The 141,713-nt window shown below is 57.4% G+C and overlaps 1 protein-coding gene across 2 annotated transcripts; it reads right to left on the bottom strand.

Moving 5' to 3' along the window:
* Window positions 1-65,890: 65,890 nt before the first annotated feature.
* ADGRB1 (adhesion G protein-coupled receptor B1) lies at window positions 65,891-140,956 on the bottom strand. Of its 2 annotated transcripts, XM_064268142.1 has the most exons (30): window positions 140,191-140,956; window positions 128,560-128,721; window positions 127,427-127,537; window positions 126,928-127,092; window positions 126,639-126,801; window positions 126,125-126,300; window positions 125,593-125,757; window positions 125,275-125,376; window positions 123,376-123,482; window positions 122,923-123,117; window positions 122,494-122,562; window positions 121,739-121,847; window positions 119,947-120,090; window positions 119,230-119,305; window positions 118,960-119,062; window positions 117,241-117,284; window positions 97,576-97,717; window positions 91,162-91,265; window positions 89,266-89,368; window positions 88,080-88,230; window positions 87,131-87,200; window positions 85,803-85,869; window positions 84,396-84,481; window positions 76,424-76,595; window positions 71,943-72,038; window positions 69,907-69,946; window positions 68,370-69,070; window positions 67,298-67,333; window positions 66,983-67,087; window positions 65,891-66,214 (listed from the first exon to the last, which is right to left on the bottom strand). In XM_064268142.1, the coding sequence occupies exons 1-30, from the start codon at window positions 140,954-140,956 to the stop codon at window positions 66,017-66,019; spliced, it is 4,728 nt and encodes a 1,575-aa protein (XP_064124212.1). In that variant the 3' UTR covers window positions 65,891-66,016. The 2 variants fall into 2 exon arrangements, with proteins under 2 accessions (XP_064124212.1, XP_064124211.1); XM_064268141.1 differs by lacking the exons at window positions 117,241-117,284; window positions 118,960-119,062; window positions 119,230-119,305; ... (11 more) ...; window positions 128,560-128,721; window positions 140,191-140,956 and having other exon boundaries at window positions 69,892-69,946; window positions 97,576-97,672.
* Window positions 140,957-141,713: the final 757 nt, after the last annotated feature.

Below are 141,713 nucleotides of genomic sequence, written 5' to 3'. Positions count from 1 at the left end.
TTGCTATAGCATGACTTTGGGGTTCCTCCCCCAGCTCAGCCATTCCCCCCACCGTTAACTCCCCCTCCAGGATCCGCACTACCCTCTCTGGCTCTGGCAGCTCCTTTCCCCAGGCTCATTCTAGTGACAAACCCTTTGCCTCAGCTTCCCACCATGGCCAAACTTCTAGAAATTTCCATCTATGCACCATGTTTCAGTGGCTTCACCTGGCCCTCACCCAACACTGCAGGACACTTGCCACTCCTGCCCCCTCCTGTCAAGTTACTGCACTACAAGCACCAGAGTCTCGGGGAGCCCACGGTCTGTGTGTCCTGGACCCCTGCCTTCCTCGGGGAGACTTCTTAAGCCACAGGCCACACTGGGCTGGGCTGTCTCCATGGTGATGGGCATCCCTGCCCCTTTCCACTCATTTTGGACCTTCTAATCATCCCGTACTGTGGGTCCCTAAACCCAGAGCCTGTCTGAGCTGAGCTGGCCTCTCTGAAGGACTATCCTTTGACCCCTGGTCCCAGACTAGTGTCTGACCCTTTGAGCCTCTTGCCCTGAGCACTGACTGACATGAATCCAAAGCAGCTGTAGCCAGCTGTCCTTCCCACGGCCTCTCTGGTCCTGGGTTTGTGGGGTAAACTCCAGGGTTCTCCAACACCGGCCTTTAGGCCTCAGTCACTGCTCTTCCTCCTTCCTAGACCCTTCCCTGGAGGCTGGGTTTTCAGGAGCCCAGAGTGCAGGGAAGCAGGACACGGTCTTCCCCCTGGACCCCCACACCCCAGCCTTGGGTGGAGGGATGAGTCTCCCACAGTGGGAGAAACCGCCTGAAGGGACAGGGACCGCTTAGCAGGGATAGGGGCATGTCTGCAGAGCCCATGTGGGCTGGTGTGGGCTAGGCAGGGTCTAGTCCCTGGACCGGGGACTTGGGAGTGGGATGGCTTTGTAACTGTGCTGCAGGTGGGACATGAGGCTGGGCGGGAGGACAGCTTCTGGTGTGAGGTTCCGGATCCTCCAGGAAGGGGAGCTGTACTGGTGGTTTCAGAGCTGGTGTTGTCCCTACACTCACGGGCACCCAGGTGTCGTCCCTAGGCTCACGGGCACCCTGGTGTCATCCCTACACTCACGGGCACCCTGGTGTCGTCCCTAGGCTCACGGGCACCCTGGTGTCGTCCCTACACTCACAGGCACCCTGGCCTCCTCCTCTGAGCCTGAAGCTCCCAGGGCCCAGCCTCTCTCCCCTCCCCCAGGTGGCCCTCCATTGCCGTGGAAACGGGGCCTAACTGCAACTAGAGCCCCAGAGGAGGGCCTGGTGGGGCTGGTTCTCCCCACTGAGGCCCAGACTCCAGTGTCTTCAAGGGTCAAATCACCCCAGTGTGGCCCTGGATAGGGAACCAGCTTTACCCCACTGGGGCTTGGGGTGTCTTGGGTGTTTTTATCATGTCTCCCGCATGACACAACTCTGGGGTCAATTCTAGCCTCTCTTCCAGGGGCCAAATGGTCACACTGCCATGTCTGAAGGATTTGTAGGAATCTGGAAAACCCCATATGTTTCTCTACAGGGTCTGAGGGCATGAACTGGGCTAGATCAGGGTCAGCTCCCCTCCCCTCCACCCACCCCCATTCCTTGCCTCTCTCCAGTCCTACCCTCACCACCCCCCCCCAAAAAAAAACCCAGAGGTCTGGGGAAGAGTGGAGACCAACAGTCTCTGAGGGATCAGAGCAACAACAAGCTCACTGCCCCCAAGGCAGGAATGGAGAGAGGTCTTCTCACAGACTGGGGCTTGTGGAAACACTGTGCAAACTCAGAAGTCCCCATGACCCCAAAGTGTGGCTGCTGTTGAAGGCCCACTCAGGCCCTCAAAAGGGCTGCCTGAGGCAGTTATTGCCAGTAGTCCAGGGGGAACCTTATTCTGGGAGCTTTCTTTCTAGACCGGGATACAGTGAGCCCTTAGGTTTCCCTCCAGGTCCCCTTTCTGATGGCTTGGAGACTGGCCCACAGACCAAGCCGTCAGCCCAGCTGCCCACAGGCCTGAGATACCCAGCTTTCTCAGAATCCTGGGGTCCGTCTCTCTGGGGCAGCTGTTGGCATGGTGGTAAGGACTTATGTGGAGAAATCCTCTCCGAATGACCCTCCTGTGGGGGTTATCCTTTAGGGCTTCCTCAAGGGTCAAATCCTTTCATACACCCCCTTGGATAGTGGTTCTCAGTGGCCTTCAGGACCCTTTTTTTTTTTTTTTTTTCTGGTGTTCTTCTTTGTCTACCTTGGCTCTTGAGTTCAAACAACCTGTGAGGTTTCTCATCCTCTGTCTCTCCCTTGGGGCGGCTTCACTCCCACTCTAATCTCTACTGCCCACAGGAGGAGGGAGGCCCCCTTTTATCTAACAGTTTGGGAATTGCGCATTTGCCTCTGCCTCAAGAAACAAAAGCCACACCGTTAGTCAGAAATCCCCCCAGAAGCTTCCCTGACACGTTATTAATCCGCAATGTTCTCTTGAGGAAAAAGCCTTCCAATTGCCTCCTGAGGGAGGCTGGTTGGCGGGTCAGTATCTCTCAGAGGAGAAATTCTTAAAAAATAAAAGACTATTAGTGGACAGAGGTCCCTCAGGGAAGTTATTTCTTCACACTCTTTCAAAGAAGACTCTCTCAGGGGAAAATAAACCCTGCTGACGGAGCTGGGATATATTGCAGGTTACAAGGGTCATTCCTGAGGCCCCATGGTGGACTGAGGGGTCTGAGAGATGTTTTATACTGGGGCCAGCCTCAAGAGTCTGCCTCCTCCAGGCCGCCAGCGGTTTGTCTGTCACCAAAGCTTCCCCCAGCTGGGGACAGTGGAGTGGGAGAAGATGTCTAGGTAATTCTTCAGATCTGGGTTTCATCTATGCCTGAGGGGGCTCACACGCCACAGAGGCTCCTCGGACAATGGCAGTTGGTTTAGCCACCCCCCTTTTTCAACTGTCTGTTGGGAAGCCATTGTAAATCTACTACAAATGCCCTTCTACAGTGTGTGGGCAGTCTTGAGGGAAGTCACATCCTGACAGCTTTGCAGGTGCCTTGACCCATTTTGTATTCTTCAGGACATCAAACAATCTAGAAAAAAATGGTCTCTGGCAGTGGGGGCTGGGGGCAGATCAGCTGTAGGTTTTTAACTGACTCGGAGAGCCCAAATCCAGGGCATAAACTTAGGCAGAAACCCCCTGAATCCCCACCGTACCCCCATCTGTGGTGTTAGGGGATGGCCCTCTCAGGGGCCCTAGGGAGTGGGCGGGATATCTCAGAAGAGAAGCCCCTTCAACCAAGCCCTGGTGGTGGCTAGTCCCCAAGGCCTGATAGCGTTTTGGAGGGGCGGGTCCTGTCCTAGCGTCCTCTCAGGAATCCTTCAGAGCCAGCAGGTCTCCTTGGATTTTCAGTCAAACCAGAGTGCCATAAATGTCTCAGGGAGCTTCTCTGGGTCAGGGATCGGGCGACGACCCTCTGTGAGAGGGCACTGTGGCTCCTCGAAGTTTCCAGAGCAGGGTCCTTCTCTGCCCCAGACAGCCAGACTTCAGCACGTGCCTGGGAATTCCTTCCCTCAAACTGCCCTGGCAGCGTCCGTTAGAGGACAGAATTCTTAGGTGGGAGAGACCCCCCCAGACCCTCCTGGCTGTGGCTGTTGGAAACAGGGCACCTTCAGGAGCTGATTCCTCAAATCTCCCCATGGTTTCTGGAAGTGCTTCCTCAGGAGTTAACTCCCCAGAGATCCCCTGGGGACAGTGACTGGCTGACTGGGGGAGTCTCTCGGGAAGGTATCTACCTGCCCACCTCCAGGACCCCATTCCATGACACTTGCAGAACCATCCTGGGGGAAGCCCGTCCAGTTTCAAATCCCCTCAGGGCACCTCAAAATGTGTTTTCTGCTACCGAGAACCAAACCCCACAGAAATCTCTTGGTCATGCTTCCCCTCTGCAGCTGTCGTTGAAGAGGTTTCTCAGGCAACACATTTCCTCAAACTGTGCCCTCCGCTAAAGGCTGTCCTTCCGGCACTGGCTTGCTGAGAGCAACTCCATTTCTGTTCTTTCCTCCCTCACACCCTCCAGCCCTCTGGAAAACAACATGGGCCACGGTTGCCAGCCTGCCCCTGTTTACACCTTCCTCAGTCTCCCCACAACCCATGGGCCTCTCCTGACATCCCAATGACATTCAAAAAACCTGACAAACAACTGCCCCTCACAGGGTGGCTGGGCCTGGTCAGTGACTGGGGCGAAGCGGGGAAGGAGAGAAGGGGGTTTTCTTTGTGATTTTAGCCTGGGTTTGTTCCCTACCTGTGAATTCATAAGTTCCTCCAAGCCTCCCCTGACTGGCCATTTGTGGCAGGGTTTTCTCAGAGGATAAATTCCTTGACACCCCCACCCTCCCACCATTTTCAGGTAAGGGGTCCATGTACTTGGTCATTAAGTTGGTCACAGGTTTGCTATACGAGGCTGCCTGGTTGCTGCCAGCGTAAAGCAGAGCGCCTGGGGCAGCTTGGGGGCCTGGCCACCCCGTGGGGACACTCTGAGTGTGTGGCCTGGCCGCGCTATGTCTCCAAGTACAAGATGCCTGTGTCTCTTGGTGGTTGAGGTGACCCGGGAGATGATACCTCAGTCTTTGCTGGGCGCAGCCTTGAATATTCGGATCCTTGAACAGCAACGGCCTCTGGCAATTTCCTGACAGAAGCCGGTGCTAGAGACCAGCAACATAATCAACCAAACAAAAAACCTTTGCCCTAGGTCAGTTCTGTCTCATGGTGACCCTATGTCCTCAGTGAAGTTGCCTTTGGGTGAGGAGAGGGAGCTGGATGGGTTTCCTGCCTAATCTTATGAAGAACCCTCTGCCCCACACGAGCCCTCCCCGCCTGACCCCTGTCTCCTTCTCAGGCCCCTAGGCCAGCAGCCTCTCTGGACCGCAGGGCTGATCCTGTCCCCTCCAAAGGCCAAGGTAGTATTTGCTGACATGCCTTTTTCTCCTGACATAATTTTTAATTTTAAATAAGCATTTTTTTTCCCTGATAAGTGTAGCCCATGTTCATCACAGTAGAGTTGGAAATTTTTAAAAAGGATTAAAAAAAAAAAAACAAACTCTCCGAATCCCAGCACCTAATTTTAGGATCGTGCCACGTTTTTTCATTCCACAGCGGCTCCTGAGTAATTCCTTCCCCACATCATTAAATACATGGATTTTCACAAACCTGATTTTTAACCACTGCCTCTCCTCGCTCTATTTTTGAATGTGCACTGCTATTTTAAACACTGTTGTGAAGAATTCCTGCCAAGTGCATTTTTCATTTTCCCCGTAAATTAAATTTCCGGGAGTGGAAGTCATGGCCACACAGGTGCACCAGGGGTCTTCCATAGCCAGCCCCCCTCGCCCTCACAAGGTGGTGCTTCGGGGTCCTGAGGGCACCCGTGTGTCTGCTCCCTTGGACTGGCTGTGACCGGTTACCGTCTTTTTAACAATCTTTCACAGGAATGTTGTTGTTGGCAGCCGTGGAGTGGATCCTGACTCACAGCGACCCCGTGTGGTAGTAGACTGCTCCATAGGGTTTTCTAGGCTGTAACCTTCACAGAAGCAGATGGCTAGGTCTTTCTCCTTTGTAGTCTCCGGGTGGGTTCGAACCGCAAACCTTTTGGTAAGCAGATTAGTGCTTAACCATTGCACCATCAGGGCTCCATTGATAGCAGATTTTTTTTTTATTATTTACTTTGTTTTTCGAGTTACAGGTCTTTCTCATATATAGCTTTCTCTGATCAGCAGGGAGGCCGTTTCCTTCTGAGTTGCCCTTGGGCACATCTTGAGTCCTTCTTGGTCCCCGTAAAGCACATGTGACGTCAGTCAGGGGTGCGTCTCCAGCAGGCACTGCGGGAGGGCACAGGCAAACTTGTCAGCCCCTGGGCCTCTCCCCCTCTCAGGGAGCTTCCAGTCCCATGAGCTAGCCCATTGTCGGGGTACAAAAGGAACTTGAGAGCCCTGTCCAGGCAGGTGGGACATTTGGGGTGAGGATGTAGGCCCTGGCTTGGCTGTCTGGGTGAGGGGATTAGGAACTGGGGTGAGGTATGAGTGAGTGTGAGTCTGTGGCCAGCTACCTGGATGGGAGCGGGGGCTGCCGGGAGACATGTGGGGCTTCCCAGTGGCCACCGAGTTCTCCTGGAGCTTGTTAGAAATACAAATTCTGGCCTGTTCCAGGCCGGCTGGGTGAGAACTTGCATTTGAACTAGACCCCCAGGTGACCCCACTCCATGCTGAGAGCTGGATCTAATGTTTCTAGGGAGGAGCACAGGCGGGAGCAGGGAGGGTGTAGGGGTGACCTCTGTGGAGGCACAGCAGCCTGGGCAGCTTGGGGCTACTGTCCCCTGTGTGAGGTCGGCCAGCAGGTGGTGATGTGGTTAGCCTGGGGGTCAGGCAGGGCCCCTCAGAGTATGTGACCCAACGCCTGGGTCCCAGAGAGCCAGCAGGACCCCCCGGGACGGGAGGCAGGTGGGTGTGTCAGAGTCACTTTGGTTCTGCCTAACTTGCTGAGTAGTCCTGGGCAACCCCGCCATCGTGGCTGTCCTGGAGGCACCCACCACCTTCTTAGGAGTTATGAGGAGACAGGGACAACATGGATGCTGCCATTGTCACCGAGCAGGGGAGGGAAGGGCAGTGTTGGCAGAGCTGGGTGGGACCTGGGAGGGTTAGCAACCATGGGGAGGCCTTGAATACCGCCCAGGGGCATGGACCTTCCCTTCCCTCTTCCCCTAGGTCCCATAGGACACACCGCCAGTGCTGCCGTGACTAAGCGGGGTGTGGGGGCCCAGGTAAGGACGGGGTGTCTGTGGTGTGTGGGGAGACCCTGGTAAGGATGGGGTGTTGACTGTGGTGTGAGGAGACTCTTGTAAGGACGGGGTGATGACTGTGGTATGGGGAGACCCTGGTAAGGACGGGGTAATGCCTGTGGTGTGTGGGAAGACCCTGGTAAGGACGGGGTGATGACTGTGGTGCTTGGGGAGACACTGGTAAGGACAGGGTGACGCCTGTGGTATGGGGAGACCCTGGTAAGGACGGGGTGATGACTGTGGTATGGGGAGACCCTGGTAAGGCTGGGGTGATGACTCTGGTGTGGGGGCCCCTGGTAAGGTCTGACACTTGCTTCTGGCAGGTTCTAGCTTGAGACACTGCCTTCCCTGCCCCAGGATCTGGCCTTCCCGCACACACCGCCCTCCATGGTGGCTGCGCCCCCTGACAGCTCCCAGCTGCCCCACTGGAGGGTCACCATCCTGTCCCCCGCTGGGGAGGAGCAGGAGCTTGAAGAGCAAGACCTAGAGATAGGTGAGGAGGAGGAGGGAGCTGGTGGGCTCAGGCAGGGCCTCCACTCTCCACCACAGGGAGGGCCGAGGGAGAGGTCTTTGTCTCCCCATCAAAAGAGGGGCCCATCGTCCACTCACAGTGCTTGTAAGCTTCTGGTGCCCAGAAGGTGCTAGGAGTCCGCGGTTGCTTCTTCACACCTGCCAGGTCCCGAACGCAGGCTCCAGAAGGCCATTTCAAGGCCCCTGGGGTGGGTAGGGTGCCTGTCTAGAATGTCTGGCATCCATTCGGACCCTCCTCTGGGGTCCTCTCCTGACAATCTTAAGGGGGTGAGGTGGGCAACAGAACTTTCTGGAAGGGCTTCAGTGACAGAGCACAGACCAGAACCCCCTCTGGACCCTGACGAAAGAGGCCAGGTCTGCTCTGCCCGCCCCCCGCAGTGTCCTTCTCCCTGCCGCATGTCCCCCTACCCTCACTCACCACCCTCCCTTTTCACACCTCGGGCTCTGGCTTTTGTTCACACAAGAGACCGAGTCCAGAGAGGGTAAGCACCCTCCCTGGGGGTACATATGGGGGGTGTCCAGGCACCCCACATCCATTCTATCTGCCGCCCACCCTGTGGCCTTAGCCTTATGCCCTGTGGGGCTGCCCTATGGTTCAGAGTCGGTGTGAGGGCTGAGTGGGTGCAGAGCCCTGTTGTAGGCTTTTGGGGAGTACTGACGGGAAGACAGCATGGATCCTCCCTTTACAGCACTAGAAACAAACACTGGGTAATAAATTCTCAACAAGCTCTTATTGAATGAATAAATGACTGAGCAGATGAATGAATAAGTGTGAATCAATGAGTGAGTAAATGAATGTCTGCCCAAGCTGGCCAGCGAGGCGACACGTCGAGGCCGTGAGGCAGGCCTGGCGTCTGTCTGCCGCCTGGCCCAGCTGAGTGTCAGGAGAAGCCTTGGCTCGGCCACCTGCACAGCCTTTGAGTGTGGGATGGGGCCAGGTGCAAGGCTCTGGGGGCTGGACCGGAGGAGGGAGGCATGGAGAGGTGCAGGCAGGACCCTGACGTCCGTCCTGCAGGCAGTGTGTGACAGAGCCGAGCCCAGGTGAGGGCTCCCCAGCCTCCACTCAGCACCATCCACATCACTGAGTCTGCAAACGGGTTAGGAGGGCCGGCTACTCCTGACCCAAGAAGTCTCTATTTCTATTTACTGTCTTTTTTTCTTCTACTTCTGATTATAAAAGTATCAACCATTGTTGTAAAGGCATTAGCCAAACCAAAAACCCATTGCTGCTGAGTCCATCCCAACTCATAACAACCCTACAGGACAGAGTAGGACTGCCCCAGAGGGTGTCCACGGCGCAGGACTGGGCAGTGTTCCGTTCTGGTGTACATAGGGCCGCTGTGAGTCAGACGACACTTCATAACAATAACAAGGCTTTACGGAAGCACACTGCTGTATCCTTCTCTCGAGGAGCAGCTGAACACGTCTCTTAATTCAAATTTCAAGACCTGTTTCTAAATTGTGTTTTCAAAGTGTCTTCGTTTCTTAGTGCTGCTATAACAGAAATACCACAAGTGGGTGGCTTTAAGAAACAGAAATCTTATTTTCTCAGGGTTTGAGAGGCTAGAAGTTTGAATTCACGGGGCCAGCTCTAGGGGAAAGCCTTCTTTCTGTGGGCTCTGAAGGAAGGTCCTTGTTCCTTGGCCCCTGAGTGATCTCCATGAGCCATGGCATCTATCTTTCTCCATCTCTGCTTATATCTCAAAGGTGATTGGCTTAAAACACACCTTACACTGATATAGTGTTATTTACATAACAAAGAAAACCCATTCCCAAATGGGATTATAACCACAGGTACAGCGGTTAGGATTTACAACATATTTTGGGGGGACGCAACTCAATCCATAGCACAAAGGGCAAAGACAACCATCTCCACCAGCGTCTCAGAAAGCCAAGTCTTTATGCTCCGGTCAATCTCAATCTTTGTCTAAGTGACAGGTGAAAACCAGTCCCACTGTCACTTTAATTTGCCTTCCTTTTGTTCCTGGTGAGGTAGGCCTTCTTCTCACTCCATTATTCGCCCCTCATATCTGTGTTTCAAATTGCCGGGTGAATCTTTTCTTGGACGATTTCTGAGATTCTTTTATATATTACCGTTTGCCCTTTGTTACAGATTTCTCAAAGACGTTTTTTAGCTTTTTTTAATGCTTTAGGTGGTGAGGTCCACTTACTGCCTGGCATCAAGAAGTTTACATCTATAAATCAAAAAGTGTTTTCCCTTTGATTTCCAATTTGTTTCATATTTGGAAAGCCCTCCAATACCCCAAGATTTAGACCTACCATCTCTCACAGCGTTCCTTTTAAAATGTAAATATTGCAACTATCTGCTCTTTACCTCCTGCTGGAGCTGGGCAGGGGCCCAGCGTCCCTTTAGGGTCCAGGTGATGGTAATTATCTCCTTGCTCTCGGCGGTGTGAAGTTTCTTGTTTTGGGGGTGGGACTCACTCACTCATTCACTCACTGATTTGCTCACTCATTTATTCATCCACTCACTCACTGATTCATTCATTCACTCACTCACTTATTCACCCATTTACTCACTCACTCATTCACTCACCCAATCACTGATTCACTCATTCATTCATTCACTCACTCACCGACTTTGACCCATTCATTCATTAAAACATTCATTCATTCACCCAATCAGTGATTCACTCACTCATTCATTCACTCACTCACTGATTTACTCACTCATTCAGCCACTCACTCACTCATTGATTCACTCACCCAATCACTGATTGACTCACTCATTCCCTCACTCACTCACTCATTCACTCCCTGGGCAGGGACCCCTACTCTGGGATAGTTATGATGCCTCCCCATATGTCTTCGCATCCAGGAAGACAAGCCTGCTCTCTGCATTTGACTTTTTTTCTGTTTTAATATTTTCTTTTGTCGTTGTTGTTGTTGAGACTATACATGGCAGAACATACACCGTTCCGATAATTTCTACATGTATGAGTCAACGACATTGATTACATTATCTGAGCTATGCAATAACTCTCAATATGTTCGGTTGCTCTGGGGGTTTTCCGGGCACCTCTCCCTTCCTTCCTCCAGAGTCATTCAAAGGAAGCGGCTTCGGCTGGGGGCTTGAGAGCCGAGACCTGGGTGCCAGGGTGCTGGGGCCCCACCACTGCCTGTCTCTGGCCCTAGGGCCGCTGGATGGTGCCTCTCTGCTCCTCTGTCCCCTACAGACCATGCCAGCAGGGTGGGCCTGGGTAAGCCGCTGAGTGATCACCTGCCCTGGGAGGATGAGCTGGTCAGCAAGATCCAGGCCATGCCGGTAGCTGAAAGGAGCCTGGTGCTGGAGACCATCTCCCTCTCCCTCCAGAAGGACAGCACGGTAAGATGGGTGCTCCCGGCCTGGGCCCAGCTCTCTGTGGGGGGGACAGGCTCGACAGGCCTGCCACGCTGTCCCCCACCCACCTTCTGAAGGATCTGTTGCCGTCCCTGCCATCCCCGCTCCTCGGCCCATGGTGCAGCCCTCCATGGCCCTGAGCCCCCAGGGTCCCTGAGCCCCTGTCTGTGCACCTCCCTGGATCCTGGCAGGGCCTGTGTCCCTGAGAGTCACGCTCTGCTGCAGCTGGGACCAGACATGGTGGACACCTACATCCAGGAGCTTCTGACCTCTGTAGACCTGGGCCTCAGGCAGCCACTGAGGAAGGTCAGTGCCTGGCGGGCTGTCCAAGAGTTCTCCGCCATGGTGGCCTGGCTCTGAGACCCCAGGAGGGGTGGAGCATGTCACCTCTCAGGCTCCCCCTCCCCACGTGACTGCAGTGACCCAAAGCCCAAGTACATGGAAAGCTCTGAAAGGGCAAGAGGGCTCTCCTCAGCCCCACTCTGCTCCTCCCTTGGCTGCTGGGCGCCTCAAGGTCTGTGTGCTGGAAGACGTGGCCTTGGCGACTCCGGTTCCTGTGCTCTGTCATCCAACTCTTACTCACAGAGCCAGCCGCCACCTGCCCTGGGTCTTGGGGGTGCACCTGTGAGGAGGCAGCTGCCCTAGGGAAGAAACACAGATAATACAAGGGAGAGAGTCCAAGTGTGCAGGCGGCCCACAATGGGCAAGGGCCTGTCCTGGGGGCTGCTGCTCAGGTGGTGCCCCAGGCCCTGGACTCAGCCCCGACTCAGGGTCTGGGCACTGCCCCACAGGCCAAGATGCCTGGCTGGGGCCCACTGTCCCTCAAAGCCCCAGGACCAGCTGGAACAGCAGCAGTGTTGAGATGGGCTGGGGGTCCCACAGGGCCACACCTGCCCCTCCTCAGCCTTACTCTCTGTAGGGGGGCTGTGGTGGGCCCCAGTTTATAAACTCAGAGAGGAGGGCACCCACCCAGTGCCCTCGGGGGGGCAGAACCTAGGGAGGGGCTAGTGGGCGGCTGGGGCTGGGGCTTCCTCTACCCTAGGGTCCCCTCGAAGCTGACCTCCTGACCAGAGCTCCTCTCTCCCCTCGGCCAGAATTTCTTCCGTGTCTATGGGCTGGTCCTACGGGAGTCCCCTGGGGATATGCTCAGGAAGCACCTGCCCAGCCTCCTGGAGCTATCCCACCAGGACACCGTGCAGCGGGAGGTGGGTGTGTGGCCCCCCCGTCCCCACTGCCCTGTCCCCACCGCCCCCTCTCCACCTCTTACTCCCCATCTCCCTCTCCCCACAGCCCCCTTCCTGTCGCCCTGTCCCGACCGCCCAGTCTCCTCCCCTCCCCCCACCTCCCGGTTCCCTAGAGGAGTCAATGACCCTCAGGCATTGGTTCAGTTAGTGCTGGCCCTGTCTGCACAGCAGAGACCACCGAGGCCTGTGAGGCCTGGCCTGGGGCTGGACACTCAGATGCTCGACGCACCTCACCGGGCCTCCCCCACAGGGCATCGCACTGGCCGTGGGCATAGCGTCCACCTCACACCTGGAGGAGGTGTGGGCCGTTCTGGAGCAGATGGGCCACACGAAATTCCAGAGGTCCAGCTCCATAGTCCCAGACAGCCAGGCGGCGACCTGTGCCACTGCAGCCCTGTGCAAGGTGTGGGAAGGGCAGCCCCTGGTGCAGGGTGGGAGGGGCCACTTGTCAAATGGGAATGTCTCCCACCCCACACCCTGCAGGGGCTGCCACATGGGATGGGAAGGAGGCGGGGGATCCTCCTGTGGGGCCTGAGAGGTCAGGGATGAGGGTGGTCTTGGGTCTCAGGAGCCCCATCTGTGCTCCAACCGTGGAGCGGGTCTTGGCCACAGGGAGCCTCCCGAGAAGAGCAGCCAAGGCAGACACCCTCGGGAGGAGGCCCTGCCTGGAAGGGCAGACAGGGGTCTGGGGTGGAGAGCTAGCTCTGAGGGGCAGAGAGTGAGGAGGGCTTCTTGGAGGAGGGCCCGCGCAAGGACAAAGGGCCGCTGTCCCGTGCCTGTGCAGAGGGCTCCGAGCAGTCAGCTGGTCCACTTTCCAGGGGCGGAAGGAGGAGTAGAGTTCTCTGGGTTGGTGCCAGAGGTGGGCAGACTGCCTCGAGGTCCCAGTTCCCGCCCCCACAACAGCTGGACCCCGACCTGCACTGGAAGCTAGTCATGAGCACCACCTTGCTCTGCTACGGGCAGATGGCCGTGCAGGCCAAGGAGCAGATCCTGCCCTGGGTGGACAACATCGCCTCCCGCATGGTCTACTACTTCTCCTACAGTAGCTATGTAAGCTGCCTGCCGAGGGGGGCCGTGATGTGTGTCGTGTGTGCACACATGTCTGTGTGTGATGCAGTGTAGGTGGCATAATGTCTGTGTATGACATGTGTATGTGTGGTGTGTGGTTTAATGTGTGATGTGTGTGTGGGGGGTGTGGTGGGCTGCATAGGCCCCCCCCCCAGATGTTCACATCGCAATCCCTGGAACCTATGAATATGTTTTACATTACATGGCAAGGGGGATTAAGGCCGCAGATGGAGTTAAGGTTCTAATCATCTGGCTTTTAGATGTGAGAGAGCCCAGATCATCACAAGGGTCCTCATAAGAGAGAGGCAGGAGGATCAGAGAAGGAGGCGAGACGCAGAAGCAGAGGTGGAGCGATGCCCTTTGAAGCCGGAGGAGAGGCCACGAGCCAAGAAATGCAGCCTCCAGAAGCTGGAGAAGACAAGGAAGCAGAATCTCTCCTGGAGCCTGCAGAAGGAACAGATCTGCCAACACCTCGATTCAGCTCAGGAAGACCCATTCTGGACTTCCGACCTCCAGAACTGCAAGATAATACATGTGCATGGTTTTAAGCCACTAAACCTGCGGTACCTTGTTAGAGCAGGCATAGAATGCTCACACAGTGTGTGGGGATGTTGGGCTGGTGCGTGGGGTGCAAGTGCGCTCTGTTCTCTTGGTAGACGCAGGGAGACCTGCTATAATCCCGACCCTGCACTGGGCTTTTCGAGATTTCCATCTATCTTCCTCAAGCCAGGCCTGGGGGATACTTCCCTTCAAATCAGCTTGGCAGGCACTCATCAAGTGCAGATTCCTTTCCTAGAAAGACGAAACTACAGAATCGGATAAAAGGAGAAATAGACAATCTGAACAGACCCAGAACAAGAGGTCAAATAAACTGCCTACAAAGAAAAGCTCAGGTGCAGAAGGCTTCACCGTTGAATTCTACCAAACATTTCCAGAAGAGTTTAGTATCAGTTTTTCATAAACTGTTTTGAAAAATTGAAGCTACCGTTTTCCAACTCATTCCATGAGGCCAGTATTATCCTGAAGCCAAAACCAGATAAAGACCTCACACGGAAAGAAAAGTACAGACCAATATCTCTCATCAGTATAGATGCAGGATCCTCAATGAAACACTAGTAAACTAAAAGCAGCAACATATTAAAAGATTTATACACCATGAACAAGTGAAATTTATCCCAGGAATGCAAGGTTAGCTTAACATTCAGGAAACAATGAATGCAACGCACTGTCAGTAGAATAAGAAACAAAAAACACGTGATCACCTCAATAGATGCAGAAAACACATTTGAAAAAAGTCCAATTTTTCATGATAAACATACTCAAACTCCAGGTCCCTGAGTGGCGCAAACATTTGCACTGGGGTGGTAACCAAAACGTTGGCAGTTCAAACCCACCCAATGGCACCATGGAAGAAACAGTCTTGTTGATCTGCTTCTGCAAAGATTGTTGTTAGGTGCTGTTGACTCAGTGAACATGTGTACAACAGAACAGAACACTGCCTGGTCCTGTGCCATCCTCACTATTGTTGCTACGTTTGAGCCCACTCTTGCAGCCATTGTGTCAATCCATCTGGTAAAAGGTCTTCCTCTTTTGCAAAAACCCTCTACTTTACCAAGCACGATGTCCTTCTCCAGGGACTGGTCCCTCCTCATAACATGTCCAAAGTATGCAAAATAAAACCTCACACCATCCTTGCTTTCAAGGAGCATTCTGGCTGTATTTCTTCCAAGAAAGATTTGTTCGTTCTTCTGGAAGTCCACAGTATCTTCAATATACTTCACCAACACCATAATTCAAAAGCATCAATTCTTTGATCTTCCTTATTCATTGTCCAGCTTTTGCATGCATACGAGGCCATTGAAAGATTACAGCCCAGACAGCTCTACGGAGCAGTTCTACTCTGTAACCGATGGAGCCTCCAAAATCACAAACCAACAATAAAAACGAAATCAGCAACAAAAACACTCAACAATCATTCTTAACCTAATAAAGGGCATCTACAAAAAACCCACAGCTAACGTCTTACTTAATGGTGAAAGACTGCACTTCTTTTGCCTACAATCAAGAACAAGACAAGCATGTCTGCTCTCACCCCTTCTATTCAACGTTGTACTGGAAATTCTAGTCGGTGCAATTAAACAAGAAAAAAAAAGGTATCTAGATTAGAAAGGAAGAAGTAAAACTATGTTCACGGATGACATGATTTTGTATATAGAAAATCCTAAGGCGTAGTGGTTAACTGCTACGGCTGCTAACCAAGGGGTCAGCAGTTTGAATCCGCTGGGTGCTCCTTGGAAACTCCATGGGGGAGTTCTACTCTGTCCTGTAGGGTCGTTATGAGTCGGAATCGACTCAAAGGCACTGGGTTCTGGGTGGGTAAGGAACCCACTAAAAAAAAAAAATTAAAACAAATAAGTGAGCTTAGTAATGCTGCAAGATCAAGATGCAAAACCCATTGTGTTTCTATATACTTACAATGAACAATCCAAAACTAAAGTTAAGAAAACAACCCCATTAACGATAGCATAAAAAAGAAGTACTTAGGAATGAATTTAACAAAATAAGTGCAAAACTTACACTCTGAAAACTACAAAACATTGTTGAAAGAAATTAAAGAAGACCTAAATAAATGCATGTGAGTTTGTCGTACCGTGGTCGCTTGCCTGTTCCTGTGATGCTGGAAGCTATGCCACCAGTATTTCAAATGCCAGTAGGATCACCCATGGTGGACAAGATTCAGCAGAGCGTCCAGACTAAGACTAGGAACAAGGACCTGGTGGTCTATTTCTGAAAAAATTGGCCAGTGATAACCTTATAAATAGCAGCAGAACTTTGTTGGACATAGTGCCAGAAGATGAACCCCTCAGGTTGGAAGGCACTCAAAATATGACTGTGGAAGAGCTGCCTCCTCAAAGTAGAGTCAACTTATTGACGTGGATGGAGTAAAGCTTTTGGGACCTTCATTTGCTGATGTGGCATGACTCAAAGTGAGAGGAAACAGCTGCAAACATCCATTAATAATCGGAATGTGGAATGTACGAAGTATGAATCTAGGAAAATTGGAAGTCGTCAAAAATGAAATGGAACGAATAAACATCGATATCCTAGGCATTAGTGAACTGAAATGGACTGGAAATGGCCATTTTGAATCAAACAATCATATGGTTTGCTATTCTGGAAATGACAAATTGAAAAGGAACGGCGTCCCATTCATGGTCAAAAAGAACATTTCAAGATCTATCCTGAAATATAACGCTGTCAGTTACAGGATAATATCCATACACCTACAAGAAAGACTAGCTAATACGACTATTATTCAAATCTACATTTGTTGTTGTTGTTGTTAGGTGCTGTCGAGTCGGTTCCGACTCATAGCGACCCTATGCACAACAGAACGAAACGCTCCCCCGTCCTGCGCCATCCTTACAATCGTTGTTTTGCTTGAGCTCATTGTTGCAGCCACTGTGTCAATCCACCTTGTTGAGGGTCTTCCTCTTTACCTCTGACCCTGTACTCTGCCAAGCATGATGTCCTTCTCCAGGGACTGATCTCTCCTGACAACATGTCCAAAGTGTGTAAGATGCAGTCTCGCTATCCTTGCCTCTAAGGAGCATTCTGGCAGCACTTCTTCCAAGATAGATTTGTTTATTCTTTTCGCAGTCCATGGTACATTCAATATTCTTTGCCAACACCACAATTCAAAGGCATCAACTCTTCTTCGGTCTTCTTTATTCATTGTCCAGCTTTCACATGCATATGATGTGATTGAAAATACCATGGCTTGGGTCAGGCGCACCTTAGACTTCAGGGTGACATCTTTGCTCTCCAACACTTTGAAGAGGTCCTTTGCAGCAGATTTTCCCAATGCAATGAGTCGTTTGATTTCTTGACTGCTGCTTCCATGGCTGTTGATTGTGGCTCCAAGTAAAATGAAATCCTTGACAACTTCAATCTTTTCTCCGTTTATCATGATGTTGCTCATTGGTCCAGTTGTGAGGACTTTTGTTTTCTTTATGTTGAGGCGCAATCCATAGTGAAGACTGTGGTCTTTGATCTTCATTAGTAAGTGTTTCAAGTCCTCTTCACTTTCAGCAAGCAAGGTTGTGTCATCTGCATAACGCAGGTTGTTAATGAGTCTTCCTCCAATCCTGATGGCCCGTTCTTCTTCATATAGTCCAGCTTCTTGGATTATTTGCTCAGCATACAGATTAAATAGGTATGGTGAAAGAATACAACCCTGGAGCACACCTTTCCTGACTTTAAACCAATCAGTACCCCCTTGTTCTGTCCGAAAAACTGCCTCTTGATCTATGTAAAGGCTCCCCATGAGCACAATTAAGTGTTCTGGAATTCCCATTCTTTGCAGCGTTATCCATAGTTCGTTATGATCCACACAGTCAAATGCCTTTGCGTAGTCAATAAAACACAGGTAAACATCCTTCTGGTATTCTTTGCTTTCAGCCAGGATCCATCTGACATCAGCAATGATATCCCTGGTTCCATGTCCTCTTCTGAAACCAGCCTGAATTTCTGGCAGTTCCCTGTCGATATACTGCTGCGGCCGTTTTTGAATGATCTTCAGCAGAAGTTTGCTTGCGTGTGATATTAATGATATTGTTCTATAATTTCCATATTTGGTTGGATCACCTTTCTTGGGAATAGGCATAAATATGGACCTCTTCCAATCAGTTGGCCAGGAAGCTGTCTTCCGTATTTCTTGGCATAGACGAGTGAGCACCTCCAGCGCTGCATCTGTTTGTTGAAACATCTCAATTGATATTCCATCAGTTCCTGGAGCCTTGTTTTTTGTCAATGCCTTCAGAGCAGCTTGGACTTCCTCTTTCAGTACCACTGGTATCTGATCATATGCCACCTCTTGAAATGGTTGAATATCGACTAATTCTTTTTGGTAGAATGACTCTGTGTATTCCTTCCATCTTCTTTTGATGATTCCTGCATCGTTTAATATTTTCCCCATGGAATCCTTCACTATTGCAACTCGAGGCTTGAATTTTTTCTTCAGCTCTTTCAGCTTGAGAAATGCCGAGCGTGTTCTTCCCTTTTGGTTTTCCATCTCCGGCTCTTTGCACATGTCATTATAATACTTTACTTTGTCTTCTCAAGAGGCCCTTTGGAATCTTCTATTCAGTTCTTTTACTTCATCAATTTTTCCTTTTGCTTTAGCTGCTCAAAGCTCAAGAGCAAGTTTCAGAGTCTCCTCTGACAGACGTCTTGGTCTTTTCTTTCTTTCCTATCTTTTCAGTGACCTCTTGCTTTCTTCGTGGATGATGTCCTTGATGTCATTCCACAACTCATCTGGTCTTCAGTCACTAGTGTTCAGTGTGTCAAAATCTATTCTTGAGATGGTCTCTAAATTCAGGAGGGATATACTCAAGGTCATATTTTGGCTCTGGTGGACTTGCTCTGATTTTCTTCAGTTTCAGCTTGAACTTGCATATGAGCAGTTGATGGTCTGTTCCTCAGTCGGCCCCTGGCCTTGTTCTGACTGATGATATTGAGTGTTTCCACCGTCTCTTTCCACAGATGTAGTCAATTTGATTTCTGTGTGTTCCATCTGGCGAGGCCTATGTGTATAGTCTCCGTTTATGTTGGTGAAAGAAGGTATTTGCAATGAAGTCGTTGGTCTTGCAAAATTCTATCATTCGATCTCCAGCATTGCTTCTATCACCAAGGCCATATTTTCCAACTACTGATCCTCCTTCTTTGTTTCCAGCTTTTGCATTCCAATCACCAGTAATTATCAATGCATCTTGATTACATGTTCGATCAATTTCAGACTGCAGCAGCTGATAAAAATCTTCTCTTTCTTCATCTTTGGTCCTAGTGGTTAGTGCATAAATTTGAATAATAGTCGTATTAACTGGTCTTCCTTGTAGGTGTATGGATATTATCCTATCACTGACAGCGTTGTTCTTCAGGATAGATCTTGAAATGTTCTTTTTGACGATGAATGCAACACCATTCCTCTTCAAGCTGTCTTTCCCAGCATAGTAGACTATGTGATTGTCCGATTCAAAATGGCCAATCCCAGTCCATTTCAGCTCACTAATGCCTAGGATATCGATGTTTATGCTTTCCATTTCATTTTTGACAATTTCCAATTTTCCCAGATTCATACTTCACACATTCCAGGTTCTGATTATTAATGGAGGTCTGCAGCTGTTTCTTCTCATTTTGAGTCATGCCACATCAGCAAATGGAGGTCCTGAAAGCTTTACTCCATTCACGTCATTAAGGTCGACTCTACTTTGAGGAGGCAGCTCTTCCACAGTCATCTTTTGAGTACCTTCCAACCTCGGGGGCTCATCTTCCAGCACTATATCAGACAATGTTCCGCTGCTATTCATAAGGTTTTCACTGGCTAATGCTTTTCAGAAGTAGACTGCCAGGTCCTTCTTCCTAGTCTGTCTTAGTCTGGAAGCTCGGCTGAACCCTGTCCTCCTTGGGTGACCCTGCTGGTATCTGAATACCAGTGGCATAGCTTCCAGCATCACAGCAACACACAAGCCCCCACAGTACGACAAACTGACAGACAAGTGGGGGTCAAATCTACATACTAACCATTAATGCCAAAGACTAAGAAATTAAAGATTTTTTACCAACTTCTGCAAAAAAAAAAAAAATTTTTTTTTCCTGCAGTCTGAAATTGATGAGACAAGCTTTCAAGATGCATTGACAATTACTGGTGATTAGAATGAGAAACCTGGAAACAAAGAAGAAGTATCTGTAGTTGGAAAATATGGCTTTGGTGATAGAAACACCGTCAGAGAGTGCATGACAAAATTTTGCAAGACCAACAACTTATTCATTACAATACCTTTTTTCAACAATGTAAATGGTGACTATACACATGGACCTCACCAGATGGAAAACACAGGAATCAAACCGACTACATCTGTGGAGACAATGGAGAAGCTGAATATCATCAGTCAGAACAAGACCAGGGGTCGACTGCAAAACAGACCATCAATTGCTCCTATGCAAGTTTAAGTTGAAGCTGAAAAAAACTGAAACAAATTTGACGAGAACCGAAGTATGACCTTGAATAAATCCCACCTCACTTTGGAGACCATAAAAGAATAGATTCGATGCACTGAACGCTAATGACTGAATACTGAGTTGTGGGATGACATCAAGGATATTATATATGAAGAAAGCAAAAGGTCATTAAAAGGATGGGAAAGAAAGAAAAGACCAAAATGTATGTCACAAGAGACTCTGAATGTAGAGCAGCTAAAGCAAATGGAAGGAATGATGAAGTAAAAGAGCTGTACGGAAGATTTCAAAGGGTGGCTTAAGAAGACAAAGTAAAATATTATAAAGAAAGGTGCAAGACCTGGAGTTAGAAAACCAAATGGGAAGAATACTCTCAGCATTTTTCAAGATGAAAGAACTGAAGAAAAATTCAAGCCTTGCAATTTTGAAGGATTCTCTGAGCAAAATATTGAATGACACAGGAAGCATTAAAAGAAAATGGAAGGAATACACAGAGTCATTGTACCAAAAAGAATTGGTGAGTCAATATTCAACCATTTCAAGAGGTGGCATATGATCAGGAACCGATGGTACTGAAGGAAGAAGTCCAAGCTGCCCTGAAGGCATTGGCAAAAAACAAGGCTCCAGGAATTGACGGAATACCAATTGAAATGTTTCAACAAATGGATGCAGCACTGGAAGCACTCACTCTTCTGTGTGAAGAAATTTGGAAGAGAGCTACCTGGCCAAGTGACTGGAAGAGATCCATACTAGTGCCCATACCAAAGAAAGGTGATCCAATAGAATGTGAAAATTATAGAACAATATCATTAATATCACACGCAAGTAAAATTTTGCTGAAGATAATTCAAAAGTGGTTGCAGCAGTATATCAACAAGGAATTGCCAGAAATTCAAGCTGGATTCAGTAGAGGATGTGGAACAAGGGATATCATTGTTGATGTCAGATGGATCTTAGCTGAAAGCAGAGAATACCAGAACGATGTTTACATGTGTTTTATTGACTGTGCAAAGGCATTCAATTGTGTGGATCATAACAAATTATGGATAACATTGCTGTCTTAGTTACATACTGCTGCTACACAGAAATACCACAAGTGAATGGCTTTAACAAACAGAAATTTATTCTGTCACAGTTTAGGAGGCTAGAATTCCAAATTCAGGACACCAGCTCCAGGGGAAGGCTTTCCGTCTTTGTCAGCTGTGGGGGAAGGTCCTTGTCGTAAACCTTCCCCTGGTCTAGGAGCTTCTCAGTGCAGGGACCTTGAGTCCAAAGGATGTTCTTCTCACCTAGTTCTTCCTTGGTGGTATGAGGTCCCTGTCCTCTCTGCCTGATTCTCTCTTTTATATCTCAAAAGATATTGACTCAAGATACAACCTAATCCTATAGACTGAGTCCTGCCTCTAATCCTGCCTTATTAACAGCACAGAGGTTAGGATTTACAAAACATAGGATAATCACAACAGATCACAAAATAGAGGACAACCACACAATACTGGGAGTCATGGCCTAGCCAAGCTGACACACATTTTGAGGAACACAATTCAATCCATACCAATTGCAAAGAACGAGATTTCCAGAACACCTAATTGGGTTCGTGTGGAACCTATACACAGACCAAGGGGCAGTCGTTCAAGCAGAATAAGGGTCATGGGCTTAAAATCAGGAAAGGTATGCATCAGGGTTGTATCCACTCACCATATTTATTCAATCTGTATACTGGGCAAATAATTCAAGAAGCTGGGCTATATGAAGAAAAACGTAGCATCAGGATTGGTGGAAGACTCATTATCAACCTACGATATGCAGATGACACAACTTTGCTTGCAGAAATCAAAGAAGACTTTAAGCACTTACTGATGAAGATCAAAGAGTACTGCCTTCTGTATATATTACGCCTCAACATAAAGAAAACAAAAATCCTCACAACTGGACCAATAAGCAACATCATGATAAACAGAGAAAAGATTGAAGTTGTCAAGGATTTCACTTTATTGGGATCCACAATCAATGCTCACAGAAGCAGCAGTCAAGAAATCAAATGATATATTGCACTGGGCAAATCTGCACAAAAGTCCTGTTTAAAATGTTAAAAAGCAAAGCTGTCACCTTGAGGACTAAGGTGTGCCTGGCCTAAGCCATGATGCTTTCGATCATCTGATACCCATGCGAAAGCTGGACAATGAATAAGGAAGATTGAAGAAGAATTGATGCCTTTGAATTGTGGCATTGGCAGAGTATTGAATATGTCATGGACTGCCAGAAGAACGAACAAGCCTGTCTTGGAAGAAGTACAGCCAGAGTGCTCCTTGGAAGCAAGGATGCCAAGACTTTGCCTTGCGTACTTTGGACATGTTATCAGGAGGGACCAGTCCTTGGAGAAAGGCATCATGCTTGGTAAGGTAGAGGGTCAGTGAAAAATAGCAAGACCCTCGATGAGATGGATTGACACAGTGGCTGCAACAATGGGCTCAAACATACCAACTATTGTGAGGATGGCACAGGACTGACCAGTATTTCATTCCGTTGTACATAGGGTTGCTATGAGTCGGAAGCTACTCAACAGCACCCGACAGCAACAAATAAATGGAAAGACATCCCTTGTTCATGGATCAGATGACTTAATATCGGTAAGATTGCAGTACTTCTCAAATTGGTCTACGTATTCAATGCAATCCCTATCAGAATTCCAGCTGACTTCTTTGTACAGGTTGAGAAGCTGATTCTGATATTCATAAGGAAAAGAAAGGAATCCTGAATAGCCAAAACAATGCTGAAAAAGAGCAAAATAGGAGGACCGACAGTTCCTAATTTCAAAACTTACTACAAAGCTACAGTAAGCAAGACAGGGTGGCACTGGCATAAGGATGGACATACAGATCAATAGAATAGAATTCAGAGTCCAGAAATAAAGCCTCACATCTATGGTCAATTAATTTTAACAATGATGTGCCAAGATCATTCAATTGAGAAACAATAGTCTTTTCAACAAATGGTGCTGGGTCAACTGGATATCCACGCTCAAAAGAATGGATTTGAACCCTTACGTCACACCATATACAAAAATTAACTGAAAATGGATCAAAGGCCTAAATATAAGAGCTAAAACTATAAAACTCTTAATAGAAAACATAGGGATAAATCTCCATGATCTTGGGGGTGGCAATTGATGCTTAGATGCAATCAAAAGCACACACAACAAAAGAAAAAATAGATAAATTGGACTTTATCAAAATTAAAAACTTTTGTGCTTCAAAGGGCACTATCAAGAAAATGAAAATAAAACCCACAGAATGGGAGAAAATATGTGCAAGCCAGATGATAAGGGATTAATATCTAGACTATATAAAGAACTCTTACAACTCAATAATAAAAAGACAAATGACCCAATTTAAAAGTGGACAAATAATCAGAATAGACATTGCTTTGTTCCCAGGGAGTTGATCTCTAATCCTAATTAGAGACTGATCCTGAACAATGGTTACACTCAGGCCCTGATTCTGGTCACACACTGAACTCTGACCCTGGTCACTAAGCCATGACCTTAGTCACACTCTGAGCCCTGACCCCGGTCACATGCTGAGCCCATGGCTTCTCTTACATGTGGATGTCATTAGACTCCAGAAGCCTACAGAAATGTGCAATGAAGGACCAACGTGGACTCCCACTGAAGACCTCTGGCTAAAAAGCCAGCCAGTGGCAGGGCCGGGGGAGGTCGGGAGGAGGGGAGGTGGGGATGTGTAAGGTGCACATTGTCTAGATGTGTTGTGTGTGCATGCTGTGTGTGTACGCATGTGTATGTGCTCTGTGTAAGTTGTGTGTGTGTCTGGGGGTGCTGCTTGTACCCTGGTCGGCGGGCACTTGGGGCCATGTGGCACGTGACCACGGGACTGTCCGTCGGCTGTCCCTCACTTGGCCTTTTATCCCCACTTGTCCACGGGCAGGACAACGTCCTTAAAATGAGTTTCCTTTCGGCTGTCATCATGCTCACAAAGGTCCTCAGGTGGGAGTACGGCGCCCAGAGCTACAAGTTCACTCAGATACCTGAGTTGATCCAGTGCCTCTTGGTGAGTGACATCCCAGGGACCACCAGGGTGGGGGACCAGGCCAGACAGATCCCACCATGCTGGCTCCTCCCCTGGCCCCCAGTGCATCTTGCAGAAGGAGCCCAACTTCCTGGCCACCCTTTTGAGACAGAAGATCATACTCGTCATCTTGGCACTGAGGTAACTCCTCCTCCGGGCCCAGGTCCTCTGAGTATTGGTTGGGGGTTGGGAGTGAGAGGATGAGGGGTAAATAAGGGAATAAGAAAAGTGGCTGGCCCCACTTGCTAGTGGGGGTGCTTAGATTTGCTTTCTTTATAGCCTAAGACAGATTAACGTTGGCACAGACTGGGCCCTGATCCCAGTCACACACAGAGTCCTGATTCAGGTCATAGGTTGAGATCTGAAATTGGTCACAGGCTGAGCCCTGATCCCAGTCATAGACTGAACACTTACCCCACTCGTACACTGAGCCCTGACCCCGGTCACACACACTGAGCCCTGACCCGGGTTCCAGACTGAGCCTTGAGCCTGGTAATAGCTGATCATACATCAAGTCTTCACTTTGTCATCCCCTGAGGTCTGACCCTGGTATAGACTGAGCCCTGACCTTGGCCACAGGACAAGCCCTGATCCCATTCACAGCCAATATTCCAGAATAATCCCTAAATTATCTCACAAACAAATGTCAACAGACCCAAGAGAAGAGAGTAATGAGTCGGGAAGGCTCTGTGTGCAGACCCTCTACCCTGTACGCCCCTCCCAGGCCAAATCAGTTCCATTTCCCCCACATCCCCCACCAGCCCAAGTTGATGGCCTATTTGTAATGCAGACTTACATCCACATTTAAATGGTGTAAACCTGCTCCTCCCAGGAGCCCATTTAAGCCAGATTTTTCATCCCCAGGACTACAGGTTCTGTGGAGAAGTCCAGAATCTTCTCTGTGCTTCTTCCAGCACCCTGAGACCACATCTCAAGCCCATGGTAAAGTCCAAGATCCTGAAGACCTGCCTGCAGAGCTTATACCCCCTTCCACCCACAGAGATGTTGGAGATTAGCTTACCTCTGCTGAAGCCAGTTCCAGATGTCATGGTGACTCCCCTGTTCCGGGGGGCATCCTTCCTGTCTTCCTGAGGGGTGGGTCCTCGGTGCTGAGCCAGTTCTTCAATCCCATGCTAAGCATGGCGAGTGAGGGCAGCAGAAGGGTGGCTCTGAGGGAAGAGCTCAGGTCCAGGTGACGTCTTGGGCTACTGACTTGCTTGGATCTTAGAAAAACTCCTGGGTTCAGGATACTCGCTCAGTATTTTGTGAGACCCAGATGAGATAATGGGCCAGAAGCACTTGTAAAGATGTGCAGTGTTCACAACTGTGTATCAGTCAGCATTTGCTGAAGTTACAAACAACCCCAAAGTCCCAGTAGCTTACAGCAAGTGCATTTCCTATTCTCAGCTGTGCAGGCAGTGTGGTGCCAATCTGGGCTGAGGGTGGGCCCAGCTCTTTTCTTTATCCCAGGCTGTGGGGCCGTTCTTCCGATAGGCAGGAACAAGAGCTGGTGGAAACTTGTTGTGCCTCCAAGTCCTTCCACTTGGATTCGGCATGCATCAAGTCCACTCATACTCCATTGGCCAAAGCAAGTCACAAGGCCAAGCCCAGAGCCTGTGGGTCAGGGAAGTTCTCTATGTCTATAGGGATGCGGGGAGTGAGTTGTGAACAGCAATGTCTTCTACCACTAGCTGATGGACAGGACTGGGAGAAGGAGCCTTCCAACGATGAAGGCACTGATTCTACATCACTTTTTTTTTTTGTTATTGTGCTTTAAGTGAAAGTTCACAAATCAAGTCAGTCTTTCATACAAAAATTTATATACACCTTGCTATATACTCCTAATTGCTGTCCCCCTAATGAGACAGCACACTCCTTCCCTCCACTCTGTCTTTTTCTGTCCATTCGGCCAGCTTCTGACCCCCTCTGTCCTCTCATCTCCTCTCCAGACAGGAGATACCAACACAGTCTCGTGTCTACTTGATCCAAGAAGCTCATTCTTCACCAGTATCATTTTCTGTCCCATAGTCCAGTCCAATCCCTGTCTGAAAGTTGGCTTTGGGAATGGTTCCTGCCCTGGGCTAACAGAAGATCTGGGGGCCATGACCACCGGGGTCTTCTAGTCTCAGTCAGACCATTAAGTCTGGTCTTTTTATGAGAATTTGGGGTCTGCATCCCACTGCTCTCCTGCTCCCTCAGGGGTTCTCTGTAGTGTTCCCTGTCAGGGCAGCCATCAGTTGTAGCTGGGCACCATCTAGTTCTTCTGGTCTCAGGCTGATGTAGTCTCTGGTTTATGTGGCCCTTTCTGTCTCTCGGGCTCATAATTACCTTGTATCTTTGGTGTCCTTCATTCTCCTTTGCTCCAGGTGGGTTGAGGCCAATCAATGCATATTAGATGGCCACGTGCTACCGTTTAAGACCCCAGATGCCACTTACCAAAGTGGAATGCAGAATGTTCTCGTAATAGATTTTATTACACCAATTGACTTAGATGTCCCCCGAAACCATGGTCCCTAAGCCCCTGCCCCTGCTGCCCTGGCCTTCAAAGAGTTCGGTTTATTCAGGAAACTTCTTTGTTTCTGGTTTAGTCCAGTTGTGCTGATCTCTCCTGTACTGTGTGTTCTTTCTCTTCACCTAAAATAGTTCTTATCTACTATCTAATTAGAGAATACCCCTCTCCCTCCCTCCCCTGCTCATAACCATCAAAGAATGTTTTCTTCTCTGTTTAAACTATTTCTCAAGTTCTTATAATAGTGGTCTTATACAATATTTGTCCTTTTGTAACTAATTTCACTCAGCATAATGTCTTCCAGGTTCCTCCATGTTATGGAATGGTTCACAGATTCCTCACTGTTCTTTATTAATGTGTAGTATTCCATTGTGCTGCATCACTTTTCTTAGGGGCCTTTTGTTTTAGCTCAATGCAAAGCATTGCACAAAGTGTTGAGCAAGTGATGCCTGTTCCCACCTGCACTTCACAGGAGGATATTAGTAACCCGCTCCATAGTTTCAGGTGCCAGGGTTGCCAAGAAGGACATGACTCACACACAGGCATTGGGTGGAACAATGCTTTACTCTCATACAGAAGAGAAAGAAACAGAGTAAGGTCAGCTTTAGTAGTGGGTGTCAGTCCTCATAGCCAGGGGTCCTGCTTCACAGCTGATGCAGGGAGACAGTGTGCATTCACCCCTCTTGTGCTGCAAAAGGACCACATTCTGGCACAAATAGGAAAAGATAATAGAAGTGGGGTTGGCCAGGTGCTGTATAATGCATATGCTTAGCTAAGCCGTTCCTGGCAATGCTGACACGCGCTCAGGGCAAAAGGAGAGGGATGTGCTAATAGCCCATCATCTGCTGTCGAATGTATTTTGGGTCAAAATGCCCCAGAAAAGGGAGTCAGCCCACATTCACATCCAATTCATGAAACCGGGTAAACACATCTGGTCCTGAGCACAAGGCTCATTTGTAGGTCATAGGGAAAGGCATCAGGCTGCCCTTGGACTGCCCCTTCTGCACAAAACAAAACTTCCTATGTGCCAAGCACTGTGCTAAGCATTGAAGTGGCATGGATAAAGGAGTCTTTCTCCACTCTGGATGAGCCCCAGGCTAGTAAGGGTACGCACAGTCATGGCAACAAGCTAGGGCAGGGATTTGTGCTATGTGTCCTAGGCTGAGGTCCCCGGGAATGGACTCTGAGCCAGGAGCTGCGGATGGAAGGTTAACTGGGGCAAGTTCTTGGGAGGTGCCTCTGTATAGAAGTGAGAAAGATAGGATTGAGTCACAGCATGACCACCATGCTGTTGTTGAGATCTCAGCAGATCCAATGGGAGGTATAATGCTGGGAGGGCTTGTTTGAGTTGCCCCAAATTGAGACAGGAACCAAGTCTTTATATCCCCACATCATCCAGACACTGGCCAGGGACTACTCTCTGCAAGGGGGCGTAACTTGGTGGGCAATTCCCCTGAGTAGTCAGCAGCTGGGAGATAGGTGCCTGGATCCCAGAGAGGGTGTCCACTGCACCATGTATATCTAATTAGAGCCATGCAATCCCAGGAGGGAGAGGCTGGCTTTCTGAGGGTATCAGAGAAATAGGGCCATACAGGACGTGACACCAGGCAGGAGTTTTTAATTTAATTTTTAACAGATTTGTTGAGGTATAATTGCCATAAAAAATCTGCACACATTTAAAGGGTATAATTTGATATGTTTTGGTGCATAGCCATACAACCATCATCAAAATCAAGAAAATGAGCAGATTTATCACCCCCAAAGTTTCCTTGTGTCCATTGGAGTCTCATCTTCTCACCTGCCCTCCTCCACTAAAACCACTGATCTGCTTTCTGTCACTAGAGACTAGTTTGAATTTTCTAGAATTTTATATCAACAGAATCATACAGTATATGCTTATCGTTGTCTGGCTTCTTTTTACTCAGCATAATGATTTTGAGATTCATCCATGTTGTTGCTTGTATCAATAGTTCATTCCTCTGTATTGCTGAGCAGTGTTTCATTTTATGAATAAACCACAATTTGCTTATCATTCACTGGATGACAGGCATTTGGATGTTTCCAGTTTGAGGCTATTACAAATAAAGCTGCTATGAACATTTGTGTACAAGTCTTTGTAAAGACATGTGCTTTAATTTTTGTTGGGTAAATACCTAGGAGTGGAATAGCTAGGTCATATTGTAGGTATATGTTTAACTTTTTAACAAAGTGCCACTTTTCCAAAGAGTTTGTGCCATTTTACACTCCATCCAGAAGTGTATGAGAGTTCTATTTGCTCCACATCTTCGTCACCACTTGGTATGGTCTGTCTTTTAAACTTTAGCCATTCTAATAAGCATATAGTGGTATCTCCTTACGGTTTTAATTTTAATTTCCGTACCAACTAGTGATGTTGAGCATCTCTTTATATGCTTATTTGCCATCCCTATACCTTCACTGCAGTGTCTGTTCTAATCCTTAGCCCAGGCAAAACATCTCTTCTCTTTGGCTGATTTTTACATTTCTCTTTAATACTCGCTGTAAGCAATTCAATTATGATATGCCTTGGTGTCGTTTTCTTTGTGTTTTGTCCTTGAGTCTTGTTCAACTTCTTGGATTTGTGGGCTTATGATTTTCATCAAATTTTGAAAATTTCTGGCCATTTCTTCAATTTTTTTTTTCTGTCTTTCCTTCTCCACCTCTTTTTCAGGAACTCCAATTACACATATATTGAGCCACTTGACTGACCCACAGATCACTAATGCTCTGTTTATATATTTTTCTTTCTGTTTCATTTTTAATAGTTTCTTTTGCTGTATCTTCAAGTTTGCTAAACTCTTCTCCTGCCAATCCAATTTGCCATTAATCCCTTCCAGTGTATTTTTCTAAAACATTGTAGTTTTTATCTCTAGATTTTCTATTTGGGTTCTTTTTGGGTATCTTCCATTTATCTACTTAGAATATTCAGCCTTTCCTCCAGCTTTTTAAACATTTGGAATGCAGTTACAATTGTTGTAAAGTTTTTTTGTCTCCTTATTCTATTATCTGTGTCATTTTTCAGTTGATTTAAATTGGTCAATATTACTCTTCACTCTGGACCATATTTTCCTGCTTCTTTGCATGCCTGGTAGTTTTTTACCAGGTGCCAGACATTGTAAATTATACTTCGTTGGGTTCTGGATATTTTTGCATTTCTATAATTATTCCTGAACTGTCTCTTGATACACAGCTAAGTTACTTTTAAACCTTTCGATATTATCGGATCCTGCTTTTAAGCTTTTTTAGGTAGAATCAGAGTGGCACTTATTCTGGAGTTAAATGGAGTCCCTGGGTAGTGCAAACAGTTAAGTTCTTGACTACTAACCGAAAGGTCGGTGGTTCAAACCCACCCGGAGGCGCCATGGAAGACAGGCCTGGCAATCTGCTTCCAAAGGGCTACGGGCTTGAAATCCCTATGGAGCATTTTTACTCTGTGCACATGGAGTTGCCATGAGTTGGAGTTGACTTGATGGCAACTAACGACAACAAAAAATTTGTTCCTTCACTGAGGCAAAGCCCTCTGCATACTCTCCTTCATGCCCCATGAGTGAGGAGGTCTTCTTCTCAGGACGATATGAAAAGGAACTCACCCCAGCACCGTGGGGAGGAATTCCTGGAGAGGGAGGAGGAGAAGCCAGGGGCGACACTGCCGGAGGAGCTGAGGGGAGGGATGGTACGCCCCACTGTAATGTCTGTAGCTTACAACGTTTAGTCAAATCCACGGCTCCCCTCCGTGGTCTTGGAGGCGGATCCTTTCATCATGTCCGTAGGTTAGTACCTGGAGTCTGGCAGCTGCAGCCCTGCTTGTCCTCACCCACCAGGGCCGGCCCAAGGTACACATCAGCTCCACTCTTATATAGAAGACGAAGAAGTTGAGGCCCCAAGAGGGTGGGTGGCCCATCCACAGCCACACAGTGAGGAGGTGGTCAAGCCCTATTAGGCCAGCTTCCTGGGTGCTTGGAGAGGCAGAGGATGAGTATGCAGGCTGGCGTGTGATGCCAGGTGCCATCCTCCTCTGGTAGATGCTGTACAACAAGACCATGACGGCCCTCAACCTGTTGTTCCAGCACTTCATCTCTGAGAATGAGAGCATGGATGAGATCTACTTCCTCCTGCAGGTAAGGACCAGGGAAGGGAGGGAGGGGAACAGAATCCAAGATCCCCACCCCCTCTCCCCCACCACTGCAGGTCCCAGGCAGGTCTTGGGTTCTCCAGGCCCATTCAGATTTTCTCTACTCCACTGACCCCAGTACTCCTCAGGCTCCAGAATCCTGACCTTTTCACTTCTCCTGAGGGCTTAGGTGGGTAATTCAGAAAGTCAAGGACCCTGCGGAAGATGGGATGACTCACTGGCCTCATCTTCCAGGGCCATTACGAGCAGGTGGGAACAGCCTCTAGAATGGCCTTAGGGCTCTTGGGTAGCCCGGGCACCTACTTCTTCAAACGTTTATGAGCCCCACTCAGTTCTAGGTACCACGCCATGTGGGCACTGGGGGACTGAGGCTCATGAGGCATAGTGCAGAGGAAGGGACAGAGAGATAGAGGACATTTCCTAACCCTGCTGTACACGTGGTCACACTAGTCGGGGGCTGACTCGACAGCAGCTAACAAAAGCAACAACCATGGTGTTGAGGAGCCCCTGAGGGGCGCAAATGGTTAACATGCTCGGCTGCTAACCACAGGGTTAGAGGGTCAAGTCTACCAAGAGGCACCTTGGAAGAAAGGCCTCGTGATCTACTTCTGAAAGGTCAGCCTTTGAAAACCCCGGGGGGCACAGTTCTGCTCTAACACATGGGGTTGCCATGAGTTGGAGTGGACTCAATGGAACCGGTCAGTGCTTTAAGGTGGGGGGTTCGAAGTCCTTGTGTCTGGACTTCCCTTTGCTTTCTACCTCCACCTGCTGGGGCAGCCCCAGGGCTCCTTGGGGCACCACTGGTCTCCAGGGTTCCTTTACACCCCTAGTTTTCTTGAGCCACTCTCCTGTGGTCCAGGTCCTGCCTGTCAGGTGGACCTCTTACCTGAAGGAGCTGGGCTGATGGATACAGAGAGGGGTGAAAGGTCTGGGTGGGGGAAAATGCAAAAATTGAAGATCAGCAGTGCTGGGTCCTGCCCTGGCTACAACCTGACTTTCCCACCTCCCATTCCCTCAACTGTGGAGCCAAACCAGAGGCATGGGCCTGGCGGGAGGTGCAGGCGCAGCCCGAGGGGGGTCATAACCTGAGGGTGGGAGTCACAACCTGGGGGGTTCAGCCTGGCGGGGATGTAACCTGTGGGGGTGGGTGGTACAGCTTGCAGGGGGTCACATCCTGGGGTCTACATTTGGAAAGGCCCCTCTCCAGGAGCCTGGGGGTGGGGATTGCAACCTAGGTGGTTTGCATCCTGGAGAGGTTGTAACCTGTAGGGGTGGGTGGTACAGGGGGTCCACAGCCTGGGGGCTATACCCACAAGGGCTCCTCCCCTCCAGCCAGCAGGTGGGGGCTGCAGCCTGGGGGACCTCAGCCTGGATACTTGCCCACCACACGGCATGCATTCCACCCAAACCCCCGCTCAGGGCTTGGTCTGAGCCTCGTGGCGAGGCGAGTGGCATGGTGACATTGCTCAGGCTTTCCCTGTCCGCCCAGCACACAGAAACCTGGCTGCAGTCAAACAAGAGCCACGAGCGGAAGCGGGTGGTCCAGTCTATTTTCTTGCTGCTGCAGCATGCGGTGGAGAAGCTGAACCTCACTGTGAGCGCCCCCCCCGCCCCGCCCTGCCCTGCCCCCATCCCCGCACACCCCACGTGTGGTGACCTGTCTAATGCTGCCTGACTCTGAGCCCCAGAGTGAAGGGAGGCAGGGCCGGATGGCTTCCCACTGGGATGATGGTCACAGCTCTGAGCTGGGGCTCTCTCCAGCCTTGCTTACTGGTTTTCGAAGTGAATACTCTGATGTGCCTATACTGTGCTGGCTGACCCCAGGGAGGCCAGTCCTGGGCGGTCAAATAGGGTGTTCGCAGAGATCTTGATGAGAAAGTTACATGTGAGCAAAGACTTGAAGTAGGGAGGGAAGGAGCCTTCCCTGAGGAGGGAACAGCAGGGGTAAGACCCAGAGGTGAGAGCCTGCCAGAGGTCTACAGGACAAAGCGGTGTTGGGGGAAAAGGTCCCAGAACAGCCAAAACAATCTGGAAAGAGAACAAGACCATCAGAGGGCTGGTACTTCCTGACCTCAAAACTTACTCTGAAGTGACAGTGATCAAGAGAGTGTGGTATGCTGTAAAGACAATAGAACAACGGAAAAGAATGGGCCTGGAAACAGGCCCTCACTTCTAACGTCATCAATTTTCAACAAAGGCACCAAAGCTCTGGAATGGGGAAGCTTTGTGTTTTCAGCGCAGTGGGAAAGGTGGAGAATCTGTATGGAAATAAAGGGTCCCCAACCCCCACCTCACAACCAGAAACAAAACCAACCCAAGATGGACCATAGAGCCAAACGTAGGAGTTAAAACCATAGAATTTCCAGAAGAGAACAAAATATCTTTACAAACAAGGGATAGATAAGCAAAGATTTTCTAGTGGTAACTATACATAAAGTATTGGTAAAATTACTTGAAATTTAATTTAATTTGGCTTTTAATCAAAGTTTAAAACAGTACATCAAAAGACATTATAATAGCAAAAAGATGGAAGCAACCAAGGTGCCCATCAATGGATGAATGGATAAATACATTATGGTATATTCACACAATGGAATACTATGCACTGATAAAGAACAGTGAGGAATCTGTGAAACATTCCATAACATGGAGGAACCTGGAAGGCATTATGCTGAGTGAAATTAGTCAGTTGCAAAAGGACAAATATTGTATAAGACCACTATTATAAGAACTTGAGAAATAGTTTAAACTGAGAAGAAAACATTCTTTTGTGGTTACGAGAGGGAGGAGGGAGGTAGGGTGGGAGAGGGGCATTCAATAATTAGATAGTAGATAAGAACTACTTTAGGTGAAGAGAAAGACAACACACAATACAGGGGAGGTCAGCACAATTGGACTAAACCAAAAGCAAAGAAGTTTCCTGAATGAACTGAATGCTTCGAAGGCCAGTGTAGCAGGGGCAGGGGTCTTGGGACCATGGTTTCAGGGGACATCTAAGTCAATTGCCATAATAAAATCTACTAAGAAAACATTCTGCATCCCACTTTGAAGAGTGGCGTCTGGGGTCTTAAACACTAGCAAGCAGCCATCTAAGATGCATCACTTGGTCTCAACCCACCTGGATCAAAGGAGAATGAAGAACACCAAGGACACAAGATGATTATGAGCCCAAGAGACAGAAACTGCCACATGAGCCAGTGACTACATCATCCTGAGACCAGAAGAACTAGATGGTGCCCGGCTACAACCAATGACTGCCCTGACGGGGACCACAACAGAGAACCCCTGAGGGAGCAGGACAGCAGTGGGATGCAGACCCCAAATTCTCATAAGACCAGACTTAATGGTCTGACTGAGACTAGAAGGACCCCGGTGGTCATGGCCCCCAGACCTTCTCTTGGCCCAGGACAGGAACCATTCCCGAAGCCAACTCTTCAGACAAGGATTGGACTGGACAATGGGTTGGAGAGGGATGCTGGTGAGGTGGACACTTGAGATTATGTTGGCATCTCCTGCCTGGAGGGGAGATGAGAGGGTGGAGGGGGCTAGAAGCTGGCCAAATGGACAGGAAAAGAGAGAGTGGAGGGAGAGAGCGGGCTGTCTCATTAGGGGGAGTGTAGCTGGGAGAGTATAGCAAGGTGGATATGGGTTTTTGTGTGAGGGACTGACTTGGTTTGTAAACTTTCACTTAAAGCACAATAAAAATTATTAAAAAAAAAGACATTATAAGGGAGTCAAAAGCAGAGACACAGACTGGGAGAAAATGTCGTAATACGTGTATCTAACGAAGGACTTGTATCCATCATACAACGAGCTTCTACAGCTCAGTAAGAAGATAACCAACTCGGTTCTTTTTAATGGGCAGAAGACTTAAACAGGGACTTTACAACCAAATGAAAATTTGTCATCAGGGACATACAAATTAAAACCACAAGGAGATGCCACCATCCACACACTAAACCTATAGTGATCCTATAGGACAGGGTAGAACAGCCCCATAGGGTTTCCAAGGAGCTGCTGGTGGATTAGAACTGCTGGTCTTTTGGTTAACAACCATAGCTTTTAACCACTGTGCCACCAGGGCTCCTCCCACTCACTAAGGGGACTAAAATTAAAAAGACAGGCAATATCAAGTGTCGGCAGGGACGCAGAGCAACTGGAAATGCCACACGTTGCCTGTGGGAGTGTAAAATGGTAAAAGCACTTGGGAAACCTTTCGGCAGTTTCTTACCCAGTTAAACACATACCTATCCTATGACCAAGCAATTCCACTTTTAGGTTGTTCACTCAAGAGAAATGAAAACATAAATCCACAAAAAGACTTATACAAGAATATTTTATAGTGTTATTCACAACAGCCCCAAACTGGAAGAAACCCAAATGTCCCAGGAGAGTGTACAAATGCATTATGTTTTTATAAAAGGAGTGAACTGCTGGCTGCACGGATGAGCCTCATGGGCGTCTGGAGAGAAGACGCAGCCTCAGGAGCACACAGTATGATGCCATTTACATGTTTATATGAAGTATGATCACAGGCAGAGCTAACCAGAACATTGACTGCCCCTGGGTGGGCAGGGTCCCTGTGAGGGGGCATAGGGACTACATTAGGTAAGGGGAGTATTCTGTATCTTGATGGGGCTGTGGGGTTACACAGGTATATGCAGTTACCCAAACTCACTGATTAGTTGATTATTTCCCTGTATATAAGTTTTACCTTCAATAACAAGGACTGTAAACAAATATTTTAAGCAAAGATAGTGGTTTGTTTTTTGCAGTTACATCGGTTTGCAATTCTGAAGCTTTTATTCTAGGTTTAAGCAAATGGGAAAATGTATTGAGGTCATGGGAGCCAGGTGTCTCCCTGCTGGAAAAGAGAGACGCAAATACGGAAGAGGGCGAGATTGGAACTCCCCGTGGTGTTGTGATGGAACTGGAGGTATCGGTCAGCACTTGTGACTTCGTATATAGATGTACATAGATACCTACGTAGAGAATTAAATAAACGTAGGTGTGTGTGTTTCCTTGCTATGTCTCCTGAGAATGCCTAGGTGCTCTGAAACAACCATATTAATAAGCATTCCAACTGCTCAAACGCTGGTTTCTAAGTGCGAGTCGCTACTAAAAACGAAGTAGGGCTATCTGGAGAAAAGGCTGATTCCAGGGCTGGGCCGAGGAAAGGGCAAGATGGGCCTGGAGCGCCTCGTGGGGCCAGAGAGTAAGCAAGCACTCAAAGAAGATGAGGACAAGTCGAAAGGACATAGGATTAAAACCTTCTGAACAAAATAAAAATCCATGTGTCCACACTCATTTAAATAAACAAACAGCTCAACAAATAAAGGGCAGGGAAAGCTCTTCCTTACAGTAGATGCTGATAGGAAACGGACAACAGGGTTAGAGAAGGTCACCAGTGGATGCTGAAACTGAGGTGAAAGCTGGAAGAAAACCAAAACCAAACCAAAATCGTTGCCATCGAGTAGATTCTGACTCGTAGCAACCCTATAGGACAGAGTAGAACTGCCCCATAGGGTTTCTAAGGAGGGCCTGGTGGATTCGAACTGCCAACCAAAGATGTAATTCAATAGATCTACCATCTCCCCACAAACTTCTAATTAATTACGAAAGGCAAAATAGTATCTGTATGTGGGAAGACTTGAAAGACACCACCTTGAGCAAGCGACCAGGGAACGTCATCAATACTGGACACCACATGCCTCCTGATAGTCAGAAGGACACAGCGTCGCATCCTGCCTGGCCTGAGTACAGTCATGGGAAACAGCAGACAGGCCCTAATAACTTGATAATTTGTCTGAATTTTTTTTAAATGTCATGGTAGACAAAGACAAAAGCTAAAGAACAATTTCAAATTAAAGAAGATTAAATGTGACCCATGATCTTGAACCAGGAAAAAAAAAATCTATCTGTCTACCTGTTGGAAGCCTTGGTGGCATAGTGGTTAAGTGCTATGGCTGCTAACCAAAGGGTTGGCAGTTCAAATCCGCCAGGTGCTCCTTGGAAGCTCTATGGGACAGTTCTACTCTGTCCTATAGGGTTGCTATGAGTCGGAATCGACTCAACGGCGCTGGGTTTGGTTTTTTTGGTTTATCTACCTGCCTGTCTATCTATCTATCTGTCTGTCTGTCTATGTATACATCTATCGAATGATTGGGATAAGTGATGAAATTTAAATATGGACTGTGAATTAGGTCTTGGAAGAATACAACCAGAATGCTCCTTAGTAGCAAGACGGTGAGACTCTGTCTTGCTTACTTTGGACACATCGTCAGGAAAGAACATCATGTTTGGTAAAGTAGGAAAAAACAAAAAAAACAAATCCATTGCCGTCGAGTCGATTCCAACTCATAGCAACCCTATGAAGTAAAGTAGAGGGTCAGCCAAAATGAGCAAAACTCTCAATGAGATACACCGACACACTAGACTCAACAGTGGGCTCAAGTCATACCAACAACGGTGAGGATGGCACAGTTCTGGGCAGCATTTTGTTCTGTTATACCTAAGGTCGCCATGAACCAGAGGCAACTTAATGGCACCTAACAATGATGACAAAGTATCTATGAGCGTGGAGGAGTGTTCGGAAGTGTACAGCCCAGACTCCACAATCCAGAGCCTGAGACGAGATTAGACAGGGGAGGAAGACACCGTTACTTATAGTTTTAAACTTCTGCGGTTTCTAAACAATCACGTGTTGAATTCTGTATCCATTGGAATGCCACTAGGGCCAGAGAATAGAAAAGCCAGCGCAGGTGGCTGTGGCCCAGTCCAGGCAGCTGGGTGGCTCTCCCTGCCGCTGCAGGCTTCGAAGGCTGGGGCCTGCTGCGTGACACTGGAGGGGCGGCTGCTCTGGTGAAAAGCCAAGGGTGCTGGAAGAACACACAACAGGAGCAAGCATCACTGACTGCGCACCTACTCAGTGCCTGACCCTGTCATGTGCGCTTCACGTATGGAGCGGGCCCTGCTTCTGCCTCGTTTCACAGGTGCAGAAGGCCAGCTCAGAGAGGGAATGGCTTTCCTTTTCAGATGCTGAGCCTGTGCCATGTGCCTCCTAGGAAGAGTCTGAGAGAGCCAGAAAGTGGTGGTAGTGGGGCAGGGGTCTGCTGGGAAAGCAGAAGGAATGCCAGAAGCCAGGCCTGGGGTGCTCACAGCCGGCCTGCCCTACCCTGCCCTTCAGGTGCCTACCACGCCCTCCATGCTGGGCCACCAAATAGGTCTGCTGACCCTGCTGTGGAGGGACAAGGACGAGGACACCCAGTACCACTCCCAACACTCTGTCTACTTCCTGCTGCAGCTGCTGGTCCAGCAGAGGGGTGAGCTGTCGGGGGAAGGGCCAGCACCCCCACCCCAGCAGAGGGGTAAGCTGTGGGGGGCAGGGCCGGGGCTCCCATTCACAGCAGGGTGGTGAGCTGTAGGGGTCAGGGATAGCCGAGAGTAGGGGTGGTGATGTGGGCAGGGAGGCCCCTTCCTAGCCGAGGCAGCCCTCCCGGCATCTCTGGCAGGGCCAGCAGCGGAATCCATTTACTTGAATAAACTGAAAAGCTTTGAAGCAAAGGACCACAGAGAGTGGGAGATCAAGCTCTACAACCTGGTGAAGGTGAGGCCCCCCAGCACACCGGCATCACCAGGCTACTCACCTCCCCAGCCCACTTTACAGATGGGGCAGCGGAGGCCCATGTGGCTAGTCCAAGGGACAGGGTGGCCAGAGCCAGGGGAGGCACCTGCCCCGCCCCTTAGCCCCCAACAGACCTGGCCTGCTCAGAACTGTGGACTCAGGGCCTGTCCTCAGAGCCTCCCGCTGGGCCCTGTGCCTCTATAGCTCCCCTCAATGTGGCCAGTGGGGACAGTCCCCTTGGTGCCAGGTGGGCTGGGTGGTGGCTACCCTACTTGGGTCCCCCCTACTGCTCTCTCCCCCATGTAGTTCCTGCTCAGGCTCTACCCTCCCCCCACCCCAGACTGGGAGCCCAGGAACTGGGTTCGATTCCAAGCTCTGCCCCTAAGTGGTTGGGGGCCTTGGGTAGGTCCCGTGCCTCAGTTTCCCCATTTTTCAGGCAACGGTCACTTAAGCTGGAGACCTAGCCTGCTCTGGGGACAGGCTGTGACAGGGGCCAGCAACACCTGTGTGCAGTGGGGGCCCTGGCCTGCGCCCCTGTTGTCTCAAGTGGTCCCCCCACCAAGCAGAGCCTGAGACAGGGAAGGGGAGGGGCGAGGAGCCGGCAAGGCAGGGACTGGGCTGGGCTCTGGGAGTCAGTGGGGTGGGGTCCAGAAAAGGGAACCTGGAGCAGCCCCATTCTGGTTGCTGGGCACCACCACACCACCTGGCAAGGGGTCTAGGGGGCACCCACAGCCTGTTGGAGCCAAGCTGGGACTGCACAGTTCCTGCGAGTCGGTGCACAAGGGTTCCCGACCCTTGTTCTGCCGCCCCTTCCCCCACTCTGCCGACCATGGGGTCCCCCTTAGCCCCTCCGTTCCCCAGCTCTGCCGACCACAGGATTTCCCTCGCCCCGCTGTTGCCGGCTCTGTCGACCATGGGGTCCCCTCGGCCCCGCACAGGCCTTAGAGGAGAACCTGACGGTGGCCCAGCACACCCAGCTGGTGCTCACGCTCCTCCACGGACTGTGCAGCTCCGACCACCTGTGCTCCGACCTGGCCTCTGAGCTGCTCTTCATCATCTTCGAGGACCCCGGCATCAAGCCTGAGCAGGTGGGTGGCTGCTCCAGCCCTCTGCTCCACTGCAGTGGGGGTCCTGTGGGGGGAAGCACGGGGGGCACATGAGCACCGGGCCTCTTTGTAGAGAACCTAAAAACCTCACCAGCCCTGCCAGAGACGGGGAGCATGAAGACATCTCTGGCCATGAGCAGAAGGTGCTCCTGCCTTCAGCCGCAGGATGGGGCTGAGCCTCCGTGGGAACCTGAGGGTCCCAGGTCCACCCCCTCCTGTTCTGCCATCACCCTGGCCTGGCTCCCCTCCAGGGTCCAAGGCAGGGCCAGAGGTGACTGGAGCTAAACACTGCCCAGTCACACCCAGCACAAGAAAGACAGACAGAGACAGAGAGAGATCACCTCCACTGTGGGGTTTAACAGCCCCCAGTCAGACCCTGCCAACTTAATTTGAAGCCCCGGACCCCAGACCACTACCAGTCCCCCAGCGCCAGGCTGGACTGACCCAGGCTCTCTTGTGGGAAGAATGGGCCCTTTCTCCTCTGGCAAACAGGGGAGGAGAGTGAGGAACCTGCTCGATGGGTCAGACTGTCCCCCGCCCTGTACCTCACTCACTGCAGCCTGTCCCCCACCCCGCCCCACGCTCACTGGCCTGTCCCCCGTCCTGCACGTCACTCACTGCGGCCTGTCCCCTGCCTGGCACTGTGCTCACTGTGGCCTGTCCCCTACTCTGCACCTCGCTCACTGTGGCCTAACCCCCACTCACCCCACACTCACTGGCCTGTCCCCCGCCCCGCACTGTGCTCACTGTAGCCCTTCCCAAGTGAAGGCTCTGGTTGTAGGAGTTCACACAGCCTGGTCTGGGCCCAGTATCCCAGATGACCTCCTGGAAGTGGGCCCAGCCAGACTAGACCGGTCTGAGACCGCCTGCCCTGTAGGTGGCTGAGATCCTGCAGGGCCTGTTCCAGGAGCTCCCAGCCATCATCTTCAGGGACGTGCAGCTGGCCATGACCAAGGCTGTGACAGCCCTGGGGACCCAGCACACTCAGGAGACAGTCGAGGTGATCCTGTCCCTGAGCCCGCCCACCGACAGGTGGGTCCCAGAGCCTGGCCGTCCTGAGGCCCCACACCCAGTGTGCAGCTTCTGCCCCTTGTTGGCCCCCTAGTCCGCACAACACCTCTGGGAACCGGGAACAAACAAGCCTCCCTCCTGGACTCGGAAACCAGGGCAGGCAGTGCCCCATAGAGGTCCAGGGAGCGGGGAAGACTTACTCAAGAAGCTGACCTCTGGACGGGCTCCCCAAACCACTGCCGACCGGCTGCTCAGAACCCAGGCTCCTGTGAGGCTTCCTGTCTGTGTTCTGTGGGTGCAGAACTTCAGACTCCACTTGAGGGGCTTGCTAGCAATGCAGAGTCCCAGGACCCCCTAGGTTCCAGGCTGAGGGACCATGAGAATCTCAGGGGACACTGCAGGTTGGAGGTGCTCAAGCCCCTCCCTCACAAAAGAGGCCGGTTGGCACCACACAACCACACATCCCTCAGGGACACTGCCCACCAGCTCCCCCCCGCCAATAGTGAGGAGACGGGCTAGGGAGAGCAGAGCACAGCCCCTGGGCCCCAGCACAGCCCAAAAGCTCACCAGCCTGAGGGACTTGGGCATCTCTGCAAGTAACAAGCCCAGCAGGTGGGCGTCTGCCACCCAGCAGGTTCTTCAGCTAGGTGGCCAGCAGCTGGCAGCACCGGACCCCCTGTTTCCCCCAGGCAGGTCCTGACCATGTGGAAGGCCCTGGGCATCAACAACATGCTGGCCCGCAAGGTGGTGACCGTGCTGTATGTGAAGATGAGGCTGCGGCCTGCCTGTGAGCTGGTCAGGCCCAACCACCACACCCAGCTAGTCTCCTTGCTGGTGAGAGGCCGGCTCAGCCACCCCAGCCCTGTCCCTGCTCGGGCCCAGTGACCCCCAACGCTGCCACCCCATACCTGGTCTTCGCAGCCCTTGTCACAGTGTGACAACTACTTGTGGGGTGATGACCATAACCCTAAAAGGCAGGGCTTCGTACTTCTTCACATGAAGTCCAGCTCAGTGCCTGCTCCCCGCCAGGGCCACGTCAGACCCCCATCAAATTACCTAAGTCATCAGCCACCTGTCACAGGCCCCAGCCACTGACCCTTCACCAAGGGTGGGGGTCTGGGGAGGACCTTACCATATGGGTGGAAAGGGCCCAGAGAGGGATCGCTGAGGGCCAGATGGACAACAGGCCCCAGAGAGGCCAGGAGTGGGGCTGAGCAAGGGAGGCAGGGGCAGGGGGCAGGGAGGCAAGGGTGGGGGCAGGGACACAGGGGTGGGGGGCAGGGACACAGGTAGGGGGCAAGGAGGCAGGGGTAGGAGCAGAGAGATGGGGTGGGGAGCAGGGAGGCAGGGGTGGGGGGCAGGAGGAGAGCTGGGAGAAGTCAAAGGCCAGAGAAGGGGTTCCCCCAGGCGGGTCCCCTGCAGCCGGTGCTCACTGCAGGGCTGAGCAGAGCTCCCCGCCTGCCATGCGCAGGGACTGAGGGAAGCTGTGTGGCATCCTCCCTGTCTGCCCTGTCCTCCAGGCCCTGAGCACTATCTACGAGCTGCTGTACATGCCTGAGTACAAGCCCACAGTGCGCTGGGCCTTCGCCGGCATCCTCCTGGGCCTGCTCACTCAGCTCCACTACCTTTTTGAGCTGGGCTGTGTGGAGGGCATCTCGGACTACGTGGAGGACACCCTGGACCTGCAGCCCCTCAGCCCCTCGAGGTGGGCCGCCATCCCAGGACCCCCACCTGCCCCTGTGGGCCTCAGCCTAAGCACTGAGATCCAGAAATGAAGAGATGGGGGCGGGGGGCTTGTGGCGCAGGGCAGAGGTTGTGGGGCAGAGCAGCCAGCAGCGTCGGGAGTGAGAGTCCTGGGCAGTGGAGCCCAGAAGGCACTGGAGAGAGCAGCTGGGGATGGACAGGCTGCGGTGCCACCCCGGGGGGACCACAACCCCTCTCCTGCCCACCCCCCTGCGTCTAGGACGTGCCTGGAGGCGCTGAAGGGGCTCTTCTGGACCACCAACTACTGGGAGGTATTCGCCTACGTCAAGCTGCTGGGGGGCTGGGAGCGCTTCGAGCACCAGGACTCCTACACCGAGGGTGTGACCCTCCTGGCCAGGTGAGCATGAAAGCCAGCCTCCGGTGCCCCTGGTGGGGTCAGCCCCCCAAGCAAGCAAGGCCTTCAGCATGGAGCCTTGGCACCCCTGGCCCTGCCTGGCCTAAAGATGGAGCTTCAGAGCCCCCCGCCTGCCCCTTCTGCCCACAGGGCCATGGCCCACTATGACTGTGAGGTCAGGGCTGTCCTGGGGCAGGCCATCATCTCCCTGAAGAGTCCTGAGGAGCGGGACAACGTGGTGGCCATCCTCATCATCACAGAGGTAGGTCCACACCCCACCCCCACCCCTTACCAGTGCCCTCAGATCCCCAAGGAGGAAAGATCAGAGAACTGGACTCGCGTTCTCCATAAAACCTGGACAGAGCAGAGCTGCCCCATAGGCTTTCCAAGGCTACAATCTTGACAACAGCAGACTGCCACACCTTCCTCTCCAGGAGCAGCTTATGGGTTCCAACCACCCACTCTCGGTTACCAGCGGAGCTGAGCTAGTAGTTAGACCACTGTGCTACCAGGGCCCCTTTCCTCATCTGTCACAGCACCCTAACTTCCGCCTTCCGTGTCAGATCTGCCTGCCATCTGGAAGCCCGTCCTTATGTCTAGCCCCACTACCTCACGCTGGGGGTACAGACTGATTTCCCCTGGTAGCTGTAATTCAGTTACAGGACTGCCGGCCGGGGCCGGGAGGGCTGACTGTGTCAACCCACACAGCTCCTCAACAACCGCGAGCTCGCCCTGTACGCATCTCGGAAGACCATGGACAGCTTCCTGAGCCTGGGCCTGAACAACCCCAGCCAGCTGGTGCGGGCCATGAGCCTGAAGGGCCTCAGCAGTATCCTGATGCACCCTGAGAAGGTGAGAGGAGGGAAAACTGGCCTCTGCCATGGGGCGCCATGGGGATGGGCAGCAAGCCGGACCTGGGGGCAGTGGGGGCGTTGGGGGCCCTGCCGCAGGGCACAGGGCTGGGGATTCTAGAATTCCTGAGCTGAAGGGAGCACTGAGGCCCCTGGCTTTGACCTCCTCTCCTGGTAGGCATCCCTTAGGTGACAGTAAGCTGTGGGTCCCAGGTTCGTGCTCCACCCAGCGTGGGGATTCACCTCACTGTGGAGTTCAGAGAGCAGGGAAGTTCTTTCTCTGACTCCCTTTGGGTCAGAACCTGTCTGTTACCTTCCCAAGGCCTCAGTGAACTGGGGACTGGGGCCCCAGGGTCTTCACTTCTCCCAGATAAACCACCCTAGTCTTATTATCTGCCCTGTCCAGCCTGAAAGGCAGGCAGGAAGTGGGCATGGAGACCAGCCTCACCCAGGGACTCCATCTCCCACCCCTCGTCCCACTGGCACCCTCACCCAGTGCCCACTCTGGACTGGAGATGGGCAGATAGAGCGCCCTCCCCAAGAGGTGCTCACCTGGCAGGGGGGATAGGGGGGCGCTGGGATCAGAGGAGGCCTCACCCCCTCCGGAAAGCTTCTGGGAAAGGTGATGCCTGGCTCCACCAGAAACCTGGGGAAGGGCATTCAGGTGATGGGGTGACGCCTGCTGACGGGAGCGCAAGACTGCGTGGGGCGCGGTGGGGCGCCAGGCCAGGAGGCTCCGCGTGTCCCCAGGTGAGCCTGCTGCAGAGCCAGCTGTCAGCGCTGCTGGACAGCCTGCTGAAGCCCGAGCCCCGAGACCCCTGGGGCCTGATGCAGACCCTGGGCGAAGTCCTGCACTGCCTGGGCCCCCAAGGCGGTGGTGCCCTCAGCCTCAGGATCGCCCAGCACCTGCTGCTCCTGTTTGAGGATGTGAGTGAGGCCCGGTCGCCGGCAGAGGGGTGACGAGGGGGCCGGTGGCCACGTGGGGAGGGTGACGTGAGGGGCCTGTGACCACTTGGGGATGGTGACGTGGGGGCCGGTGACCACGTGGGGAGGGTGAGGTGGGGGCCGGTGACTGCGTGGGGAGGGTGAAGTGGGGGCCAGTGACCGCATGGGGAGGGTGAAGTGGGGGCCAGTGACCGCACGGGGAGGGTGACGTGGGGGGCTGGTGACCATGTGGGGAGGGGAGGTGGGGGCCGGTGACCTCGTGGGGAGGGTGACGTGGGGGCCGGTGACCGCACGGGGAGGGTGACGTGGGGGCCGGTGACCGCGCGGGGAGGGTGACGTGGGGGCCAGTGACTGCACGGGGAGGGTGACGTGGGGGCCAGTGACCGCGTGGGCAGGGTGAAGTGGGGGACAGTGACCGCGCACGGAGGGTGACGTGGGGGGCCGGTGACCACGCCGGGAGGGTGACGTGAGGGGTCGGTGACTGCGTGGGGACGGTGACGTGGGGGCTGGTGACCGCGTGGGGAGGGTGACGTGAGGGGCCTGTGAACACTTGGGGATGGTGACGTGGGGGCCGGTGACCACGTGGGGAGGGCGAGGTGGGGGCCGGTGACTGCGTGGGGAGGGTGACCTCATGGGGAGGGTGACGTGGGGGCCGGTGACGGCGTGGGGTGGGGAGGGTGACGTGGGGGGCCGGTGACCGCGCGGGGAGGGTGACGTGGGGGCCGATGACCGCGTGAGCAGGGTGAAGTGGGGGACAGTGACGGCGCGCGGAGGGTGACGTGGGGGGTCGGTGACCACGCCGGGAGGGTGACGTGGGGGGCCGGTGACCACGCCGGGAGGGTGACGTGGGGGGCCGGTGACCACGCCGGGAGGGTGACGTGGGGGCCGGTGACCGCGTGAGCAGGGTGAAGTGGGGGACAGTGACGGCGCGCGGAGGGTGACGTGGGGGGCCGGTGACCATGCCGGGAGGGTGACGTGGGGGGCCGGTGACAACGCCGGGAGGGTGACGTGGGGGGTCGGTGACCGCGCGGGGAGGGTGACGTGGGGGGCCGGTGACCACGTGGGGATGGTGACCTGGGGGCCGGTGACCGCGCGGGGAGGGCGACATGGGGGACCAGGGACAGCGTGGGGAGGGGGTCGCCTCCGCCCGCCCCGCCCTGCCCCGCCCCGCCCCGCCCCGCCCCTGCTCCAGGCCCTGCGGCCACGGGGCCCACGGCGCCCCCTGAAGGCCGGCGAGCCTGCGAGGGTCCGCACCAGCCCACCAATCAGAGAAGCTTCTGCTGCCCCGCGGGGTTTGTGGGTAAAGTCCTCTAGTGGGTGCCCCTCGGCTAGGAACACGTGCGCCCTGGGAAGAGAGGTTCCACCCAGGAACGGAGGGGGTCCCCCAATAGAGGAAGTCCTCTCGCAACCCCTCTGCCCAACTCCCACGCCCCTCCGGGAAGGAAGGCTCCCCCACGCCCCCCCCGGAAGGTAGACTCCCCCACGCCCCCCGGGAAGGAAGGCTCCCCCACCCCCCCCGGGAAGGTAGACTCCCCCACGCCCCCCATAAGGAAGGCTCCCCCACACCCCCAGGGAAGGAAGGCTCCCCCACGACCCCCCCGGAAGGTAGACTCCCCCACGCCCCCTCGGGAAGGTGGACTCCCCCACCCCCCCAGGGAAGGGAGGCTCCCCCACGCCCCCCCCGGGAAGGAAGGCTCCCCCACGACCCCCCCGGAAGGTAGACTCCCGCACGCCCCCCGGGAAGGAAGGCTCCCCCACCCCCCCCAGGGAAGGGAGGCTCCCCCACGCCCCCCCGGAAAGGAAGGCTCCCCCACGCCCCTGCTTGTCACCCCCACACCCCTGCTTGTCAACGTGTCTGATCTTGGATGCGTTGGGCAAACCCGGGCCCTGCCCTTCCAAAACCGAGTGTCCCATGCACTCCCCGCCCCAGGGACAGTCCCCACTCTGGGGACAGCGGGCCTGGGGAAGCCTCGAAGCTGGGAAGACCAGCTGGGGTGGGGAGACAGGGGCCCAGCGCGGTTTGTTTTGGGCAGCCATCTGGACGATGGACTGAGGGTAGCAGGCACGGGGGCAAGGAGAATGGTTTCCAGGGGGTTTGAATAAATCAGGTTAAGGGGTAAGGAGCCTTGAGGGCTTAGATGGAGGCAGCGGCTGGGATATGCAGGTGGAGAGCGGGGAGCATGCCATCAAGGCAGGTGGGCCTCTGGGACTGATTGGGCGACGGGGGAGTCAAAGGTGATCCGCTGCCTGGGGTGTCCTTCCTGGTGGGGAGGAGACGGCAGGTGGAGCCTGACCATTGCCAGGGACTGTGCTAGGTGCTGCCCTGATGCTCTCCATGACCCGGGGACAAAGACAGTATTATTAACCTTCTCACGAAAGGTGAAACTGAGTCACACACAGAGGGAGGTACTGGCGATCTGGCCCCAAGGTCAGCCTCTGAGCGGGGATGTCACAGGGGAAATAATGGGAAGGGGCCTCTGGGAGAACACAGAGGAGAGGCCCCAGGCAGAGAGGCAGACCCAGGTGCAGGGCAGGACAGTGACGGGGAGGCAGGGGGCAGTGGAGAAGAGAAGCCCAGGCCAGGAAGATGCAGAGTGTGGGCTGGGGTGTCAGCTGAGTCGGGCCCAGAGCAGAAGAGGGCTGCCCCTCCGAGTCACTTGGCAGGAGGCAGGTGGCAGCTGGAAGGGTGCCAGGCCCTGTGGTGACGGGGTTATGGTGTATCTGGGCTGAAGGGGCTCCCTGGTGCTGGCTGGCTCTCGCAGCAGGACAGGGAAGAGGTGCGAGGGGGAGCCATCTTCCTGTTCGGAGACATCGTCTGCAGCGGCTGCAGGAAGTACGAGCAGTCGCTCAAGGACCTCGCCTTCCAGGCCATGGTGCCTCTGCTCTTCCACCTGGCTGACCCCTGCCCCCAGGTGGTGGCGGTGAGTGGTCCAGGGCAGCAAGAGGATCAGGGAAGACCCGTCTGCTTGTGGGGCCGGGCTCCCAGGAGGACTCATTGGGGGTGGCCACTTTGGTCACATGGAGAGGACCCCACCCCATCCAGGGTGGTGGCTCCCTAGCCTCTGCCTATGTCCAGGCTCTCCCCTGACCCCATAAAGTTGGCCTCAAGCCTGATACTTGGTGTCTCCTGCCTCCGCTGTGCCCAGTACAAGGAGGCCCCCACTACAGCCTTGGCCTAGAATCTGCCTGCCTGCCAGGGGCCCGGCCCCAGTGAGGGCACAGTGTTGAGTTCCTGCAAAGGCTCCACATGGGAGCCCCAGAGCTACGAGCCACTGCATACAGGCCTCTTCTGGCACGGCCCGGCTCACTTCTGTGAAGGGAACACCAGCTGCTCCCTTGAGACCCTGTCCCAATGCCCCCTCCCCAGGGAAGCCCTCCTGGCTCCACCGTCCACAGGCTGGAGCAGTCTGTTTCCACTGGCCCAGGCGCCCACTCTTTGGACAGACCCCTCCTCCATCCTCACCCCCTGCACCTTTGGCCCCAGTGGCCTGTCCAGATGGCCCAAGTCCTTGGCCCCCAAAGGCAGGGCCTCGGTCTCTTCCTGGCATAGAGCACAGAGGTACCGCAGCCCCTCCCTCCAGGGTGTCCCTGTGACTGCTGAGCTGGTTGCTCAGGACTCCTTATCTCTCTTCCTAGACCCCGGCCCCTCCCTCCTTGAGTGCTCAGGGAACTTCCCTAGAATTCTGTTTCTTCTTAAAAGTTGGCTTCTCTCAGCCCCACTTCTCCTTTCTGCCGGGTCCTGGATCCATCGAAGCCAGGATCCTGCTGGGCCCGATGCTGGTGGCCCCATGGACTATGGGGAGCTCCACAGACATGGAGCTGGCACAGGGCAGCTGCCTCGTGAGCACGTGGCTGCATCACGTGAATGAATGAGTGAATGAGCCAACTAGAGGGAGATTAATAAGGCAGGGATGGAGCCAAGTGGGAGGCTGAGTGGCACAGCGGATACCCTCGGCAGAGAGGGCTGGGGTAGCCAGGAGGCTGCCTGGAGGAGGCAGGCCCCCGATAGGGACTCCAAAGCCACAGTGTCCTCGGATAAGCAGCCTGAGCAGGTGGGCAAAGGCAGGAAGGTGAGGATCGGGTCTGCCCATTCACGACCAGGGCGGTGGCACACCCTCCACCCCAGTGAGCCTCATGGAGGTACCGGGGAGGAGTCTCGAGGGTCAGCACCAGGCAGGGCCAGACTCAGGATGCAGCTGAGGATACGGATGCGGGAGGGACAGCTCCCCACGCCCAAGTCAGCGGACAGGGAGGGGGCAGGGTGGCAGGCACGGGCTGAGGCTGCTGGGTGCTGGGAGGGAGGGGGTCTGCCCTTCCTTGGATGCTCCCAGGGATTGGGAAGGAGGCCTCTCCGGAGCCTTTGTGTGCGTTAGAGCAAGGTGCCTTCGTGCTGGGAGGAAAGACCCCCTGGGTCACCCCTTCCTTGGGGGTGCAGCCCCCACCAGATGCATGCAGCCTCCTTAGCCGAGGTTGGCCACGGTGCAGGGTCCGCAGGCTCAGCCCAGAAGGCCCAGGCCCCTGCTGCCCTTGGGTCTGCGGGGAGTGGGAGTGGCTGTGGGGCAGGGGCAGGCAGGGACCCCTGGGCGCAGCATCTGCTCTGTACCTGCAGAAGGCCAAGTTCACCTTCCTGCGCTGCACTGTCCTGCTCAAGTGGGAGTTTCGGAAGGAGCTGTTCACCAAGCTGGCCTGGGGCCGTGGCCCAGGAGCCCAGAATGACATCTTTATCTACGTGGTGAGAAGCTGCCTCTCCCCTCCCGTAGGAGATGGGGGTGGGGCGCTGAGCCCACGGAGTTCTTGGAACACCAGCTCACCCCGGCCATCTCTAGGTGCCCGGCATGGGATGGTGTGTGGGGTCAGCCCACAGGGTCTGTAGGTGCCGCTCAGGCTGGTTTTCTGTGTTGCCTCTGGGAGGGCCTGTCCTCCCTGGACAGTCATACCCAGTGGAGCTCTGCCCCAGCGGCCCCCATGGTCACCATCTCCAGGCCCTCGGGGCACTCCCCTCTCTGCTCTGTCCTCCTTAGCTATGGCTATCTACCCTCCCACCGGGAAGGGGGTCCCCATCCCTCCCCTCACTTCTGAGAAGTGGTGGGTGCACGTTTCACCTTCGAAGCACACCCCAGGTGGAGAGGCCGCCCTGTCCCAGAGCAGACGGCTGGCCCAGGACTTCCCTGCAGAGCCCCAGAGGCGCCTCTCCCAGTAGCCCTGGCGACATCCCCCAGGACCCAGTGGCTCTGAGGGGCCTGTGCACCTGGCTGTGGTCTGGTTGCTGTGTAGCCAGGTGGGGGACAGGAATAATAGGGTGGAGAGTGGGGCAGTTCCCGAGGGACATTCAGGATAATCTGGGAAGGGTCCCGGTTGACCCCAGATAGTCACAGCCCCTCAGGGCAAGCATGACCTCAATGTGAGCGTGAGGGCCGCAGGTGGGGACCAGAGGGGGCTGCCCTGCTCTGCCAGCCCCTCCCTGGAGGTCAGGGAGCCTGGGGGCAGGGCCTGGCCACAGCTGCTGTCTCCTCCCCCAGGTGGAGAGCAACTTCGGCAGCTACCACCTGTTCCTGAGGCAGGCCTCCCCGTACCTGGGCAGCCCCTACAGAACCATGAAGCTGGCGGCCATGAAGTTCATGGGTAGGCTAGGCACAGAGCCCAAGTCTCCCAGACCCATGTCCTACTGCTGAGCTGGCCATGCCCCTGGGGTCTGCCCTGGGAGGGACACTGGCTCCCCAGTGAGTCCTGGGGCCCCTCCCTTGCCCCGGCCCACCTCCCTGCTAACTGCCCAGAAGGGATGCTGCGGGATTACTTTACGGACCTCTGCTTGAACCTGAAGAAAGACGACCTGACTGTGCTCTGGAACCGTAAGTGGACCCACCATGGGCACCCAGGCCTGGGCCCAGAGAGGGCTGGCTCCCTGTTCCTGACCCTGGAGGACAGTGCTGCCCAGGGCTGTGTGTCTCCGGTAGAACAGCCTCTCCTGAGGGCAGGATGTCATCTTCCCTTCACATGGGGCTCCCAGGGCAGGACTGTGTCCCGAAACCCTTCATATGGGTTCCCTGGGTAGGTCTTCCCCCAACACCCCCCACACATGGGACTCCCGGGGCAGGACTGTGCCCCCACAGACCAAGCTCCCCAAGGAAGGTGGTGGCTCCTTCACGGGGACCTCCCTCTGAGCGGCCGCAGTGGGACCCGGGTCTCTGCTGCAGACCTGGAGATGCTAAGACAGGACCAGGATTCCGTGAGCCGCAAGTTCTACCTGAACTTTCTGGAGGACTTCTCGGAGCTGTCCCAGCGTGTGACCTGAGTCCCAGGCTGAGATCCTTTAGCTTCCTGTTGACATTGTGGTTGATCCCGTTTTTTGACTATTAAATGTTGACCATTTCCCTGTGGCTCTCCAGCACTTCCAGCCACATCCCTCCTGTGTGCCTCTGGTGAGGCCGGGGCAGGGCTCCCCTCTGCACTCAGACTGGCAGTGTGATCGAAAGTCCCTTACCCACCTAACGTGGGTCCTTGGGAGCGTCCAATGGGTGGTCTACCAGGCTGGCGAGAGTGAGGACTGACCTGTGGGTGCTGGGTCTGCCCACCACTGCCTTTCCCAGAGCCTCATTGTCTTGGGTACCCTTCCCTGCGCCTCCCAGTCCTTACCAGGCCGCCTGACCCCTCCTCCCACATGTCTCCAGAATCTTTCACAGGCCACGCCCTGGCCTGGGCTTCCAGTCTCCTAGATGACTGCAGTGACCCCACCCCTAGGGAGCATCTAAATCACACCATCCCATACCTGCCTGCCCTCCTCAGGGTCCTGTTTAAACTCCCAGCTGTGCCCAAGGCCCTCAGTGATGGGCCACCTCCTGGCCTCTGCCTTGTCTCTCCTCTTCTTCCTTCCTTCCATCCCTCCGTCTCCCTGGCAGGCCACCTTCCAGGCCTTTTCCCCAAGCCTTTGCCCCCAGGCCTCTTGAGAGTTGTTTCCCTTTTCTGGACACCATCACTGCCTCCCCACTAGCCTGACTGCCTGCTCCTTTGCTTTCCAAGTTCCCACACAGACACCCCTCACTTCCCTGTGGAGTCTTCCCGCCTCCCCAGCCAGGAGGAGGTGCCCCTGTGATAGCACCTGGAACTCCATCAAGTGGAGTGTGAACGGCAATCTCGGCCTACTTCTCGTGGCCCCCAGCCCCTGCAGAGGTTCTCAGCACACAGTCATCCTTCAGTAAACCTGCATCAAAGGGACATGGGGGGAAGGTGCTTCAGACACATCAGTGCAGGCCCTCTTAGGGGAGTGACTCTCATGCATCAGACAGGTGTCCCAGGCACATGCGACGGGTCATGTCAGGGGCCTGGTCAGGGTTTGAGCTTTGGAGGGTGTCTTAGGCTAGGTTCTTTAGAGAAGCAAAACCAGTAAAGCATATACCAAACAAAAAAACCAAACCCAGTGCTGTCAAGTCAATTCCTACTTATAGCGACCCTATAGGACAGAGTAGAGCTGCATATAAATTTATATATATGTATATATGTGTATGTGTGTATATATATGTATACATATACACATACATACATATATATTTGATGTTGTTAGGTGCTGTTAAGCTGTTCCGACTCATAGCGACCCTATGCACAACAGAAAGAAAGACTGCCCAGTCCTGTGCCATCCTCACAACTGTCATTACGCTTGAGCTCATTGTTGCAGCCACTGTGTCGATCCATCTTGTTGAGGGTCTTCCTCTTTTTCGCTGACCCTTCACTTTACCAACCATGATGTCCTCCAGGGACTGGTCCCTCCTGACAACATGTTCAAGAAGTAGTCCTGCCATCCTTGCTTCTAAGGAGCATTCTGGTTGTACTTCTTCCAAGACAGACTTGTTTGTTTTTCTGGCAGTCCATGGTATATTCAATATTCTTCACCAACACCACAATTCAAAGGCATCAACTCTTCTGCGACCTTCCTTATCAATTGGCCTGCTTTCACATTCATATGAGGTGATTGAAAACACCTTAATTTTCAAGGTGACATCTTTGCTTTTCAACACTTTAAAGAGGTCTTTTGCAGCTGATTTGCCCAATGCAATGCATCTTTTATGCAGAGAGATTTATATCAAGGAAATGGCTCACACAGTTGTAGAGGCTGGAACATCTCAAGTTCATGGGTCAGAATGGAGGCCTCCCCTGATTCATGTATCTGCAGGGGCTGGTGAACCCGGGATCAACAGGTCAAAGAGCAGGGCTCTTGCTCAAGGCTGTGAAGATTGACGAATCCCAAGATTGGCAGGCAAGACTGAAGGTAAACTGCTAGCTCAAGTCCCAAGAACCAGAGCGAGCTGCAGGATCCAGAGCAAGCAAAAGCCCGTGAGTCTTGCCAGAATGTCCACTCATGTTCAATGCAGGCCACACACCCAAGGAAACTCCCTTGCAACTGATTGGCTACGCACAGCAAATCCCATCATGGAGGTGATCACATTATATCAAATCTCATCATGGAAGTGATAACATCAAACAACTGCCAAACCACTGAGAATCATGGTCCAACCAAGTTGACACACAACCTTAACCATCACAGTCCACCCCTTGTCAGCTTGGCACCTGCACACATCCCTTTAGACCATACGTAATCTCTGGATAAAGACAATTATAAAGTCATACTTGCGCCTAACATGATACAATGAACACAACCAAAAATGTACTAGCCCTGTTTACATCTTATATTTTATAATTGAAAAAAACAAAAATATTTGTTGCACACATACAAAGCAAAATACTCATAACAATTACAGTCCTCATTTCTGCAACCGGTCAGGTGGTCGTAGCTGGTGTTTAGAACGTACCTTCTTTCATCACTCTACGTATTCCCTTTGTCCTCAACAAGCACCTCAGCTGGTTGTGGTTCTTAGCCTGATGGGGTGACCCAAACCTTCATTCCTGAAGGGTTTTGGCCATTAGTAGTCATGTCGGAATTGGGTTGCTGTAGTTTTCCATTGACTTTAATCACAGGACAGGGTAGTACTAAGAGACGCCCTAAGACATCTCCTGCGTTCCAGACATACTCTTCTTTATCTCCATTATGTAGTATCAATCCAATTTCCTCTTGGTAAGCAGGATAAATCACACCAGCCAATGTGGTCACTCCCTTCTTTGCCTGCTGATCCAGAGGCGTAAGGAGCCCAGAGTGGCCAGGTGGCATTCTTAACTTCCAGTTCAGTGGAATCAGTGATGTGTCTCCAAGATGGACCATTCTTCCCTTTGGAACTAAGACCTCTAGACCCACAAAGCATAAGGTCATGGGGACAAGAAGCAAAAATCTTTTGACTGGGTCACTAGGGGTAGTAGTGACTGGTGCCACACCCATTTCCACCCCTTGATTCCTGGACCCATTAATCCTGGCTATGGGAGATACAGCACCATATACTAGATGCTAGAGCATATACAGCCCCGTGGAGAACATTGCCTCCACCCTGCAAGGTATTGCCACCTAGCTGGTGCCGTAATTGTGTCTTTAGAAGGCCATTCCATCATTCTATCAAACCAGCTACTTCAGGATGTTGGGGAACATGGTAAGACCAGTGAATTCCTTGAGCGTGGACCCATTGCCACACTTCATTTGCTGTGAAGTGAGTCCCTTGATCCAAGGCAATGCTATGTGGGATACCACGGTGGTGGATCAGGCATTCTGTAAGTCCACGGATGATAGTTTTGGTAGAAGTATTGTGTGCAGAGAAGGCAAAACCATATCCACAGTAAGTGTCTTTTCCGGTAAAAACAAATTGCTCTCCTTTCTACGATGGAAGTTGTCCAGTGTAACCAACTTGCCACCAGGTTGCTGACTGATCACCTCAAGGGATGGTGCCATATTGGGAACTCAGTGTTGGTCTCTGCTGCTGGCAGATTGGGCACTCAGCAGTGGCTGTAGCCAAGTCAGCCTTGGTGTGTGGAAGTCCGTGTTGCTGAGCCCATGCATGACCTCTGTCCCTGCCTCCATGGCTTCTTTGTTCATGAGCCTATTGAACAATGATAGGAGTGGCTGGGGAAAGAGTATGACTGATTTCCACTGAACAGGTCATCCTATCCACTCAATTGTTAAAATCTTCCTCTGCTGAGGTTGCATTCACGTAGGACAAAAATATCTTCAGTACTTTGGCCCATTGAGAGAGATCTATCCACATACCTCTTCCCCATACCTCCTTGTCTCCAATTTTCCAATCATGCTCTTTCCAAGGCCCTGACCATCTAGCCAAACCACTGGCTACAATTGCACATCTTGCCATTTCTCCTTCTAAGCAAAGTGAACAACCAGGTGCACTGCTCTAAGTTCTACCCATTGGGAGGGTTTCCTTCCACCACTGTCCTTCAGGGAGGTCCCAGAAAGGGGCTGTAGTGCTGCTGCTGTCCACTTGCGAGTGGTGTCTGCATATCGCACAGAACCATCTGTAAACCAGGCACAGGTTTTCTCTTCTTCAGTCAACTTATAAGGAACTCCCCATGAGATCATAGGTGCAGACAGGTAGAAATGGGAGGTAATGTGACCCTATCCTGTACTATCCTGACAATCATGGGTATGCTGGAGCCCCAACCTGAGGGGTTCATCTTCCAGTCCTATATCAGACAATGTTCCGCTGTTATTCATAAGGCTTTCACTGGCCAGTTTTTTCTGAAGTAGACTGCCAGGTCCTTCTTCCTGGTCTGTCTTAGTCTGGAAGCTCTGCTGAAACCTGTCCACCATGGGTGACTCTACTGATATTTGAAGTACCAGTGGCATAGCTTCCAGCATCACAGCAACATGCAAGCCACCTCGGTATGACAAACGGACAGATGAGTGGCACGCTGAATTTGGACTTCTAGCCTCCTCAAGTGTGAGAAGATAAAACTCTGTTGTTAAAGTCACCTACTTCTGGCATTTCTGTTACAGCGATACTAGATGACTAAGACACCAACTAAGGAGACAGCATCCTCCCAGTGCTGCCTCCCCCTAAGTGTTTGAAGGTGAAACCCTGGTCAGCAGAAGGGAATGGACAACACTAGTTCTGGGGTGCTCGGAGATCCCCACCCTGAGGCTCATCTTTGACCTTCTTAAACACACCAGGGTAAAAGATTGAGATCTGTACTCAGCCCTTCCCTACTGTACCAAAAAAAATACCTGATACACCCAAACAATTAGACATCTGAGGAGCATAAAGCCAAACCAAACCAGTTGCCATCGAGTCAATTCCAACTCATGGTGACCCTTTGTATGTCAGAGCAGAACTGTGCACCATAAGGTTTTCAGAGGTAGGTCATCAGGTCTTTCTTTCGAGGTGCCTCTGGGTGGACTTGAACCTCCAGCTTTCGACTAGTAGCTGAGCACATTAACTGCTTGCACCACCCAGGGCCCATCTGAGGAGTACCACTCCCTCAAAACAACAGCACGTACTATGTGAAACAGAATTGTTGGCATGGATGGACTGAGAATTTCAAATAAGCATTTTAAAATATGCCTAAGGAGAAAAAAGCGAAGACATGAGCATATAAAATAAGAATTTATCAAAAAAGAAGCAAGAAGAAGTATTTGGTATGAAAAATACTGTAATTGAAATAAAGAATACAATAAACAGAGTAAATAGTACATGGGGTTGGCTGAAAAACAAATTAGTGAGCTGGAAGGTCAGGTTGAGAGAATCTTCCAGAAGGCAGCAGGGAAGGATAGAGAGGACATGTAAAGAAAAACTAAGATACAGAGGACCAATGAAAATTGAAATAAATTTCCTAGAATTTAAAAAAGTACAAAAGGTCTCAGATTGAATGAGTTTAAGAGTACCAAAGAGGAAAGATTAACAAACAAACAAAAAAAAAAAAACAAGACATGTAAGCCATTGTCTTAGGCTGGGTTCTCTAGAGATGCAAAACCAGCGAGAGAGAGAGATTTATCTCAAGGAAATGGCTTAGGTGGTTGTAGAGGCTGGCAAGTCCCAAGTCCATGGGTCAGGCATCAGGCTGGAGGCTTCTCCTGACTCACTTAGCTGCAGGGGCTGACAAACCCATGATTGGTAGGCTCATGGGCTCTGGAGGCTGATGAATCCAGGGTCGGCAGGTTAAATGACAGGCACTGGCTCACAGGCTGCAGAGGCTGATCAATCTCACGATCAGCAGGCAGCACAGCAGGCTGCTGACTCAAGTCCCAAGAACTGGAAGTCAGATGATGATGAGCTGGGTGCAGGATCCAGAGCGAGCAAGCTTTGCCAGAACATCCCTCTCTCTCTCTCTCTATACATATATATGCCATAGCACTTAACCACTACACCACCAGGGTTTTCACACATAGATATGGAAACACTGGTGGTACAGTGGCTAAGTGCTACAGCTGCTAACCAAAAGGTCAGCAGTTTGAATCCACCAGGTGCTCCTTGGAAACTCTACGGGGCAGTTCTATTCAGTCCTATAGGGTTGCTATGAATCAGAATCGACTCTACAGCAAAAGGTTTGGTTTTATATATATCAGATCATAAAATGGGGGATGACTACAGCATTACATAACTACCAAACTACGTCATAACTGCCAAACCATGGAGAATCACGGCCCAGCCAAGTTGATGCACAATGTTAACCATCACACCCATTATAACAAAATATATATATATATATCTAAAAGAATCCAGGAAGAAAAGGCAAATTCCTTACAGTAAAAGGAACAAGAATCAGATGGATATCAGACATCTCGACAGCAACTGTGGATATAAGACAGCAATATTTTTTTAAATACTGAAGGAAACAACTATGAACTTAGAAATTTATATCCAAACAAATTGACCTTCAGATGTGAGGGTGTACTTAAGCTCTAACTAGGCATAGAAAGCCCCACAAGCTTTGCCATGCAAAGATCCCATTGAACATATTTTTGGAAGAAGCATTCAAATAATAAAGACATGTAGGGGATTTCTCAAAATGGTACAGGGAGCAAGGGTGATCAAAGAGCTTAGTTAAGTTTACTACATGTATCTTTTTTGAAAATGAAAGGATGGGAAAAGATATACTGAACACATAAATAGCAAAAAAAAAAAAAAAAGCTTGAAAATATATCAAACAACAACTGATAGAATCTAACCAGACTTGAGGACGTTGTGTAAAGCCATGGTAGTAAACTTGAAAAGTGGCAACAGTTCAAGAACAGCACTGACAGCTTGCAGACAGATCTACACATACAGGAACCTGACACAAGGTAAACATGGCGGAGCAAGTCAGGAGAGAAAAGATAGAAGCTCTCCTTACGGAGAAAAGGGAGCCCCAGGCACACAGCTACTTAACTGTCCTCCCCGCCCCACCTGGAGTGCCTGGCCTATCCCACGCCCGCCCACCTGCCTTCCTCCAGGAAGCGAGGAGGGAAGGGCCAGGCCACTGCTCCGCAACTCTGGTCCCACAGCAGCTGCCCCGGGGGCCTCACCCGGCCGTGTCCCTCTCCTCTCCATCACCAAGCAGCCCCTCTTAGGAGCCACCTCCCTCCTCTGTGCCTGCACAGCTGGGCCCACCGGGACTTGTCCTGGGAGCTCAGGGCTGGGCTGAAGTCCCTCAGCTGCCTGTCCCCCTAAATGGGGGGGGGGGAGCGGTTCCTGGGCCTCTAAAGGGACTGGGGGGTGTGGAGAGGTGGGGCGTGGCTGGTGCAGGTGAAAACCCTTGGGCCAGCAGAGCCCAGTGAGGGAAGGCCCCCCAAAGTCCCCAGCATCCCACCCCACTGCGGGCCACCCCCACCCACCACCTGCCTCCCCAGGGACTCCCAGTGACTGAGAGGGGGCAGGAGCTGATGCTGGGCTGCCTTCTGACTGTCGCCTGATGCCGCCTCCCTTTCTGGGGGCCATATGGTGTTCCCAGAGAACCATACTGAGCCCAGCAACACGTCCGTAGCAGCCGGGGACAGCTGGGCTCACCCACAGCACACAGGATGCTCCCTGCCCTGCAGCAGTGATGGGGGTCACACAGTTGGGGTCCCTGCTCTGCGGCCATGTGGGGGCATCCAGTCGGGGTCCCTACCATACTGGGAGGCCCAGGGCTTGGACCTCAACCTGTCCTCCTCAGCAAGCCCCACCAGGGGTGTATTGGGATGGGTGTCCTCTGAGATTTGGGGGGAGGGGTCTGATTTGTTCTAACAGTCCATAAAGCTAAACTTATTTAAAAGTTTCTAGACTAGTAAATGCTAAGGCTCCATAATTTTGAGTACTGAGACCCCATGCTCTTCCTGCCGAGAGCTGCTTTCCCAGCCAGACCCAGGCATCTAGAGTGATCCGGACTTCCCAGGACCCCGACCTGCACCCGGCTTCCAAGGAACCCCTGGTGTACCCCCCTCCCTCTAGGGGAGGCCCTTGGTGCAGCCCCCCAGCCTGGGCAGGCAGGCAGCAAAGGAAGGTTCTGGAGCCCTGGCTGACGTGAGTGCTGACTGTAGGGCTGGCTTCCGGCTCCGCAAGGCCTTATTTGGAAGTCTTTCCGCTCGCTCTGAGCAGGGTGGGTGACTGGCACACTCAAGAGCTATTTAGACACATGTCCTCCCCTCCCGGTTATTTTTAGGGCCTAAAAAATACTCGGGGAGCCCACCGCTCTCTGCAGCCTCCAGACATTGGAAAGCACTGGAAGGATACGCGCAGAAAGCCCCTGACCTGCCCCCGTGGCACCAGTGGCGAAACCGAGGCCCAAGGTGGGAGGGGCTTGCCCAGGGTCACAGGCAGGCAGCCAAGGCACAGCCAGGGGTGGGGTCAGGGGCTGTGACTGGTGCAGGCCTCCCTCCCCACCCACCAGCAGCTCTCACCCTCCCTTGGACCCCTGCCCAGGCCGAATGGGGGCTATGGGTGCCTGCAGCAGACCCAGCCAGAGGCACAATAAGCCCCAGTGGACGGGGGTCACCATGCAGGGACACCCTGGGAAGGGACCTGCAGGGGGCCAGGAGCACCATCCCCACAGGTCTGTAGGGAAGGGACTGTGGGGACTCCCATCCTGCAGGGGGGGTCCCAGCCACTGGAAGTGGATGGCAGAGCAGGCCGTGGTGGGGCTGTGTGACCCCCATCTGTCACCTGCACTTCAGGTCTGAGGGGCAGCTGGAGGGGTCCTTGGCACCCCACCAGGAGCTGGAGTACAGGCTCCTCATGACAGTGACTTGGAGCCCAGAAGCTTCCGAGGGACGGCAGGCCTGGGCCAGAGGTTTCACATCTGTGGGAGGGGGCAGTGGGAAGGCCAGCAGAGGGGTCAGAGAGGTGGGGCAGGCCTGGTGGGCGTTCTTGGGCTCTTTGAGTTGGACACCAGCAGCCCTGTCACCCACGCGCGGGAAGCCCCAGGTAGAGGCCTCAGGAGGTGGCCGCCCTCCAGGTCCCAAGTGCCCCAGCCCAGCTCAGGAGGAGAGGACAGTGAATTGGAGGTGGGTGGAGCTGGGCTGGGAGGGGCAGTCCTGGCCAGCAGAAGGTTCTGGAACAAGCATAAAGCACACGGTGGTCTGCTTCTCTCCGAAGAAAAGCCATTGTGGGAAGCAGGGCCTGGGGGAAAGGAACGTCACCTCGAGGGAAACTAGAAGGATCCAGTAGGTCCTCGGGAGGGAGCAGAAGCCTCCCTTCCTGCAGCGCAAGGCTTTGGGTGAGACTCCAGGAAGGACTTCCCGATGGTAAGTTCATTTGAGCTGGATTGGGGCAGGGAGGGAGAGAGCTGGCTGTGAAGGGGCCTGTAGCCGGCCCAGAGGCATGGCCGATCCCAGCAGGAGGTGGGGCCCTTCTAGGCCTCCCTCCCCTTGGGCACTGTTGGAGTCCTGACAAAAGGGCAACGAGCAAATGGAAGTCAAATTAGGAGCAGCTTTCTCAGTATTCCAGGTGCGGTGCCCAGGAGATGCACCTGGGCGGCCGCCACTCAGGCCCGCTCCAGCCCCGGTGACTCAGATGCTAGTCTATGTCCTTGTCTCTTGTCTGTCCTCCCTCCCTCCTTCCCGCCCTTCCTTCCTTCCTCCCTTCCTTCCCTCCCTTCCTTCCTCCCTTCCCTCTCTCCCTCCCTCCTTCCTTCCTTCCATCCTTCCTTCCTTTCCTCCCTTTCCTCCTTCCTTCCTTTCCTCCCTCCCTCCTTCCTTCTTTCCTCCCTCCCTCCTTCCTTCTTTCCTCCCTCCCTCCCTTCCCCCCTCCCTTCCCTCCTTCCTCCCTCCCTTCCTCCTTCCCTCCCTCCCTCCCTCCCTCCCTCCCTCCCTCCCTCCCTTCCCTCCTTCCTCCCTCCCTTCCTCCTTCCCTCCCTCCCTCCCTCCCTCCCTCCCTCCCTCCCTCCTTCCTTCCTTCCTTCCTTCCTTCCTTCCTTCCTTCCTTCCTTCCTTCCTTCCTTCCTTCCTTTCCTTCCTTCCTTCCTTTCCTTCCTTCCTTCCTTCCTTCCATCCACCCTTCAGATACTTCCATTCTGTGGAAGCAGTGAAACAGGATGAGCTGGTAATATCCTCCTTTCCAACCCCACAACTACCATCACCAGGAACGCAGGTCATGGTGGCTGTCATCTTAAACACCAAAATCATTGTCCCCACCACCATTACTGTCATCATCACCACCACCAAGATCTCCACCTCCACCCACGAAACCATTGTCACTGTCTTTGGCGTTCCTGCCCATCACAGTGACCCCACCTTCCTCAGCCCCACACCTCCCCGGGGTGGTGCTGACGAAGGCAAGCAGAGGTGGTCTTGGCCTCACTGGAGACAGGTTGTCTAAGAGGGTGGTGCTTGTACAAGGATGCCAGGACAACTGAGGGGAACACAGGCCTGGGAGGACCTTCCTGGTGGCTGGGCCAACTCTGGGCTCCACAGTGCAGGGTGGCCTCTGGTGGAGGCAGGAGCAGATGGAGGTACTGCTGCTGACCTTGGGAGACCTACCCAATGTGGGGTGGTTCCCTGAATTTGGAACCGGGAAAGCTGGGCTCCAGGGGAAACTGCACACGGCATCACTTAGCCATGCTGAGTCTCGGTCTGCTCATCTGTTGACAAGGACCCTGATCCCTGCCTTGTCCAGCGTCCGCAGTGCATCACTCTGAACAGCTGGGAAACACAGGGATCTGTGGAGCCCTGGGGAGAGGACTTGTGCTAGTTTTGTGTGTGCCATGGCCCCCGTCCCCAGCACTGCCCAGCACAGGGCTTACTGCAAGAAGGTGAGTGCATTGGCTGAGGGCAAGCCTTGGGAGGCCCAAGGGTTCTGATGAATATTGTGGGGCCACCTTTGGGGGACTTTCTGTACTGACAGCCAGAGAGCAGACAGGACTTCTGTGATGAGTCATAGTACCAGGCCTTCACAGAGTAGGGAACAGCTGTGAGCATGGGATCTGAGGCAGGAAGTGGGAGATGTGGGCTCCTCCAGTAAAAACACTGCCTTCTCAGAGGGAGGTTGGGATGGAGGAGAAACTGGATTCTGGACACACACTGCACCCTGACCCTGGTCACACACTGAGTCCTGATCCCAGCCACATCCTGTGTTCTGACCTGGTCACATGCTGAGTTGAGCCCTGATCCTGGTCACAGGCTGAGCCCTGACTATGGTCACACACTGATCCCAGATCCCAGTCACATGCTGTGCCCTGACCCTGGTCTCATGCTGAGTCCTGATCCTGATCACAGGCTGAGTTCTGACCCTTGGCACACACTGACCCTGACACTGGTCACACACTGAGCCCTGATCCGGTCACAGGCTGAGCCCTGACCCTTAGCGCTCTGACCCTGATCACACACTGTCTTAGGCTGGATTCTCTGGAGAAGAAAAACCAGTGAAGTGTATCTATAGAGATTTATTTCAAGGAAATGGCTTACATGGGGGTGGAAGCTGGCAAGTCCCCAATCTGTGGATCAGGCCTCAGGCTTGGGACTTCTCCTAGCTCGTGTGGCTGCAGGGCTAACGAACCCAGGTCAGACGGTAGGCTGTTGGCTCAGGGGGCGAGGAAGCTGGTGAATCCCAAAATCTGTAGGTCAGACGACAAGCTCAAGATCCAAGAACTGGAGGTCAGATGGTGATGAGCTGGATGAAGGGCCCAGAGCAAAGGAGAGCCTTGCCAGGGCATCCGTATGTACACTGGATACAAGTCACATCCCCAAAGAAACGCCAGTAAGGGTGTGACTCAAGATATACTCCACACTAAACCTGTCTCAGTAACATATTAAAAACCCATTGCCTTTGAGTCAATTCCTACTCATAGAGACCTTATAGGACAGAGTAGAACTGCCCCTTTGGTTTTCCAAGGGACAGCTGGTGGATTCAAATTTATGACCTTTTAGTTAGCAGAAGAGCTCTTAACCACTGCACCACCAAGGCTCCCATTAACATATAGAGATTAGGATTACAACACATATACATAAAATAGAGGACAATTACGTAATAACACAAAATGGAGGAAAATTACAACAGATCACAAAGTGGAGGACAACAACACAACACAGGGAATCATGGCATAGCCAAGTTAACACGTAATGCTAACTATCACACACCCTGAGCCCCGACCCTGGTCACACCCCGAGCCCCGACCCTGGTCACACCCCGAGCCCCGACCCTGGTCACACCCCGAGCCCCGACCCTGGTCACACCCCGAGCCCCGACCCTGGTCACACCCTGAGCCCCGACCCTGGTCACACCCTGAGCCCCGACCCTGGTCACACCCTCAGTCCCGACCCTGGTCACACCTATTTACACTGTTCTGAGTTGTTCCCCTTGCACTTCTTGAGTGTGTAGCTTGAGTCCATCAAGATTTTTTTTCCTTTCAGTTCCTTCTGCCACAAGTGGTGCTGAGTGGGAGAGAACGGAGGTGGGGGAGCTGGGCTAGAACTTGCTCCAGGGCATTCCCTAAGAACAGTGGAGAGCCCTCAGGGTTAGCCCAGCTCTGCGGATCCTGCCCCCTGCCTTGTGCTGCTTCACTAAGAGAGGAGCGGGGCCTCATGTTTTTCTCCACCTTGACCACCTGTTCCCAGGTGCCCTCCCAGGTCCCTTCAGTAACAGCCCAGATGTTGGGGATGGGGCCACGGCCCACAGACCCTGTCTGTAGCCCTTGGGGCCAGATGGGTTTGGAATTCAGAATCTCCCTGATTTCCGTACCGTGCATATGTGATATCTCCTCTAACATCCCAGAGGGGCCGTAATAAAATGCACTCATAGCCACAGGTGAGATCTCCCTTCCACCCTTACAACCACCATCACCAGCAGCAAAATCACCGTCCCCACCACCATCGCTGTCGTTGTCGTCACCACCACTGATGAACTTGTACATGAAGTGGATCAAATAGACTATAACAAGCCTCATTTTTGGTCTGTTTTGCTGTGAAATCTCACAAACTTTTTTTTTGGCTTTTCGAAGAGTTGAGAATTGTGGCTCAGGGGCAGCACCCTGTCACCACGTGCTGGTTGCTGAGCTCCTGTTGCGTGCTGAGAACCAGGGAGGGCTTTGCATGGTCTTCTTGGTGGCTGCAGTGGACACGCTCTCCTCCCTTTTTGTTGTCCACTCACCCACCATCCACCCACTTAGCGTGGTCACTCACAATCATGGCCAATCAGAGTCACCTGTGGTCACTGGTGTTCTCTCATGACTTGTGGTCACTTGCAGGCAGCCACAGTCACTTGTGTGTTCCCATGGTCACTGGTGGTCACTTGGAGTCACTCATGGTCCCTCACACTCACTGGCGTCACTGTGGCCATCTGTAGTTACTCAAGGTCACTTGTGGTCACTCACACAGGAGGCAGCATCCAAGCATCTTCATCATCCTCACCTGCTGCTAGGACCATCTGGGCACTACAGCCACCCACAGGAGCTGAACCAGTACAGTGACAGGACAGACACTCCACTGTGGCCACCTGGGCCAGGCAGACTTCCTCCTTTACGGCTTGGCAGGACATTGTTTTCAGTTTGAATCTCGGGGGTGGGGGGCATGATCTCAGGGTGCTTGGAGCCCCAGTGCCCAGCCCTGCACACCTCCTCTCTTGAGGCTGATGGCCTCTGTGCACAGCATCCCTGGCCCACCTCTCACTGGGGTTTGTGGTTTAAGGAGGGGCCCAGCATGGGTCCACCCAGATGCTCAGCCCATCACTGCTCAGGGATGTCCACGCTGTTCAGTGTTACCTCCTGGTTCTGGGATTGCCACAGGGTGGGGAGCTCAGTCTGAGGCAGAGGACTCAGCTAACCTGTCCCCTCCACCCTGCCCAGCCTCGCAGCTGTATGGTCAGACTCCCTTTGGAGGCTCAGACTGCCCCCTGCTGGACACACGGGGAAGAGACGGGAGCCGGCGCCTGCTGCAGGATGTGCGGTCTTCACAGCGGGGCTCAGAAACGGGCAGAGGCCGAGAGGGTCGAGAGGTGGATGGGGATGGGGTGTGCACACAGAAGGGCAGGGCCTGGCATCTCTCCACTACCCACTGGACACAGAAGGGGTGGCTGTGGGGCCTTTACACCTGTTCCATGGGTGGTCTCTCCAGCACCCTCCACGCCTGTGGCCAGAAGTAATCACCGAGGCCCAGGGTCAGAAAGCACCCTAGTGGTGGACAGGGGGTGTCCTGGGACCCAGGACTACAGGCCTCTAAGCCCGCCTGCCTCATTATCTTCCCTGCCCAGGATTGGGGTGGTGGGGGTGGGGTGGTGGCAGTAGGGGTGGGGGAATGGAAGTGGTGGTTGGGTGAGGGCTGTGCGTAGTGGTGCTGAAAGCCATGACAGGAGGGTGGGGCAGGGCCCCGGAAGAAGACAGCTAGGCTGCATCTTCCCAGATCCAGGCTGGAGGTGGGAGCCCCCAGGCCCGGGATGTCTGCCCTGGCCCTCCCTCTGTATCCTTTTTAATGTTTTGGATTTTTAGAAAAACACCATTTGTTGACTTTGTCCCCTCCTGCACGTGACTCAGCCACCACCTCAACGGAAGTCAAGTGCGCTTCCTCTAATGGTCTGGGAAAGGGGCGCAGGGGGCGGCCAGCACTGGAGCCTTCCAGAATGTTCCCCAGCATCATCGCGAACTGCTGACATGCCCACCGGGCCTCCCCACTCTCTCACACTCTCAGGGCGGGAGGCCAGAGGGTGGTCTGCAGGGCTCAGGCCAGCAGCTGGGTGGGCTGAGGCCCGGGTTTGCACGGAGAAAGGCCACACCAAGAGAGGACCTGAGTTTTTAATTCTTTTTATTGAAGAAAAGAAAAGGAGAGAAAAATAGATGCCCCACCCCGGCTCCTCCTGGAGTGGGCTTTGAGTCCTGCCCCTGGGGCCGTACGGGTGACAGGGCTGTGCTCTCGGCCTGGGTCTGGGGGGGCCCAGGGCCCTGGAAGGGTGTGGGGGCTGGCTGCTTCCCGCGGGGGGGGGGGTGTCTAAAAAACGGAGCCAGGCTGGCCAGGCCAAGCAGACTGGTCCTCTGAAGCGGCAGCTCGGCGGGCACCTGGGGACGCTGGCCACACCAGGCCTGTCCACTGTCCGCACCGCCGCCCACCCCCGGGGCTCGCCCGAGGGGGATAGAGTCTGAGGCACCTCCGGCCTCTGGAGCCCCGTGCCACCGCCGCCGGGCCGCCTCCTGTCCTCGCCCGGCTCTGGTCCCTGCACCTGGCCGGAGCCTGGCTGGCGTCCGAGCGCCCCGGGCCCTGTGGGCCGGGCCCGCCGAGCGTGTCTGTGCCCGTCCTCAGAGCGGGCAGAGCAGCATCCCTCCGGTGGCCGGTGCTGGCCGCCCTCAGACCTCGGTCTGCAGGTCGATGATGTCCTGACCCACCAGTGGGATGGTGGCCCCCGTCTTCTCCCACTCCACGCTGCGTAGCTCCAGCGGCGAAGGCGGCAGCGGCTCCAGCTCCTTCTTCACCCAGGCTGGCGTCCCGTGCGCCTTCCGAAGGCTCTCCCAGGGCCTCTTGTTAGGGGTCTGCTGCTTCTCCGGCTGCTTGCAAGTGGAGGGGCATTCGGGAGAAGTGGGGGCACGGGGAGAGGAGGGGGGAGGAGAAGAGGGGATGGGGATGGAGGAGAGGGGCGGGGAGACATGAAGAGGAGGCAGGGAGGGGGAGAAGGAGAGGGGGCAGGGAGGGGGCACGGAGGGGGACGAGGAGGGAGCAGAGAAAGAAGTGGGAGCAGAGAGGGGGCGAGAGCCAGGGGCGGGGGGAGAGGTGAACGAAAGCAGACAGTAGGGGGCAGGAGGGAGGGAGAGGAGCAGGAGGAAGATAGCAAGGGCCAGGGAGAGACCCCAACACAGAGGGGAGGAGGAAGAACAGGTGAGCAGTCAGGTCCGGGCAGGGACTGCGCAGCCCCGGACCAGCTCAGCGGTCCCCTTCTGGCTGCAGCCCCGACCTGGCTCCGCAGCCCCGGCGCCCCACCGCGGCCGTGGGCATTTACGTGGCCGCCCGCCCTTCCAGAGAGGGCCTGGGACAGACACCTCCGCGTGTCCCTAGCATCAGCTGGGCCGGGGCAGAGTGAAATAGTGGAGGCAGGGGGAGGTGGGGCCGAAGGAAGAACGGGGAAGGTGACTGGGCCGAAGGCTCGCCCCCTCCTTCCCGCCCGCAGCCCAGGCCCGCCCCGCCACCTCCTTGCCCCGCCCACCCCGGCTACCCGCCCACCTCCGTCCCCGCCCACCCTGGCGACCCGCCCCGCCCACCTCGCTTACCGCCCCGCCACCTTCTTGTGCCACCCACCTCCTTGCCCCGCCCCCGCCCACCTTGCTGTCTGGGCCCAACACCTCCTTGTCCTTCTCTGCGTGCTGCAATTTCCGGTTCAGGTCCTGGAACATGTCCTGATGCCGCTTCCGGGTGTGCATGATTTTCTGCAGGGAGGAGGGACAGCGACTGCTGGGGGAGGGGCCGGGGGCCCCGCCCGCCCCGTCTGCCGCCCCTGGGACGCGGGCGTCACCCAGCCCCCAGCCCCCAGCCCCCAGCGCTGAGTCTGCCGCCCGAGACGGGCTCCCAGGGAGCCGAGCGGCCCGCCTCTGCCCCCCTGCCCAAGGGGCGCTGCGCGCACGGGCCCCAGGACACACCTCAAAGTCCAGTTCTGCGTACCGCGATTTCCGCCGCTGTGGAGAAGGGGGCGCGCGTTTGCCATCCACTCCCCAGAGCCCCAAGACCACACGCCCTCGCCCGCCTTCAGGGTACCAGCACAGGACCCAGGGGACCCAGCTGCCCAGGGGCTCGCTTCCAAATGTGGTCCTCAGTGCCCCCCAGGAGGCCCTGGAACCAGCTGTGGGGCTCTGGGATGGATAAGAGGTGGGGCCGTGGGGGCTGAAGAACAGAGGCCCCAGATGACAGTGACTGCTGGCGGTGGGCTTGAGCTGCAGGGCCATGCCCCTGGGGGGGCTCTCTTCTCCCTGGCTGAGGAAGCCCCCTCCCAGCTCAGGCCCATGCCTAGGGCCACCCCTTACCTGGAGCAACACCTGCGTATCACTGGGTGTCAGCCCTCTGTCCCCGCTGCCCACCCTGGAACCCCTGTCCTCCAGCCTGGGCAGGCCAGGGACACCTGAACTCAAGGCCTGGCCTGGGCCCTGCTACATGGAGCCAGAGGGTGGGAGCAGGCCCCAGGAAGGGACAGGCCCCACAAGAACACTGCCTGTGCTACCCCTGAGCCCCTCCGCCCTACCGGCTGAGCCAAGCGAGGGTCAACTCCAGGCTTCAGGCCCCCCACCCCAGAACAGCAGGTAGTCTGTTCTGCTGGTCCAGGCTGGGGCCCCTCAGCCCCTTTGAAATGCGAGGATGGCCCAGGTTACACCGGGGGGGGGGGGGCACCAAGTGAGCTTCCCGTCAAGAGAGGGGCCAGCAAGGCCTGGGGGAGCAAATTGGGGACTGATGCTACTGGGGCAGAACTTGGGCTGTGCAGCAGCCATCGGGTCCCGACAGGCCCCGCAGGCTCAGTCTCCCTCTTGCACCAGAGCCTCACCAGCTGGAGGAAGCCAGGTGGCCCCAGGTGGGGTGGATGGCCTGGACAAGTGGACAAGGGCCAAGCGTCCTGGGCTCAGGTCTCCCTGCCCCTGGCTGGTAGCTCACCTGGCACTGCCCACCCCCGGCCCACCAAGTGGAGGCACCTGCATGGCTGTCCCTGCCTGCTGGCACCCTCACCTCCAGGGAGCTCACAGACAAGGTGGAGATATTCTCATTCTTGGTCATGGTGCCTGTGCTGGGTCCTGGGTGGGCCGCTGGCTCTGCTGGCTCTCCCAGGCTGGGGGGCACGGGCTCCAGGGTGGGCGGCGGGGGCAGAGGCTGCTGGGGTGGTGGGGGTGGCGGGGGTGGGGGTGGTGGGGGCTGGGCAGGGGGCGCCTCTGGTGGCTCGCGGGTGGGTGGGCTGCGGGAGGAGAAGCCGGCATCGGGTGCCATGTTGAGGTGGATGAGCCGGGTCTGGGGCATCTGGTCAATGTTGATGCTATACTTGGGCTCCTCCTTGGCCTTGGGCCGCAGCGTGGCTGTGGCCGTGGGCAGGATCACGTAGCTCGTATCCAGAGCCTTCTCCTGGGCCCGGCTCAGCTCCGAGTCCAGCTTCTTGAAGATGTCCCCATCACCAATGAAGGAGGCCTTTGCAGCCTTGTCCTTCTTGAGGGTCAGTGAGTGGTTGGGGAAGTCGGGCAGAGGCCCCCCACCGCCAGGGTAGCGCGGCGAGCCGTGCAGGTGCAGCTTGGACACGTTGGCCGGGAGGCTGTTGAAGTTGGAGGGTGGTGCCTGCACGTGGACTAGCTTCAGCTTCTCCTCCTCAGCAGGCGCGGATGGCCGCTTGAGTGTGCCGGTGATGGTGGCTGTGCGGCAGGCTGCGATGTCCTTGTTCAGCACTGTGAAGGGACATGGGCAGGGTCAGCCTCCGGCCAGAGATGGTCCCTGATGCATCAGTCCCATCCTGGCCCTGTGCTGCCACCTCCTCGGGACCCCCAAGTCCTGCTTGGTGCCACTACTGGTGGTCTGGCAGCTGGGTGCCTGTCTCCCCAAACAAAGCTGCGACGGGGGGTGCCTCTCACTGGGCGGGGGGGGGGCTCTTTTTTTATTGGGCATCTAATTCCCTTTTTGCACTTGCTACCAGGAGGCTCAGCATCAGCCGGGGGCTCAGTGGTGGGTCCTCCTGCTCCCACTGACATCCCCCCAGTCTGAAAGCCCAGTCCCCCCACCCTGTGATCGCTGGGAATGAGATGAAGAAATGGAGACAATACAACGCCTGGGCCTTGAGCAGAGCAGGCAGGGTCGGGGTGGGGTGGACTGGAAGTATCCCTGGGCACTTCCCAGGGCTGGGGCACCATGCTCCTCAAGGGGGCACGGTGGAGGACGGGAAGGTGGGACTGGGGCAGGGAGTTCTAAGAACGCCACATAAGCCGGGATGCCCTGCACCTGTCCAGCCTGAGCTCAGGACAGTGTTCCAGAGGCTTCGTCTGCTCACGCCCTCGGACCCAGCCTGTGGGGGGACGGCGGTGAAGGCCCAGGCCCCAGGGGAGGCGTGGGTGCCAAGGCTGCCTTGTATCTGCCCCTCAGACCGGGGCTCCCAGGCAGAGTCCCCTCGGTCCAGGTGGATGTGGGACACGGGGTGGGATGAGGACAGACGGATGGACAGACACAGAGAAAAGACAAGCAGGTAGGCCCAGTGAGAGCCACCTGTCACTCTCACCTGTCAGGCGCTCACCTGATCTACAGGCCAGATCCACGTCCTTCTCGAAGTCAGTCTGCAAGATAGAGAAGGGCAGTGAGGTGGGGGGTGCTGTAGCTGGAGGCCCCCCACTTGGAGGGGTGTGTGCGGATGCACACTCGTGAGTGTAAGGGGCTACACGTGTGTGAGTGCCGGGGTGTTCACTTGGGCAGCTGTGCCTGTGTGCTCCTGTGTGTCTGGGCGGGACCTGGGCTCCATGCATACGTCCCGTGCCTCGTGCCCAAGTGTGCATGTACGTGTGCCTGTGTGTGTGGATGTGCATGTGTGTGCATGTGTGTGTGCTGCCTCCAAGCGGCTTGTGGGTTGGTTGGAAAGTAGAGGTGTCCCAGGCCTGGCAGTGCTCCAGCTTTGAGCCCTGGCCCCCTGGCCTCAAGTACAAAGACTCTGCCCCACCTCCAGGTCCCTCCCATGCAGCAGGGCAGACAGCGGGCACCACGCCAGGGCCACCTGCCACCAAGCCACCAACCGGCAATATGTGAGTCTGGAGGGCCTGCCATATGCCACCATCACCACATCCCTGGGGTCACCGTGACCCCATTCTCCAGGGAATGTGGAGGTACCAGGGAGAAGCAGGCAGGCTTGGACGCAGACCCCAGTGCCTGGGCCGGCCCAGCTGCTCCTCCAAGACAGGCTCAGCCTGCTGTCGGGGAGCTCTGCCTGGCTGGGCTGGGGGCTCCAGGGAACAGCCAGGTCCTTCATCTCAGATCCGGAAGCTGCTTCCCCGTAAGCACAGGGTCTTTGGAAAGGGAATCTGCCTGGAGGTCAGAAGTCAGGCCTAGGAGAGCCTCGGGTGCAAAACCTCTCTGCTGAGGCCTGTGGAACCTCCTCCATTTCAGAGGGAGAAACCGAGGCCCAGAGGGGTTACAGGCCTGGCTGGACGCTGTGTGGTAAGCCAGAACCCAGCCTCCACTCACCACTGGGCCCTGCCCTCACCCCAAAGTGGACACTGGCATCCGGTGAGCCCCTGCCTGTGACCACAGCGGCCGAGGTGGGGCCAAGCACCACGTCAAACAGACGTTCTGGAGCCCAGACAGTTGTCAGGGACAGCAGACAATGTGGACTGAGATAAAGAACCACATGGAGCCACCTGGGGCTGCCAGGGCCTGAATGGGCGGCCCCACTGGGCAGGAGTCAGGGAGAGCTCCCTGGAGGCAGTGATGTTGCAGCAACACCTTCATGGTGGGCTGGGAAGGTAGACTGTGTACGTGGTGTTAGGGGGACGAGGAGTTGGCCCAGTGTGGCTCAGGCACAGAACACCGAGGGAGCTGGCTCCAGACAAGGCCAGTGGAGGTCTGGCCACCCCCCATGGCCTGGGAGTGGGGCCAGTGAGGGAGGGGGCTGCTGCCACTGGGGTGGGGACCCTTGGGGCCCAGGCTAGGGGTGGACGTGGTGACTGGTGGGGTGGAGGAGGTAGGGGGGAGCTGGTGCCTGGGGAGCCTAAGCGGGGGTGAGCCCACTTTAGGGAGAGTGGGTAGAGCAAGAAGGGGAGCAGGCTCAGGCTGCAGGGGGCAGAGACGCAGAAAGGACACCGAATAGGTCAGAAGAGGGGGTTACTGAGAGGGGTGGTCGCCAGAGGGGCCAGGTGAGGAGTCAGCGGGAAGGGAGCAGACCCTGAGTGAGGGCCAAGCACCAGGGGCATCCATTTGGTGTGTGGGGTGCACAACTGAGGGCTGGCCCACCTGGGTAGGAGGCTGTGGAGGCCAGTTCTTTCCTTGAGTGAGATGGAGGGGCTGTGGGGAGCTGGGATGCCAGAGGGCTGCTGTGTGGCCGGGGGCACTGCCAGGTGCCAGCACCTGCCCACACTTGCCAACTTGGCCCCTTCCCAGCCTGAAACTCTGGATGAGGAATTTCACCCTGTTGAGCCTCAGTTTCCCCAACTCCAAACTGGGCCCAGGGCTCCTCTATCAGGGCTCTTTGGGCCTCGGGCAGCTCTGAGTGCAGTGAGGACCTGAAAGCCCCTGGTGAGGGGCAGCACTGGGTTGGGGGACCTGCTCCCTGGGCCCGGGTCCTACCATGAGTTGGGCATGGCCGTTCTGGAAGGAGCCTCCCGAGTCCCCATGGCCCTCCTCCTGGCGGTCCACCACTCGGCATTTCACGGCATCCTGGACCTGGAGGGGAAGCACGGTGGTCAGTGTCTCTCCTGAATGTCCTCTCTGGCGCCCTGTGTGGCCCTGCAGTGCTACAGGCCTTTCCCAAGAGCCGGGCCGGTGACATGGCCGCAGAGCCCGGCCTGCAGCCGAGGCCTGGACCCTGTTAGCTGAGGACAGCCCCGCCTCCCAGCATCCACGGGGCCATGTGGGATGCGTGTCCACTGGGAGGGCACCGCACTGGGGGCGGGGGCGCGAGCTCCTCACACCATGGTGGCAGGCAGCGCACTCACGGATGGGGTCTGTGCGGCTGAGAGCGGCGGAAACACCTGACTACAAATGGGCTTGAAACAGAAACCTATCCTCTGAAAGTTCTGGATGACAGAAGTCTGAATTCCAGATGTGGGCAGGGCTGGTTCCTTCTGCGGCTCTGAGGGAGTCTGTCCGGCCTCTGCAGCTCTGAGGGAGTCTGTCCGGCCTCTGCCGGCTCCTGCAGCTTGCCGGCAGTCCTGGGCAGTTGGCCCGTCTTCACGTGGCCTCTGTCTCTCTGGAATCTGCCTTTCTCTGACAAGGACGCCTGTGATTTGGTTGTTGATTTCTTTGTGCCGAATGTGTTGCTGTGAGTGGCCACTGAGTGGATTCCGGCTCCCGGCGACCCCACATGTCAGAGGAAAACTGGAAGCAGATCGCCGGGCCTGTCCCCCAAGGTGCCTCCGGCTGGGCTGGAAGCGCCACCGTTCACCAGCCTAGTAGTCAAGAACTTACCTATCTGTGCTGCCCAGGGAGCCCCAGGCCATCTGTGATTTCGACCTCATCTCCAGACCCTTCGTTTAATCACATCTGCAAAGACCCTTTTTCCAAACAAGGCCACATTCACAAGCTCTGGGGGTTATGATGTATCTTTTGTGGGACACAATTCGACCCACTCTAGGATCGACCACTCTAGGACCTGCTGTCTCAGCACGCTCGTCAGCCATGAAGGAGGTGGAGAAAAGTATCCGGAGGACACTGTTCAGTGGGTCTGAGGTCAGACCTGAGAGGCCAGCGGCCGGCCCTCCATCCACCCACCACAGACATCAAGGGTGAGGCTGCCGCAGACCCCGGGGGAGGGCCGGCCTCACGAGTTGACCCTCTGGGGGCAGCAATGGGCAGAGCCAAGACACAAAGGTCGGGGGCTGTGAATGTACAGGGTGGGGGCTTCCTGGAGGTGGGGGAGGTGGGAAGAGACGTGCGGGGTCCCAGGCACACACTGCCTGGACTTTCACAGGCCCACACCCCAACCCACTCTCTCCAGTCGCGGCGCTTTAGACCCTGCTGGGGTTCGGCTGCCGTCTGTCCATCTCATGCAGATGGGAACATTGGGCCCAGAGAGAGCAAGAGACCTGCCTGAGGCCACACAGCCAGAAGAGCAGGGCCAGGGCTTGAAGCCAGGGCCTTTTGGCCTCAGAACTACGGCCCAGCCAAGTCCTTGGGCCTCCCTCCCATCCTCTTGCTCACTGGTCACCTGGCCCACATTTATTAAGCACCTACTGTGTGCCCATTTGAAGGCAGGCAAGGATCCCAGGAGATGCAGATGGGAGAGCACTTTCTCTGCTGCCATCAAGAAGAGCTGGGGCCCCCAAGGCCCCCATCCCCTCCCAGGCCCTCTCCACCCGGGCAAGCCTCACCCCATTCTGCTCCCCCTCGAGACCCAAGCTTTGTTGGCATCCACCAGCAGAAACATCCAGCCTCTGCCTGTCCCCACCATCTGTCTTCCCAGCACGTCCCCCCTGCAGCCCCCGCTGCCAAGCATGGAGGACCTGGACAGGCTTGCAGCCTCCCCCCGCCCAGGCGGCAAGCTCCTTTCCCCCGACCCACTGTGACATCTCCTGCAGCAGGACACCCACACGAGGGGCTCCAAGGGCGCTCGGCCAGAACGTGGGGGCGCACAGGTTTTCTCTGTGTCCCCACTCGTGTCCTGGGGTCTCCCGACAATGTGCCTTTGTGGGGGTCTCCACTTTGAGTGCACACACTCCCACCCTCCGCCTGGGCCCTGCCCTGCTTCGTTTTTCCAAGTTCTCCCTTCCTGCTGCCTTCTGCACCTCCGCCTATCAGTCAGTTGGGCCTTCTGAATTCACCTTGTAACTGTTTTAAAAAGACCTTTCCTTCTCTCCAACTTTCCGTATTTTCTCTCCTGTGAGAGACAGCCTCTACTTTACCCTTATACTGGGCTTTCCATTTTCTGCTTGCATGTTTAAAATTTCTAAATACTCTCTTTTTGTCCTGCCAGTCTCATTTCACACAGAAGCCAGGCGGCGGTGGTTACGAGCATGGCCCCAGGGGTGAGATCCTGTGCGGTGGCCAAGGGGTGCTGGGCTGGAGTTCCTGTCCATAGAATGGGGCAGGACCGGGCCTACTTTATGGGGCACATGTGTGCCCGTCAGGGGCGTGAGCATCTTCTCACAGGGGCTGATGAGACTGTTCTTTTTCCTGGGTGGTCTCTGCTCTCCCAAGTTCTATCTTCCACGTCGGAGGCTCTCCTCAAGCCTCAGCACTGGTCGTGGGCCCTAGTGAGTGGCTGGACGTTTGCAGGCGGTGCGGCTGCGGGTGCGAGGCTTCTGGGTGGGGCTGCTTCCCCATATCATCTCTCCACGGGGCCCCAGGAAGAGGCGGAGGGAAACGCAGGTGTTCAAACCACCGTCTGCTCCGCTCCCAGACTTCTGATCCCTCAACATGGTGTCCTGTGCCCCTGCTGGGGACCCCGTGCTGCCCCTTCACTGCTTGTGATGGTTACCGTTACATATCACACGTCTAGGCTGTGACTCTCAGTGGTTTGGCAGACACCAGAGTGGGTGATCTTCCATAATATAATACAATGTAATCACCTTCCATGTTGTGACCTGATGTGATCAGCCAATCAGTTGAAGGAGGAGTTTCTTTGGGGCTGTGGCCTGCCTCCAGCATATAAATGGATGTTTCAGCAAGGCTTGCTCTCTCCACCCTGCGCGCTTCTTGTCACCTGACCTCTGGTTCCTGGGACATCAGCTTGCCGCCTGACCCACAGATTTGGGACTTAGCAGTCTCCACAATTGCATGAACCCATTCCTCAGGTAAATCTCTACGTTTATAAGTAAGTCTCACTAGTTTTGCACCCCTAGAGAACCCAGATTAAGACACTGCTCCACACGGTTTTGCAGGAGAGAGCCCATTCCACTGACATCAGGATGCAGCTAGCTCACATCTCCCCCCTAAGATTGGGACGCATCCCCTCAATAACCTCAATAACCGCTACTAGCCAGCAGGTCGTTGGGGCGTTGTTTGGTGAAAACCCGCTCTGGACACCCCTGGAGAGGTCCAGAAAATGCCAGAAGCAGAGTCTCAGCTGCTGTGAGGAATCTGCCCAGGTTCACACCTGCTGGCGGCTCTCATCTCCCTGGTCCCAAGGAGGGCAGAAGCCAGGCCTGTCTAGACAGCCGCTTAGCCCCAGGCCACCTTGGGAGAAGCGTCCTATTGAGGAACGAGGAGCACGTGGAGAGGAGTCATGGTGGTGCAAACAGTCTGCTAACCAAAAGGTTGGAGGTTTGAGTCCACCCAGAGGCGCCTGGAAAGAAAGGCCTGGCAACCTACTCCCAAGAACTTAGCCACTGGAAACCCTCTGGAGTTCTGCTGACACACGTGGGGCTGCTGTGAGTCAGGCTTTTGGCACCTGACATGCTGGGCGTGGCCTTGAATGTGAGTCCAAGCAGACTTGCTCCAGCCTTCCAGGGTTGTGATGCTGGATGGATGCCTACTGAATGAACGCGTGCGTGCTGGCCCCCAGGTGTCCCGCTGCCTCCCAGGTGTCCTGAAGGCCCAGCCCCCCCAGGTGTCCCGCTGCCACTCCAGGTATCTGGCTGCCCCAGGTGTCCCACTGCCCCCCAGATGTCCCGCTGCCCCCTCAGGTGTCCTGCAGGCCCATCCCCCCAGGCGTCCTGCTGCCCCTCCAGGTATCCCGCTGCCCCCCAGGCGTCCCACTGCCCCCTCAGGTGTCCTGCAGGCCCAGTTCCCCGGGCATCCCACTGCCCCCCAGGCATCCCGCTGCCCTCCAGGTGCCCCATTGCCTCCCCAGGCGTCCTGCAGGCCTGGCCCCCCAGGCATCCTGGTGTCCCCCCAGGTGCCCTGCTGCTCCCCCCAGGCATCCTGTAGGCCTGGCCCCCAAGGCATCCCACTGCCCCCCAGGTGTACTGCAGGCCCGGCTCCCTGGGTGCCCCGCTGCCCCCCAGGCGGCCCGTTGCCCCCTAGGTGTCTTGTAGGCCTGGTCCCCAAGGCGTCCCACTGCTCCCCCAGGCGTCCCGCTGCCCGGCCAGGCATCCCACTGACCCCCCAGGCGTACTGCAGGCCCAGCCCCCCAGGCGCCCCGCTGCCCCCCAGGCGCCCCACAGGCCCACCTCTCTGCGCAGGATGCAGTGCACCATGACAATGACAAAGCCCTCCAGCGAGTCAAAGACGGCGAAGAGGATCTGGAAGAGGGCGGAGCGGCGGTCTGTGACAGCGAGGACGGCTGACATCCAGGTCAGCGCCAGCAGCGGCAGCACCACGCAGGAGCTCCAGAGCGAGGCCCTGTGGACGGATGGGCGAGCAGTGGCGGGCATCAAGACCAGCCTGCCATCCCCACCGAGAAAGGACACCACCTGGACCCACTGCCCAGGGCCTCCATGGAGGATGGGAGTCAGCCCATGTGCTGGACCCAGGTCATCTCTCTTGGGTTCCCCACGGGGTCCTCTGCTCCGGATCTGAGCCTCTCTGTACCTGTCTTTAATGCTTCCCTGATGGCTCCGCTCCCCAGCTCTCTCCAGCTGCCCTCCCCTGTCCTCCATCCACGGGGTCTGGACCCTCTCTCTGGACTCCTCACCCACACTCGCCCCGCTCTCGGTCCTGACCTTACCCCTCGCTGTCTCTCCTGAGCCCCCCTCATTTCCAGTCTTGCTGCCTCCTCTCCTGGGGAGGGGTCCTCTGTGCATCCCTGCCAGCTCAAGGGCTCGGAATGGGGGGTCCTGGACAGGGAGGCCCTGGGGGGACACCCCATTTCCTGACTGTCCAGGAGGAACAGGGAAGGAGAGGAGGCACAGGTGGTCCCAGATCAGACTCCCCTCAGACCCCCAAGCAAGGGGTCCAGGCCCAAGCTGCGGTCCAAGGTGGCCTCAGGAAGGGTGCAGGGCCAGGCCTCTGAGCACTGGCTCTTGAAGAAGAGAGAAAGATAGGCAGAGCCCAAGAAAGACAACAGATAGCCAGACAAGGGTAGGCAGGGAGGGGGCCAAGCACGGAGACACGGAAACACAGAAAAGGTGAGAGGACAGGTTCCCTCCTCATCGCGGGCCCTGTTCTGCCCAGTCCCTCCCAAGCCCCCTGCCTTGTGGCACCCAGGGCTGCGGGAGAAGGAGGGGCTGCCTCCACCCCTCAACCTGCCCCCCTCCTCCAAGGAGCCCTCAGGGGTGCCCTGTGGCAGGTTCACCCTATGCAGCCCGCCCCTCCCAGCACCAGCACGATGACCCTGCCCACACAGCAGGGCTTGTGCCACCCCTGGCAGTCAGCAAACAGCCCTGACCCTGGTCCCCACCACTCCGTGGCCTGGGGACCCTGGGCCATGGTGGTGGGGTGACTATCTGCAGGAGCCCCAAGGGGCTGCTGGAGTCACTGTTACAGCTGGGGTGGGTGTTGGCACCAGGATCTCCTGTCCCCCTCCACCCACCCCAAAGGATGAGGCTGGCAGGGGTAGAGGGAAGAGGATGGGAGCCTGGGTTGGGGGACAGGGCCAGAGGCACCAAGGAGGAGCTGGACACAAGGGTTAGGAGGACCTAGGGTCTGGCCAGGACAGGCTCCCAAGGCTGGAGGGCACATTCAGCTCCTCTGACCGCCTGCCCGGTGTGTGGGACCCCAAGGGCCCACCCCGGGGGACACCTCAGTCCTGTCTGACCTCTTGGCCAGGCACAGCTGGCCACCCCGCCTCCTGAGCAGTTCCTCCTCCCCCTTCATCTCCAACTACAGGCTCCCCCCAGTCCCAGACCCCTCCTCTTACAGCTATGTACTCCTGGAGTAGCTCCACACCTCCAGCCCAGGACCCAGGACCAGGCAGTCTGTGACGCCAGCCCAGGACCAGGCAGGCTGTGCCCCCAGTCCAGGACCCAGGATCAGGCAGGCTGTGCTCCCAACCCAGGACCAGGCAGGCTGTGCCCCCAGGCCAGGACCCAGGATCAGGCAGGCTGTGCTCCCAACCCAGGACCAGGCAGGCTGTGCCCCCAGGCCAGGACCAGGGATCAGGCAGGCTCCGCGTCAGGCAGTGTCAACCCCAGCTCCATAGGCCTGTGGTGAAGTGCGTTCCTGTATGTGGCCTTTTGCCTGGGTTCTTTGGAAAATCCTCTTGAGAGATTTTTCCCCCTAAGCCCTGAGAAGTTACCTCTGCCCTAGTTTTCTACCCCACGGGTTTGGTTACTTTTGTCCAGGTGGATTGACATTTCCTGGGTAAACTGTAAACAGCTTGGTTTGACATTTTGGTCTGATCTTGGGCTGCAGTGTGCCCTGTGGTTGGGACGCACCTTGCGGGGACTGGTCAGTGGACTACGCAGATGAAGTGACTAGAGCCTCCTCTGCAAAGGAAGCCTCTGTGGCCTACGGAGAGGGGGTTAGAGGACTGGTCAGCTGTGGCCCTGGTGGGATGGCCATGCCTTGAAAGGGACGTAGAGTCTGTGTATAAATGCAGCCAACCCGCTGAGGTTTGTCAGACAAAAAGCAGGAAGAAACGATGCAGCAGCAGAAGCAGAGAGAGAAAGAGAGGGGGCAAGGCACGTCGTAAAGGAGCTCCAACACTGGCCCCGGACTCTAACCCTGGAGACAGTGAGAGGTCTGGGAGGGGCCCCGCGGCAGAGCTGGTAGAGACAGGTGGTAGGGCTGAGGAGCCCACCCCCAGGGGACCTAGAGGAGGCCTGCGCAGCCGAAAGAAGCTAATAAGGGAGCTGTCCTGCTCTGGAGAAGGGACAGTTGGTCTGTGTGCTTCCTGATCCCGGTCCTGAGTTGTAGCCTGTTACTTTCACACTTAACCGGAAGGATCGCCTGCGAGTTCTGTGCGGCCACTGCAATGGGTTACGGAACCCAGGAGAGAAGTAGAGAGCCGCGGGAGGGATGGCTTGTGTCAGAACTGGTAAGAGGTATGTCTGACCTTTGCCTCATAGTCACCATCAGTTCTGTGCTGACAGTGATTCTCATTATTATCTCCCCTGAAGTCAGACAGGTACCTGCTACTACCCATAACCCATTGCCGTACAGTTGGTTCCAACTCATGGCGGCCTGAGAGGGCAGAGGAGAACTGCCCCACAGGGCTTACAAGGAGCGGCTGGTGGATCTGAACTGGCCACCTTTTGGTTAAAAGCCAAGCTCCTAACCACTGCACCACCAGGGCTCCCTCACTACTACTGCTCCCACCGTTTTAGAGTGCCCCAAGGGGGATCTCCAGGGCCTGCCCCCCATGGCTCCCCCAGGGGCCCAAGTTGCCCTAAAGTTCCCACCCCTCCCCTGGGCACTGCCTGCCTCTCCTCACCCCCTCCCCATTGCCTCCTGGAGTGGAAGCACTGCCGGTAGCCCAGAGTCGAAGCCCCTCCAGGCCCCCAGGCCTCTGCTGCCCACCCAGGGCCACCACAGTGTTCAGGGTGGGAGAGGAAGGGTGGGTATAGGCTGGGGCACCCTGGGAAAGCTCTGCCTTGCTCCGCGGGGCAGGCAGCTTGTCCTCACCCTGCAAAGTGGTGGGGGACTGGCATGACTCCCTGTGAATATTCATACACCAAGGGGTTGATCACGGTGTTCTGAACCAGTGCCTTCCTGCTCTGGGCCTCAGTTTCTCCACCATGCGAACGGGGCAGGTGAGCCCTCATCCCTCCCAAAGAGGGCACTCTGCAATGGAACCAGCGCTGTCCTCCCGCTGGGCCCCCTGACCCCACCAGTGCTCCCACCTTCCTCATCACGTCTCCTCCCACCGACAGTCATCTTCTGCCCCTTCCCCCCTCGATGTCTGAGCCCAACTGCTCCTGCTGCCGGCAGACACCTGGGTCTGGGGCCATAGGTGACTCAGATCCCTTCGGTGGACCCGAAGCTCCTGAAGCAGTTCAGCAGGAGCTGCATGGAGGGACGCCAAGGCTCGGGTGTCCTGACCGGAAGGCGCCTGGCCAGCAAGGCTCAGGACACCCCAGAGACCTTCCCCGGTCCCCCATCCACACCCGCAGAGACCTGCCCCGGTCCCCCATCCACACCTGCAGAGACCTGCCCCAGTCCCCCATCCACACCTGCAGAGACCTGCCCCAGTCCCCCATCCACATCCCACGGACACCTGCCCTGGTCCCCCATCCACATCCCACGGACACCTGCCCTGGTCCCCCATCCACACCTGCAGAGGCCTGCCCTGGTCCCCCAACCACACCCCATGGAGACCTGCCCTGGTCCCCCATCCACACCCCATGGAGACCTGCCCTGGTCCCCCATCCACACTCCATGGAGACCTGCCCTGGTCCCCCATCCACCTGCCCTGGTCCCACACTCCATGGAGGCCTGCCCTGGTCCCCTATTCACACCCCATGGAGACCTGTCCTCAAAGGATCCTGGAGCCCCAGGTGTGGGAGAAGAGGGCCTGAGCACAGCCACAGGACTCATGGCCTGATGCCATGTGCCCTGAGTGGGTCGATGTCCCCCCAGGACAGATGGCAAGACCAAGCACTGCATCCCGAGCTCAGGGCAATAGGTGCCCCAACCCCCAGGACTGGCAGGGGAAAAAAGGAGGGCCATCTGAACTGCAATGACCTGGGCTGAGGTGGAACCAGGTGGTTGCTGGCCTGTTGGGACCCTGGCACAGAGGCACAGACCCCGCTCTTGGATGGGCACTCAAGGACTCTCACTGGCCCTGGCTGACTCCTCCAGCCTGCTCCCCCACCAAGGTGTCCAGCTAACCAACCGGGCTGACCCCTGTGCCTGAAAGGTGCCTTATCTCCACCCAGGAACACTGCCTCTTTGTGGCTCAGGGCACCGGCCACAGTGACGCCTTGGGGAGTGGACCCAGGAGAGTCTAGGCATAGCCATGGGCTTGGGCTGAGGTGGGGGCTGGGCATGGTACAAGGTGTCCCCAGGGCTGGGAAGCCCAGACACTCCCACTGGCCCCTACCCCACCTTAGCCACGCCCCTCCAGACCAAGCCTTACACCTCACCTGCCTGCGCCCAGCATGTTAGCCAGGTGGGGGCTGACTGCCACTGGCTCTGCATCCTGGGGCGCGACTTCCCCCACTCACTCACTCCCCCAACACACTTCACAAGCTCAGACTTCACTCACCCCCACACATAACACACTTGCACACTCACACTCACTCCCAGACGTTCACTAACACCCCCCCACACAACACACTTGCACACTCACATACTTATACACATTTGCACACACAACACACTTGCACCCCATACTTATACACATTCGCACACAAACGTAACACACTTGCACACATGCTCACGCACACTCATCCACTCACCCATGCCTGGGCCCCTCCCACTCCTGTGCCTGGCTTCACCCCACATGGAGGTGGCCTTGGTAGAGGGTCTCACAGGAGCAGCCCCGCCAGGCATCTCCCCACCTGAGGGTCTGCAGAGGCGAACACACTGACTTCCCGGCACGAGGGTGGAGAGGCCACACACGGGGCTGGTGGTGGGAGAACCACTCTGCAGCCACAAACCGCAACACGGCTGAGCCCCCACGGAGTGCACACGGAGCTGACCCTGACCCCACCCCATGTGATCACTCCCACACGCCGGCCATGGCCCAGCCCGACCTCAGTCACGGATACCACAGGCATAGCTGACAGTGTCCTCAGGCTGACCACTGCACCAGGCCAGCCGCTGCCCTGAGCTGGCCGACTCCCTTCCCGCCCCTGTGTCCTGTGCGTGAGGCCCTGGGGGAGGAAGGAGAGAAGTCTGTGGGGCGTAGGGGTGGAGGGGAGAGGCTGGGAGGCCAGGGAGAGGCTAGGAGGCTGGGCAGGGGTTGGGCGGCCGGGCAGGGGTTGGGAGGCTGGGCAGGGGCTGCCCGGGAGGCCCAGAGTGGATGAGAGGAACGGAAGAAACGAGAGAAAAAGTTCACAGCAAACGAGCAGACTCTAACTGAGGAAGAGGCAGGAGCTGGGCGGCAGGGGGTGAGGTGCGGAGGCACTAACATGGCGTTACTGGTGGCGTCGGCGCTGGCGTCGGTGGCAGAGATAATTCCACACCTGGCACATTTGAGGGTGCGCCCAAGGGGGGGCTCGGGCAGCGGACTGCAAGTGAAATTAAAAGGCTGAAACAAAAGCAAACACTGTTCTCGTGGAAACTGGGGGACGTCAAGACAAAAGAGCAAAACCAACCACACGGAGTCCAGCCCAGGGCCCAGGGGCAGCTTCCTTCTGAGCGCCGTCAGCCCTCACCCAGCGGGGGCCGGGTGGGGACCCTGAGGCTCTGTATGCACCTGATGAGCACAGAGGGCTGGGGGCTGTCTGCGCTGGAGCCGAGCGTGCCCGCCGGACGTGGGGCACGAGCGCCGTGTGTCTGCCCAGAGTGGTGGAACGCTGTCTGTGGTCTGCGGGAGGCTCGTCTGTGCAAATCCCCGGAGCCAGGCCACCTGCTCCGGCCCCGTGCTGCCCTTGTGCTCGAGGGTTCAGGTGGCCAGGCCCCCGCGGGGGGGCGGCGGGGAGGTGGGTCCTGTAAGCTCTTGTCTGTGAGCTGGCCTGGGCAGTGGCCCCTGCACATCTGTGTGGGTGTGCACGTGTGTACTTGTGTTTGTGTCAGCATGTGTGCCCATGTGCACACACGTGGGTGTGCATGTGTGTCTCTGTGCTAACGTACATGTGTACAAATGTCTACGTGTATAAATGTGTATATGGAATGTGCATGTGTGTGCTTGTGAGCATACACAGACCCATGTGTTCTGTGCTTCCTTTTCTGTGTGGGGGGAGTTGGGGTCCAGCCCAGAGGCAAGTCTGGGTGTGTCTGGCAGCATCCACCAGGCTGAGCCCTTGGCCACTGCACACACCCTGGTAAGGGGCCACCCAGCGACAGCAAGCAGGACCCAGAAGTACATGAGGGGGTTCTAGAGCCTGCCTGGCCCAAGCTCGGATACCCCTGCCACCAGCAACCCACCCTCTCTAAACTGCCTGCTGGGCTTTAAAGTGGGGGATGCTGACAGCCTGCTCGGAGGGCCACTGCAGGGGCAAACCAAGCAAAGGATAGGGTCAGGGCCCACTTACGGCCCCCGCCAGTCACTGCGTACCTACAACGGGGAGGCACACACCGTGTGCAGTGTGGGTGGGTCACAGTGTGTCCTGGGGGCCCTGGTGGTGTGGGGCAGAGCTAGGCTGTCAAGTGGACAGGCCTTATAGGCACCTGCCCATGCCCACTTCCCAGACCAGGAGCCTCAGACCGGGGACTCAGATCTAGGCCAGCGTGGGGTCCTTCAGGGCCGCGCCACGCCCCCCAGGCCAGCTTGGCTGGAACCTACCAGGGATCCAAGGGGAAGGTTTCCTGAAGCTTTGGTTCATGGGGAGAAGGGGAGAGGTCAGAGAAAGAGAGAGAGAGAGAGAGAGACCACAAGAACGACAGGCACAGAGGGGTGGGGGTGGGGTGGAGACCCCAGCGAGGACACCAGCCAGGCCTGATGGACAAAGGCACAAAGCCAGAGCAACAGCAGGAGAGGTGGAGGAGGGCCCTGATGGGCAGGGCAGGACAGAGAGGGGCCCACCCTGCAGCCTCCCCTTCCTGCCTGAGTGGCCTTGGGCTGTCCCCTGGGGGTGGACTCAAGAGGCAGCCAGCCCCAAGCACGCCCCACCCGGTTCTCTGGTGCCCCACAGCCCTATGTGACTTTCCCAGGGCACCGCCCTCTCTCAGCACATGTCCCCATGTGGCGGAGGCACTGAGCCCATCTGGCCCTGCCCTCTCTGCCCCAGGGTGAAGGCCCCACAGGACAGCCTAAGTCCATCACCAAGATAGGGGGTGGCCTTGCCCCGGGTGACACAGTACAAGGACTCCACAGTCACGGCCCCACGGGGCCGATGGGGTTCTTTCTTGCCCGGGATACCGCCGCTGATGGCAAACCTCGCAGTGGAGGAAGGCACACCAGGAAACCCAGCTCCAGCCTCGGGTCAGGCGACTCCCGCCCCATGGCCCCTGGCAAGGGCAGAGCCTCCGGGAGCAGGCAAGCCATCTCTGAGGATCTGTCACGGGTCATGTGGGGAAACTGAGGCCCAGAGAGAGGCAAGGGCTGGCTGTGAGCCTCGACGCTCGCTGTGCTTTGTGCCTCAGGTTCCCCACCCTACGGCACAGAGGTAGGCCTGGGTTCGTTTCCACTTGGGGTAGCATGGCTGCCTGCCCTACCCTGCCCGCTCCTTCAGCTTCTTGTCGGTGATGCCATCCTTGGACACAAGCCTGTTGAACACCAGGATCCCGATGACCATGTTCACCTGCCAGGCACAGGGGCAGCTGTCACCCACAGTGTCCCTCCCTGCCGAGCCCCTCCCCCCCCGGCCCTGGGCCCCAAGGACTGTCCATGGGGTTCTTCGTGACCCAAATGGGCTGAGCAGTGACAGGAGGTCCTGACACCCACGTGGAGGTTTGCCGGCCTGCCTGGGGGCAGGGCGTCTGTCCTGGGCTGCGGGCCACCCTGACTCAGGCCTGCACGTCCCCCTTTGAGGGAAGGTCCAGCCAGGTGGGACCAGCCCCCACCCTCCCGATGCACCACGCATCCACCGTCCACTGGGCAGCACCTGCCCTCACAACGGCACCGACGCTGGGGGAGGTGGACATTAGCATGCGCTGCATGGGCCTCTCCAGCTGAGGCGCCTTCGAGGAATAAAGGCGCAGGCCCCCGAGGCTGGGTGCTGGCCAGGGAGGGAGGCCGGGCACCAGATGCTGTCCCACCAGCAGGGTCACCTCCTCTGTGCTGGGCTGAGCACAGGGCGCCCCTCGAGGCAGTGGCCCTGCTTGGAGAAGCCTCTTGCAGCACAGGAATTCACAACTGGGCAGTAGATGAGTGTCCCGGGAGTAGGGGCAGGGAGAGAGGTCTAGGATCTCCGGTCCCTCTGCCCTGTCCTCAGTGGCTCCCCCGCCCATCTGCACTGGGGACAAGAACCCGGTCAGGGCCCCACGGGGCTGTCTGCCTTCCCCACCAAACAAATGGGTGGGAAACCAAGCCAAAAAAAAACAAAGCCATTGCTGTTGAATCTATTCGACTAGAGGACAGAGTAAAACTGCCCCACAGAGTTTGCAAGGAGCACCTGGTGGATTCGAACTGCTGACCTTTTGGTTACCAGGTGTAGCACTTAACCACTATGCCACGAGGGTTGGGTGGGAAAAAGCAGAGGGAAAACCCACAGAGCAAGTAGGGGAGGTAATGGTGGCCACCCTGCCCACCCAGCACCCTCCCAGAGACAAGAAGCCCTGGCTCTGATGGGCTTGGGGCAGGGACAAGAAGCCCTGGCTCTGATGGGCTTGGGGGGGACACGCCTCCCCCGGGTCTAGCCTGCGAGCTCCCTGCTGCTTCACTCACCTATTGGTCCATCTGTCCATCATTCACCCACCCATCCACCCACCAGGGCTCCTGGCAGGGTGGCTGTACACAGCAGGTGCCCAGTACTCAGGTGGGCTGTGCTCCTCGGAATAGGAGGCCTCGAGACCCCAGGGCAGGTCAGAAGTAGGTGCTGCAATTAGGGTCACCCCAGGTCCCCAGCCCGAGAGGCTCCAAGAGGCTAGGGGTCCAGTGGGGGCTCAAGGGGCAAGTCCTACCAGGACTACAGCAGCCGCAGGTCCCACGAAGGCATACAGCAGTCCCCCTTCCAGGGAGAGCCAGCAGCTGGGGAGCAATTGGCTGGTTAGAGCCCAGTGTGGGAGCCCCCATCCCACAGGTAGATGCTGGATTGCTGGGCTTCTCAAGGGAAAAGGGGGAGCTGGAGGGGCAGAGGAAGATGAAGGGCCCTGACCCTTGCCCCTCCCCCAGTAACCCTTCCTGGGTGGCCCCCTCCTCCAGACTCCCTCTCCAGCTGGCCTCCTCCTCCAGACCCCCTCCCCGGCTGCCCCTCCTAGTTCCTCTGCAGGTCTCTCAGACCCTCCCAGGCTTGTCCGTAGCCTTGCCCACGTGATCCCAAATGCCATGTTCTGCCTGCCCACTCAACCCAGGCCAGCGGCCTCAGCACATGGCCTCCACCAGGCCTGGCCCCTCTTGCCCCATGCTCCCCATCCATGGTGGCCTGCAGGACCCCCGAGCCCAGGGAGGACCCCTCTGCCTGCTGCACTTGCTGCTCTCTCTGCCCCACGCTGCCTAACAAACTCCTCTCCACCCTTCAGAACCCCGCTTCAACACACCCCCAGACATCCCCTCAGACCCCCTCAGCTCCAGCAGGCCGGGCATCCCTCCTCCCGTCTCTGGGGACTGTGGCTCTGCTCCCCCCCAGCACTCACCCCACTGGGGCTTCATGTAACTGTCCTCACCCACATCCCACCCTCCTCCCACTCGGCCTCCTATAGTCCCTGCCCCTGCTTTTTGCTCCCTCTCTTCCCCACCCCCAGGCCTCAGTCCTCTCCTTCCCTGGCTCCTCTGCCCATCCCGGCTCCTCGCATCCTCACCACCCCCCACCCTACTTCAGAAGCACATGCTACCTTTAGGATAAGTCCCTTGGCTTGGCCATCAAGGCCCTAGGACTTGGACCTGGCTGACCCTCAGGGCCTCAGTGATGTCATCGGAAAACGGGCACCCGCCACCCACCCTCCCACCACCAGGGGTTGAGCCACGGATGGGGCACACCTGCTGCTCCCAGTCTGCTATCTCACCAGCACCTGCATGGTGGGAAACTGAGGCTCAGAGAGGCTCACTGATCCATCCATGGCCACCTGGCCAAGAGGCCAGAACTCTGATGGCTCCAAAGCCCCTTTTTTCTGAATCCTGGGGCCCGTTCCAGGGAGCAGTCTCCTGGAGGCTGTGGTTTAGCCTCCAGTGAGGGCACCCCCACCCCGCTGAGCCTTGGTTTACCATCTGCGAAATGGGGTGGCTGGCAAATGGAGTGGAAGCCTCAGCCCCAGGCCACATCCGGAGGGGGCAGTGTAGGGTGGGGACTCACTAGTTCATGGTGCTGTACCCTCTGGCCTTGGTGAACCCCACAGAGATGGCCACGACCAGCGCAGGGAGCCCTGGAGAAGGGTCGGAAAGAAAGGCGTTAGTCCCCCATCACTGGAGCCCCTGGTCCACCCCTGCCTCCTCCCAGCCCCCGCAACAGGAGGTGACACCGAGTGTGAGAGAGAGGGACCAGGGTGGGTGAGATGAGGACACGCAGAACCAGAGGGGTAGTGTGCTCATTTGGCAAGTGAAAACAGTGGCCGCCAGCCAGATGTGAACCTCAGGTGATAAGGACTCATTCTTTAGTGGAAGCTTGTCCCAGGTATTGCATGGGGCGTGTTGTTAGCTGCCGCTGAGTCGGCTCTGACTCGTGGGGACCTTATGCACGACAGAACAAAATGCCGCTTGGCCCTGCACCGTCTCCACGATCGCCGACACGCTCAAGTCCACTGTTGGGGCCACTGTGTACTCTGGGCGCCGTCCAACCGAGCGGGCTCGTCCTCCAGCACTACATTGGACGGTACTCTGATACGATCCATCAAGCTTTCATTGGCTGATTTTCAGAAGTAGATCACCACGCCTTTCCTTCCGGTCTGTCCGAGTCTGGAAGCTCTGCTGAGACCTGTCCGCCACAGGTGATGCTGCTGGTATTTGAAATGCCGGTGGCAGCGCTTCCAGCATCCCAGCGACACGTGAGCAACCACAGCGTGACAGACTGACATACTTACACTAACAAGAGTCCTTGATCACCTGCCATTCCCATGTGACAAGCGTCCTGTGCTTTATCTGGAGACCCGCCGTGCGGAGGGGAGAGGCCACGGGGATAAGCTATGGAGGCTGGGGGTGGGGGTGAGGACAGGGAGGGAAGGGGCTGCGAGGGGCTGGGGACAAGTTGCCGGCACAGACAGCCGGCTCGGGTGAGGCGGCCCACCCCGCCCGCCGCAGCCGCTCACCCCAGCCCAGGCACAGGAAGCGCTTGCGGACGAGGCGGTTCCGGAGGCGGCCCGTCACGGCCATGTAGGACTGCCAGGCCTCCGTGAGCACCCAGCAGAAGGAGGAGAGGAAGAAGAAGTGCAGGAAGGCGGCCACCAGCGTGCACACCACCTGGGCGGGCGGCGGGCAAGGGCTGGGCGGGTGCTTCCGGCCCCACGCCCACCCACAGTGCTAGAGGCGGTGGAACCCGGCCGAATCCCAGTAGGAAGCCACCAGGGCCCCACCAGCCCAGAGATCGGCTGGCAAGTGTCCAGGCCCCCTGGGGTGGTCTGGGCCCCCATGGATGGGTGGTCTCACAACACAGCCCAGAAACTGTCAGGGAATAACACCCTCCCCGACTTCCCCAGCCACCCCAGCACCAGGCTTAGGCACCCACTTAGAAGACACAGTTCAAACCCATCCGTTTAGTAAATGGGGCACTGGGGCCCAGAGAGAGAGAGTCACACCCCAAGGCCACACAGCAAGTGACAGGCAAGCTCAGACACAGCCCGGCCCCCCCAACCACGACCTGCCCCCCCACCCCCGCACACGCAGGGACCAAGTCCCCATGGCCAGGCCTTCCCACCATCCAACTGCCAACCCTCCCATCGCCTTCAGCCCTGTGGCCTGGAGGGTCAGGTGGGAGCCCTGGAGAAGCAGTGGCCCTTCCGTGGAGAGCTGGATGGGAAGGGGGTGACCAGGATGGGGTTGGGGGCCACAATAGGGGGCATGGGTGGGGGCACTTTGGGGAGGGCTGGCTGAGGGGCCATGTCATGTCCTGCTTCATTCAAAGGCTGATGGGGGTGAACAGGGGAGAGATGGACACAGGGGCCTGGGGTAACAGTGCCAGAGCAGGCAGCTGGCCACCAGGGGCTCAGGAGAAAGGCCCCGCAAAGCATCAGTCAGTCCCAAGGACATGTACTTGTCCCGAGGGGAGCAGTGGAGGCCAGTCCTCCGGGACTCACGTCCCCATGGCCCTGCTTGGTCAGGGGCCTGTGCCAGCCCAGGGGGATGGGGGCCTGCTTCAGTCGTGCTGGAGGCCACGCCGGTGGCTCTCGCAGCCTCCTCCTGGTCCGAGCTTCCCACTAATCCCAGGTCCAGCCCCTGCTGGGTGTCCGCCCCAGCCCACCGGGGACGCTGGGGTGCCCACGGCAGAGGGCCGCCTACCTTGTTTCGGGTCTGGGTCTGCCCGATGAGGATGAGGGCGTTGGAGGAGACGATGGACAGGCAGAAGTTGATGAGGATGACCGACCGCTCTGAGCGGATGTACCTGTGCAAGGGCGGTGGCCTGTGGTCAGTGCCCCGCAGGCCTCGTCTTCGTGGGAACTGGGGGCCTGTGGCCAGCACCAAGACCAGGGCCCCAGCCCCTCCCTGCAGTCACTGCCACCACCGCCATCGCCTCTACCGTTGTCACCGTCATCATCCCCGCCGTCACCACCTCCCACATCCATCACCACCACCGGCATCATCCCAACTACCACATCCCTACCCTCATTACACCACGGCCACCCTCACCTCCGTTACAATCATCACCAACGTCATTATCATCATCAGTGTCGTCGCCCCCATCACCACCATCATCACAACCACCACCATCACCCCCATCACCACCATCATCACAACTACCACCATCATCCTCACTACCACCATCATCACCCCCCTCACCACCATCATCACTGTCATCATCCCCGCCAACACACGTCTATCGCCACCATCACCACCACCACCACCCTTGTCACCATCATCACCTCCACTCCACCACACACCAAATCACGGCACACAGTCAGGTACCAAGGAGGGCGCAGCTGTCCCCTCCGGCTGGGACGGCTCACCCTTAGAAAGGCCCCCCTTTGCGTTAAAGTCTTCTCCCTCCCACTCCACCCTTTGGACACAGCTTGTTCCTGCGTTTCACTGTCTGCCTGCTCCTGGCTTTCACCCAGCTGTACCCTTGCCCCGGCTCCAGAGCTCCAGTGGCTGGGGCCCTGATGCTGCCATTTCGGGGCCAGGTTGGCTGACCCTCAGGGAGGACAGGAGGGTGAGTAGCGCCTGCTGCTCATGGCCATTGGCACCCGCAAAACCTCCCCTCCCCTTGCTGGGCACATCGACCTCTTGCCCGACCTCGGGGAGCTGCCAGCCGTCAATTCTGATGACCGGCTGACATTGTGCTGCCTGAGAGCTGGGCAGCCAGGCGTGGTGGCAACACGTCCATCCAGGCACAAGGGGAGTCTCGGCTTGGCCCGGGTGGGTGGGGGCCCTGGCAGGGTGGCCTTGGACTCACCTCCCTGACCCACATTGTGTCCCGTGGGGAAACGGGGCAGGGAGATGGGATGCCCGCCAGCACATGTGCGCACCTGCTCCTAGTCAGGGACGTGCCCTCACACACTGATACCGTGCTGCTGGGCACTCAGACACACGCTAGCGTGCCCGTCACCCCCGCCCCGCCAGCTCCTCACTGGCTTAGACATGAGTCCTCTTGCCTGCTTCCTCACATCTGCTGGGTGCAGCCTCACCTAGCAGGTCGCCTCCTGGAGACCCTGGCGGGTGGACAGGGAGCCCTGGGGAAAGGCACGTGGGGCAGAGACCCCGGGCCCTGACAAGTGACCCTAGGCCCAGAAAGTCAGACAGGGCAACTGTGTCCCACTCCCCCACAGCGTATGCTTGTGTAGGTGCTGGTGGGCACACCAACATGGGCTCAGCTTGCTGGGCAGTAGGCATGGGCTGGCACCCACCAGGCAACACACTTAGTTGGTGGGGGAGAATGCATGGCCTATGTCCACCTGCCCCTGCATCTGTCTGCCCCCACCTTGTCAGTGTCACTCAGCACCACCAGGAGCCCTGGACAGGTGTGGGTGGGGGCTTGGTCGGGGGGCACGGCTGAGAGACCGGGAGGATAGCAAGGACACTGGGGAAGAGGTGGTCACAGAAGGGCTGGGGGATGGTGGCGGGCAGGTGGCACCATCTGTGACAGTGGGGGCAGCAATGACGACGGAGGGGAAGCCTACGGGGGAGTGGGCCAATCCCGAGCCACCGCCCTTTGCTGGGACCCCGCAGGCCGGCACCCACCTCCACACGGAGACATAGATGATGACGAGCATGAGCAGGGTGAGCGAAGACACGCCGCAGCCCACGATGAGCGCCACTGACGGCACGGCTGCCTTCTCCATGTTCTGCAGGTCCAGCCGCCATGGGCACGGGAGACCACAAGTGAGGGCAGGGACCCCTGGGCCGGCTGGGGGCCCCTGCCCAACCAGCCCCTCTCCCTTCGGCCCCCATGCCCAGCAGCCCTCCTGGTCCCTTCCGTGTCCCCCTCCCTGAGCCAGTGCTCAGCCTCCCCCTCAATGACCCCCAGCCATTCCAGGGAAGGGTCACCCCCATGTCACAGATAGGTCCCCCATGCGAGGTCCCCCCATGGGATGGTGGCAGAGCTGGCCCTCTCTGTCTTCCTGGCCCCACCCTCTGTGGAGGCTCTGCTGTCCCCCTCAAGACTCTGCCCCCCAGCTCCAGCTCATCTAACCAGCATCTCAAACTCCACTCCCCCTTTACACCTTGGATTACCCCCACCTGCTCCTTCCACAGCCCCTCACTTGGTACCCTAACCCAGTGCTTGCCAGTTCTGCACTGTACCCCTGCTCCAGCAGGTCTCCCCTGCACACACCCTCCGCCCTCCAGCCGCCGCCAGTGCCCCCCACCCTGGCCTCTTGTCTGACATGGAAGCACCTCCCTCTCCCGCTCAAAGTCAGCCTTGGCCCCCCTGCCCTGAGCCAGCCCCCTACAAGGCTGCCCCCACCTCCCGCCCCACCTCGGGGCCTTTACACAGCTGCTCCCAGGCCTGGGCTCTCCGTCTCTCTGCTGTGCCCACAGTACCCTGCGCCCACACTGCGCTGTGCTTCCATCCACACACATGCTGTTCCTGCCACCACCTCCTCCAGGAAACCCTCACTGACTCCCAGGCCCCCCTGGGTGTCACCCTGTCCCAGCCTGGGTCCCACTGATGGGGGTGACTGGCCCTGCAGTTGATAAGCTCTGTGCCTTGTGACCTTGCCAGGCATGGCCAGCGCAGGCACACACTCAATGGTACTGGCCAGAGGAGCACGCGTGGGCACCAGGGTCCAGTTCAAACAGGCGTGGCTGGGGTGAGGGGTGCGGAGCTGATTCTTGATCTGATGACTAGCTTAACTCTAAATTTGAGGGGTGGCCTCAGGCAGTGACTCCCCTGTCCTGGGCCTCGGTTCCCCAGATATAAAATGAGGTCCTGGGGGCCGCCCTACTCCCTGACCCCCGGCAGACGCACTGGGGGTCAGCCGACCTCTAGTTTTCTTGGGAGGAGGCCTCCCCATGGGTCCGATCGCCTGCTGACCCACTACACCTCTGCTCCCAGGCCACAGTGTGACCACTGAGCGCCCACCAGCAGGGGATCACTGCTACGTGAGGACCTCCCATGGCCTGCCCACCGTCTCCCACACACCCACCATGCCCCTGGCTCTCCTCCTCTGCCCCTGCTGCCTAATCCCCCTCCAGGTCAAGATGAGATCGGTGGTCGTGGGCTTGCACCCCAACCCACCCTCTTGCCCCAGTGCCAAGCTGGCTCCTCGAGCCTACCAAGCCCAGTGTATCTGCTCAGGCAGAATGCCCTGGATGCCAGCTACTCAGCTCCTCTTCATCCATGGAAGCCCTGCAACCTGCCACCATGCTTTGCTCTAAAAGCCGCCTCCTCCAGGCAGGTCCTCTGGATTACCCCAGGCCACTGGGTTTCGTGGGAGAGAGAGCAGCCTTGCCCACAAACACCACCTCAGTTGGCTACAACACGCTTGTGAGCCCTGGTAATGCATGCCAAGTGGGGGCACACTGCCACATGCTCGGGCACTCAGCTCTGGGCAGTACCTCAGCAGGCGAGGTCCGGCAGGATCTGGAGTGCTGAGCCCCAGAACCCATCACTGCGCAGTTTTACCAGTGGAGAAACTGAGGTCCAGGGCTGGCAGAGGTCAGGATGACCCCAGCAACCATCTCAAGGACACTGGGCTCAACCCACAGCCAGCCATGCACGCAGGTCACGGGCGGCTGGGTAAGTGGTTCATGCCCGCTCCGGGCCAGCTCCTGCCCTGACCTGTGTGCCATCTGCCTCCGTCTGTCTTCGTTAGGCCTGGCAGCCTGCGACTGCCAGCTCACCTACCTACCTGCCTGCCTGCTCCCTCCTCCTTCTCATCCCTCACTCCTGACTGCCCCAGTGGGCAGATTTTGGGTGATGTGGACAGAAGACAGGCTGTGTGAGAGGGCAGGATGCCAGGGACTCCAGGCACTGCTAAGAGGGCTGGACTAGAGACCTGCAGGGCAAGGCCGGCCCCTCATCAGGCCAAGCACGTCACACCAGGCCAGCCTCCCACAGAAGGCCAGCTCCCTGCTGAGCTCAGAGCCACCCCAGGACCTTTGCACACGCCGGTCGCTCTGCTCAGTGCTCTTCCCTGACCTTCACACTGCAGGCTCTCCTCACAGCTTAGATGCCCCAACCAGCCCTTCATCTCTCTGCCCCTCACCTCCCTGATCCTCTCCAGAGACTCATCCCCACCTCATGGCTACTGCTGTTTATTGTTTACATGGCTGTTGTCAGTTTCTATCGCATGAGCCCCCACTCTGTCTTCTCCTGAACCCTCTAAACACCCTATGCTCCCCAAAGCCTAATTTCCTTCCTAAAATGCCAGCTTTGTCCTGTCACGGAGTCAATATCATCCCTGCTCCCAGATGCCCACAAGACGGAGCCCTGATCCCAGCCAAAGGCTGAGCCCTGACCCAGGTCAAAGACTTATGTCTGATCCCAACCACACTCTGAGTCTTGATCCTGGTCATAGGCCAAGCCCTCATTCTGATCTGAGCCCTGACTGTGGTCACACGCTAAGCCCTGACCCTGGTCAAACAGTCATCTCTGATCCCAGTCACACTCTGAGTCTTGATCTTGGTCACTGGTTGAGCCCTCAACCTCCTACATGCTGAGCCTGATTCCTACCTCACCCTGGCCCCTGATCCTGACCACACATGAGCCCTGACCCTGGTCACATGCTGAGCCCTGACCTAGATGACACACTGGCCCCTGACCCTGGTCACATGCCAAGCCCTGACCCATGTCACACTCTGATCCCCAACCCAGGTCAGATACTGATCCCACTCTCTGAGCCTTGACCCTAGTCGCATGCTGAGCCCTGACCCAGGTCACACACTTATCCCTGATTCCAGCAGCACTCTAAGCTTTGACCCTGGTACACCCTAGCCCCTGACCTTGATCATACTGAGTCCTGACCATGGTCACTCTGATCCTCACCCTGGTCACACACTGAGCACCAACCTAAGTCACATACTGATCCCTGATCCCAGTAACACTGAGCCTTGACCTTGGTCACAGGCTGAGCCCTGATCCTGCTACATGCTGAGTCTGATTCCTGTCTTACTCTGGCCCCTGACCCTGATCACACACTGAGCCCTGACCCTGGTCACACACTGAGCCCTGGCCTAGGCTACACACTGATCCTTGATCCCAATAATTCTCTGAGCCCTGAACCTGGTCACACAATAAGTCCTGATCCTGGTGACAAGCTGAGCTCTGACCGTGGTCACCTGCTGAGGCCTGACTGATCCTGGTCATACAATGAGTCCTGGTCCTGGTGACAAGCTGAGCCCTGATCCTGGGCTAAGCCCTGCTCCTGGTCACCTGCTAAGCCCTGATCCTGGCCACATGCTAAGCCCTGATCCTGGCCACCTGCTGAGCCCTGATCCATCACTCACTGAGTCCTGACCCCGTCAGGCTAGGAGCAATTTCACCAAGCACAGAAACAATAACAACTGTTCTCTGCAGGCTGTTTACTACAAGACGGCGAGGCTGTAAATACTTCACCTAGTTCAGGCCCCAGCACAGCTCCAAAACAGGTGTGACTCAGAGCATTACCTAACCTTCCTGAGGCCGTGGGCCAGGCAGCAGCACAGTGGATCTATACCCCACCTGCCTGGCGCCGTGGCCAGCTCCTGAGGGGCTGTCTGGGTCTCGTTTCCCTCACTCCATGCCTCCCGCCCAGATTTCATCCTCCAAAGTGCTGCACAGCAACTGCCAGTTCAGGCCCTTGTCTGGACCCACGTCCTGGAGGTCCACTTCATGCCCTGAGGTGCCCTGCAGCCGCCTCCCACACAGGCTGCTCCGGCCCGCATCACACCCCCACTGCGCCCGTCCAGCCCCCACATGGCCAAGGCAGGCAGCACCCAGGTCCCCTTGTGCCAGGCCCTGCTCACCTCTGGCCTCCTCCCTGCCTGGTCTGCCTTCGCACCTGCTGGGACCTCTCCAGAACGCCATCTCCACTCACCCCTGGCCACCCCTCACTCCAGTCTCCACCACGGCCCCCCACTGCCCTCAGGATGAACATCAAGCTCTACCCCTAGTTCCAGCCCGGCCAGCAGCCCCTGCGCCCCACTTCTTCCTGTTCTCCAGGCCCTCAACAGCCACATGCCCTCACCTCCTGGCAGCTTCTCCTCCTAGCCCGCCTTGCAATAAGTGTCACTCCTCCCCACAGGGCTTGGCTGCTGAACTCCTACTCACCCCTCAGAGCCCCCTCCAGATCGCCTCCCTGAGGACTTCTCTGCAAATCACCCCCAACAGGGAGGAGGGCTGCTGTGTGCTCCCGAGCCTCCCCTGCAAGCTTCTCCTTCCAACCTGGATGCCCCAGGCCTGTCTGAGAATCCATCTGTTATGCACCCACACTCAGACGGGTCAGCACACTGGGATGGATGAGCAGTCAGTGCTCGGTGGCTCCCCTTTCCTCTCCATCCCCAACTGCTCTGCGTCTCGGGTCACCTAGGTACCCCTCACAGGGGCTGGAGCTGGCAGGGACAGGAGGAAAGGAGAGGAGGGCCATGGGGCCCTGAGGGCTGGGTGATCCCTGCTCCCAGCTCTGAGCCCATCCCCGTTGAGGGGGCCACGGGGGAAGGGAGGGCTAAGTACCACCCTCTTTTACAGACTTACAGACAGGGAAGCCAAGGTTCAGAGAGCCAGGCCTACCCTCCATTTCACCACTAGCGGGTGGCCCTGTGGCCACGGTGAGCCCGTTTTCTTGGCCTCAGCTGCCTTGTCCTGCCTTTGAGAACGCTGACACAGATAGGTCAGGCTGGCGTGGGGCGCCCCAACTCCCCCAGCTACGCAAAGCCTCAAGCCCTTTACCGGACGCAGAGGCAGCAGAGGCTGTACTCTGTCTGCCTCTTCCTGGTGGAACAGCCTCAGTTTCCCCATCCTGAGGCACTTCTCAGGGTACCTGATATTCCCTGAGAGGCCCTCTCAGCACCCAAGCCCCTCAGCTTTAGAGAGTCCCGAGCGGCAGCCCCTCACCCACCCAAGGGCCCCTGGCTGAACACATGGTCCACGCCAGGCCTCCTGGGGCTTAGCCAGGTGGGGGGTGGCCAGGACCTGTCCTCTCGGTGAGGGTGCAGGGGGAGTGTCCTTAGAGATGCCTGGAGTGGCCTTCTGCGCACCACCCCCTGGAACAAGGGCCAAGGACCTCACACCCCCAGGGCAGTGTGGTTGTGACTCTGGTGGCCACGACCCCCCAGTGTGCCCTCCCCACCTGCTGCCAGTGTGGACTCCACACCAGCTCTGGGCTGAGGGGCTCAGTGAGTGAAGACCCCTGCCCCTTCCCTCCTCCGCAGGCCAGTGAAGGCCTGCCCAGCACAGGGACCAGGCCTTCCTGTGGTTGCTGGGGGCAGCTCAGCCCTGGGCAAGGGGGCCCACAGCCCCAGTGGGCTGAGCCCAGCACCCAGGGCCCCAGGCAGTGAGCTGGCCCTTGATGCCGTCACCATAGAAACTGGCAGCCCCCACAAGAATCGCATGAACAAAAAGGAGGCCCCTGAGATGCTGGGGCCTTCCCGGGGAGGGTGGCTGACCTGGACCAGGCCCAGCAGCCTCTGCCACTCTGAGGCCCCTACCTGGGGATGGGACCCCATCCCTGGACCAGGCTCCACTTGGGATGGGTGAGGAAGAACTCTTAGGAAGGTGGCCAGCTCTTCCATGCCGCGAAGGGCCGTTGAGCAGGTGATGGGATGGCGGCCCTACATGCTGTCCCCCCGGCCCCAGGGCTTCAGGGCCTAGCCTCCCCAAAGAGGATCAGATCTCTCCAAGGGCCCAGGCTGCAGATCCGAGGAAAGTGGGGCTCTCTGGGGGCGCCTGGGATTCACCTGACAGTCACTCTGCGGGGTCCCGGGCCTGTCTCCCAACTCCGCATTGCTTCGCCAGCTCCCACCCACCCTTTCCAGGGGGTCCAGCCACTGCCACCGGCCATGGGCAGCTGCTGGGCGCACGGACCCCTCCAAAGAAGGATGGGCTCTCCCCGCAGCCAGGCCCCCTCCGCGCACCGGCCAGCCTCGGGCCACCGTCCCGCCGCCCCCGCCGCCCGCCCGACCTTGCGCCCTCCCGCCGGGCGGGCCCTTGTCGCGTCCACCCGAGCGGGGTCTCACCGCGTCGGCGCTGAGCTGGGCTAAGATGGCGAAGGTGGAGAGCCGGTCACAGAGGCAGCGCGTCCGGAGGGCGTCGAGGGGCACCGTGCGGCAGCCGCGCCACGACCAGGGCCCGAGCTGCGGGGGGGCGGAGGGGGAGGGGCTGGGAGGGGCGGGGCGGAGAGACAGGGCGCGGGGACAAGCGGCAGCGTGAGTGGCGGCGGCGGCGCTGGAGACGCGAGCCGGCCCCTCGCCGCCCCCCGGCCCGGCCCCTGCGCGCCGCACCTCGGCCCCCGTCCGGCCCTGGCGCCCCCATCGCCGCCCGAGTCGCGCGCCTCCGCGCCCGGCCGCGCCGCCGGAGCAGCCACCGGAGAGCGACTGGCGGGCGCGCGGGCGGGAGGGAGCGGGGGGCGGGGCGCGCGGCCCGGAGCCGGGCCCCGCCCCCATCGCCCCCCACTCCCCCCGGAGCCGAGGGCGGGGGCGGGGCGGCCCCGAGCGCGGGCGCGTGGGTGCTCACGAGCCGGGAGGGTGCGGGCCCGGTGCGGCGCGGCGGCCGGGGTGCCGCCGCAGCGGGGTGAGGGGCCGCTCTGCTCTCTCCTGCCCCCACCACCGGGGCGCGGGCGCTGGTGACCTTGGGACGGCCCATCCCCCACTCCGCCCCCAGGCTGTGTCTCCCCGTCTCCGCCAGCGCATCTCCTGGGACAGAAACAGCCTTCCCTGGAGGCGGCCAGCTCAGGCTGTTCTCTGCCAGCAGCCAGAAAGTTCCACCGCGGGTCTGCGCTAGGCCCGTCCTGCTGTCTAGAGGCCCCGGTTGCGCCCACTTTCATTTAAGTCCAGGGCTTGTTAGGTTCTGGCGCACCGGGCATTCACTGCAGGCTAACCGGCCTCCCCCTGCTCCTCGGGCTCGTGGTCCACACCCGCCCACCCTGCAAGGCAGCCCCCTGCCCAGACACTTGGAATCTCCAGCCCTCACGGACCCACTCTCTTGCATCGGAGGCGCCCAGTCTCCAAGTCCTGCCCCAAGGGCCCTGGGTCTGCCCGTCTGCGCCGGTGGACGGGCTTCAGGCCGCTCAAAGAGACAAGCTCGCGCCCTGCTTGTGGTGTGTGTAGAGAGAGAGTTTGAAACTCACTCGGGACAAGGGGTGGAATACGACCACGCCGCTCCCCAGCGGCTTTGACTCCACCTCCTCCCACCTTCTCTGCAGTGAGGGTCCTCCAGGAGTCTAGCCTTAAGCCTTCATGCTACAGTCTCAATCATTCCCAGCCTAGGGCAGGTTTACCCCCTCCCTCCCCCCGCCATGGAACTCCGAGGCCCCTGTGTGTGGTGGGGTGGGGGCTGAGCTGACTCCCTATGCAGTGCTCTTCCCAGCCCACCCACACAACCTCTGATAGACACCTGGGTTCTGGCACCTTGCACCTTCTGAGTGTGTGACCTTGGGAAGCTACCTGCCACACCCTTCAGCTTCCTTCTCTCTAAAGGGGGGGTGGTATTCAGAAGAGAAACTAGGCTGACGCACCCAGCGCCCCAGATCTCAGTATCTGAGAGCCCCGAAGTCATCGCTACTGAATGTGGGGTGTTATACAACCTCCTCCTTCTTAGCAACCAATGACACTGCAGAACTTTCCAAGCTTCCCCCCCCCCCGCCCCCCGGCCTCCAGAATCCCTGTCGGTTCTTCCCTCCTCAGTCTCCCTCCATTTTTCAGAGGAGGAAAATTGAGGCCTGAGGGGGGCAAGAAATGCCCAAAGTCACAGAGGCAGAGCAGGAGGACAGCCTAGGAGTCCTTAGGTTCTGCAGGGCACTCCCCTTCCCTCTCTGGGCCTGTCAGTTCACCTGTGAAGTGCAGGTGAGGGGAGCCATCTTGTCCCAGCATTGTGCCCTGAGCCCAAGGAGGCCAGGGTTAGAGGCTCTGAAGCTCATTCTCCATAAAAAAAGGAATACAGAAGTAGGCAGGAGCTACAGAAGAGCCCCAGAGCTTCAGCCTCTTTTATTCCTTGTGCCTTGGCCCATCTGAGCCTCTCTGCCTCCCCCAGAGCCTCCAGGCTTAACCAGTCACAGGAGGGAGCTGGGACTCAGGGCAGTGCTGGATCACATAGGCAGCAGAGCCGGGCCAGGTCTGAGGCACTCGTCCCCAGGGGGCAGCTGACAGCATTGATCCAGCTACTGGAATGAGGCCAGGGCCTGGGCTGCACCAAGTGGCTCCTGCTCTCCCGGCCTGCCACTTGTGGGCACACAAGCCCAGGGAGGGGCAAGGAGGGGGTCTGCATTATCAAGCGTCAGTCTCCTGTACCAGGCATGCCCCCCACCTCCTTTCTTTCCCCAGCACCCTTACAGGGGAGAAGCCTGGTGCCCACGACCAGGGGGCAGGCCAGGCACAGAGGCCCTGGGGCGTGAGGGTGTATGTGGTGGAGCCCAGCTTCATCTCTAGCTCCGCTGGTGCCGCCCCCACCATGCCCTGGGGGTGCCAACCTCATGCCGGGAAGGGGTGAGTGGGTGGCTGTGCCCCGTACTAGCAAGCCACCAGACACCAAAATGGCCAGGGCAGCCCAGGGAGAGGAAACCGATATGCAGCGCATCCAAGGAGGTGTCTGCATGAGGCTTCTCTCCGGGGGAGCGGAGTGCCCCGCCAGCCCTGGTCAAATCCTGCTCTGCCTCCAGTCCCGGCCTCCTCTTCCAAGTGTGGGACCCAGAAACGAGGTCTCTTGCCAGCCCAAAGGTTGCCGGGAGGATGCAGGGGGGCGGGGGGCATCACTCCTGAGGCCTGAGGTGGGGGAGCCAGGCTGGCTGGGGCCAGCATTCTGGCATGTTCCCAGGCCCACTGGCCAGTCCACAGGGCGCCAGGCCAACTGCTGCCCGCCCCTCCTGGGAGCACGCCAGCCGAGTTGAAGGGGCCTGGCCCTGCCGTGGCCACTAATTAGCTTATCTCCTGGAGGCGTGCCAGGGCAAAGGGCCTCTGCCCACTCTGCTGAGGGGCCAGTCCAGGGTCTGTTCTTGCCACCTTAGGCCTCTCCATGCTGTGGGGGGCACAGGGAGATCCCTTCCTGGTCCACAAAACCAGCTGCTCGGGCTGGTGGCCTAGAAGGTGGTAGTTGCTGGTAAGACATCCACCAGACCTCACCCAGAGCTCGAACCTGACCCCACGCCAGCGTCCTCCTGGCACAGGGTCCCTCTCCCCTCTCCCCTGCTCCTCACTAACAGCCGCTTCCGTGGTGTGCTCAGGCCTTTCTGTGCACTTGGTCTTTTAACCTTTAAGCTAAGCCTCTGGTCTATCTTGTAAATAAACTAAGAATCAGAGAGGTAGTGCAATTGTCCAGAGCCACACAGCAAGACAGCAGGAGGACCAGAACTCCCTGTATACCCCTCCTCTCCAGGCCTACAGCAGCTGAACCACTAGACTGAATACCAGACCTGCAAGTGACCTTCGAAGACCAGCTAGAGGCCCAGAGAAGACAGGTAGCATGCCTTGAACCCCATCCCAAGCCAGGGGAAGAACTTGATCGGCAGAGGCTTGCCCAGGTGCACTTGACCTTGGCCAAGCCTGGTCTTTAGCAGAGCAGGTGAATGAGTGGCCCTGACCCAGGCCTCTGTTTGCATTTCAGGCATACCTTGCCTGGGGAAGCTCAGGGAACCACCAGCCCTCTTCCTATAAACAAGACCTGCAGAGAGCATCCTCGTATACTCAGGCCCTGAGTCACAAGGTTGGAAGTTCTTCCCCAAGGCTAACTGAAACCCTTCCTGCTGCAGGATGCTGCACCTGCTCCCATCTCGGCAACATGGGCAGGCCATTCCCTTGCACACAGTTCTTGCACACGGTGCTGTTGCCACACGTGGGAGACCATTTGCCACCTCTCATCTAAGCTACAGAAACTTGGACTATCTGGGCCATGGAGCCAGGCCCCCCACTTGGTCCCATGCCTGAGGAATCTGGGTCAGTGACACCTGCTCCTGCAAGGATTTGGGGCAGTGACTCCTCCCAGAACTCGAAAGGGCAGAGGGGCCAGGGCTGGAGCAGAAGCCCTCCCTGCCTGAGCACGCACTGGGCTCCCAGGGCAGAGCTTCTCCATCAGACAGGGGGTCCCAGGGCAGGGCTGTGCCTCTGCCACCAGACAGGGGCTCCCAGGGCAGGGCTGTGCCTCCCCCATCAGGCAGGGGCTCCCAGGGCAGGACTCCTCCATCAGACAGGGGCTCCCAGGGCAGGGCTGTGCCTCCCCTATCAGACAGGGGCTCCCAGGGCAGGGCTGTGCCTCCCCCATCAGGCAGGGGCTCCCAGGGCAGGACTCCTCCATCAGACAGGGGCTCCCAGGGCAGGGCTGTGCCTCCCCTATCAGACAGGGGCTCTCCAACAGGTCCAGCCACTCCTCACCCTCTGCAGGTCATCAGTCACCCCCACCACAGGGACTCCAGCCACTCCACTTCTGCTAAGGTCACCAATGACCTCTGTGTCACCAAACCCAAGGGACAATTTCCTGTCCTTTCTGCTCAACATCTGAGCTCATCCACGCCTGACTCCACACTGGGTCAAGGTCTGGCCCTGCCTTTCCCTTGAGCTCAAGCTGCCTGCCCTGGGTAATGGGGACCAACCTTCACCCTGTATGCTGTTCATGGAGACACTGAGGCCTAGGCTCAAAAGAGGCAGTAGCACAGAGGGTGCCCGCCATGTGCCCTCACCGAGCCAGGCCTCCTCTGCATTCAGGAGGCCTGCGGGCCCAGGGGGCAGTTGCCATTATGAAACTGTGCGCTGTCAGGGTCCCCTGGGAGATGATGGACTAATTCATACTCAAGTGTGAATGACTCACAAGAATTCTTCCCACACTGCAGAAAGAAAAGCCTCAAGTGGGCACAATGGAGGACTTCGGATGCTGGGCAGGGAGTGGGCTTTGGGGAGCCCTTCAAAATGTCTCTGCCTGGCCTTCAAGATCCTTCTTTCCTGCCTCCAATCCCTGCCCCATCACCATTTCAGGTGCAAGCCCCGCTTAACCAGCCTCCCTGCATTTGCTTTCAGCTCCACCCCACTGGAAGTGCCCACCTCCCACAGCACCTACCAGCTTCTTAGCTGTAGAGCACAGCCTCTTCCAGGGAGCCTGCCCAGATTACTGGGCTTCCCACCACCCTCCTGTGAACACTGCCTGGTGTCCTGCAAACACTGGCCCAGACAGAACACTGGTGACCACGATACACACGCTCTCCTGCCTCTGTGCCCGGTCCTAGCCAGTCCTTCTAACCTGATGTCCTCCTGCTCCCTGGCTGATTCAGCCTTGTCCTTCAGGGCTCCCCTTAACGACTGCCTCCTTTGGGAAGTCCCCCTGGCCCTCTCCATGTACCCCCCCATCTCACCCACAGAGCTTCCTTGTCTCTGCTGGCCCTCCGAGTGGCCACTCTGAACCCCAAAGGGCAGGCCCGTGTCTGCTTCCCCCATCGGGTCACCCCTCCCAGCCCGGGGTACAGTGCCTCTGGCCCTGTGAGGACCTTGGTTTTGGTGACCCGTGGAACCTGGGATTCAGACACCTGCCTGGCCTGAGTCTTGTTGAGTTCCAGCTGCCAGGTTAGACATGCCTCCTTGGGCCTGTGTCCTGCCTGTGGAGCCACCCTGGGAGCCTCCCTCAGCACTGATGGGCCAGGGCATTGGGGCAGCTCATGTTCCCCACCGAGCCAAGATGCCTATCTCCTTGTTCCTGTCGGCGCCACTGTGCCCTGAGTCAGGGCTTCCCGTGCAGGACAGACCCCAGCTGGAAACCTGGCCCTCCCCAGGGCCAGGCGGCTCTTCGTCTGACTCCCCACCCACCTGGGCAAGGGGCACAAGGGCCCAGTGCAGCCTGCCAGGCAGACCGCGGCTCCTGGAGAGGGCAGGGTGCTGGGCTCCCCATCCTGCAAGGCGGCCGTCAAGGGTAGAATCTGGGGTTCTCCAGGCCCCACTCCACCTGCTAACACCTCCCAGGAAGACTCCCCCCTGCCCCGGAGGGCCCATGGCCTGTCACCTGCCCCTGCCAGTTGGGGGGCCGACTGCTTGCCTTTTCCCTACCCCTCACCCTCCAGCCACTGGCACCCACTGGAGGGTGAAGGGTTGGCATGGTTACTCATCAGCAAGCACCTTGTTGGCCTGCCCTGTGCCCACCCTGTGGGCACCTCCAGCCCTCTCAAGTGAACTCCCCTGGCTTCAGCAAGTCCAAATCCTCACCACCACCCTTCAAGGCCAGCCCAGTCTGACTTCCCCAAAACCCCACCAGAATGTGAGGACTCAGGCACCCTTCCCTCTGCTCTCCGATACGATTCTCCCACCCAGCCTGGCTGGCGTCTGGTCGTGTCTGTGCTCTTTGGCTCCTTCATGTGCCAAGGGGGTGGGCCCTGGTTCCCTAGGGTGAGGGGTGGGCTGCAAATTCCCCTAAGAGATGAGCCTATCACCAACACCACCTTAACTGTCACCACAGCTTCCGTCCTCATAACTATCATTGAAACCGTAACTACCACCAACACCTATAACATCATTGCCACCACCAGCATTACCACCATCATCAACACCATCATGACACCGCCACCCATACCACCAACATCATGAACATCACCAACATGATCACAACCACCAGTTACCTAGTGCTGCCATGACAGAAATACCACAGGTGGATGGCTTTAACAAAAAGAAATTTATTCTCTCACAGCTTAGGAGGCTAGAAGTCCAAATCAGGTGTCAGGTCTAGGAGAAGGCTTTCTTTCTCTGTCAGTTGTTGGGGAAGATCCTTGTCATCAAGCTTGCCCTGGACTAGGAGCTTCTCAGTCCAGGAGCTTCGGGTCCAAAGGACACACTCACTCTGCTCCTGGCGCTGCTTCCTTTGTGGTATAAGATCCCTCTGTCTCTCTGCTCACTTCTCTGTTTTACATCTCAAAAGAGATTGACTCAGGATACAGTCTAATCTTGTAGATTGAGTCCTGCCTCATTAACATAACTGCCTCTAATCCTGCCTCATTAACATCATAGAGGTAGAATTTACAACACATAGGAAAATCACACCAGAGGACAAAATCACACAATACTGGGAATCATGGCCTAGCCAACTTGACACACATTTTGGGGGGGACACAATTCAATCCATAACAATCACCACCATCATCAATACCACCATCAATACCACCATCATCATTACCATCGCCACCACCAGCACCACCACCACCAGCACCACCACCACCAACACCACCACCGTCATCAACATCACCACCACCACCGCTATGATCATCAACATTACCATCATCACCACCACCATCATTACCACCACTACCACCATCATCAACATTACCATCACCACCACCATCATCACCATCAATACCACCGCCACCAACACCACCACTGCCATCAACATCACCACCACCACCGTCATTATCAATACCACCATCAGCACCACCACCATTAACACCACCGCCACCATCATCAGCATCACCATCACTACCATCAACACCACCCTGCCATCAACACTACCACTGCCATCAACATCACCACCACCACCGCCACCATTATCAACACCACCACCATCATTATCAATACCACCAACACCAGCACCATTATCACCACCACCACCGCCATCACCACCGCCACCATCAACACCACCACTCATATTATCAACATCATTAACATCATCAACATGATTGCCACCACCACCATCAGCAGCATTACCATCATCACCATCACCATCATCACCACCATCACCACCACCACCATCATCACCATCACCATCGACATCACCAACACCGATACGACCTTCATCATCAATGTCACCATGAATGCCATGAACACCACCACCACCATCAATATTGCCACCACCATCAACAACACCATCACCACCACCGGCACCATCAACATCATCAACACCGATACCACCTTCATCATCAATATCACCATGAATGCCATGAATACCACCACCACCACCATCAACACCACCATCACCACCACCGGCACCACCATCAACATTGCCACCACCACCAACACCATCACCCATATCATCAACATCATTAATGTCATCAACATGATCACCATCGCAACCACCACCACCATTACCATCAGCATCATCAACACTACCATCACCACCACCACCATCAGCATCACCACCATCACTACCACCACCACCACTACCATCAACACCACCATTATCTCCTTCCAGAAGGGCACTGCAAGGTCACTTCAGCCAGGTCTAACCCTGGCAAGCATCGCCACCACCCTGACCTTCAGGCCTCTTGTCAGGGCTGGGCCGGTCTGGACAGGACAGGGGCAGGGCACAGGGTAAGCACTCGACAGAAGGGCCTGGCACAGGGCAGGTACCCAGGCAGCATCAGCTCTCTTCTTCCACACCCCACTCCAGTTCTGCCTCTGCCTGGTCATCCCCAAGGCCTGGGAGCTCATCCCTTTCTAGTCCTAGAAATGAGTGGGGGTTCGGGCAAGGGGAGTAGACGAGGCCCCGAGGCCTGAGTGCCCGCCCCTTCAGCCCTCTGGCTCTCTGCCTCCTGACTCAGACTCTTGATGAACCACTTGTCCCCTGCCCCCCAAGCCCCCTCTACTCTGGGCCTTCATGCATGCTGGGCTTTGGGCCTGGGGGTGGGGTCTCTACTCCCCTCCTGGCTATGGATTCCTGCTCATCCCTCGTGGCCAGTGGGGGCTACTTCGGGTAGGGTTGGGCAGAGGAGTAGTGGGAGTGCTGACAGTGGGAGTGGTTGCAGGGTGAGTGGTAAAGTGCTGGCGGATGGGACAGTGACAATAAACAGTAATAAGCTGCTGTGGGGGGGAGCCTCCCAGTGGCTGTACCCACAGCCCCAAGCCAGGCAGTGCTGACACCGCCTCCTGCCAAGCCTCCAACCCTCTGACCATGCCGAGGGGAGACGTGGAGGCCTAACCTCCCCTACCCAAGCCGCCTCGCCCCACCTCCACCTGGTGAGATCAGGGATCCCCGAATCCCCCACCCACATGTCTCCATGGAGACAGCACTCACCCTAGGCCTTGCAGCCCCACCTGCAGGCAGAGACCCACACTCACAGGGACCCGCAACACACACCTGCAGGCCAAAGTGTGATGCTGCAGAACAGGTCAGACAGCTACAGGAGAGGGGTAGGATGGCACAGAGCAGGTACAGGACAGCTCCACACAGCCGCCCGAGGCTCCTTGTCACAGGCCCAGCCCCATACTGCACGGGCACGCTGTCCCCAACACTAATGTCTGTCACGCCCCCACCTGCACCAGCACGCCCCCCAGCACTAGGCCACTATCTGCAGTGGCCATGGCATTGCCTGGTGTGGCTGGCAGCACCTCCAGGACTGGGAAGAGGGCAGACACTGTCTCTACTGATGACATGGCCCTGTAGAGGGGGGCACTCATCCTGTCCCCTGTACAGGCAGGACACCCAGCATGGCCAGAGCCAGAATCCCTGAGCTGGAGGAAGGGGCTGCCCGGGCCCACTGACCCAGCCATAGAATCCTGCAGAGCCCCGCCCTCAGGACACGTGGGCCCAAGCCTGCGCCCCAGCGTGGGTGAATCTGTGACACGCGGGCAGATTCTGAGCCCCCAGCACGCTGTCCTGGCCCTCTCTAACCCCATACAGGGAGTAGGCTCACCAGGGTGAGGTGTCCCTGGTGGGGGTCCTGCTGGGTGGGGTGGGAGTTTCTGGATGGTAGGTGTGGGAGGCCCCTGAGGGCAGGCCCTTTTGCCCTGGTCAGACAGAAAAGGTATGCTCAGGGAATGAATGAGTGAGCCGAGTGGGTGAATGAAGGAGTCCAGTTCCCAGAGGGTCAGTGGCCCTCCCAGGATGGGCCACCTTCAAATGGCTTTTGCTCATTCTCTAAACAAACAGCTTCTGGTCCTGGACTAAGCTGACAACACCCGGTCCTCCCTCAGGGGGCTGGGGTTCCGCTGAGGGGCAGACAGGGACCAGGGTCGCTCAAGTTGGTATCAGAGCCTGGGGAAGCAGGTAAGATGGGAGGCCCCTGGAAGAGGACATGTGGTCTACACTGACCAGCCAGGTGCTAGGGACTGCAAGCAGGTGGGGCCCAGCACTGGGGGGTAGGTCTGGGGAGGGGTGGGGCCCAGGAGGGGCAGGGAGACATTCATTCATGGCCACTCACACTCAGACCACCCTGACCTCGCCACCTGAAGGCTCCCTCCAGCCCCACAGCCTGTGGGCGGCCAGCAGGCCTGGCCTTGGAAGCCACTTTTAGGGTAAGGGAACAGAAGGCCAGGAGGGGGTCCACAGGGGGCTGAGTCCAGGGCTGTGGGGAGGAGGGGAGAAGCTGGGGTGGGGGAGGAGGGGAGAAGCTGGGGTAGGGGAAGAGGGCAGAAGCTGGGGTGGGGGAGGCGGGCAGAAGATAGGATGAGGGACACAAACTGGGGGGGGCTGGCCTCCTCCCCTTTCCCAGCTCCCAGCCCCCAGAAAGGCTGGGGAGCAGAATGACCACAGGAACTCCTGGGCCCTCCTTCCCACTCGCTGACTCACTGGTGTGAGGTCCCAGGCCCTTACAGGCACCAAAGAGGCTTCTGTGTGGGGCTGGCCCCTACCCCCTCCTCTCATCCCCCTTTCCCATGGTGTCTTCCCCCTCCCCGTAACCCCCGCCCCCCCCCCCCCCCGCTTTCCCCCATTAGGAAGGCCAGCCAGTGTGGGGAAATCAGGCTGGGAACCGGCCCGCTGACAGCAACCTGGGGATCTTGCCAAGTCTCCCTTCCGTTTGCCCTCCTCGGCCGGCCTTCCCCCTCACTGCCCTCTCCTAGGAAACTGGTGCAGGGGTGAGGGAGGGGACGAGGCTCTTAAAGGGACCAGGACTGCACGTGGGCAAGGACCCCAGGGAGGGGTCAGACCTGGGTCCTGAGCCTCCCTCCCACTTGCCTGGGCTCTCTGTGTATCCGGGGCCAGGGGTCAGCATGAGCCAGGTACAGCCTAAACTGCAGTGATGTACTGGGGAATCCTGGGCTTGTCGGAGTTCTCTGGGCCTCAGTATCCTTGGCTGTAAAATAAGCTAGTAGAGATCACCACATGGAGAAGCTTGGTGAGAGTAAAGCAAGGCACACCTGAAGGTCCTGGCAGGGGTCAGGTTTCAGGTTGGGGTCTGAGGGAGTGTGCGGAATGTCTCTTTACACACTGTACCCTGCACTGGGCAGTCTGGTCTGCTCTGCTGACACAGGTCCAGAAGAGGACCCTGTGGGGCTGAGTATGGGTGCTGAGAGCCAGCTAGTTAGGGGACACTCACTAGGCAAATAAGAGCCTGCTGCAGGACTTCTCAGGGCCTTTGCACTTGGTGCATGTGTGGACTGGGGGCACATGACATGACAGGCAGGGACCCTGCCCTTCCCGGGGCCCTTGTAGGTCTGGAGCCTGGGGTCACACACTGGAGAAAATGTTGCTGTAGCAGAAGGAACACCTGCAGGGAGGGTGGTAGCCCTGTGCCCTGGCTTTATACTGGACCACCTGCCCGCTCACCCCAGCTATACCACTTTTCAAGTGAGGGAAGAGCAGGTGACCCACAAGGATCCTGCCAGCTCTAACTTTCATACTCCAGGCCAACTACAGGTTATTTAATACAAAGAATTCAAAAACACTGCATTTTGCAACCTTCCATGTGCGAAAGAAGAGCCCTGGTGGTGCAGTAGTTAAGAGTTCAGCTGCTAACCAAAAGGCTGGCAGTTCGAATCCACCACATGCTCTCAGGAAACCCTATGGGGCCCTTCTACTCTGTCCTATAGGGTTGCTATGAGCTAGGCTTTTTTTTTTGTATGTGTGAAAGACACGGAGCTTAACTCCCAGCGTGTGTTTCTGGCCTTCAGCAACCCCATCATCAACCACTGCATCTGTTTCTTCACCAGTATTCATCCATCCATCCATCCATCCATGCTCCATCCATCTATCCATCCATTCATCCATCCATCCACCTGCCATCCATCCTCCATCCATCCATCCATCCACCCATCCATTTGTCCATCCATCCATTCATCCATCCACCATCCTCTCTCCATCCATCTCCATCCATCACTATCCATCCATCCATCCATCCATCCATCCATCCATCCATCCATCCATCCATCCATCCACCTGCCGTCCATCCTCCGTCCATCCATCCATCCACTCATCTGCCTCCCCATCCATTCACCTCAACCCATCCATCCTTCTAACCAGTCTCCCACCTTTTCCCTCTTTTTACCTGATCACTTTTCTATCTATCCACTCATCTCTAGCCATCTACTCACCCTCCCATGCACAATCCACCTACACATCCACTTACCCATCTATCCTTCTGTTACAGGTTGAACTGTGTTCCTCCACAAGACATGTTGAAGTCCTGACTCAGTAGCTGTGACTTGACCTTGTTTGGAAACCAGGTCTTTGGAGATGTAATTAGTTAAGTAACCATGAGATCACAGTGGAGTAGGCTGGACCCTAATCCCGTATGACTGGTGTCCTTATAATAAGAGGAGAAGAAACATAGCCAGATAAACACACAGGGAAGAGAATGTTATGTGACAGCAGAGGCAGAGACTGGAGTGATGCATCCAAGCCAAGGAATGCTGGGGGCCACCAGAAGCTGAAACTGACAAGGAAGGATCCTCCTCTAGAGGTTTTAGAAAGAGCATAGCCTGGTTCACGTCCTGAATTTAGACTTTTAGTCTCCATAATGGTGGTAAAATAAATTTCTGTTATTCAAAGCTACCCGCTGGGTGGTAATTTGTTTCAGCAGCCCTGGAAGAGTGATATCCCACCCATTCAGTTGTTCACCCATCATCTACCTGTTGTCCATCATCCACACATCCATCCATCCATCCGTTATCCACATATCCATCCATCATCCACACATCCATCCATCCATCATCCACACGTCCATCCACCCACCCATCCATCATCTACTCATCCATCCATCCATTGTCCGCTCATCCATCCATCCATCCATCATCCACACATCCACCCATCCATCCATCATCCACTCATCCATCCATTATCCGCTCATCCATCCATCCATCCATCATCCACACATCCATCATCCACACATCCACCCATCCATCCATCATCCACATATCCATCCATCCATCCATCCATCCATCATCCGCTCATCCACACATCCATCCATCCATCATCCACACGTCCGTCCATCCATCCATCATCCACATATCCATCCATCCACCCATCATATGCTCATCCACACATCCATCCGTCCGTCCATCCGTCCGTCCATCCATCCATCCATCACCCACACGTCCATCCACCCACCCATCATCCACACATGCATCCATCCATTCATCATCCGCTCATTCACCCATCCACCCATCATCCACACATGCATCCATCCATCCATCATCCGCTCATCCATCCATCCATCATCCACTCATCCACACATCCATCCATCCATCCATCAACCACACGTCCATCCATCCATCATCCAAACATCCATCCATCATCCACTCATCCACCCATCCATCCATCATCCATCCATCCATCCACCCATCCATCCATCCATCCACCCATCGATCCATCATCCACACATCCACCCATCCATCCATCATCCACACATCCACCCATCCATCCATTATCCACACATCCATCCATCCATCCATCCACCCATCCATTCATCATCCACTCATCCAACCATCCATCCATCAACCACACGTCCATCCATCCATCATCCACACATCCACCCATCCATCCATTACCACACATCCATCCATCCATCCATCCATCCATCCATCCATCCATCCATCCACCCATCTATCCATCATCCACTCATCCAACCATCCATCCATCATCCACACATCCATCCATCCATCATCCACTCATCCACCCATATATCCATCAACCACACGTCCATCCATCCATCATCCATCCATCATCCACACGTCCATCCATCCATCATCCACACATCCATCCATCACCCACACGGCCATCCATCCATCATCACACATCCATCCATCCATCCATCATCCATCCATCATCCATCCATCCATCCATCATCCATCCATCCACCCATCCATCCATTCACCCATCCACCCATCCATCCATCATCCATCCATCCATCCATCATCCATCCATCCACCCATCCATCCATTCACCCATCCACCCATCCATCCATTATCCACACATTCATCCATCCATCCACCCATCTATCCATCATCCACTCATCCAACCATCCATCCATCCATCATCCATTCATCATCCACACGTCCATCCATCCATCATCCACACATCCACCCATCCATCCATTATCCACACATCCATCCATCCATCCATCCACCCATCTATCCATCATCCACTCATCCAACCATCCATCCATCATCCACACATCCATCCATCCCTCATCCACTCATCCACCCATATATCCATCAACCACACGTCCATCCATCCATCATCCACACATCCATCCATCACCCACATGGCCATCCATCCATCATCACACATCCATTCATCCATCCATCATCCATCCACCCACCCATCCATCCATCCACCCATCCATCCATCCATCCATCCATCCACCCATCCATCCATCATCCACACATCCATCCATCATCTGCTCATCCACACATCCATCCACCCAACCATCCATCATCCACACATCCACCCATCCATCCATTATCCACTCATCCACCCATCCATCCATCATCCACTCATCCATCCATCCATCCATCCATCCACCCATCCATCCCTCATCCACTCATCCATCCATCATCAATCCACCCATCCATCATCCACTCATCCACCCATCCATCCATCATCCACTCATCCACCCATCTATCCATCATCCACTCATCCACCCATTCATCCATCATCCACCCATCCATCCATCATCCATCCATCCATCATCCACATATCCACCCATCAATCCATCATCCGCTCATCCACTCATCATCCACTCATCCACACACCTATCTTTTCAACCAGGGCCATGGATTATCCACCCACCCACTCATCCACCACTTAATCCTGCACCCTGCATCCATCATTCATTTCCACACTTACAACCATGAATGTCCTCACCCAGGCAGTGCTTGGTTCTAGGGGTACAGATGTGACTGACAGGCCACCACAGCCCCCTCAGCAGGTGGAGATACACCTGGCTGAGGTATGGTACAGGATGCGCTAAGGTATTTGTAACCCCTGATGGTGTGAACATTTGGGAACTCTGCAATCCTCCTTTGCCTTTTCAAGCAGTCTCACTGCCACTGATCAGGCTGGTCTAGGGAGGGAGGGGGTCCTTGAGCCATGATGCCAGGCCAGGGTGCAGGGCTGGGTGGCCTGCTGTATCTGGGCCAGAGAGGGTAGGATTTGGTCCTGTGACTGGTGGCTGGGATGAGGGGCCTGCAGAGAGCTGACAGTGTTTACAGAGCACTAGCAGATGTCTCAGTGTGGGCGTTGAGCCCATGCATGCAAGTGTGTGCGTACAATGTGGGGAGCAGGCTGAAGGGTCTGCAGTGGTGGGTGGGAGTCTCTGACTCATTCTTTCCAGGAGTGACTGTGTCATGTGGTCGAGTGTCACATGTGGCTGAAAGAGAAGGCCACCCTGCAAGCATATGGCATGAATAATGACGAGTGAACATGCACAGCCATCCCAGCTGAGACACAGGATCAGGGCTCAGTGTGTGACTAGGATCAGGATTGTGTGACATCAGAACCAGGGCTCAACGTGACACCTGGATCACGCTGAGTAAGTGACCAAGATTAGGATTCACTGTGTGATCAGCGTTGGGCTCAGTGTGTCCTGGGTTGGGGTTTAGTGTGTGATTGGAATCAGGGCTCAGCGTGACACCAGGATCAGGGCTGAGTATGACCAGGATCAGGGATCAGTGTCTGACTAGGATGAGGGTGCAATCATGGTTCAGTTGCAGATCAAAGTCATGGAGCTAAGAGATCACTATTTCTCATTTGATGGTGACTGATGGCTCTTACTCTCAAACCTCCCCCCACACGCGCAATTCCCCCACGGACACGTGGGTTCACGGGACCCTTTCTCATTGGCTCACGTCAGCACAGACTGCTACCCCTGCACACTGGTGGAAGCAGACCACAGGCCCTGCCCTGCGGCCCTGTGACGGGTCAACTGGGAAACATGGAATTGGCCACTCCGAGTCAATGCACGGAGTCCCTGGTGGTGCAAACAGTGAACACACTCAGCTGCTAACCAAAAAGCTGGGGGTTTGAGTCCACTCAGAGGCGCCTTGGGAGAAAGACATGGGGATCTGAAAATCAGCCACTGAAAACCCTACGAAGCAGTTCCACTCCAACACACATGGGGGCACCATAAGTTTTCTTTTTTTTTTTGTATTTTTGAGCAGATTCATAGAGTAAGGAGCTGCCCCCAACACTTTGAAGGACGGGCCATTGGACACAGAGCAGAGGGAAGGCGAGGCGTGGAGGAAGGGTGTCAAAGCCCGTGCTGCCCCCGTCAGCCTCTCGCCCTGCCCTCAAACCCCAGGCTGCCCTACTTGGCCTCAGCCACAGACACCACCAGCTGGGAGCTTTCAGCTGGATCCCCGCCTCTCTGGGGGCCTCACAGAGAACATGTCAGCCAGCTCTCAGGGTGGCATGGAGGATCAAACATGGGAACACGTGTGAAATGCCCCCAGGGTTCGTCTTGGTCACAGGAATGGCTGCTGGCAACATCCCTCTAATCCTCGCTGCCCTGAGCCCCAGGCCCCACATCCCTGTCTGTCCACACGGGGCTTCCACCCCCGCACCTGAGGCCTGGTGGGCCTGAGAGAGGAAGGGTGGACAAACCCTGGCTGACACGGAGCCCTGCCGGCCTGACCCAGCGCGCTTGTTACCCCTCCCCCACTCCTTCCCAGAAGCAGACTCCTGGCCAGAGACTGACAGCTGAGGCTGGGGCAGGGGTCACCCACAGTCACAGCCCCAGGGCCCACACGGCATAACTTCCTGGGCCACAGCCTGAGCAGCCAGATCCCTCACAGCCTGCTGCCGTGGGTGGGGCACGTAAGAGACATGTGTCATACCTTTTTGGAAAGCCACTTAGTGTCAGGAGCCTAAAACCCTCGGGAACTTGATTCCACAGGAATAACCAGAAACACGATGACGCTGTGCATGCAGAGACACCGGCTGTGCTGGGACACACCTTGGTAGGAAACGGGCTTGGCAGGGGGTGGGGGGAAGTGGCACCAGCAGGGGCTACCCCCTAGGAGCTGCAGGCGGCCTTTGAATAGCCCGGGAAGGGGGGGTCCTGGGTGTGGGGAAGACCCTGTGCTGACATTTCGGGCAGCTGAGATGCCACACATGTCTGCAGGGCTGGCTTGAGTTGTTGTAAGCATGAAGGGCCTTTTGTTCTTGCCTTTTACTCCCCATTTTTTCCTGGTTTCCCATTTGTACAAAGATCTTGTGCCACTTGCAAAACCCAAAGAAAATCAACCAACACCACCAAAGCCAGAGAGCCTGTTTCCCAGCTGCGGGATCCACCTCACCTCTCCCCAGTACAGGCCCTGACCCCGATCCCATCCACACAGCCCAGATCTGGGCAGGAAGGGCCCATGGGGTCTGCTGTTCAGGGGAGTGAAGTCATGAGGCGCAACCCTGCACACTCCCACCTCAAGGTCTTTGCACTGGCTGTTACCTCTGCCAAGACGCTTGTCCCCAACATCATGTGCTCAGTGCTGGGATTGTCAGGCCTCTACTCAAACGACACCTCCTCAGAAAGGCTTCTATGAATGATCTGAAAAGCACCTCACCCCATCTGCCACTGGGCCTTGCTAGCCCTGCTTGTGGCTCATGGCAAAACCCGACACTGTCACGCTATTTCTTTCTGCTTTATTGCCACTCCCCACTGGAGGGGGTCCCTGAGGGCCAGAACCTCCTACAGCAGAGCCTTGTCAGTGCTCAGAAATCATGTGGTGGGTGGACGGATGGGTGGATAGAGGATGGATGGATGGATGGATAGAGGGTAGATGGATGGATGGATAGAATATGGATAGATGGGTGGTGGATGGATGGATGGATGGTGGATGGATAGAGGTTGGATAGATGGGTGGTGGATGGATGGTGGATGGATGGATGGATAGAGAATGGGTGGAGAGATGGTGGATAGATGGATGGTGGATGAATGGATAGATGGTGAATGGATGGATGGATGGATGGACGGATGGATGGACAGATGGTGGAAGGATGGATGGTGGATGGTGGACGGATGGACAGATAGATGGTGAATGGATGGATGGATGGATGAATGGTGGGTGGATGGATGGATGGATGAATGGTGGATGGATGGATGGTGGATGGATGAATGGTGGATGGATGGATGGTGGATGGATGGATGGTGGATGGATGGATAGATGGGTGGTGGATGGATGGATGGTGAATGGATAGATGGATGGTGGATGGTGAATGGTGGATGGGTAGATGGATGGTGGAAGGATAGATGGATAGTGGATGGATGGATGGTGGATGGATGGATGGTGAACGGATAGATGGATGGTGGATGGTGAATGGTGGATGGATAGATGGATGGTGGATGGACAGATGGATGGTGAATGGACAGATGGACGGTGGATGGATAGATGGATAGATGGATGATGGATGGATAGATGGATAGATGGATAGATAAATGGATGGTGGATGGTGGATGGATGGATGGATGGATGGATGGTGGATGGATGGATGGAGGGAAGGAGGGAGGGAGGGAGGGAGGGAGGGATGGTAGATGGATGAATGGATGGATGGATGATGGGTAAAGGGAGGGGTGGATGAATGACATTCTCATCCCCAACAGCTCCTGACACTCCACAAATTGGCCCCATGATCCCTCATTGTCTACCCTCTGCATACCCTGCACCCTTGCCTTACCCTGGCCCCCTGCCCTTCCTGGCCACATCTCACATGCCTCCCTGTACCTTCCAACACACACACTTTTGCTCACACTGTGCCTTTGGCCTGAAGCCCCTTCTTCACTTCTCTGCTGGGCACACTTGTCTTCTTCCAGTGTCAGCCACTCAGGGAAGCCCTCCCTGACCACCCAGGACAGTGCCAGGGCAGTGAGGGGAGTGACGATGACACCAGCTCCTTGATCCCACCCTCCCCATGCACACCAAACCCCATGGGGTCCAGAGCCCGTGGGGTGGAGGCTTTGTCCCCATCACGCCCCCTGGCCTGTGGCAGACTGCCGCCTGGAATCCCGACCTCCTCACCTCTGGGGCCCTCACACTCTTGGCCTTTGGACAGTCTCTTCCTTCTGCCTATGCTGAAGGCCCTCCCCACTCGCCCCTTCGCTCTGCTGCAGCTGGGGGACAGTCCCCATCACAGCCCCCACCACTGCATGGACCCTTGCTCACAAGGCCTCTGGAGGCTGAGAACCCCACCCAGATTGTCTCCACTGTGCTTAACGAGAACCCGTGCAGTGACTATTGGGTCCCAGAGCCCACCTCTCATCAGTTTCGCCCAGTCTCGATCACAGCCCCTGCTGCCCACCTGCTGTGGCAAGGCCAGCTCCTCCAAAACACCAGGATGCTGCCTGCTTTGGTGGGGGACATGGGGCGGTCTCTGCCCCATACCCCCTCTTCTGCCCTGAGCTGTGGACATCCGCAGGAGGGGGTGGGAGGCGAGGATGGTGGACTCTAGGCTGCCTCAGGCCCAAACGTGGGCAGCGGAGGGCAATGCGAGTGCTCAAACACATGGGGGACAGCGCACGAAACCAAAGCCTGTACTCCCTCCCGCGGGTCAGCCTCCCTGAAGCCCCAAAGCAGTGAACTCACACGTCCGTCTCGTCCCACAGGATGCAGGTCTGGTTGGTGGTGCCCTGGAAGGAAAAGAGGGGAGTGGGGGTCAGGGCCACTGTGGCTTGACGGCCCCTGCGGTCCAAGCGGGGCCAGAGATGCTGCCTGGTGTGTTGGGCGCTCTGCCTATGTCCAAGAGACCTGAGGATCCCTGTCATAAGCTACCAAAGTTTTACAAGCAGGAAACCAAGGCTCAGGGTAGGCCTGGGTTTCCCGGCTGTAGCTTGATCCACACTCCTCAGCTGCTGGGAGGCCTGGGCAGGTCCTGTCCTCTCTCTGAACCAGCTTTTCCCCACATGATGGCAGAGCCACAGTGGTCACTGAAGCCATTTAAACCCAAGGCCCTCCCTGCTGAACACAAAGTGGGGAGATGGAGGAGGGCCCCAGGTGGCCCCGAGGCTACCGGAAGCACCTTGTCCTGCTCAGATGCCCCATGGTTGTACTAGCTGTGTCTGAGAGGGTGGCCTGCAGGAGGTCTGGGGTCTTTGCCAACACTTACCCCGTGCCCCGCTGGGCCCAAATATGGGGCAATAAGGCAGCAGCAGCAAGGTCTGTGGGCACCTGCTCTGAGCATGAGGGGGTGTGGGCCAGTGAGTCCTCCCTCACCAGCCCCACCTGCTCCTGCTGATGAGGGGGTGTGCCAGGAAGGGCACAGTAGGGTGAGTGCCCCATCCAGGGTCACACAGTGGAAAGGGCAGACCTGGGTTCTTCCATGGCTACCCACGGCCCTGGCTGGGGTACGAGTATCCCAGGTGATTTGCTCTCAGGCAACCCCTGCCCCTGCCCCTCTGACACCCAGTGGGCAGCCTCACAAAGCAGGGTCTGGGGAGGCAGCAAGAGCTGACCTTGGCGGGCAAGGATGCCAAACACAGGCCCACTGAGTCACAGCTGCCACCTCAGAGCCACCTGGGCCCACGTGCTAACCTGACCCAGGGAGGTAGGGCTGGGGAGAGGGGTGTCACATGGTGGCCTGGAACCTGGCCTGTCCAGGAGGGTGCTGGGAGGATGCCCTCGGTGCTAGGACCCAGGAGCCCTGCACGGTCAAGCCGTCTGCTCTGGGGGCTCCAACACGGCATCCCACCCCCTTCAAGCCTCAGCGGCCCCCCAGGAGCCAGGAGAGAGGGGGGTCTCCCAGGGGCCCGGCAGCTGGTGGAGTGAGGCCAAGTGTCAGGCCCAGGAGAGTGGACGGCAGACTCCGTTTCTGTGGAGGGGTAGACTCCTCCCCGCAGGACCAGTGGGCCAGAGCCGAGGTTAGAGCTCAGGTGGCAGGTGGGTTTCCTTTCCTACGTTGACCTCTGTGTGACCCTGGGCAGTTCTGGCGCCTCTGTGGGCCTCAGTTTCCCCACCTATGATCAGGGATGAGCAGCTTTCTCGCAGGGCTAATGTGAGAGCTGAGAAGTTAATGCCCAAGCATGGTGAGCATACCTGGACCAACAGAGCATGCTCACATGTGTGCATGTGTGTGTGTGTGCGCACACGCCATGTGCAGGCATGTTCACCATGTGCAGGCACGTGTGCCATGTGCATGTGTGTACGCCATGTGCATGTGTGTACGCCATGAGCAGGCATGTGTGCCGTGAGCAGGCATGTGTGCTGTGAGCAGGCGTGTGCAGGTGTATGTGCTGTGTGCAGGCATGTGTGGCATGTACATGTGTGTGCATGCACACACACACACGTGCGCACACACTGAACACTCACATTGTACATGTGTGCAAACTCGATCTCCAAGGGCGTGAGCAGCGAGCGAGGGGGGGGCTTCACGGTCACTGAGATGACCTTGGAGTTGAGGACGGTCGTGTTCCTGTGGATGGGGGGGGCAGAGCCTGTCAGGGAGTTTTCCCCCAGGCGCTTCTGGACGCCCACCTGGGCCCCTGCATCCAGCGTGCCTTGCCCTCCATGTGCAGGCACCCCAGCTCCTCTAGGTGCCCCTCCCAAGGACCAAGGCCACCCACCAGCCACGGTGCCCACCTCTGCAGGGCCAGGAAGCTGCCTAGGTTACGGTAGAGTACAGTGCCCACCACGAACACGGATGAGTCGTCAGCCTCTGAAAGAAAGACAGTCAGCTCCTCCCACCACTGCCCACCTGGACCCATGCTGACCCTACTTGGACTCCCTCTGACCCGCACTGGCTGTCCACTGCTGGCCCTTGTGTAAGGCGAGGGGCTGGAGGGGGTGGGCCTTGTGTGCCGTTCCCTTGAGAGTGGGCAGCTCACCCCACACCAGAGATGCTGCTCTGTGGTCAGAAGTTCAGGTGGCGGTCCAGGGTGCCTGCAGGCCATGGCTTCTCATCCAGCAGCCAAGCCACTTGCTGTAGGTCTAGGCTAGTCCCTGTCTCTCCCTGGGCCTCAGCTTCCCCCCCTGCAATGAGGCGGTCCCTTCGCCCATTCAGCAAAGATTGCCTGGGGGCCTGCTAACGTGGGGCTGCAGGCTGACACTGCATGGGCTGGCCCAAAAAGGCCCTACTTGGGGGGGATTCAGAGATGTACACAGAGAAGAAAAGGGCGACACCCTGGCTCTAGAGGGATAGCCAGGTTCAAAGGGAACCTCATCTGCCACCCTTCCCCCATGGCAGGAGCCCCCATCTGTCAGTCCTCCCACCGTGGCTGGAGCCCCCACCTGCCAGTCCTCTCCCCCACAGCCAGAACCCCACCTGCCATCCCTCCCACCCATGAGCAGAGCTCCTACCTGCCAGCCCTGTGGAGAAGACGCTCTTGGAGACAGTGACCCTGTCCTCAGGCACCTTGGCCCAGTCACCCGTGGCCCGCCAGCCCTTCATGGGGAAGCTGATGTCCATGGCCCTGCTGGCTGGGAGCTTGTGGATGCTGAGGACTGGGGTGGGTGAGGGGCAGTAGACGGACAGACAGACAGAGAAACACGATGAAGAGCTGGAGGGGCAGACCTGGAGGTGGAGCACGGCCACACAGGTGCACACGGCTCAGAGGGGTGTGGGAGTTGGCGCCAGCTCCCCCAAAGACCCAGGGCCTTGGTGATGCCCCAGCCTCTGCCCGCAGCCCAGCCTTGGCCCCTGGCTTGGACCCCTCTCCCCCCACCACACTGGCCCCTAAACAGGGTCCCCACTCCCAGGGCAGGTGCTGTCCCCGAGGCTGTGAGGCCACGAACAGGGACAGCACAGGGGAAGCAGGCATGGGCTGGGGAGAGTCTGGTCAGAGCTCCCAGAGAGCTGGGCCTTGGGCCTGGATGGGAGGCTCTGAGGCCCTCCTAGCCCTGAGAGGGCCCAGGCCTGGGCAGTCTCAAGGATAGCGTCTGGGAAGAAGCAGGCCTCGACAAGAGATTCCCGCTGCCTTCCCTCCAGACCACTCCCTGTGGGGCCCTGTCCCTGGGGTCTGGCCCCCTGAAAAACCTCAGCTAACCCAGGCCCAGCTGCAGGTCTCCTGAAGGACCAGCTCCGGTCAGCCTCTGCCCTTCGAATGCCCTTCATCATCCTTATTCAAAGAGGGCGCCCTGGCCACCTTGGGAGGGGCCAGCTTCCTATTACTCCACCCCTTGGCATCGCCCCCAGCAGGGGTCGCAGGGCTGCAGGAGGAAAGCCAGCCCCCTCCCGCAAGTGGGCTGCAGGAGGTGGGGTTCTGGGGAGAGAGAACAGGAAGAAGAAGGGGCCGTGGGGGATGAGGCTGGGCTGTGAGGCATTTTACTGACAGGTCCTTGGGGTCTCAGGGGACGAGGCAGAGGCCCAGGAAAGGGTTGAGCAGCAGATACCATGCATGGACCAGGTGCAGAATGAACAGGGACTGGGAGGAGCCCAGGCCGCCTGTGGCTCTTGGGGTGGGGGGCAGCAGGGACTGCAGCCATGTCTGCGTGTGGCCTGCAGGAGGCATAGGCTGTGCCAACACCCTGGGAGCCAGCCACCCAGGGACTTCCTGGACCCACCATGCGGCTGCACAAAGCCTCCCTTCTCTGGGCCATCTGCACCTTGCCTGGAAACAGGCCAGGTGTGGAAGGGGAGGAAAGGCAGCACCGAGCCAGTGTTGCTGGCCCTACCTGCTGCATGACCTCTGGATAGTGCCTGTCCCTCTCTGGGCCTGAGGCTCCCCACCTGTGAGGGGAGGGCTGGGCCTGCTGAGCTCTGAGACCCATGCTTCAAAGGCCGACAGTGGACGGATGCTCAGTCCTGGCCTTCAAATCTCCAAGAGCAGAGAGGGCGACAGGGAGGAGTGAGTGAGCCCCTCGTCCCTGGGGGAGTGCAAGAGGGCTGGCTGTGGAGTGGGGTTCCTGGATCTGACCCTGGGTTCAAGGTCTCTGCCTCGTCAGGGTCTGAGACACCTCCTGCTGACCTGCCCCCAGGCCTTAGGTCAGGCCACTGTCAGCAGACTCGGGGTTGGTAGCTTGAACAGAGTAAACTGTGGAAACCCTCCCGGAGGGTTCTGTTCCCCTTACTTTGTATAAATGAAGAAACTGAGGCAAGAAGGGCCCTGTCCAGGCAGGGGAGAGTGGACAACAGAGCAAGGGGTGGGCTTACCCAGGTTGTCTGTCACCTGGTACGCGTCTCGAAGGTCCTTCATGCGAAAGCCGATGACATCGACGAAGTCCTCCACCAGCCGGAACAGCTCCTTGGCGTTGGGGCCCACCTGGAGAGCAGAGGCGTGGTCAGGGAGTCCCCGAGGCAGCAGGGAGATGTTGTTGAAGCCACCTGTACTCCAGCAGGGACACACCTGTCCTTCCCCTGCCCCTCCAGCCTCCTGCCTTCCACTGTTCCCTTCTTGGCCCTGCGGGTCACTTTCTAGCACTGCAAAGCCCTGGGGCCTGACTTCAGGAGCAGAGCTGGTGATCTTTGAGTGTCCACCCCCATTCCGTGGATGGGAAAACTGAGGCCCAGGGGTCTGCTGTGCCCCAGCTCCTTGGGGCAGAGGAAGCAGTTGCACCTTGCAGATAACAGGTGGTGGCAGGTGTGGCACACACTGAGGAAGCCCACCCGTGGTGGCCTTTCTGGTCTGGAGGAGCGGTCAGCCTCCCTTCCTCCCAGACTGACCTCACATTTTTCCAGGTCAGAAAGACCACCGCGGGCGGGCTTCCTCAGAATGCCCCACGGTGTCAGCCTCTTTTCCTACAATCCTCACCAGCACCCACAGACAAGGCACCATCATCAAGGGAGGAGGAAACCGAGACTCAGGAGGCTGCGGGCTTCCTGGAGGTCAGACGGCCGGGCCATGCACAGGGCATGGCAGGCCGCCCCAACCTCTGACGACCACAAGGGCCTCTGCCTATGGTCCGTACCAGCCGGGCCTCCTCCCACTTGTCCCGGTTCTCCTCCAGCAGCAGGTTGCTGATAATCTGCACAAAGTTCTGGAAAGAGAGAAGAGGAAGAAGGGCCAGTGAGGTGAGAGTAAGGCACCCAGATCAGGGCCTACTGTGTAACTAGGCTCTGAGCTCAGGCTGTGACCAGATTCAGGGCTCAGCACATGGCTCATGTCAGGGCTCACTGTAACTAAGATCAGGGATACACTGTGTGACCAAGTCAGGTCTGTGTGTGACCAAAATCAGGGCTTACTGTGTAACCAGGATCAGGGCTCACTGTATGACCAGGGCCAGGACTCAGCATGTGATCAGGATCAGGTTTCTGATTTGACCAGGGTCAGGCCTCAGTCTCAGGCTGGGGTTGGGGAGCCCAGGCACCCCTCTACCTGGACCCCCCTGGGATCCCACCTGCACATCCCCAGGGGTGGGGCTGTAGTAGGCCCTCCGGAAGATCTCTGTCATGTTCCTTAGGACGTCAATGGTGGAGAGCAGGTCCCCGCTGTAGCTGGCCCCGTCCTGGGAAATCTCCACCAGCGTCTGGATGACCTCTGAGACCCCTTCCCCCGGCAGCCCACGCTGAGCCTTCGCCAGGTGCTCCCGGGTCTGGGGAGGCAGGAAAGGGTTGGTTTCGATCAGCCCCACAGGACACGTCAAGGCAGGGACTGAGGAGTCCAGGCAACAGGGACCCCACACTCAGAGATGCCTCTGCAGCACCAATGGGAGCCAGGGCTATTCATGTCCAAAGGGTGTGCCACTGGGTCTGAGCTCCTGAGGGCCACAGGCTGCTCCCGATGATGGAAGATGGAAGAAGCAGGGCCCTGGGGTGATACGGGGGCTGGGGACCCCTGGGGCCCCACTCACCATCATCTGGATGTTTCGGTAGTCGATAGAGACGCAGCGGATGTAAGTGGGGGACTCCCAGTAGGCGATGCCTTCCTCGTCCAGCTCACAGCGTCGCAGAATGAGGCCTGACGGGGGCGGGGGGCAGGCGGCAGCCGGGTCAGCTCATCCCCACCCTCCCCTTCCCAGGAAGAATTCCCCCCTGCCGACTCACTGCCGGGAGTGGGGCAGTCATGGGCCAGGCCTCCCCCATTTTCCTTCATCCCACATGTTTCTGGGCAGCTGCTGCAAGCCACGCTGGGCCAGGCACTGGGGCCCTGTCAGGAGCCCAGCCACTGGGACCTGACAGCGTGCACATCGAGTGCTGCCAAGTGCGGACTTCAGCCCGGCCTCTCCGCAGAGCTCCAGGGGCCTCACCTACAAGGGCGGCACCTTCCCACCTGCAGGCATCCTGTGGGTGACCCTGGGGCGGTCTGAGCCAGGTCAGCAGCTCAGAGCAGGCAAGCTGCCCCAGGCTTTACTCCCAGAAAAGGTCAGGGGACTCGGTGTTCAGCCACCACAGGAGCACTCCACAACCCTATCGCCCAGCAGGAAGCACAGGGCAGGCAGGGATGCGCCTGGGCAAGGGCCAGGCGATAGGGGCACGGGGAACATTCCCAGCACGTTAAGGAAAATGGTTGGTGATACCACCACATGTCAGTATGAATTAATAAAGAAAAAAAAACACCCCACAACAAACAGCAGGTGCCACACAGCGGCAAGTTGCCCGGGTGGTCCCACCACCTAGAAGGGCAGGACCACAGAGGCTTTGATTTCCTTTGTTTGCTTGTCTTAATTTGTAGCAGGTGGTGCCGTGGTTAAGTATCCGGCTGCTAACCAAAGGTCAGCAGTTTGAATTCACCAGCCGCTCCTTGGAACCCCCGTGGGACAGCTCTATCCTGTCCAACGCGGTTGCTGTGAGTTGGAATCGACTGGACGGCAATGGATTTGGTTCTTCAGTATCAAGAACTGGTGGTATTTTATAAATGAAAAAGGGGGCGGGTAGCTGGAAATAGGAGGAACCAGTCCCTGGAGGAGGACATCTTGCTTGGTAAAGGAGAGGATCAGCGAAAAAGAGGAAGACCCTCAACAAGATGGATTGACACAGTGCCTGCAACAATGGGCTCAAGCACAACTGTGAACATGGCACAGGACCAGGCGGTATCTCGTTCTGTTGTACATAGGATTGCTATGGGTCAGAACTGACTGGCCGGTACCTAACAAATACGGAACAGCTGGGAACACACAGCCAAATGGTGGCCAAGCCCTGCTGTCCCTACCGAGGCCTATGCCATGGCTTCCCCACAACAGCCCTCGATTTACAGAGGTGAAAACGGAGGCTCAGAGAGGTGAAGTCAGTTCTGAACAGCATACAGCAAGCAGGGTCCAGAGCTGGGCTCTCAGCCTCCCACCTACTGCAACGTCTCCAATAACAGGGGCCCTTCTGGCCAGACACTCTCTGCCTTCCCCACCCCCTACTCTGCTTCACTACACAGGGGCTGAGGGATCAGGGTTGCCAGGGTCAGAGTGACTTCGCCATGATGGCTGGGGAAGCCCAGGTGAGTGTGTGACCCTTCCAAACCTCAGCTTCCTGTCTGACAATGAGCTAGTGATGGTGGCCACCTGCTGGGGACATGGTGGGTGCTGGCTCTTGGTGAGAGGTCAGGCCTCAGGGGCCGCTGTGCTCCCACAAGTTCTGCTGGGCTCGGGCCTGCGGCTTGCTCCAGGGCACACAGGCGTCTGTGCCAGCCATGCAGCAGCCCCTTGAACGGCAGGGGTCTGTAGGGACATCTCAGTGACCTCACAAAGTGGGTACCTCACATACCTCTCTGTGAGGAGGGTCAGCAGCCCCCGACACCTCACCTGTGCTGTGGGCCTCACCTGTGGCATTTCGGGGACACCGGACAGCGGCCACCTCCCCTGCTGGTGTCTCCTTCCACATTACGGCACCAAAGTTGTCCTCGTCACAGATCTCGTGGGGCTCTGTAGAGTGCCAGACACGGTGAGTGGGGCTGGGGCTTTAGGACGTGAGCCAGGCTGGCTCAGGAAGGCCAGGGTGAGGGGTCGAGCCCCTCAGGGAAGCTAGGCGACCAGGGCAGTTTATCCCAGCAGAAATGAGCCCGAGACCACCCACGGCCTCAGCCCAATGCTGGGGCCCAGGTGTCCCACCCCTAGCCGAGGTGGGGAGTGGGCGCTCACCGGGACACCGTTGGGCGCTGCACTGCCGGTACTCCTCCTGTGGGCCCTGGCAGGCTGTTCCCCCGAAGAAGGGCCCCAAGCAGGCGCGCTCACGGCGCTGTGAGCCGCCCCCGCATGTGGTGCTACAGCTGCCCCACGCCGCCCAGGCCTGCCACTTCCCGTCCACTGCGGGGGACGGCCAGGCATGGGGCACGGGCAGAGACGAGGAGCCAGGTTCCAGGAGCCACAAATAGCGGGGCCCAGAAAACAAACACAGGGAGGGGGACATTGAGACACAGGAGTGCAGAGACTGAGCCATGGGGACATGGACACCCAGGGAGGGACCAGAAAGGCAGGAACATGGACACTGAGACCCCAGAGTGGAGAAACACAGGCGATGGGAACACAGAGGCACTGGGGGCCCAAGACCCAGAGATGGGGACACAGACACAGGAGCCCATGATTCACGGACGTGAGGACACGGGCAGGCCCCAGACATGCAGAGCCAAGCCTCCCCCCAACGCTGGTCCCCACAGGCCGGAGGTGCGCTGACCTGGGCACTGCTGCAGGAAGCAGTCTCGCGTCTCCACCCAGTGGCCCTGGCACTCGGCGCCCCCGTATGAAGGCCCATTGCACTCGCGCGTGCGCTGTTGCCGGCCCTGGGAGCAGCTGGCGGAGCAGGTGCTCCAGCTTGACCACTCGTTCCAGTTTCCGTCCACTGCCCGGCCCAGGGGAGGAAGGGGCAGGAAGCCGGCGTGAACACCACAGAGCTAGCGTGCTAACATCCAGCCTGGCACGTGGGCGTGAACACCCCCAGGGCCAGCGCACCACCATCCAGCCTAGGGCCCAGGCGTGGACACTCCTGGAGAACCACCACGACAACAGCCAGCCTGGTATGGGGGTGTACGCAGCTCTACATCCAGGTGGGACGTTGGAGAGAACACCCCCAGGGTCACACCCCAAGCCCCAGCCTCGGTGCAGTCTGAGATTCCAGGCTCCAGGGCCTGGTAGGTGGGTCTGGGGGTGGTGGTGATCTCCCCCTTCCCCGCCCTCCCTCTCACCTACCAGGGCACAGGGCGATGTTGCAGAACTTGGTTTGCTTCTCAGGGCCCTCACAGGGGTTGCCTCCAAACTGGGGGGGTCTGCAGGTGCGCGTGCGGTCCCGGAATCCGCGGCCACAGGTGCTGGAACACAGGCTCCAGGGGGACCACTCGTCCCAGGCACCGTGCACTGAGAAGGGGTGGGTCCTTCTGTCAGCCGGCTGTCCCCACGCTTCCTTCCAGGCCCCTCCCCTCACCTGGCCCCACCCCCGGCTGGCCCCGTCCCTCATCCGGCCCCGCCCACCCCCGCGCCCACCTGGACACACAGCCGAGTTGTTGCACTGGCGCTGCTCCCGCAGGGGCCCGCTGCACTGGGTGCTGTAGGAGGAGGACACGCAGAAGCGCGTGCGGGTCTGCCAGCCCTCGCCACACGTGCTGGAGCACACACTCCAGGGGGACCACTCCTCGGCCGCGGGGTCACCTGCGAGCCCAAACCCAGCATCACCGACCGGCACCACCCGGCGCGTCAGAGGCGCCGTGGAGGGCTAGGGCTGGGCGCAGACCCCGTAAGGCCGGGAGCCGGCCCCGGAGGCAGGGCCCGTGCGGTCCCTGGGTCCCTGGGTCCCAGCCTTCACTTGGCACCTGAGAAGTTAGTCTAATTATGGTTAATCGCTAAGGTTATTACTCATCAATAGCAACAATTACTAATTTATAGTGTTTGCTCACGGTCCTACTCCCCTAAACCCCAACCCTTCTCCACTCGGTGTCACAACGCAGTGTGGAGGTGCCAGCCCCGGCCCGCACCCCAAGCTCACCTGTCTGAGGCGATGGGAACCCAAACTGCTGCAGCTCGTCCCCCAGCTCCTCCCGCCGCCGGGCGTCCGTGGACCGCAGGGACTGGCTCCGTGAACTGGTGCGCCCCGCGGCTGCAGGAGGGGTGCAGTCAGCGACCCCCAGCCGCCTGTCATTGCCCGTCCCACTGCCCTGGTCCCCCTAGTCCTTGGCCGGAGCGGGGTGGGCTAACCAGCAGCAGGGGCCCCCCCGGCCGATTGATAGATGGGCGCCCCAGCCTGCCTCCGACCCTCTGGTCACCATGGGTCCCCTCCTGTCTGTCCTGCTCTCCAGCCCTGCCCCACTTCCTGCTGTGAATGGCTGCTGCCCTCCCCTCCGCACCGTTCCCCCCGGGAAAGTTCATCACGGGAAAACACGCCGAGGAGTGACAGTTTCATGACACCCTGATTTAGCTTTATGGGAGCAGCTAAAAAATGCATGAGGTCATTAGAGTTTATTAGAGAAATAAGTTGTGGAGGCGGGGTGGACTGGGGCGGGCGGCCGGGCCAGGGCTCCCTGAGTGGGCAGGCGGAGGGAGGCACCCCCAAAATCCCACACCACCGATGGCAGGAAAGCCCCGTCTGGTCCCTCCCGGCCCGAGTCCCAGTCCGCCTTCTAGACCCCAACCTCGGGCCCGACCGCCCGGCCTGGGCCCGGACTCTCCTGAGCTTACAAGGCCCCGCCCCTATCTGCCTCCTCTCCCTAGGGCCCCACCCTTCAAGACCCAGCCCTACTCCCTCCCTGTCCCGGCCTAGCACTTGCAGCCCTCTGCCCGCCCCTTCCCTCCAGCCCCAAGCAGGCCCTCCCTTGTCACGGCCTCACCTCCTCCCCTCACCTGACCCGTGTCTAACCCCTCCGTCCGCCTGGCCCTGCTCCAAGCTCCTCCTTCCGCGGGCCCCTTCCCACCCCCCACCTCCCGCACTTGGCCCCGCCCCTCCCGCCCCGGCCCCGCCTCTCCCATCCCTGACCCCGCCCTTCTGCCACTGGCCCCGCCCCTCCGCCCTCCCGCCCCGGCCCCGCCTCTCCGCCGCTCCCTCACCTGGCCCCGCCCGCCCCTGCCCCCCGGGCCGCCCCTGGCCCCGCCCCCGCCCTGCCCGCCGGTTGGACCCGCACTCACGGCCGCAGGCCTTGCGGTTGCACAGGCGGCCCTCCTCCAGCACGCCCTCGCATCCACCGCCCTGGACGCCCGGCGTGGGCAGGCATGTGCGCGTCCGCGTCTGCAGGCCTCCTCCGCAGTCCCGCGTGCATTCGCCCCACAGGGACCACAGCTTCCAGCCGCCTGGGTGGGGACCAGACGGCGGGGTCAGGGGGCAGGCGGGGCAGAGAGAAGGGGGCGGTCAAGGGCGGGAAGTGGGTGTGCGGGCCGCCCGCGTCTGCCAGCAGTGACCTTTGAGGGCTACCCAGCAGGGCTCGGGTGCGCAGCGCCCAGGCACACACGCGGGACCGCTGGGAGGCCAGAGTGTGGGCGGGGGTGAGCAGGATGGGTTTGCGACAGCGATGGTGGCAGGGAGGCTGGCCTCACCCTGGTGGGGTCTGCTGACAGCGGTACCCAGGGAAAACGGTCTGGACGTGGAGGGTCTTGGGGTCCCTCTTGGGTGCTCAGGTCACAGTGCTCCAGGCTGTCTACCCACCCCTGTGCCAGGACCTCCCCAGCAGGCCCAGAGCTCTAGGACAGGAGTCCCGGGCCAGTTTGCTGAACGAACGAATGAATGAATGAATGATTCCCCCCACCCACTCCCGCAGCGTCCTAGTGATGGGGTGAGTGGACCCCTGCCCTCCTCCACCACCCTTGGTGTGACATCTGACCCCTGTGCCCCCCTCCCCAAATACTCAGTCCAGCTCTGGCCCAGGCCCCGTTCCTCTGAGCCCACTTCAGTATCTACATAGAGGAGGGTTGCCCTTCACAATCCTGGAGGTCCCCAACTCCCACCTCTGATCTGTGCACTGCTTTCCCCTACGATCCCTGCAAACAGGGACACCAGAGAGGGGACGACTCGGGTCACAGCTGGTATCAGAGTCCAGATGGGCCTCCCGGGGGACCTGGCAGAGCTGATTACCCGTTGGGGGTCAAAGGTCTCTACCTGGCCTCCTGGCCCCTGTCTGCCCCACCCTGCCCCCAGCCACCCCTTTCTGCACCTCAGCCCTAGGCTGTGCCCACTGCCTTCACTGACCTGTGCCCCCACAACCCAGCCTGTGCCCCCAGGGTCTGTGCCCCAGTGCACTGGGAGGTAAGGAGGGCCTGGAGTGCCCTGAAGTACTGGAGAGCCTTGGTGGTGACAGTCAGAGCAGGGCCGCTCTGGTCAGTGGGTGGGCTGCAGGGTGGACATTGGCCCAATGAGCTGGAAGCAGGGCCCCAGGAAGGGGCAGCCGTGACGCGTGCCCAGGCCTCCCTGCCCGCACTACAGTCATCCTCATCCAGGATTCACTGCCTTCAGCAGAAGGCACCACTGACATACACCCCTATGAGGGGGTGAAGGGTCGCTGATGGCACTGCCAAGAGCCTGCACTGACTCCAGACCAGAGCTGGGACCCCTGGAGGGCACTGTGGCCAAGGGCTGGGGGCAGGGGAGGCTACCCGAGAACCAGGCTGGCCAAGGGCAGGTCAGAAGGTCTGTGCCTCTCGGAGCCTCAGTCTTCTCATCTGTGGCTTGGACTAAGCCCCACCGCAGGGGGTGAGAACGAGGACTTCGGGAGACCCCAGAGGGTAGGCAGGAGAAAAGGGTGGAGAGGGAGGAGCTGGAAGCCAGGCCAGATCCAAGGCCCCACTCCATCACCCACAGGCCACACACGGTCAAGGCCTTGGCCTCCTCGTCTGCACCCAAACCAAACCGAACCCACTGCCCTTGAGTCAATTCCCGCTCAGAGCAAACCCTCATAGGACAGAGTAGAACTGCCCCATAGGGTTTCCAAGGCTGTAACCTTTACCGAATCAGACTTCTCCCGAGGATCGGCTGTGGGTTCGAACCACTGACCTTTCAGTTAGCAGCTGAGCTGCACTTCACCACTGCGCCACTGGGGTCCCTCCCTTGCCTGCAGAGTGGGTAATACTAGTTGCCCTTGCACCGACCCCGACTCACGGCAACCCCGTGTGTGTCAGAGCAGAACTGTGCTCCAAACAGTTTTCAATGGCTGCTTTTACAGAAGTAGATCACCAGGCCTTTCTTTGAGATGCCTTGGGTGGACTTGAACCTCCAACCTTTCGGTTAGCAGCCAAGTGCATTAACAGTTCGCACTACCCAGGACTCCAAACGGATAATGGCCTGATGGATGTCCCAAGACAGAAGGAGAGAGGGTAACCGAGACACCCCCAGGGCCTTGGCAATGGAGGACTTGGAAGGGCAGTGTGTGTGGCACTGTCATCTGGGCCTGCACTGTAGGTCCAGGGAGACCAGAGAGGCAGGCTAACATCCCTCCGCATCGTCCCTGCATCTGTTCTAGAGACAGCCAGCAGGGGGTGCCAGGAGCGAATGGAGAGGCTGCATCTGAGGAAGCCACGCCAATCCTGGGTAGGGGGTCCACGTCTTCCCTGCTGGGTAGGGTGGGAAGGAGAGTCCTCTACACCCCCACGCTTGTTGTGGAACCTCTTCTGCCTGCGAGGGCAGCCCATGGAGCCCTCCCTCCCAATGATCCCCTCCCCATGCCACCTGGCCTCCACCTGGGCCTGGAGAGGCAGAGCCCCTCAGCCAAGGACACACAGCAAATGGCCCAAGCCCGCTGTCCTTGGAGCAGGCAAGATGGGACACAGTGAGTGGAAGGGGCGGGCTGGTGGGCAGCGGACTCGCTCAGGTGACAGGGGCCAGGCAGGAGGGCAGGTGCAGACGTTGGTAGTCACCACTCCTGAGCCTGCTCACACACTGTAACCCACTGCTGGTTGAGGTGGGTGCCACTAAGCCCAGCTCAGGGACATGAACCACGAACGGGCGGTGGAGGTGTGGAGGCGGAGGGCAGCCTGCAGGGTCACCAGGTGGGGGTGGGGCTGAGCAGGTGGGCGCTGGCTCTGAGACCCCTCCTCAGTCTTGTGGAGGCCTGGTCACTCACTGTCCTCACAAGGGAGGCCACACTGCTCCCATTCTTCAGACAAGAAGACTGAGCTGGCCAAGGAAGGGTGCATGTGTTCACACAGCCAGGAGGAGGCTGTGTGGGAATCACGCCAGGCTGTTGGATGGCGTCCCACACTCCCCTCCACAACCTGGGCCACAGGGGTCACTACCACCACCACCCGTGGCTGCAGACACTAATCTCTGGGGTGGAGGTGGAAGAGGGGAAAATCCTGAATTCTCTATTTAAATGCAAATGTACCTTTCCTGCCTGCCTCCCCTCTAGGCCAGGCTCCCCCTTGTGGGTGCATCCTAAGCACCACCCTCAGCGAGGCGGGCTCTGTGCCGGGTGTCCCTACACAGGAGCCCTGAATCCCAGTCTAACCCTGGAGGCAACGTTTGCACCCCATTTACAGTGGAGGAAACTGAGGCCCAAAGAGGGGGTCCAGACAGCCAGGGCCAGGGGAGAGATGACCCCTAGGAGGGTCTGTCCCAGAGCTGGCACTGGTGAGGCTCTGATACATATGGACACTGAATACCAAAAAAAAATACCACCCGGTCTTAAATTGCAAATGACGACCTCTGAGCAGCAGGGGCGGGCGGGGGGGCGGGGGTGGTGTGTGCCTGAGGAGCCCAGACTTGCATTAACCTCACCCTGGGCAGAGCAGGGACCCCCCCTCCAGGACAACAGCACAGTTGCTCATTTATGGGCCCTGCTTTGCTGCTGCTTCTTATCCTTGCCTCACTGAGCCCCCACCAGCCAGCCCATAACCGGCCCATTTGACGGATTTGGAGAGGGAGGGCGCTATCCACAGCTGACCAGGAGAGGGGTGATGGGACACCAGAGCCTTGGCCCACCCCCACAGACAGGACTGAGCACATGACCTCACCTCAAATGTCACCCCAACCCGCAATGCTGAGACAGGGACCAAGAGGGCCAGCGAGTGGAGGGGGCAGAGCACAGGGCTGGCACGAGGCCAGCGCGGGCCTGCCCCCCCACCCCTGCCCCAGCCCAGCCCCCACGCGGAGGCTGGGTGACGTGGTAAGCTGGCAGTGGGTGGGAGAGAGAGGGTGTCCAAGCCAGGCTAATCAGAGGATGCTTCTCGGTTCCCATGGAAACTGCTGCAGCGAGCACAGCCTTTCAGGATAGACTCAGGTTAGGCTCAGCTGCCAAAACACCCACCATTTCGGGGCTGGTTACCTTGGTGACCCAGGTGGTGAGGATGTGGGTGAGGGGGCGAGGAGAGGAGGGGGCCTGTCAGGGTGGAGAGGCCAAGGCACAGGCCAGTGGCTTCGAGAATGCCCCCAGGTCTAGCTCTGCCCTGGTCACACACTGAGCCCTGATCCTGGCTGTGAACGGAGCCTTCATCGCAGTCGACGTACTGATTCCTGACCCTGATTGCACACTGAGCCCTGGTGTCCATGGTCGACTGACCTCTCTCTTCCTCATCACATACTGAGCCCTGATCCCAGTCACAGAGTGAATTCTGCCCTTGGCCACACTCCAGCCACTAATGAATACTCAGGGAACGGTAGCTCTTATTTTTACGATCATTTTTTATTTTTAACGTGTGTCCCCACACACAGCTGACGATGGGTAAATGTGGAGAGAGTGCATAAATGACGGAGGGAGGCTTCGGGGGCAAAGGATGGGGGTCTGGGGCCTGGCAGGGCTGGGCAAAGGGGCACTGCTGGGTGCTGAGGTGTGCTGGGCTGGGTGGGCTGCGAGGGCGCAGCGGAGAGTGGGCAGGCCTGGGGGTGGGCTGCCCCTCCAGGCCCGGAAAGAAGCCGCCATTCTTCCCCGACTCAATGCCCCCTCTGTCCAGCAGCCTCATTTCCATCTAATTAAGGGGATGAATGGAGCCAATTAATGGCTCCGCGGGGCAGCCAGGCCACCCAGGAGAGAGGGTTCCTGGTCGACCCGCCCGCCTGGCACCCCCGCCTGGAGACACGGGCTCCCTGGTCCCTGCGCCCACGCCGGCTGGGATGGGGGCGCGGGTGGGCTCCACGGGACCTTCTGGGGGCGCCCCGCCCTCCTGCTAGGCTTCCGGGATCCCCGGAGGAGGAGCTGGTGCGCCTCCCCTCTTCTCCAGCAGAGGGCGCCCTAGTCCACCGGTCGGCCGCACGGGGGCTGGCGGGGGGGCAGGGGGAGCGCCAGCACGGCCCGCCCGGTCCCAGGCCCGAGTTCCAGGCACCCCCTGCGTCGTCCCCTCCGCAGCCCACCATGTTGGGGTGGTCTGGAGCATCCTGAGTCCTGCCCTGGGGGCTGGACCAGAGCCCCTCGCGGGGCGCCCGGGGAGCCCCTGCCCAGCTCAGCCTGCCCCAGCCCTGGCCCGGCGGTCCTGCCTTCGCCCACGTCCCCGCGGCCGCAGCTCCCGGGGCAGAGGCGCAGGCGCCGCCGGCCTCAGGGAGCAGCTTCTCCGGTACCCCGGGAGGGAAGAGGAACCGCCTGGGCTGGTGGGGCCCGCTTCTGAGAGCAATGCCACCCCTTTGTAAGCCTGGATCCCTCCTGTAAGCCTCACACAAGCCCTACAAGCGGGTCCTGCCGGTCCCCATTTCACAGAAGGGAGCCCGAGGCTCAGGGAGTTGACACACCTGCCCAGGCCGGGAGGGGTGGAACCGAATGTGTGGTTTCCCCAGGCCTCTTTTCTTGGCCAGGGAGGTGCTCTCTGCCCAAATAAAGTGCGGTGTTTACAAGCCCAGGCTCCACAATTCTGGCCACTCAGGTCCCATCCTGCCTCCACCCTCGTGGGCCAAGGACCACGGACAAGTCACTTCCCCTCCCCAGGCCCGCTCCTCGGCTATAAGATGGTGTGGCAGGGCTGCCAGCCGCTGGCCCCAGTGTCGGTCTCCCCCCTTTCTAGGGACCGGAACAAGGATGGTAACCTCTGCAGGGGCCTGAGCTCCGGCCTCTAGGTCAGGGCAGAGGGCTGTGGCCGACCGCAGTGGGCAGCGTGTCCTTGCCTGGCTGTCACTTCTCTGGCTGGTGTGCAGATGGATAGTGGGGGGAGGAGAGGCCATAAGCGGCCAGCCTGCACGTCGCTGCCCCAGGGGAGTGGCCGATGGGACATTATAATCTTCACAGTGACGTCTGGCTATTTCCATAGGGAATGGGCGTCGACTTTTCTGGGCACTGAGAGCCTTCTTGTTTGCTAAACTTTCCAAAATCGGCTCTTGGGCAGAGGAGTGGGCTCTGGCCGAGATGACAAAATGGTCCCCAGCAGTGGAGGCCTGATCCTGCCTCACGTCCCACCCCACAGTCTCCCCATGGCTCCCCAAACTCCAGATACTCAGCTCTGCGGTGGCCCCATCTTCCCACCTGGAGCTCCCCCTCCCTCCACTCTGCTCCTCCCCACTCCCTGTGCCCTGGAGACCCAGAGAGGGCTTTAGACACCTAGGGGACCACATGAGTTGGGGGCTCTTTGGGCCAAGCCCCAGCCCATTTCTGACTGTCTCCAAAGACCCCCGTAGTGGTCCAGCACTCAATGCGGGGGGGTCTCAGGGGTGTCTGGGGCTGCATGGTGACAGGGTGGTGGGAGGCACCTGCTGGCTGGGTGGTCTTGCAGAGACCCAGCTCCTCTCGTCCAAACCTCACCACATCCCGTGTGCCTCTCACACTCAGGTGCCAGCACAGCCTGACACCCCACCCCACTGCAGGCATGCACACACATACGGACACACACACGTGTGCACAGCAAACACACATGTACATGCACACAGGGACACACATACCCCACACTCAGACACATGCACACAGGAACACACGTGTGCACACACATATCCCAAACATGCACACAGGAACACACACACACACACACACTCACTCCCATCCCCGAGGACGCTGCTTTTTCATTACCTCACGTGTCGCTTCTGCAATAAAATTGTTTAATTAAAACATGAATATTTAAAACAACCCTTGAGAGAAATGGCCCATCTCGCCAGAGGCAGAAAATGCAGAGACAGAGAGATGTGCTGAGAGACCTGAGGTGGGGGAGTCTGGCGGTCCCAGAAAGAGGTTGTCAGATGGGCAGCGGGGCGGGGGGCGGGGGGGACAGTTGCTCTGGCCTGACCAGGGTTTGCAGCGCCTGGCGCGTGATGTGGCCATGTGGCATTTGGGCAGGCCGGCGGGGGCAGGGACTGAAAATGGGCCACAGGCTGGCTGCGGCTGCCTGCCTGCTCCCTGCTCAGTCGTGCATGCCTGCTTGGGATGGGATGGTGGGACTCGACTCTCCCAGCCTTCCCTGAACGCACAGGTTGGGGGCTCCCTGATACGGATCTCAGCAGACAAGATTCTGGCATTCTCTGCCACCCAGCTGAGCTGTGCGCCTTCTGAATGGTCCTCCACCTCTCTGGTCCTTGCACCACCCTAGCCACAACACAATCACACATACACATGAGTGCACACACATGCACGCACACACACTATACACACACATTAGGTGATAAACAAAGCTGGCCCTGCTGTCAACTGCCACTTAGGACTCCGTGACCTCAGCCAGACGTCTTAACGTCTCTGTGCCTCCTTCCACTCAGCCAGCATTTATTGAGTACCTGCTATGTTCAACTGAACAGGCATTTGTTGCTGTGTTCCAAGTATTGGTCTAGGCATTGGGGGTCATGAGTGAACGGGGCAAGCACCCTGGCTGTGGCACTTCTATCCTAGCAGGCACAGACAGACAACACGCAGCAGACACAGCAGGTAAGGGCAGCCACACTGTGCTCAAGGATGTCATGTGCTGTGGAGAGAGAAAGACAGGGCATGGGGGCAGAGAGCTGGGGTAGGGAATGCTGCCATTTACACAGCATGCCAGGGCCCTGCCACCACAAAGGTGACGAGTGAGCAAGGGCGCCAGGGGGCCAGGCCTGCAGGTGTCCAGGCAGAGGGCACCACCTCTGCAAAGGCCCTAAGGCAGGCGCGTGCCTCCTGGAGGACAAGCCCTTGGGCTGCCGTGAAGAGTGAACTAGCGAGTGGACGCTGCTTGCACAGAGTCGGCAGTAAACGGCCGCTGTATTACCGCTAAGACCATCCTTACTCCCAAGGTCCCTGAAGCATCCAGGCCTTCTGGAGTCAGGCACAGAGGGCTGGGCCGCCACACCTCTGCATCTGGGCCTGGGTGACCCCTGTCCACCCCATGCTGCCCGTGCAGAGAGCTCCCCACCTTCACATCGCAGGCTTTCTCCAGACCTTCTCCCCACGAGACCCCCAGGCCCTGCAGTGCAGTCTACGTGGCTCTGAGCCAAAACCTCCGAAGAAGCCCCTGCAGAGCCCAGCCTCGGCACACACACACAGACACACGCAATGCTTGCACACCTGCACACATGATATGCCCACAATGCACAGCACACATGCACACATGTATTTGCATGCATGCACAAATATGCACACACCTGTGCAGTATAGTACTCACCCACTTGCACACATGTGCACACATGCACACACACACCTTCCCACCTCCTGAGCACCGCCTCCAAACATCCCCTTTCTCAGGGTCTGCACGCACGCACACCCCAGATCTCTGGAGCCCACGCTCCACGCCCCCCTTCTCCATCTGCCTCTTTGTTCTCCAAGCCCTCCTGAGGCTCCCTCCTAACAACACCTGCGGACAGGTATTTCAGCACTCCCTGGGCCTTGGCTTAGAACCAACTTCACCCCAGCCTCCTTCCTCATGACGGTCTAGGAAAGTGGGTATTTTTACTCTTCCCACTGAACAATGAGGAGCCTGAGGGGATGGTCTGGGGACACAGGATGAGACGGAGTTGGGCTGGGGTTTGAGCCCAGGCTGGGAGCTTTGTCAACATGGCTCAGGTGCCACCTCCAAGCACCCATCACCCCAATCAGCCCTGTCCCAGTGTTCTAGGCCCCTGAGCTCATATGACACCCCATCTGGATGCCCTACATGCATTTTACTCAGTCCCACTCTGACCTCTCGATCCTCCTCCCCAGCCCGCTCCTCCCTCTGCCACCCCACCTGGGTCGATGTCCCCATCCCAGGCTAGAGGCTCAGGAGTAGTTGGGATGTCTCTGTCCTTCTGCCCCACCCTCCCCATCTGCAAGTCTGTCAGCCCCGTCCCTGTGCCCTGCCCGACTCCTTGGCCCAGCGTCCCCTCAGAGCTGACATAGTCTGCTACACAGCCCGAGCAACATCAGAGCATGTCACTTCGGTTAAAACCCTCCCCTGACCCCTCTCTTCTCTATGTGGGAGCCCCACTGGGGGCCTCCGTTTGCCAGCACCCTGCACCTCCTGGCCCAGGCCCACAGGTCAGGGGTCCAAGTGAGCGGTCTCCCCCAGCACCAGTGTCCCGTGGGGCCACACACTCGGACGCCCTCCACCCGCCACCCATGTACTAGCCCTTCCTCCCACACCCAGCACAGTCAGCCTTCCAGCACCCCCACTGCGTGGGCATACGTGCTGCCCCCCGACGTTATAAAGAGCAGCTTTCGTAGACTGGGGGTGACGGGGTCAGTCCCTGAGGCCCACTGTATCCAACGTGACCGAACGACCTTGCCAAGCAGCCAGCATTTTGCAGATACAGAACTGAGGCTCAGAAGGGGGCAGAGGCTCGCTGGGGGGTCGGGTTCCTGTGTCCATTGCCTCCACATCAGCCTCCAGCCTCCACCCCACCTCTCCGTCCCCCTCAGAGAAGTTTCCCTTGCCAAGGTCACAGTGACCTTCGTGCGGCCCAGCCTGAAGGTCAGTCCTCAGTCCCCCGACCTGGCGTTCAGCAGCCCTTGACACAGTGCAGGGTTTTTGGAGATGCCCCTACTGCCCCCGCCCCCAGGGACTCTGCCTCCTCTTCCTCAGGTCCCTGTGGGCTTGGCACAGCCCCCGCCTCCTAACATAGGGGTCCCAGGCCCCCTCCTTCTCTAGCTACACGCACTGCTTGGCTGGGTCTCATCTGGGTCCACAGGTCCCCTGAGCAGAGCCATGTCCCAGGCTGGCTGGTTTCCTCTGTAACCTATGGAGCTCATTTTATGCCTTTGAAGACATTCTGAGCAGGAGTCCATGGACTTGCTGGGTGCCAACGGGGCTGCCAGCCTGGTAGGCCAAGGACCCCCACAGCTCTCATCTCCCCAACCTGGCCTCACCCCATTGCAGCCTTGCCTGCTCAGCTCCCATCTGTGCAAGGAGACCCCACAGAGCAATCTGGAACCCTCAGCTCCCTCCTCAAGCTGCCCCCGCCCCATGTTGGTGGCGTCCCAGCCTCCCAGGCCCTTGGGCCAAACCCTGGGGGGTCCTCCTGGCCTTGGACCTGGAGGTCAGCAAGGGGACTCCACCTTCCCAGAGGACGCAGAGCCCGCCGCCCCCTCCAAGCCCTGCCAGCCTTGCCCTCCACACACACAAGGCCTGGCTGAGCCTGGCCACAGCCTCCTGGGGCAGAACACCCACCAAGCTGCTTCCTGTGGCTGATGACCCCTCCAGCTGCAGGCCTTGCCCTGGCTGTGCCCCTGCCTGGAGCAAAGTCCCCGAGTCCACAGGGCTCACCCCTCTTTGCTCCTAGAATGCCAGGTGGGTCTGAGGCAGCCCCCCGCAGAGGAAAATCATGGCCCACCACTGTGGCTGCTCCCCTGCCACCCAACAGAGATGACCGTGTGTTCACTGTGTCTTCTCTCCCTCTGTCCCTCCTTCCTTCTCTCCTTCCAAGGCTGCACCAACAGCAGGCTGGGGGTTTACATCTGTACCCCAGCACCAGAGATGTCTGCACGCCCATAGCACTCAGCAGCCACTGCACAGAAACAAGGCCAGAATCTCAACTCCTGACCTCATCTCCAGATAACGCTCTACATGGAGGCCCTGCCCCGCCCCAGTCACCCACCCTGCGAGGCCCCATGGCCCCCGGCCCCCGGCCCACATGGTCAGCCACCTCAATAAGCCCCACAGACTCTGGCCCCCGGCCTGGATGGTCAGCCACCCCAGTAGGCCCTGCTGACTCTGTCCCCTAACCTGGATAGTCAGCCACCTCATAGGCCCTGCTGACCCTGTCCCCTAACCTGGATAGTCAGCCACCCCAATAGGCCTCACTCACCCTGTCCCCTAGCCTGGATGGTCAGCCACCCCAATAGGCCTCACTCACCCTGTCCCCTAGCCTGGATGGTCAGCCACCCCAATAGGCCTCACTCACCCTGTCCCCTAGCCTGGATGGTCAGCCACCCCAATAGGCCCCACTCTCCCTGTCCCCTAACCTGGATGGTCAACCACCCCAATAGGCCCCACTCACCCTGTCCCCTAGCTTGGGTGGTTAACCACCCCAATAGGCCTTGCTGACCCTGTACCCTAACCTGAATGGTCAGCCACCTCAGTAGGCCCCTCTCACCCTGTCCCCTAGCCTGGATGGTCAGCCAGCTCAATAGGCCCCTCTTACCCTGTCCCCTAGCCTGGATGGCCAGCTACCTCAATAGGCCCAGCTCACCCTGTCCGCCAGGTCCCGGACACTGAGGGCCCTCTGGTCTACTAGAATCCTGCCTGAGAAAATGGAAGGCCCACTCCCCAGCCAGAACGCAAACCTCTGGCACTCTGGAGCTGAGCCTGGAACTCTGTGGGCCTGGTTGCAGTTCAGGCCACTATTGGTTCGTTCATTAAGTCATTCAGGAAACACCACAGCCGGTCCCCCCCGACTACCTTGGTGCCAGAGCAGCCCTGAAGGGGAGGCCCTTGCTCCCCGTCGCTCCCTGCCTAAAAAGTCCCCCTTTGGACATACTGCCAGCCACTCACCTGCAGAGCTGTCACCACCCCGGTCCTGGGTCAGGCTAGTGAGGCAGTTCTCAGGGCCGCCGGCCACACCGTCCTGCAGGCAGACATCACCTCGGGGAGCCGGGGGGCCGGCGACAGGGGGACCAGCGTCCCCACCCAGGCAGGCACAGGGGGTCTGCATGATGCCACAGGGGTGCGAGCTGCGGCTGCCGGCCAGACAGGCGTCCAGCCAGCGGCACAGCATCTGGCAGGCAGCCCGGCTGGGGCTGCGGTTGCCCACGACCAGGTACTCCACGGAGAAGTCATCGCCGGGGCCTGGGGGCCTGCTGGGCACACTGTCCAGGGGCGGCCGCTGCCTCTGTATCTGAAGGAACTGCTTGCCGGCCTGCAGGAAAGCCAGGGGCGCCGAGGGGTCACACAGACGCAGCACCTCGTCGAAACTCTCCAGGCCTAGGTAGGTGCGTGTGGACTCCAGGAAAGAGTCGAACTGGTAGGTGTGGACGCGGCCAGGGCCGTCACAGGGCACGGGAGCCTTGGCCACCTTCATGTAGAGCGTGTAGCGCCGTGGGTCCGGATTGCGCAGCGTCCAGGAGCAGCGCGAGGCGTTGGCGGGGAACACAGCGGCCGCCGAGAAGTACCCGAAGAACTTGCCCTGCACCAGCGTGGCGCACGGCTCGGGCCCAGGCCCTGTGTCCAGCCCTGTGGCCGCGCGCGCCCGGCACCCCAGCAGCAGCAGCATCGGTGCCAGTATCCACAGGGCGCCTGGGGCGGCGGCCTGGCCCCTCATCCTAGCTCGCGGGGCCACTGGGGTTCCACGGGCTGGGCAGGCCGGCGTTGGCCAGGCCTTGACATGCCAGGGTCTGGCAGCGGGCGGGGCAGGGCCGGGGTGACCGGGCAGAGGGCCAGGAAGCCAGGCGAAGGCCAGAGGGCAGACCAGGCACAGCTTCAGATGACACGGAGAGCAGTTTCTAATGCTGGGGGCCCGGACGCCCGCCTATGGCCACCGGCGAAGCCTGGAAGAGAAAGAGCAGCGGGCAGTGTGAGGCCCCAGGCAGGCTCGGGGACACGGGGCAGCACCCACCACACAGGGCTCCTGGAGGAGGGCGGCTCAGCCCAGGCCCTACCCAGCGGGTGGGGCCTCCAGACCCAGGCGCTGTCTGCCACCTGTCTGCCCACTGTCCGCCAGTGCATCCGCTGCAGAGACAGTTCTAGCCCAGGGACAGAGGACCTCCTCTACCCACAGGTGGCCCATCCAACATGGCTCCTGAGGGCTCCTCCTCCTTGCCCACCCCCTGCCACATGGAGGGCCCCTCTCAGCCTCTGTCTCCCTTGCCTCTCCCAGGTCCCCTGCCCCTTCTGCCCCTTCCCCTCACCGTCCCCACCTCCTGCCTTTCTGGGAAGAATCATAAACATGACCACAAGTGGGACAGGAAGAGAGTGGGTCATTTTGGCCGTTCCCTGGCCTCCCTGCAGTACCCTCTCTGAGCCCCACCCCCAGAGCCTGGGGTGGGGTACAGAGCCTCACCCCAACCTGCCTCCTTGTT

This window comes from Loxodonta africana, chromosome 14 (genome assembly GCF_030014295.1).
Source record: "Loxodonta africana isolate mLoxAfr1 chromosome 14, mLoxAfr1.hap2, whole genome shotgun sequence".
NCBI lineage: Eukaryota > Metazoa > Chordata > Mammalia > Proboscidea > Elephantidae > Loxodonta > Loxodonta africana.
The sequence above is the reverse complement of the archived record's forward strand: the minus strand, read 5'-3'. Positions and strand labels throughout refer to the sequence as shown.

What these genes read in the sequence shown, in the direction of transcription:
- ADGRB1 (XM_064268142.1), bottom strand. Translation starts at nt 140,956, where the DNA reads ATGAGGGGCCAGGCCGCCGCCCCAGGCGCCCTGTGGATACTGGCACCG. An exon ending in TGCAACATCGCCCTGTGCCC is followed by an intron (nt 126,301 to 126,638) that starts TGGTAGGTGAGA and finishes CCTTCCTCCCCT; the next exon opens with GGGCCGGGCAGTGGACGGAA. An exon ending in ACGCAGAACTGGACTTTGAG is followed by an intron (nt 67,088 to 67,297) that starts GTGTGTCCTGGG and finishes TCCTCCCTGCAG; the next exon opens with AAAATCATGCACACCCGGAA.